Source organism: Bos mutus, chromosome 7 (assembly GCF_027580195.1).
Source record: "Bos mutus isolate GX-2022 chromosome 7, NWIPB_WYAK_1.1, whole genome shotgun sequence".
Classification (NCBI taxonomy): Eukaryota; Metazoa; Chordata; class Mammalia; order Artiodactyla; family Bovidae; genus Bos; species Bos mutus.
Window position 1 is genome coordinate 49,575,762 of NC_091623.1, and position 121,926 is coordinate 49,697,687.

The 121,926-nt window shown below is 42.9% G+C and overlaps 3 protein-coding genes, 1 non-coding gene and 3 pseudogenes across 13 annotated transcripts in view; 3 read left to right on the forward strand and 4 right to left on the reverse strand.

Moving 5' to 3' along the window:
* Positions 1–8,942: 8,942 nt before the first annotated feature.
* Positions 8,943–9,585, reverse strand: LOC102274326 (cytochrome c oxidase subunit 5A, mitochondrial pseudogene; annotated as a pseudogene).
* Positions 9,586–15,470: 5,885 nt separating this feature from the next.
* Positions 15,471–79,606, forward strand: RUFY1 (RUN and FYVE domain containing 1). Of its 4 annotated transcripts, none has more exons than XM_005905929.3 (18): positions 15,471–15,759; positions 28,970–29,143; positions 30,491–30,608; positions 34,826–34,927; positions 36,597–36,720; positions 41,735–41,796; positions 45,314–45,379; positions 51,907–51,976; positions 55,617–55,718; positions 56,576–56,692; positions 57,148–57,315; positions 66,912–67,009; positions 71,118–71,237; positions 71,896–72,025; positions 73,649–73,743; positions 76,283–76,331; positions 78,018–78,095; positions 79,001–79,606. In XM_005905929.3, exons 1-18 carry the CDS (start codon positions 15,486–15,488, stop codon positions 79,145–79,147), a joined length of 2,094 nt encoding a protein of 697 aa, XP_005905991.2. In that variant the 5' UTR covers positions 15,471–15,485; the 3' UTR covers positions 79,148–79,606. The 4 variants fall into 4 exon arrangements, with proteins under 4 accessions (XP_005905991.2, XP_070229580.1, XP_070229582.1 ...); XM_070373479.1 differs by lacking the exon at positions 15,471–15,759 and adding an exon at positions 27,256–27,361; XM_070373480.1 differs by lacking the exon at positions 15,471–15,759 and adding an exon at positions 28,701–28,852.
* LOC138988705 (small nucleolar RNA SNORA11) lies at positions 26,335–26,464 on the forward strand. The gene has a single exon (XR_011464971.1). It is a non-coding gene; the product is annotated as a small nucleolar RNA SNORA11 (small nucleolar RNA).
* LOC138988463 (keratin, type I cytoskeletal 18 pseudogene) lies at positions 68,505–71,111 on the forward strand (annotated as a pseudogene).
* Positions 79,607–82,024: 2,418 nt separating the features above from the next.
* HNRNPH1 (heterogeneous nuclear ribonucleoprotein H1) lies at positions 82,025–91,118 on the reverse strand. 7 transcript variants are annotated; one of them, XM_070373485.1, is made up of 14 exons: positions 90,989–91,118; positions 90,374–90,529; positions 88,936–89,091; positions 88,583–88,726; positions 87,020–87,158; positions 85,892–86,070; positions 85,741–85,812; positions 85,551–85,684; positions 85,269–85,404; positions 84,818–84,877; positions 84,666–84,725; positions 83,874–83,966; positions 83,374–83,423; positions 82,025–82,781 (listed from the first exon to the last, which is right to left on the reverse strand). In XM_070373485.1, exons 2-13 carry the CDS (start codon positions 90,468–90,470, stop codon positions 83,374–83,376), a joined length of 1,320 nt encoding a protein of 439 aa, XP_070229586.1. In that variant the 5' UTR covers positions 90,471–90,529; positions 90,989–91,118; the 3' UTR covers positions 82,025–82,781. The 7 variants fall into 7 exon arrangements, with proteins under 7 accessions (XP_070229586.1, XP_014336989.1, XP_070229584.1 ...); XM_014481503.2 differs by having other exon boundaries at positions 84,636–84,725; XM_070373483.1 differs by lacking the exon at positions 83,374–83,423.
* Positions 91,119–92,340: 1,222 nt separating this feature from the next.
* Positions 92,341–93,576, reverse strand: LOC102273750 (tubulin alpha-1B chain pseudogene; annotated as a pseudogene).
* A 28,244-nt stretch (positions 93,577–121,820) lies between these two features.
* Positions 121,821–121,926, reverse strand: part of CBY3 (chibby family member 3) — a 1,954-nt gene continuing 1,848 nt past the window's right edge. Inside the window, exon 2 of the mRNA XM_070374707.1 lies at positions 121,821–121,926. This exon is cut by the window's right edge and continues 582 nt beyond it. Within this exon, the coding sequence (XP_070230808.1) occupies positions 121,821–121,926 (106 nt within the window).

Below are 121,926 nucleotides of genomic sequence, written 5' to 3' on the forward strand. Positions count from 1 at the left end.
TTTTTTAAGTGAGAGTGACTGCAATGGGCACAGGATGGAATCAGACTCAGGAAGAGGGAGCAGACGCATGTAACCCAAGCCACGAGAATAAGCCATGAGAAGGGAGAAAAAGTTCTAGGCCTAACCACACAAAAAGGCATTTGTTAAAAATGCTGGGGTGCATTTCTGGGCATATAGTCAGAACAGACAAAAATTCTAATTTGAAAAGACACATGAACCAAGTCACGGAAACAACTTAAGTGTCCATCAACAGACGAATGAATAAAGAAGATGTAGTATGCACGTGTATATGAACATGTACATGCTTTGTGTTTAGTTACTCAGTTGTGTCCGACTCTGTAACCCCATGGACTGCAGCACACCAGGCTTCCCTGTTCATCTCCAAGTCCTGGAGATTGTTCAAACTCATGTCCATTGTGTTGGTGATTTCATCTGATCATCTCATTCTCTGTTGTCCCCTTCTCTTCCTGCCTTCAATCTTTCCCACATCAGGATCTTTTCCAATGAGTCAGTTCTTCCCCTTAGGTGGCCAAAGCATTGGAGCTTCAGCATCAGTCCTTCCAATGAATATTCAGGACTGATTTCCTTTAGGATTGACTGGTTTGATCTCCTTGCAGTCCAAGGGACTCTCAAGAATCTTCTCCAACACCACAGTTCAAAAGCATCAATTCTTTAGCACTCAGCTTTCTTCATGGTCCAACTCCCAAATCCATACACGACTACTGGAAAAACCATAGCTTTGACTGGACAGACCTCTGTCAGCCAAGTAATGTCTCTGCTTTTTAATACGCTGCCTAGGTTGGTCATAGCTTTTCTTCCAAGGAGCAAGTGCCTTTTAATTTCATGGCTGCACTCACCATCTTCAGTGATTTTGGAGCCCAAGAAAACAAAGTCTCTCACTGTTTCCATTATTTCCCCAACTATTTGCCATGACATGATGGAACCAGATGTCATGATCTTAGTTTTCTGAATGTTGAGTTTTAAGTCAACTTTTTCACTCTCCTCTTTCACTTTCATCAAGAGGCTCTTCAGTTCTTCTTCACTTTCTGCCATAAAGGTGGTGTCATCTGCATATCTGAGGTTATTGATATTTCTCCTGGCAATCTTGATTCCAACTTGTGCTTCATCCAGCCTGGCATTTTGCATGATGTACTCTGCACATAAGTTAAATAAGCAGGATGTACTCCTTTCCCAATTTGGAACCAGTCTGTTGTACGGTTCTAACTGTTGCTTCCTGACCTGCATACAGATTTCTCAAGAGGCAGGTAAGGTGGTCTGGCATTCCCATCTCTTTAAGAATTTTCCACAGTTTGTTGTGATCCACACAGTAAAGGCTTTGGCATAGTCAATAAAGCAGAAGTAGAAGCAGAAGATATTAAGAAGAGGTGGCAAGAATACACAGAAAAACTATAGAAAAAAAGATCTTATAAAAAAAAGATAACCACCATGGTGTGATCACTCACCTAAAGCCAGATATCCTGGAGTGCAAAGTCAAGTGGGCCTTAGGAAGCATTACTACGAACAAAGCTAGTAGAGGTGATGGAATTCCAGTTGAGCTATTTCAAATCCTAAAAGATGATGCTGTGAAAGTGCTGCACTCAACATGCCAGCAAATCTGGAAAACTCAGCAGTGGCCACAGGACTGGAAAAGTTCAGTTTTCATTCCAATCCCAAAGAAAGGCAATGCCAAAGAATGCTCAAACTACCACACAACTGCACTCATCTCACACACTTGCAAAGTAATGCTCAAATTTCTTCAAGCCAGGCTTCAGCAGTACATGAACTGAGAACTTCCAGATATTCAAGCTGGATTTAGAAAAGGCAGAGGAACCAGAGACCAAATTGCCAACATTCATTGGATCATATAAAAAGCAAGAAAATTCCAGTAAAACATCTACTTCTGCTTTACTGCTTTGGGGTAGGAACTTTTTAATCATTATTGAATATTTCTAGCACATAGAAAATTATAGAAAAAACATAACAAGTACATTAGAGTATCATCTAAATTTCACTATTTGTACCTAAAATAGTCAGACATATCCTCTTCACCAAAACCCCCTTAGCAAGTTTTCTCCAAAGTTGATCTCATATACAGTAAAAAATTGAAAGAACCTGGAACTGCCATGTTTCTTTTGGGGCTTCCCTTGTGGTTCAGCTGGTAAAGAATCCAACTGCAATGTGGGAGACATGGGTTTGATCCCTGGGTTATGAAGATCACCTGGAGAAGGGAAAGACTACCCACTTCAGTATTCTGGCCTCGAGAATTCCATGGACTATATGGAATGGGGTCGCAAAGAGTCGGACACGACTGGATGACTTTCACTTTCATTTTGCTAGGACCATTAAGATAAATACATGCAAACTCAATTGCCCACCTATCAAAAACACATATTTTATAATGTTCCACTTGCTATTCTGAAATGAAACATATAGAATAAACCTACAAACACTCAAAATTACAAAAAATTTAATACAATGTCATAAGCATAATATGAAAGAGAAATAAACCTACAGTATGTATTTCATATATTTCAAAGGAGGTCACCTCAAGCCAAACTACAGGGAGGGGACACAGCCCCACCCATCAACAGAAAGTTGGATTAAAGATTTACTGTGCCTGGCCCCACCCATGAAAGCAAGACTCAGATTCCCCCACAGCCAGTGCCTCCCATCACGAAGCTTCCACAAACCTCCCATCTTCATCCATCAGAGGGAAGACAGAATGGAAACCACAAATACAGAAAACTAACCAAACTGACCACTTAGATCACAGCCTCGTCTAACTCAATGAAACTATGAGCCATGCTGTGTAGGGCCACCCAGGATGGTGGAGAGTTCTGACAAAATGTGGTCCACTGCAGAAGGGAACAGCAAACCACTTCATTATTCTTGCCCTGACAGCCCCATGAGCAGTATGAAAAAGCAAAAAGATATGACACTGAAAGATGAAATTCCCAGGTCAGTAGATGCCCAATATGCTTCCGGAGGAGAGCAAAGAAATAGCTCCAGAACGAATAAAGAGGCTGAGCCAAAGTGAAAACAATGCCCGGCTGTGGATGTAACTGGTGATGGAAGTAAAGTCTGATGCTGCAAAGAACAACACTGCATAGCAACCTGGAATATTAGGTCAATGAATCAAGATAAATTGGAAGTGGTCAAACAGGAGATGGCAAGAGTGAACATCGACATTTTAGAAATCAGTGAACTAAAATAGACCAGAATGGGTGAATTTAATTCAGATGACCTTTATATCTATTACTGTGGGCAAGAATCCCTTAGAAGAAATGGAAAGTGAAAGTCACTCAGTCGTGTTCGACTCTTTGAGATCCCATGGACTATATAATCCATAGAAATCTCTAGGCCAGAATACTGGAGTGGGTAGCCTTTCCCTTCTCCAGGGAATCTTCCCAACCGAGGGATCGAACCCAGGTCTTCCGCATTGAAGGCAGATTCGTTACCAGCTGAGCCACAAGGGAAGCCCAAGAATACTGGAGTGGGTAGCCTATCCCTTCTCCAGCAGATCTTCCCAACCCAGGAATCAAACTGGGGTCTACTGCATTGCAGGTGGATTATTTACCAACTGAGCTATCAGGGAAGCCACAGAAGAAATGGAGTGGCCCTCATAGTCAACAAAAAAGTCTGAATTGCAATCTCAAAAATGACCATGCAATATCACAGTAATCCAAGTTGATTCCCCAACTACTAATGCCGAAGAAACTGAAGTTGAATGGTTCTATGAAGACCTACAAGACTTTCTAGAACTAACACCAAAAAAGATGTCCTTTTCATCATAGGGGACTGGAATGCAAAAGTAGAAAGTCAAGAGATACCTGGAGTAAAATTGGCCTTTGAGTACAAAATGACGCAGGGCAAAGGCTAACAGAGTTTTGCCAAGAGAACTCATTGGTCATAGCAAACACCCTCTTCCAACAACACAAGAGACAACTCTACATATGGACATCACCAGGGGGTCAAAGACGAAATCAGACTGATTATATTATTTGCAGCCTAAGATGGAGAAGCTTTATACAGTCAGCAAAAACAAGACTGGAAGCTAACTGTGGCTCAGATCATGAACTCCTTATTGCCAATATCAGACTTAAATTGAAGAAAGTAGGGAAAACCACTAGACCATTCAGGTGCGACCTAAATCAAATCCCTTGCAATTATACAGTGGAAGTGACAAACAGGATCAAGGAATTAGATCTGATAGAAAGAGTGCATGAAGAACTATGGATGGAGTTTCGTGACACTGTACAGGAGGTGGTGATCAAAACCACTCCCAAGAAAAAGAAATGAAAAAAGGCAAAATGGTTGTCAGAGAAGTCTTTGCAAATAGCTGAGAAAAGAAGAGAAGTGAAAGGCAAAGGAGAAAAGGAAAGATATATCCATCTGAATGCAGAGTTCCAAAGAATACCAAGGAGAAATAAGAAAGCCTTCCTAAGTGATCAATGCAAAGAAATAGAGGAAAACAATAGAATGGGAAAGACTAGAAATCTCTTCAAGATAATAAGAGACACCAAGGGAATATTTCATGCAAAGATGAGCACAATAAAGGACAGAAATCGTATGGACCTAACAAAAGCAGAAGATATTAAGAAGAGGTGGCAAGAATACGCAAAAGAAATATACAAAAAAAGATCTTAATAACCCAGATAACCACGATGGTGTGATCATTCACCTAGAGCCAAACATCCTGGAGTGTGAAGTCAAGTGGGCCTTAGGAAGCATCACTACAAACAAAGCTAGTGGAGGTGATGGAATTCCAGTTGAGTTATTTCAAATCCTAAAAGATGATGCTGTGAAATTGCTGCACTTAATATGCCAGAAAATCTGGAAAACTCAGCAATGGCCACAGGACTGGAAAAGGTCCGTTTTCATTCCAATCCCTAAGAAAGGCAATGCCAAAGAATGTTCAAACTACTGCACAATTGCACTCAATCTCACACGCTAGTAATGTTCAAAATTCTCCAAGCAAGGCTTCAAAAGTACATGAACCAAGCACTTCCAGACGTTCAAGGTGGATTTAGAAAAGGCAGAGGAACCAGAGATCAAATTGCCAACATCTGTTGGATCATAGAAAAAACAAGAGTTCCAGAGAAACATCCACTTTTGCTTCATTGACTACCCCAAAGCCTTTGACTGTGTGGATCAAAACAAACTGTGGAAATTCATAAATATATGGGAATACCAGACCAGCTTACCCAACTCCTGTGAAACCTGTATGCAGGTCAAGAAGCAACAGTTAGAATTGAACATGGACAATGAACTGATTCCAAATTGGGAAAGGAGTACATCAAGGCTGTACACTGTCACACTGCTTAGTTAACTTATATGTAGAGTACATCTTGCAAAATGTCAGGCTGGATAATGCACAAGCTGGAATCTAGATTGCCAGGAGAAATATCAATAACCTCAGATATGCAGATGACACCACCTTTACGACAGAGAGTGAAGAAGAACTAGAGAGCCTCTTGATGAAGGTGAAAGAGGACAGTGAAAAGCTGGCTTAAAACTCAACATTCAAAAAACTAAGATCATGGCATCTGGTCCCATCACTTTATGGCAAATAGATGGGGAAGTAATGGAAACAGTGAGAGACTTTGTTTTCCTGGGCTCCAAAATCACTGCAGATGGTGATTGCAGTCATTAAATTAAAAGACACTTGCTACTTAGAAGAAAAGCTATGACCAACCTAGACAGCATATTAAAAAGCAGAGACATTACTTTGCCAACAGAGGTCTGTCTAGTCAAAGCTATGGTTTTTCCAGTAGTCATGTATGGATGTGAGAGTTGGACCATAAAGAAAGCTGAGTGCTGAAGAATTGATGCTTTTGAACTGTGGTGTTGGAGAAGACTCTTGAGAGTCCCTTGGACTGCAAGGAGATCAAACCAATCAATCCTAAAGGAAATCAGTCCTGAATATTCTTTGGAAGAACTGAAGCTGAAGCTGAAGCTCCAATACTTTGGCCACCTGATGCGAAGAGCTGACTCATTTGAAAAGAGCCTGATGCTGAGAAAAATTGAAGGCAGGAGGAGAAGAGAATGACAGAGGATGAGATGTTTGGAAGGCATCACTGACTCAATGGGCATGAGTTTGAGCAAGCTCCGGAGTTGGTGATGAACAGGGAAGCCTGGCATGCTGCAATCTATGGAATTCCAAAGAGTGGGATATGACTGAGCAACTGAACTGAAGATTGGGATCATGATATCAGTTCCTGAAAAAAATCTAACTATCTAAAGATATGTCCCACCAGATTCCCTGGAGCACAGAGGTCTCACTCCACCCTGAACTCAACAAGGGGTGTTGGAGGTCAAGAGCCACAGCAGTGCAGGGTTCAATGTTGGCAGAAAGTGAAAAGAGAGAGAAAGTACTAATCACTCAGTCGTGTCTGACTCTTTACAACCCTACTCGGTGGTAAAGAATCTGCTTGAAATGCAGGTGACCTGAGTTCAATCCTTGGGTCAGGAAGATCCCCTGGAGAAGGGAATGGCAACCCATTCCAGTATTCTTGCCATGTAAATCCCCTGGACAGAGGAGCCTTGAGGGCTACAGTCCATGGGGTCGCAAAGAGTCAGACACAACTGAGCATGAGCCACCATGAAGGACTGTAATCCATCAGGCTCCTCTGCCCATGGAATTCTCTAGGAAAGACTACTGGAGTGGGTTCGCATTTCTTTCTCCAGGGGATCTTCCCAATGGCAAATGCCCTTGTTCAGTCGATGGCAATGCTCTTCACAAGTGCCAATTTTTAGTTGACAGGCAAATGCCAATTTGTAGTTGATGGTTTAATAACTCTTGGGTTCTAAACAAATCACGTTAGTCACATTCTGGGGAAATTTAGAGTACATTTATGGCAGTCATTATACTGTCCATCAATATTCCATTTTCCTTTTCCCAGATTCTAGTAGGAAGTTGGAGATGACATGTGACTTGCTGTGGCCAATGAAATGTGTATAAACAAAGTTTGTCACTGAACAGCTAGGATACTTAAAATTGAGTACTTGGAGCAAAACTGTGCTCCAACTAGTGGAGCCTCCAACGGCCTGATCCCTGAACAAAGCACAAAGAGAAAAAACATCTGTTATGTTAAACCATAAAGATTTGAGGGTTATTTTTGTTCAGATCAGATCAGTTGCTCAGTCGTGTCCGACTCTTTGCAACCCCATGAATTGCAGCACACCAGGCCTCCCTGTCCATCACCAACTCCCGGAGTTCACTCAGACTCATGTCCATCGAGTCGGTGATGCCATCCAGCCATCTCATCCTGTGTCGTCCCCTTCTCCTCCTGCCCCCAATCCCTCCCAGCATCAGAGTCTTTTCCAATGAGTCAACTCTTTGCATGAGGTGGCCAAAGTACTGGAGTTTCAGCTTTAGCATCATTCCTTCCAAAGAAATCCCAGGGCTGATCTCCCTCAGAATGGACTGGTTGGATCTCCTTGCAGTCCAAGGGACTCTCAAGAGTCTTCTCCAACACCATAGTTCAAAAGCATCAATTCTTTGGCGCTCAGCCTTCTTCACAGTCCAACTCTCACATCCATACATGACCACAGGAAAAACCATAGCCTTGACTAGACAAACCTTTGTTGGCAAAGTAATGTCTCTGCTTTTGAATATGCTATCTAGGTTGGTCATAACTTTCCTTCCAAGGAGTAAGCGTCTTTTAATTTCATGGCTGCAGTCACCATCTGTAGTGATTTTGGAGCCCAGAGAAATAAAGTCTGACACTGTTTCCCCATCTATTTCCCATGAAGTGGTGGGACTGTAGCATAACCTAGCCTGATAGAATATTAAAATTATTCTTCCCCCAAAAGTTTATGTTTTTATGCAAAATGGAATTTGGTTCCAGTCTCTAATCATTATAAACAAACTTTTCATCGATATGATTGTCCAATGGCATTGGAAAGTCACAAAGGATCCCAGACAACAGTTTGTTTTTCCAGACTACTTAACACATCTGTCCACTCTATTCCAGTAAAGGCTAGTAGCATCCCCTCAATCATTGTGACAACTCAAATAGCACGCCCACAAATTACTTAGTCACTCCCTACCCATCTCTCCAGAAAACAACTGGCCGTCAGGAACCAGTCAAGTCACAAAAACTAATTAAAGGGGCTAGACGAAGATAACAGGAGAACTTGGACTTTAAAAGGGCAGCCATCTTCAAACAATAAATGTTGGAAAGAGTGTGGAGAAAAAAGAGCTCCTTCCTACACTGTTGGTGGGATGTATATTGGTACAGCCACTATGAAGAATAGTATGGAGGTTCCTTAAAAAACTAAAAATTTAGAGCTACCATTATGATCTAGCAATCCCACTTCTGGGTATATATCCAGAGGAAACCATACTTCAAAAAGATACATGGACGCCAGTGTTCATTATAACACTAAGCCAAGACATGGAACCAACCCAAATGTCCATCAACAGATGAGTGGATAAAGAAGATGTGGTATATATATCAATGGAATATTACCCAGTCATAAAAATGAAATTATGCCATTTGCAAGCAACATGGATGGACCTAGAGATTAGCATACCAACTGAATTAAATCAAAGACAAGTATCATATGATATCACTTATATGTGAAATCTAAAAAAATCATACAAATGAACTTGTTTACAAAACAGACTCACAGACGTAGAAAACAAATGTATGGTAACCAAAGGGGAAGAGGTGGGGAATAAATTGGGAGGTTTGGATTAACACATACATTCTACTATATATATCAAGTATTTGACAAAGGTCTGAACACTCAAAGCTATGGTTTTTCCAGTTGTCATGTATGGATGTGAGAGTTGGACCATAAAGAAGACTGAGCACTGAAGAATTGGTGCTTTCAAACTGTGGTGCTGGAGAAGACTCTTTTTTTTTTTTTCAGTTCAAACTCATTTCCCTTTTATTAAAGTCCAAGTTACATTACACAGTTTGGTACTCAACAAAGGAAAACTTGTTTGAATAAGGTAATATGTTATCATCAGTATTTCCAGGTGACTTTATAATCAAGTAGCATTATCAATAAGTCCTTGGGAAGTCCATCCATGGGGTTTACACTTTGTCAAGGCCCAGTTCCTCTGGAGTGGAGATTCCCAGTTCATTCAAAGTTGGTCTAAGTTCCTGGATGACATAGGGGTAGATTTCCTTATGAGGTCCTGCTTTGTCCTTAACAACTTCTAGGATGCGAACTGCACTAGCAAAATCATTTAAACATCTGCATGCCCGCAAAGCAGCATCAATGATTTTGGGCTCTGGAACCAGGTCATAGCCAACAAGTGTGTTCATCCCTTTACGCAACTCCCAAGCATCAATATCTGGCTTATTGAAGTATGTCACCCAGCGAGCATCAAACTCCTCGTCTGTCTCATGTGACCCATGGGAGTAGCAGCGAAGTGACTGGACAGCGGCGGCTTGGCCGGGGGCCGGAGTGGGGTGCAGGAGGCCTCGAGGGCTGGCCCGGGCGACTGCGGCTGCAGCTACAGAGCAGCGGCGGACAGCGGCGCCTAGCATGACGGCGATGGCGGCGCACAGGTTAAGGCTGAAGAGAAGCCGGGTGTGAGCCCACGACCGCTCGGGAGCTCGTGGGGGCCGTACTTGGAGAAGACTCTTGAGAGTCCTTTGGACAGCAAGGAGATCAAACCAGTCAAACCTAAAGGAAATCAACCCTGAATATTCATTGGAAGGACTGATGCTGAATCTCCAATAATTTGGCCACCTGATGCAAAGAGCCAACTCATTGGAAAAGACCCTGATGCTGGGAAAGATTGAAGGCAGGAAGAGAAGAGGGCAACAGAGGATGAGATAGTTGAATGGCATCACAGATTCAATGGACATGAGTTTGAGCAAACTCCAGGAGACAGTGAAGGACAGGGAAGCCTGGCATGCTGCAGTCCATGGGGTTGCAAAGAGTTGGACACAACTGAATGACTTAAAAACAACTCAGTCGTGTACAACTCTTTGTGACCCCATGGTCTGTAGCCCACCAGGCTCCTCAGTCCATGAAATTTTCCAGGCAAGAGTACTGGAGTGGGTTGCCATTGCCTTCTCCAGGGGATCTTCCCAACCCAGGGATCGAACCCAGGTCTCCTGCACTGCAGGCAGATGCTTTACTGTCTGAGCCACCAAGGAAGACAAAAAACAACAATATATATTAATAAAATAGATAATCAACAAGGACTTATTGTTGCATAGGAAAGGCTACTCAATACTTTGTAATAACCTAAATGGGAAAAGAATCTGAAAAAGAATGTGTACAGCTAAATCACTTTGCTATACATCTGAAACTAGTACAACACTGTAAATCAACTATTCTTCATTTAAAATTTTAACGTATTTTAAAAATTTAAAAAGGGCAGCCATCATGCACTCCACCAGTTTGCTGCCATCAGAGAATACATGGAGCTGCAAAAGCTTCTGATGTCTCAAAAGAAGGCCAACATCCAAATCTTTATGTAAATTCTTTTGATTTCTAAATATCGGTCACTTAAATATTTTTAATTTGAAATTCAAATGTTCTGGGAATCAAAACACTTCTCCTAGTTTGATGAGGCCTATATGCCAACATTTAGCAAACAACGTGTTAAATGTTAGTGAAATTTAAGTTTCTATTTAGACAAATTTCTTTTTACCAAGTGAAGAAGACTACAATATCGAACAAGCAGATCCTGTCTTGCCCAAGCCACATAGCTAAGAAACAGATAGTCAGTGCAATTATTCATGTCTGCCATGTGCTCCTTATTTAATAACGAGATTGGCTCTATTATTATCACCATTTAGTTAATTAACGGCAGAGTCATCTGCTGGATCATACGAAATAGAGAAAAGAAATAGAAGAAAAACTAGAGATCTCTTCAAGAAAATTAGAGATACCAAGGGAATATTTCATGCAAAGATGGGCTCAATAAAGGACAGAAATGGTATTTACCTAACAGAAGCAGAAGACATTAAAAGAGTTGGCAAAAATACACAGAAGAACTGTACAAAAAAGATCTTCATGACCCAGATAATCACAGTGCTGTGATCACTCATCTACAGCCAGACATCCTGGAATGTGAGGACAAGTGGGCCTTAGGAAGTATCACTGCGAACAAAGCTAGCGCAGGTGATGGAGTTGATCTATGCTGCTGCTGCTGCTAAGTCGCTTCAATCATGTCCAATTCTGTGGGACCCCATAGATGGCAGCCCACCAGGCTCTGCCATCCCTGGGATTCTCCAGGCAAGAACACTGGAGTGGGTTGCCATTTCCTTCTCCAATGCATGAAAGTGAAAAGTGAAAGTGAAGTCACTCAGTCTTGTCTGACTCTTTTCGACCCCACGGACTGCAGCCTACCAGGCTCCTCTGTCCATGGGATTTTCCAGGCAAGAGTATTGGAGTGGGTTGCCATTGCCTTCTCGTAGATGAGCTATATCAAGTCCTAAAAGATGATACTGTGAAAGTGCTGCACTCAATATGCTAGCAAATTTGGAAAACTCAGCAGTGACCACAGGACCAGAAAAGGTCAGTTTCATTCCAATCCCAAAGAAAGGCAATGCCAAAGAATGCTCAAACTACCACACAATTGCACTCATCTCACATGCTAGTAAAGTAATGCTCAAAATTCTCCAAACCAGGCTTCAGCAATACGTGAACTGTGAACTCCCAGATGTTCAAGCTGGATTTAGAAAAGGCAGAGGAACCAGAGATCAAATTGCCAACATCCTCTGGATCACTGAAAAAGCAAGAGAGTTTCAGAAAAAAAAAAAAAAAACATCTATTTCTGCTTTATTGACTATGCCAAAGCCTTTGACTGTAGGGATCACAATAAACTATGGAAAATTCTGAAAGAGATAGGAATACCAGACCACCTGACCTGCCTCTTGAGAAATCTGTATGCAGGTCAGGAAGCATCAGTTAGAACTGGACATGGAACAAACTGGTTCCAAATAGGAAATGGAGTACGGCAAGGCTATATATTGTCACCCTGCTTATTTAACTTCTATGCAGAGTACATCATGAGAAACGCTGGGCTGGAAGAAGCACAAGCTGGAATCAAGATTGCCAGGAGAAATACCAATATCCTCAGATATGCAGATGACACCACCCTTATGGAAGAAAGTGAAGAGGAACTAAAGATCCTCTTGATGAAAGTGAAAGAGGGCAGTGAAAAAGTTAGCTTAAAGCTCAACATTCAGAAAACAAAGATGATGGCATCCGGTCCCATCACTTCATGGCAAATAGATGGGGAAACAGTGTCAGACTTTATTTTGGGGGCTCCAAAATCACTGCAGATGGTGACTGCAGCCATGAAATTAAAAGACACTTACTCCTTGGAAGGAAAGCTATAATCAACCTAGACAGCATGTTAAAAAGCAGAGACATTACTTCACCAACAAAGGTCCATCTAGTCAAGGCTATGGTTTTTCCAGTAGTCATGTATGGATGTGAGCGTTGGGACTATAAAGAAAGCTGAGCACTGAAGAATTGATGCTTCTGAACTGTGGTGTTGGAGAAGACTCATGAGAGTCCCTTGGACTGAAAGGAGATCTAACCAGTCATCCTAAAGGAAATCAGTCCTGAATGTTAATAGGAGGGACTGATGTTAAAGCTTAAACTCCAGTACTTTGGCGACCTGATGTGAAGAACTGACTCATTTGAAAAGACCTTGATGCTGGGAAAGATTGAAAGCAGGAGAAGAAGGGGATGACAGAGGATGAGATGGTTGCATGGCATCACCAACTCAATGGACATGAGTTTGAGTAAACTCCAGGAGTGGTGAAATGGACAGGGAGGCCTGGCATGCTACAGTCCATGGGGTTGCAAAGAGTCGGACATGACTGAGTGACTGAACTAAACTGAACTGAATTGTTGGATCATCAGAAAAGCAACTGAATTCCAGAAAATCATCTACTTCATTGGCTATGCTATGCTACGCTATGCTATGCTAAGTCACTTCAGTCGTGTCCGACTCTGTGTGACCCCATAGACGGCAGCCACCAGGCTCCCCCGTCCCTGGGATTCTCCAGGCAAGAACACTGGAGTAGGTTGCCATTTCCTTCTCCAATGCATGAAAGTGAAAAGTGAAAGCGAAGTCGCTCAGTCGTGTCCAACTCTTAGTGACCCCATGGACTTCAGCCTAGCAGGCTTCTCCATCCATGGGATTTTCCAGGCAAGAGTGCTGGAGCTAAAGCCTTTTTTCTATGTGGATTACTACAAACTGTAAGAAATTCTTAAAGAAATGGGAATATCAGACCACCTTACCTGCCTCTTAAGAAACCTGTATGCAGGTCAAGAAGCAACAGTTAGAACCAGACATGGAAAAATGAACTGGTTCAAAATTGGGAAAGTCATGGATGTATATGTCACCCTGCTTATTTAACTTATATGCAGAGTACATCATTAAAAATGCCAGGTTGGACAAAGCTCAAGCTGGAATCAAGATTGATGGGAGAAATATCAATAACCTCAGATATGCAGCTGACACCACCCTACTGGCAGAAAGTGAAGAGGAACTAAAGAAAAAGTTGTGGTACATATACACAATGGAATATTACTCAGCCATAAAGAGGAATGCATTTGAGTCCATTCTAATGAGGTGGATGAACCTAGAATCTATTATACAGAGTGAAGTACGTCAGAAAGAGAAAGATAAATATCATATTCTAACATATATATGGAATCTAGAAAAATGATACTGAAGAATTTATTTACAGGGAAGCAATGGAGAAACAGACATAGAGAATAGACTTATGGACATGAGGAGAGGAGAGGAGCAGGTGAGATGTACGGAAAGAGTAACATGGAAACTGACATTACCATATGTAAAATAGAGAGCCAAGGGGAATTTGCTGTATGACTCAGGAAACTCAAACAGGGGTTCTGTATAAACCTGGGACTTCTCTATAGCTCAAATGGTAAAGACTCTGCCTGTGATGCAGGCGACCAGGGTTTGATCCCTGGGTTGAAAAGTTCCTCTGGAGAAGGGAATGGCAATCCACTCCTGTATTCTTGCCTGGAGAATTCCATGGACAGAGAAGCCCAGCAGGCTACAGTCCATGGGGTCACAAAGAGTCAGACACAACTGAGCGGCTAACACACACACATACACACACATCAACCCAGAGCGGTGGGATGGGGAGGGAAATGGGAGGGAGGTTCAACAGGGAGGGGATATATGTATACCTATGGCTGATTCATGTTCAGGTTTGACAACAACAAAATTCTGTAAAGCAATTATCCTTCAATTAAAAAATTAATAAATTTTTTAAAAAATAAAGAGCCTCTTGCCCAGGGTGAAAGAGGAGAGTTGGCTCTTTCTCTTTTTAATCCAAAATGTTGGCTTAAAACTCAACATTCAAAAAACTAAGTCCATGGCATCGAGTCCTATCACTTAATGGCAAATACATGAGGAAAAAATGGAAACAGTGAGACTTTATTTTCTTGGGCTCCAAAACAACTGCAGATGGTGACTGCAGCCATGAAATAAAAAATGCCTGCTCCTTGAAAGAAGAGCTACTACTAACCCAGAAAGCGATTAAAAAGTGGAGCCATCACTTTGCCCACAAAGGCCCATATAGTCAAAGCTGTGGTTTTTCCAGTACTCATGTATGGATGTGAGCGTTGGACCATAAAGAAGGCTGAGTGCTGAAGAATTGATGGTTTTGAACCCTGGTGTTGGGAGAAGACTTTTAAGAGTCTTTTGGACAGCAAGGTTATCAAACCAGTCAGACCTAAAGGCACTCAGCCCTGAACATTCATGGGAAGAAGGACTGATGCTGAAGCTCCAATACTTTGGCCACCTGATGAGAACAGACTCTGATGCTGGGAAAGACTGAAGGCAGGAGGAGGAGGAGACAGAGGATGAGATGGTTAGATGGCATCGTGTGACTCAATGAAAAAGTTTGAGCAAACTCCAGGAGCCAGTAAAGGACAGGGAAACCTGATGTCCTGCAGTCCATAGGGTTGCAAAAAGTCAGACACGGCTGAGCGACTGAGCAAAAACAGCCGGACCTTCTGATTCCCATTCCACCACAGTGTGTTCAAAAGAACACTGCCAAGTTGTCAGTTTTCAGTTATTTAATTATTTTTTTATTTTTTAAAGTCCTGCCTTCCTGCCTTAACTGTTGCAGAATTTCCTTACCCGCTCTTTTAGGGCTTGTTCTGAAAACTACCGCAGAATAATGGCTAAGCAAAGCAAAATATGAAATGAAAATTTAAGAGGGAATTCTTTCACAAAGAAAACTACGGCCTTTGGGGCTCTGTTTTAAGCCAGATAGGAGGAACGACAAAAAAGGGAGAAAACCCAAGAGGAACTTCAACGGAAACAAGTCCCCCCAGCTGATAAGAACGTGTGACTTGCGCCTTCCCGAGCTTTTCTAAACTGAAAGAAAGGAGAGTAGAACCGTAAAGAGGAAGAAAACCCGGCGCGAACACGAAAACGAGCAGCGAGGACGTAAAAGCGCCCTCCCGCGCGCCCGGCTAGTCAGCCGCCGGGGGCACGTGACACGGCCAAAATGGCTGACGGGGACGACGGCTGCCGGCCGGAGCAGGAGCCGGGGCCGGAACCGGGAGAAGAGTTTGAAATCGTGGACCGGAGCCAGGTGCCGGGCCCAGGCGAACTGCGGAGGGCGACGAAGTCGCGGGCGGCGACGGAAGGCTGGTCCGCACCCATCCTGACCCTGGCGCGGAGAGCCACAGGCACCCTGTCGGCCAGCTGCGGGAGCGCGCTGCGCGCGGCCGCGAGCCTGAGCGGCGCGGAAAGCGGCGCGGACGACGTGGTGCGCGCAGGTAGGCTCCGGCCGGGCACGCTGCGTGAGCTTTCCATCAGACAGGTGGTTGTTTTGCCTTGGGTGCCAGGCTGGCAAGACTGTTTAACTGACTCAGCTTGTTAGGTTGTTAACACGCGCAACTACTCGTCGGTTTTCTTTACACCGTGCGTCCGAGTCAAGATAAATACCTGGGCGTGGGTGGCCTGAGATTGGAGCAATTTCACTTCCTATGGTGTGCCCCAGACAGCATTCTTATTCTCATCGGTGACCTTTATACTAAAAACTGAACGGCTTTAAGTTTAGTTAGTCCTTATTTATTTTTAAAGGACTTACTTAGGAAATGAAAATGTACTTTTCTCTGCTTTAAATCTCAAACTTCCATGCCAGCTCACATCTCTAGTTGTTGATGGCGCATACTGACTCACCGCGGAGTCAGAACACCAGGTGGAGTTTAGAGGGCGAGGGTTCCGGTTCAGTTCAGTTCAGTCGCTCAGTCGTGTCCGACTTTTTGCAGCCCCATGGACTGTAGCACGCCAGGCCTTCCTGTCCATCACCAACTCCGGAGCGTACTCAAACTAATGTCCATTGAGTCGGTGATGCCATCTAACCATCTCATCCTCTGTCGTCCCCTTCTCCTCCCGCCTTCGATCTTTCCCAGCATCAGGGTCTTTTGCAATGAGTCCGTTCTTCACATCACATGGCCGAACTATTGGAGTTTCAGCTTCAGCATCAGTCCTTCCAGTGAATTTTCAGGAATAATTTCCTTTAGGATTGAATGATTTGATCTCCTTACAGTCCAAGGGACTCCCAAGAGTCTTAATCACCACAGTTCAAAAGCATCAGTTCTTCGGTGCTCAGCTTTCTTTATAGTCCAACTCTCACATCCATATATAACGACTGGAAAAACCGTAGCTTTCACTAGATGGACCTTTGTCGGTAAAGTAATGTCTCTGCTTTTTAATGTGCTGTCTGCGTTGCTCATAGCTTTCCTTCTAAGGAGTAAGTAAGCATCTTTTAATTTCATGGCTGCAGTCACCATCTGCAGTGATTTTGGAGCCCAGAAAAATAGTCTCTCACTGTTTCCATTGTTTCCCCATTTATTTGCCCTGAAGAGACGGGACTGGATGCCATGATCCTAGTTAAGCCAACTTTTTCACTCTCTTCTTTCACTTACATCAAGAGGCTCTTTAGTTCTTCTTCACTTTCTGCCATCAGGGTGGTGTCATCTGCCTTTCTGAGGCTATTGATATTTCACCCAGCAATCTTGATTCCAGCTTGTGCTTCATCCAGCCTCTCATTTTGCATGATGTACTCTACATATAAGTTAAGTAAGCATGGTGACAATATACAGGCTTGACATACTCCTTTCCCAATTTGGAACCAGTCTCTTGTTCCATGTCCAGTTCTAACTGTTGCTTCTTGACCTGCATACAAATTTCTCATGAGGAAGGTCAGGTGGTCTGGTGGTACTCCCATCTCTTTTAAGAATTTTCCACAGTTTGTTGTGATCCACACAGTCAAAGGCTTTGGCGTAGTCTATAAAGCAGAAGTAGATGTTTTTCTGGAACTCTCTTGTTTTTTCGATGATCCAATAGATATTGGCAATTTGATCTCTGGTTCCTCTGCCTTTTCTAAATCCAGCTTGAACATCTGTAAGTGCTTGGTTCAAGTACTGTTGGAGCCTCGCTTGGAGAATTTTAAGCATTACTTTACTAGTGTGTGAGATGAGTGCAATTGTACAGTAGTTTGAACATTCTTAGGCATTGCCTTTCTTTGGGATTGGAATGAAAACGGACCTTTTCCAGTCCTGTGGCCACTGCTGAGTTTTCCAAATTTGCTGGCATATTGAGTGCAGCACTTTCACAGCATCATCTTTTAGGATTTGAAATAGCTCAACTGGAATTCCATCACCTCCACTAGCTTTGTTCGTAGTGATGCTTTCTAAGGCCCACTTGACTGCGCACTCCAGGATGTCTGGCTCTAGGTGAGTGATCACACCATTGTGGTTATCTGGGTCATGAAGATCTTTTTGTATAGTTCTTCTGTGTATTCTTGCCACCTCTTCTTAATATCTTCTGCTTGTGTTAGGTCCACACCATTTCTGTCCTTTATTGTGCTCATCTTTGCATGAAATGTTCCCTTAGTATCTCTAATTTTCTTGAAGAGATCTCTAGTCTTTCCCATTCTAATTCCAGACGACCACTACAACCAACGAGCTGTATGATACAGGCAAGTCATCACATTTTCCAGTCTGTAAAATAGGAATTTTGTGATTCACAAAGTTCTTATAGCCTTCAATGATCTCTTATCATCAACTCTTTTAAGCCTTTGTCATCTAGAATAGTTTCAGCACATGAGTAAGAATGGAAACGTTAAATGATTGGTAGAGTGTGACTTAGAAAGTCCTGTAAAGCCAGATATTTAGAGCTCTGCCAACCAGTACAATAGCCACTACCCACATGTGATGTTTAGCGATTAAAAATTCAGTTCCTCAGTCACAACAGCCACATTTTAAGTGGTTCAGTAATCTACATGTAGCGAGTGGCTACTGTACTGGATTGTGAACTGAGAACATTTCATCATAGTGCTATGGGGCAGAGCTCACTAAAGACTGTGAAGTACCCCCTAACAAGTATTACAGTGTGCCTTTAAGGCTTCTTGATTCCATCCTATCCAGTGTATATTTGATGTAAAAAGCACGGATAGTGAGTTGTGATAGTTTCAATGGCTAGGAAAGATTTTTACAGTTTAAAATCTCACTTGTTTTGATAGGAAACTGTATGTCTCTGGCAATAGAAAGCAGGACTAGAAGGTAATGAAGGAACCTATTTAACTCAGGAATCTAGTTCCCACTAAATTGCCACCTTTACACGTTTTGACTGTATGCCCACCCACTGGTGTTCAGTCCAGAGAGTCAAGGCCCGAGATCTTCTTAGACGCTTGTTAGTAAGCAAATAATGTTAGCTGTTTGGCGAGGAAATGTGCCAGTGCCTAGAACTGTGCCTAGCACGGAATAATATTTGTTGAACAAATATTTGAAAAATACTTTTCTATTTATGGTAATGCTATAAATAATAAGCAGCACTTATATTGTGCTTCCTAGGTAACGGATATTATTCTTAAATCTGTACATATATTAGTTCATTTCATCTTGACAGTAATCCTAGGTGATAGCTGAACTGGCTTCATGATGTTCATGAAGTGCAGGCTTTAATCAGTATGACTGCACAGGGCCAGGCCCTCAAAAGTACCCACAATAGAAACTCTTATCTTTAAATTTGTGTTAAGTGAAGTCTCATGGGACAAAGGAGCAGGTGTGGGGCCTTGGAGCTGGGCTCCCGTGTGGTCCCATCTCCCACTGTCTCCGTGGGACAGGTTCTCTGCCACTCAGGTCCATTGAATTTCCCTCGGGCTTCTCCCTACCTGTCCCTGACATACTGCATGACCATGCTGCCCCAGGGAGGGTTGATGTTATGCCGTTTGACTCTCAGGGCAGGGCCAGGTGTCCACTGGCCTGCTGCAGGCTGGCAGCGCCACGGCACATTAGGCAGGAACTGGGCAGGGACTTCTCACCCACCCAACCCTATGGGAACTGCATCCCTGCAGGAAATTGCAGTCCCTTAGGGGCATGGGAAGGAGTCGTGGACTTCATGCCTCCACTCATGTAGCCTGCCCCATGTGATAGATACCATTATTATTCCTTGTTTATAAAGAGGGAGGCTGAATTAAAAAGTAAATTGACCAAGTTACTTAGAAATGGCAGAGCCAGAACTTGAACCAAGACAAGCCTCCTCTCAAGCCAGTGCTTAGTTACATCACCTCAACGCCTTGATGTTTTTAAATAATGTTGTAATACGCTGTAATATATACATATGGATTTTTTAGTCAGTTAAGTAAACAACTGCCACTGAAATCTGGCAAAAGTTGTGAGCATGGCTTACTGAGGGCCAAAGGGTGGGGAACAGCTGGCATGAGCTATGTGACTGGTTTCCCAGTGGTAAGCCAGATTTTAAGTCATCAGATAGAGCAGGAGTGGGAATGGGGAAAAGGAACTGAAACCCAGGTAGCATGCTCTGCAGAGGCCTCAGAAAGTAGGTCAGAAGATAGTGGTCACCACTCCAGCCAGGGCTGGCTCATTTCCTTTCCTTTGATCTGCTTATCTGCTTACAAAAGCAGTGAGGTCAGAGATTGTTCAGTGGGAGTGGTGGAGGAGCAGAGACTGAATATGAGCAGCACTCTTGCCAGAAGGAGCAGAGACTGAGTATGAGCAGCACTCTTGCCAGATAGCTTTTGTGGTGATCTAGGTTTAAGAAAGATGCTGTGGAATGTCATGAAATGACTTGTATTAAAATGTTAACCCACATGGGGTCTGGTAGCGCAGCTTGCCACAATGATTGCATTCTCTGTAGTTGTTTGGTTTGGGGGTATTCTTTTACTAAAGGATGAATAACAAAACTCACTGAAGAAGTCACTCTTTAATTTTAAAAGTATTTAGATGTATATTTGCCATTAGGTAAGTGGCATTATATTATGCCTTTCTTTGTTGTCTTCCAATGGCAAATTTTATTTTCCACGTATGAGAGCTCCACTGCACAAAGTAATATGCCTCCTTCCAAAATGAAGTACAATGCCTTTTTCATTTCATATTGCTGAACTCCTTAAGTTAGCCATTGAGATGAAAAGTGAAAATTCTGGAAAATTAGGAAAGTGTAAAATGGTTTTCTTGTCAGTACAGTGTAACACCATATTGTATTATAAGATCTTTTGAGACACCAAAGGGCTAATCAAAACTAAAACTCAAATTTATAAAGACTCGTTACTTCTCTTTAATTCAGAACCCAATAAAAAAAATCTGTAGAGCCCACTCTCCTGAATATGTATTCTCTATACCAAGGTTACAACACACTGGCAGCCCTTTGAGATGTTTGTGCTGGTAGCTGCATTCTTTTTTTTTTTTTTCACATCCTGCACAGTGTAAAAGCATTTAGGGTTTTTTTTTTTTTTTTTTAGCCAATTACCAGGTTTTCTATTAAAAATCCAGATCCCAGTTTCTTCTGACTCCCATCTGGCACACATGATCAGTTAGCATTCCTCTAGCAAGGTGTCTTTATGTCTTCTCCAGCTTTTCCTCTCACTGGGTCACTCTTTTATGTTACAGGCTCAGCCCCTCTGTAACAGTCAAGGTCCAGATCCCTGATCAGACCATTTACTTGGCAATTCGATAAGTGTAGAATTTTATGATACTCTGTGTGCTGTGTTGAACTATTATTAATGAAGCTTAGAGATGTAAATAGCTTAGCCAAGGTCACAAAGCTAATAATATGGAGAAATGAAACAAAGATCCTTCCAAATTTTCCATGACTCTAAATTGAGCTCGAATGGGAATTGGTGACTAACCTAACTGGGGAATAGATGAGATGGCTGCAAAACACTACTGTGTTCCCAGGAATGACTGTAGGAGCCACTTCCTGAAACACTAGTCTTCACATTTTTTGTTCACATGACCCCCTAAAAAAAATCTTCAACTTTTAAAGTTGATACATAAAATTCATCATAATTTTCAATAAACTTTTTGGTTTATTGTAAAAATTGACTTTTTAAAATAAAACCACTGTATCATTAAGTGTATCAAGTGATCAATACCTTAACAACTTGATAACTCTGCCATCTATCTTGTTAATAAATTAATAATAAAATTATTTAATATTTATAAATTTTACACTTTTCCCTTTATTCCTTGAATTTCCAATCCACTTAATGTATGTTTTAAATTTTTTATTGGTCATCCTATCATACACCTCAGAAAAAAATATGTAAATTAATTAAAATATAATAAACTTTTCTTGTGACTAAAGCTCTGAGTGTATAAAAAATTTTTCTTGTATAATGAATTACCATTAAAATTATTAGTAATGCTAAGTTGATTAAAGGGATACAAATATAATTTTATAAGTAATTATACATAATTTTTTCTTGGAATTACTTCTCTTAATGAACTGAATGGTGTCTTTGTTTTTAATTTAAAAAATGCAGATGAATATACATGATTTACTGATGTAAATGTGATGGAACTCAGCATCAATTTTATTCCCATCTTTTGGGTTTTTTATAGATGTGATCCTTGAGAACTCTGACTCATATAAATAAAAAATAGAACTGGACAGGTTGGTTTGTTTTCCCCCCATTGGTAAATTCTACCAAACACTTTAAAATATTTTATTTCAGTACAGTTGATTTACAATCTTGTGTTAATTTCTCCTGTACAATAAAGTAACTCAGATATGAAATGGACAGCTGTGTTATAGTAATGTTATTCAGGTCTTTGAACTCCTTCTAAGTTATATGCCCCAAATCGCATTGATCTAAAAACATTTTTTTGATCAAAAAATTTTTTGTTCAGATTTTCATTTTGTTCGAATGAAAATCACCTTTCTTGCAACCATTAAAGATATTTCTCTTTCAGGGAAGTTCTCCAAAAAAGGCTTTACCAAGACCTATCAAACGATAATTATGCCTTATAATTCTTTCACTTTGTTTAACCTAGACACTCAAAATGGTTGGAGACATCTAAACATTGCTTATATCATCACATCTTGCCGATACATTATGTTTTAACAGAAAGACTTTAGGAAATTCCCTGGTGGTCCAGTAGTTGGGACTGAGCACTTCCGCCACAGGGGACACGTGTTTGATCCCTGATCAGGGAACTAGGGTTTCATATGCCAAGATGTGGCCAGAATGCATAAAAAAGAGTTAGTGTACGTGTTCTTCAAGGGCTGCAGTTTGGCTCATTTAGAGAACATGTCCATCCAGTTAATGGCACATCCAAGGAATAAGTATTGAGACCAACCAAAAAGAATTACATATATTTTTACTTGTAGATAAATTTTTTTTTAAACTTTCTAAATTCAGGATACCCAGCAGACGGGTAGAAACCACTCCTCTCCCCCAAGATCAAGTTTCTTTAACTAAGTTCAGCAAATGAAAGACTGGAATCTCTTCAAATTTTTAGTGATTTGATGAATCATCAAAGGAAGCTTCACCCCTATCTGGTATGTGGCAATTTCTGTACCTCAGGTCAGTGCCTCAGGAGGAAGATACGGGACAAGGAGTGAACTGTGATTCTTCTGTAGAGTGGGTAAATAAAGAGTGCCTGTGAAACTTGAGATCTAAAAATCAAGTTCCTCAAAATATCTGGACCTGCCTAGCCTTCTGCAGGACTTCCTGTGTATTTATTCCCATTTGAAGACCACTAGACTTCGTTTATAGCCTAGGGATTGGTATCTTCTTTAAGGATCAGTTCAGACGCTCAGTTGAGTCTGATTCTGCAACGCCATGGACTGCAGTACCGCAGGCTTCCCTGTCCATCACCAACTTCCGGAGCTTGCTCAAACTCATGTCCATTGAGTCGGTGATGCCATCCAACCATCCCATCCTCTGTCGTCCCCTCCTCCTCCTGCCTTCAATCTTTCCTGGCATCAGTGTTTTTTTTTTCCAATGAGTCAGTTCTTTGAATCAGGTGGCCAAAGTACTGGAGTTTCAGCTTCAACATCAGTCCTTCCAATGAACATTCAGGACTGATTTCCTTAAGGATTGACTAGTTTGATCTCCTTGCAGGCCAAGGGACTCTCAAGAGTCTTCTCCAGCACCACAGTTCAAAAGCATCAATTCTTTGGTGCTCAGCTTTCTTTATAGTCCAGCTCTCACATCCATACATGACTACGTAAAGACCATAGCTTTGACTAGATGAACCTTTGTCGGTAAAGTAATGTCTCTGCTTTTTAATATGCTGTCTAGGTTGGTCATAGCTTTTCTTCCAAGGAGCAAGTGTTTTTTATGGCTGCAGTCACCATCTGCAGTGATTCTGCAGCCATGAAAACAAAGTCTCTCACTGTTTCCATTACTTCCCCATCTATTTGCCATGAAGTGATGAGACCAGATGCCATGATCTTAGTTTTTTGAATGTTAAGTTTTAAGCCAGCTTTTTCATGCTCCTCTTTCATCAAGAGGCTCTTTAGTTCTTCTTCGCTTTCTGCCATAAAGGTGGTGTCATCTGCATATCTGAGCTTATAGATAATTCTTCTGGAAATCTTGATTCCAGCTTGTGATTCATTCAGCTTGACATTTCACATGACGTACTCTGCATAGAAGTTAGATAAGCACGGTGACAATATACGAGCTTGACATACTCCTTTCCCAATCTGGAACCAGTCTGTTGTTCCATGTCTGGTTCTAACTGTTGCTTCCTGACCTGCATACAGATTTCTCAGGAGGCAGGTCAAGTGGTCTGGTATTCCCATCTCTTTTAAGAATTTTCCACAGTTGGTTGTAATCCACACAGTCAAAGCCTTTAGTGCAGTCAACAAAGCAGAAGTAGATGTTTTTCTGGAACTCTCTTGCTTTTACGATTATTCAACAGATGTTGGCAATTTGATCTCTGGTTCCTCTGCCTTTTCTAAATCCAGCTTGAACATCTGTAAGTGTTTGGTTCATGTACTGTTGAAGCCTGGCTTGGAGAATTTTGAGCATTACTTCACTAGTGTGTGAGATGAGTGCAATTGGGCAGTAGTTTGAACATTCTTTGGCATTGCCTTTCTTTGGGATTGGAATGAAAATGGACCTTTTCCAGTCCTGTGGCCACTGCTGAGTTTTCCAAATTTGCTAACGTATTGAGTGCCACACTTTCACAACATCATCTTTTAGCATTTGAAATAGTTCAGCTGGAATCTCATCACCTCCACTAGCTTTGTTCGTAGTGATGCTTCCTAAGGCCCACTTGACTTCACGTTCCAGGATGTCTGGCTCTAGGTGAGTGATCACACCATCATGGTTATCTGGGTCATTAAGATCTTTTTCGTGTATTTCTTCTGTGTATTCTTGCCACCTCTTCTTAATATCTTCTGCTTCTGTTAGGTCCCTACCATTTCTGTACTTAATTGTGTCTATCTTTGCATGAAATGTTTCCTTGGTATCTCTTATTATCTTGAAGAGATCTCTAATCTTTCCCATTCTATTGTTTTCCTGTTTTTCTTTGCATTGATCACTTAGAAGGCTTTCTTATCTCTCCTTGCTATTCTTTGGAACTGCATTCAGATGGATATATCATTCCTTTTCTCCTTTGCCTTTCACTTCTCTTCTTTTCTCAGCTATTTGTAAGGCCTCCTCAGACCACCATTTTGCCTTTTTGCATACTTTTCCTTGGGGACGGTTTTGATCACTGCCTCCTGTACAACGTCATGAACCTCATCCATAGTTCTTCAGGCACTCTATCTATCAGATCTAATCCCTTGAATCTATTTGTCACTTCCACTGTATAATCATAAGGAATTTGATTTAGGTCATACCTGAATGGTCTAGTGGTTTTCCCTACTTTCTTCAATTTAAGTCTGAATTTGGCAATAAGGAGTTCATGATCTGAGCCACAGTCAGCTCCCAGTCTTGTTTTTCCTGACTGTATAGAGTTTCTCCGTCTTTCGCTGCAAATAATATAATCAGTCTGATTTCATTTTTGACCTCCTGGTGATGTCCACATGTAGAGTCGTCTCTTGTGTTGTTGGGAGAGGGTGTTTGCTATGACCAGTGAGTTCTCTTGGCAAAACTCTGTTAGCCTTTGCCCTGTTCATTTTGTACTCCAAGGCCAACCTTGCCTGTTACTCCAGATATCTCCTGACTTCCTTCTTTTGCATTCCAGTCCCCTATGATGAAAAGGATATCTTTTTTTGGTGTTAGTTCTAGAAGGTCTTGTAGGTCATCATAGAACCATTCAACTTCAGCTTCTTTAGCATTAGTGGTTGGGCCATCAACTTGCATTACTATGATATTGAATGGTTTGCTTTGGAAATGAACAGAGATCATTCTGCCTTTTTGAGATTGCACCCAATCACCCATCTCATTAAACTTTTCAAATTTATAAATAATACATAGGAGTCTCTCAATATTCAAAATATACCATCCCCACCCAGATGCTTTACTTAAAATCTGTTTTTCTTTTTCCAAAACCAAGATGAAATATTTAGACCAGTTTTTCTTTCCCAGTAGCTGTCTTCTTGGGTTTTGCTGAGAATTTGGAATTTTCAGTCCCAGGCTGTCTTGAGTCTCATTCATATTTACTTAATACTTGTATTATAAATTCAGAGTCATAGTATCATCCTTTTTGATTTAGCTATACACATATATGCTCTTTTAACTATATATCCATATTAATTATTGCTGATGAAAGAAAGCAGGTAAACAAAGGATTAATATCCACAATACACAGACCCATAAGACAAAAGCAAACAAATCAAGAAAGTTAAAAGATTTAACAGGCAAGTCATAGAAATAATACTAGGAAACAATAAACATGAAAGTCTGCTTAACATATATAATGAACAACTGGTAAACAACCATATACTTCCCACCCCATCCTCCAATCCAAGGGGCAAACATTTAAAAGACCAAAAGGTGGCATTAGTGCAGAGAGAGGGGTGCACCAACCAGGGCTTATTTTCCTGCTGGAACTAGGTTATAGTTTGAGGGTCTATAATAGTTTTAATTTCCAGAGTGACAGTTTCCTAGGCTTGAGAGGTCACTCAGTAAGAATTTGTCATGGATTGGGTTGCACGTAGAGCAGAGGGCCTAAATAAATGGCTCATCTGTTTATAGCCCACCAGACAGGAATCTGGGTTCACTGTGACAAGAGGCACAAAACTTCTAGTGTTTCAATGAACAAATATCCAAACTGTGTCCTTGTTCACCTCCATGTGGCTGCTGGGCAGGCCCAGTGGGACAGGGCTCGATATTGGAAGAAGAGCTGCAGTACTTAGTCAGGGAGCTTGTGACCTAGAGCCCTTCTGGTCATGCATGTGTTGGCCATGAGTGGTCTTAAAAAGGCTTTGAACCTGTCAAGGAGAAAAAAAAAAGATAAATAGATTCCAACTAAATGCCATTCTGGAAAAGGCAAAACTCTGGAGACAATAAAAAGATCAATGGTTGCCTGGAGTTAGCAGGGAGATGCATACACAGAGTACAGAAGTTTTTATGAGCAGTGAAAATACTTTGACATTATAACGATGTCATTATAATGATATTATACTTTTGTCCAAACCCACAGAAGGTGCAATACTACTTACTTCATCAGTGAACATAGAGGATGAACTGGGACCTTGGTTATCATGTGTCAATGCAGTTCTGCTGCTGCTGCTGCTAAGTCACTTCAGTCATGTCCGATTCTGTGTGACCCCATAGACAGAAGCCCACCAGACTCCCCCGTCCCTGGGATTCTCCAGGCAAGAACACTGGAGTGGGTTGCCATTTCCTTCTCCAATTCACGAAAGTGAAAAGTGAAAGGGAAGTCGCTCAGTCGTGTCCAACTCCTAGCGACCCCATGGACTACAGCCTACCAGGCTCCTCCATCCATGGGATTTTCCAGGCAAGAGTACTGGAGTGGGGTGCCATCGCCTTCTCCGCAATGCAGTTCATCCTTATTTAAAAGAAAAAAGTTCCAGTCTTGATAACAGCTATGCATGTTCATTGGAAGGACTAATGTTGAAGCTGAAACTCCAATACTTTGGCCACCTGATGTGAAGAGCTGACTCATTTGAAAAGACCCTGATGCTGGGAGGAGAAGGGGATGACAGAAGGTGAGAAGGCTGGATGGCATCACTGACTGGATGGACATGAGTTTGGGTAAACTCTGGGAGTTGGTGATAGACAGGGAGGCCTGGTGAACTGCGGTTCATGGGGTCACAAAGAGTCAGACACAACTGAGCGACTGAAGTGAACTGATGCATGTGCAGCTGCTGCTGCTAAGTTGCTTCAGTCGTGTGCGACCCCATATACCGCAGCCTACCAGGTTCCCCCATCCCTGGGATTCTCCAGGCAAGAACACTGGAGTGGGTTGCCATTTCGTTCTCCAGTGCATGAAAGTGCAAGTGAACTCGCTCAGTCGTGTCCGACTCACAGGGACCCCATGGACTGCAGCCCAGCAGGCTCCTCCGGCCATGGGATTTTCCAGGCAAGAGTACTGGAGTGGGTTGCCGTTGCCTTCTCCAGATGCATGTGAGGGAAGGGAATTTCCGTACCTTCCTGTCAATTTTGTTGTAAACTTACAACTACTTTAAAAAAAAAAATTTCTCCCCCCCCAAAAAGAATTAATTCAGGGTAGACTTTTTCGCAAAATTTTGTTTCACCTTTATACATTTTTACATAGTAAATGAGCTTTCCTCTTGGCTCAGTAGTAAAGAATCTGCCTGCCAATGCAAGAGACGGGCCTCGGATCCCTGGGTTGGGAAGATGCCCTGGAGAAGAAGAAAATGGCAGTCCACTCCAATATTCTTGCCTGGAGAATCCCATTAAGAGAGGAGACTGGAGGACTGAAATCTGACCTAACAAAATGAAAAATAATCTAATGAAATATTGCTGAACTCCAGTGGTTATTAAGTGTAAATACGATTAATGAATACAAAGAAACTTCTAGCACATTTCATTTTATAATTATTTATAATAGTAATAAAATAAAGATTTTTAAAAAACCTTGAATGATTGAACTTTTATTAACTGTACCAGTTTATAGTGCTTGCATTTTATTCTAATGGTTTTACCTTACAAAAGAAGTGTGAAACAGTGCACTAATCGTGCACGAAAGAAGGGCAACGAGAATTTGAGCCCTGTACCAAGGAATGGATGCTTCCCCGAATGCCCCGGGTGGCACTCACAGACAAAACAGCTGGCTCAGGAATCCCTCTAGCTAGTATACGAGCCACCCCAAGCAAGCCCGGAAGCCGCTACCTCCCTCCTGGCAGAGAAGTCAAAATGGCGCCCGCGAGCTCTGGGGGCGTGGCCTCGAGCTGGACTCCTCCAATAGAAACGAGAGGGGGTGAAGCACTTTCCCAGCAAGCCTCCTAGCTTAGGGCAAGGCTTTCTGGAGTATGCATCGTTCCATTGGTCGAAAATGGAATAAGGGCGTGGGAGACACCAATCGCAGTGAGTGCTGATAGGGCCGTCGCCGTAGCAACGCGCGGAGCTACCTGGGAGAAGCCTTGCAGACTGACCCACGGCCTCAGCCGCCCGGTTGAGGCTGTGACCTCCCGGGGATAGGGGCCGGTTGGCTGAGAACTCCAGTTAATCCGCACGTGAGTGCTCAGAGCAGACCAGCCGACGGGTCTTCCCTTCGTTGTTCTGCGTCTAGCCTCCTCACCCGGGACTACATTCAGTGCACTAACGAAGCTGTCCCTGCTTCCACTCTACAGCTTCCAAGGGCCAGATGATGGAGGAGCGTGTCAACCTGATGCACATGATGAAACTCAGCATCAAGGTCTTGCTCCAGTCTGCCCTGAGCCTGGGCCGCAGCCTGGATGCAGATCATGCCCCCCTGCAGCAGTTCTTTGTAGTGCTGGAGCATTGCCTCAAACATGGGCTGAGAGGTGAGCCGCGGCCGTGGGGCGGGGTGGGGCGGGGGGCTTCCAGGGCGTAAAAATTCAGGCTGACTTCGCTCAGCATCTTCAATGCCAAACATTCTTCTGGGTGCTGGGGTAACAGCTGTGCACAAAACAAACAAGATCCCTGCCCACAAGACATGACATTATAGAGCAGCGCTGTCCAGTAGAAATGCCATGCAAGCCACATGTGTGATTTCTGATATCCTAGTAGCCACGTTTTTAAAAAAAGCAGAAACACATGAAGTTTTAGTAATTTATTTTATTGAACCCAGTATAGCCAAAATAGTATCATTTTGACGTATATAGTCAGTATAAACCTTATTAGTGAGATATTTTACATTCTTTTTAAGGTGAGGCTTAAAGATCCACTGTATTTTACACTTAAAGCACATCTCAATTGCACTGGCTACATTTCAGTACCACTTGTGGCTAGTGACTACCTTGGACAGCACAGTTCTAGAGCGGAGATAAGACAACAAATTCAGAAGCAAAACAGTTGCAAAATGCTACTAATTCAGGGATGCAAGATTGGTTAAAAGATAGAGGGAATCAAGGGAAAATCTTTCCAGTTAGGGTAAAAGGGGAACGTCTTTCTGGGGAGTGAAATGTGAGCTGAGAGCTAAAGGAGAGAAGGCGTCAACTGTGCAAAGGTTTGGGGCAAGAGCCTTTCTAGAAAAACAAAACAGGTGCAGAGGTCTTGAGTGGGACCAACCTTGGTTTCAGGAAGACACCAGGTAAGTGAGGCATGCCAACAGGAGGAGAGGAGGTCAGGGTAGTTGAGATGGGCTGGATAACATCGGCCTTTAAAGGTCAAGTTAGGAGTTGGATTTTATTTCATGAGTATTTGGAGGATTTTCAGCCATGGAAAAATAAGATCTACATTTTTAAAAAAAACTCCACCCATGTGGAGAACAGATTAGAAATGTGGGGTGGTAACAATATTAGGAGCAAGGAAACCCATTAGGAGGTTATTGCAGCAATTCAGATGAGGGATGGTGGTGATGATTTGACAAAGTCCATCAAGAATTGACTTTGGCATCAGGTAAGAGGGAGAAAGGGCAAGGATTTCATAGATGATTATTTGAGCACTTGTTTTATTTTGTGGGCAATAAATACTTGAGGGAGCATAATGGGTATGACAGAGAAACCCTGTCATCAGAAGCAGGGAGAGCTCATTTGGTATTTGGCTTCTCCCAGTCCCCAAGACTGAATCAGAAGGAATAAGCAGTGCAGCTCCATAGCTTTCATTTGGCTTTTGGGAGAGAGACTGAGGGCCCCTGAAAACGTTTTGCAAACTGTTCTTATGAATAATACTTTTGTTTTCCCTTTTAGTTAAGAAGAGTTTTATTGGCCAAAATAAATCTTTCTTTGGTCCTTTGGAGCTGGTGGAGAAACTTTGTCCAGAAGCATCAGATATAGCCACTAGTGTCAGAAATCTACCAGAATTAAAGTGAGTGAGAAGTAGTTACATCAATTTGATGTTTTAAAAAAAAAAAAAAAAAAAACTCCCTTCTATTTATCCATTTCTCAATTCCTTGCTAATAAAGCATCTTCTAATTTAGAACAAACTATAGCACAAGCCACACTTTACTTAGACTTTAGTCTCAGCTCTGCTGCTCAATTTCCACATAAACTTGAGCAAAATTTGCCCCATTCTGAGCCTCAGTTTCCTTTTCTTTAAAATGAGGACCATAATTCCTGCTTGTCATACAAGGTTCTGTAATGAAAAGGTATTGTCACTGCAAGAGCAGTTACAGGAGGAGAAGGAGATCCTGGGGTACATACCAGAGCCCCTTGCAGAGTCTTCCACAAGGAACCTAACTATCCAGACTCTCTTTGACCTTCTCCTGCAGAGCCAGCCTATTCCATTTTAGGGTAATTACATTAGCCACCACCACTGACTAAGGCCCTGCCAAGTGCCAGGCATTGTGCTAAGGACAATGCCTTAGCACTTCATTATTTCATTTCATCATCCACAAATCCCTAGGAGCTAAGCTGTTGGTGTTCTTATCTGCAAGTGCAGAAACTGAGACTCAGAGTGGTTAAGTAACTTGCCCAAGGTCCCTCGGCAACTGAGTGGTGGAACCAGGAAGAGAACACAGATCTCCTGGCCTCTGAAACGCTCTGCATCTTGCTAAACTCATTTGCTGCTGAACCCCATGCGTTCATAGGATTTAAGCCTTCTGTCTCTGACCTGGGTTCAGCCCTGTGGGCCTGTGCCACCTAAGGCTTTCGCCTATAGCAGGTGACAAACTTTCATATATTTATTTGGTGACACCACCCCACCCCACCACCCCCACCAGCCGTGATCTTCCTGGGCTTCCCTGGTGGCTCAGATAGTAAAGAACCTGCCTGCGATGCAGGACGTGTGGGTTCGATCCCTGGGTGGGAAGATCCCCTGGAGAAGGAAATGGATACCGGCTCAGTATTCTTGCCTGGAAAATTGGATGGGCAAAAGACCGTGGTCCATGGGGTCGCAGAGTTGGACATGACTGAGCAACTGACCCTTTTGCTTTTCACTTTCACGAGCCTCCCACATCTGCCTTGTTTCTTCAGTTGTTCTGTGCATGGTCCTGTTGTCCATCCCTTCCAGCCAGCTCACTCCCTCTAGAGACCCTGTCCTTGGGTGGTCTGATTGGGTGGAGCAGGGGTCTGCCTTCTCCTGCACTCACGCTTCTATTTCCACTTAGGCACAGGGGCATTTCCGAAGTCTTGTTATGCTAACAAAGAGCTTCTTGTCAGCTGAACTCACTGCTTCTGTTCCCTTATTAACCCTGTGGATGCTGAACAAGCAACTAGTTGAAGTATCAAAATCCTCCCTGTGTCTGCCAAAAAGGAAATACAGAGTGACTCCCTCTTCTTGATGCCTCTGGAGTAGTAGCCTTTTGGGGAGCCATGTGAGAAGACTGCTGGCTTTGCTCCATAAACAGCTGCAGTGTTTTTACCATTTCATTAAACAGGAGCACAAGTTCTAAAATTTCTACAGGATTTTAGAAGTTATGATTAGTATTTTTTGGAGAGTAGAGACTGTTTGCTCTGAGGTAGTTTGAAACTTGCAGGACAGACTTTGAGTCCTGAGAGTCATCTCTCTGGAGTTTAATTTCCTTGTCTAATTGAGATAAAAATGTCTTTTACAGTGTGGCCCAGTACCCAGAACTTTACATTGTTTTCATATCATGGTTCACTATTAAACATACTGTTACACAACAAATACGATTTCACGTATTGGCATGTAAACCCAGACAACAGACAAGGTTCTCTACTTTTTTGGAAATTAAAAACAGTCTTTTTTCTTATTACATAATTTTTAATTAGGAAATAAGAACAAGTAAAAAAGATGCTTCTGTTAGCTTACTGCTCAGAAAAAACAAAGCTACAATTAATATCTTGGTCATTATCCTTGTAGAGTCAGACAGACGAATAAAGAAGCTTCTACTGTGATTCACCTTTGCCTCCCCCGGTGGCATCACTGTTGCAGTCCTCATGGACTAACCACCGAAGCCACCAGCGCATCTACCTTTTGCCCCAGTAACTCTACTTCTAGGGGTTTTATCTCATAGACCTAACACGTGAAAATGACACATGTACAGAGATGTCTGTTGCAGCATCATTTGTAACAGCAGCAGATTAGAAATGGCCTAGATTAAAAACTGGAGAAGGTGATGGCACCCCACTCCAGTACTCTTGCCTGGAAAATCCCATGGATGGAGGAGCCTGGTGGGCTGCAGTCCATGGGGTCGCTAAGAGTTGGACACGACTGAGCGACTTCACTTTGACTTTTCACTTCCATGCATTGGAGAGGGAAATGGCAACCCACTCCAGTATTCTTGCCTGGAGAATCCCAGGGACAGGGGAGCCTGGTGGGCTGCCATCTATGGGGTCTCAAAGAGTCGGACACGACTGAAGCAACTTAGCAGCAGATTAAAAGCTAGGTAAATAAATCATGGCACAGTCCAGTAGTGAAACACCTTAAAGCTATGAAAACATGAACAGGAAATTTCCTGTGTACAGAAAGAATTTCAAAATAACAGATATTCAGTAAAACGAGCAAGTTGCAAAATGGTATATGTAGCATACTAATATTTTTGTAAGAAGGGAAGGAAAATAAGAACATTTATTTCCAATGCAGAAAAATGCTTGGGATGTGAACCTTAACTAGGAGCAGCGTATTAATGAACAGAGAAGGAGAACTGGGGAAAAAACAAGTATTAAGCTGTACATACTGTAGCTTTTTTCCCATTTAATAGTAGACTTTAAGCCTTTTTCCATATTAAATATTCATCCACAACTTTGTTTTTGAAGTGAGCACACAGCATTCTGTTGTTTAGCCCCTCCCACTTTGGGCTTTGTGCTGCTAAGTCACTTCAGTCGTGTCCAACTCTGTGCGACCCCATAGACGGCAGCCCACCAGGCTCCCCTGTCCCTGGGATTCTCCAGGCAAGAACACTGGAGTGGGTTGCCATTTCCTTCTCCAATGCATGAAAATGAAAAGTGAAAGGGAAGTCGCTCAGTCGTGTCCGACTGTTTGTGACCCCGTGGACTGCAGCCTTCCAGGCTCCCTGTCCATGGGATTTTCCAGGCAAGGGTACTGGAGTTGTGGTTGTCTTCAAATCCTCATTGTCCAAACTGCAGTGCTGACCACCCCCAACACACATCTTTGTGCACATCCTCAATTACTTCCTTACCTTGCTAGATGCAGAACTTTGATAACCGGCTGGCATTAAATTGCCTGCTGGAAGAATTGTGCCAGTTTGTACTCCCACCAAGCAGGACATGTAGATGTGCATTTTTCCTATTTCTTTTCTTCTTTTACTCTAACTTCACATCATTTATTGAAAGGTGGGGGGAATCCAAAGCCTTTTATATTAAGTTGGGTGCCTTCTAGCCCTTTGAGGCAGGTATTGATTACAGCAGTACCTCCAATACTCTCTTGGACATTACAAATGCAGTTACTCTGCTTAGAACAGTAACTTTTTTTTCCTTAAATAGTGCTAGGTCTATATTTGGGAGGCTTTTTCTTTCTTTTAAAACAGATCTTTTCAAAATTGCACCTTTGAGACTGGTTGCACAACATGTGCCTAACAGAGCTAACAGTACACTTAAAAATGGATGAGGTGGTAAACTTCATATTATGTGTATTTTACTGTGTCAGAAATAAACTTGATGTAGTAAATTTCAAGCTAATGCCTTAGAAATCTTGTGAGTTCAGTACTTTAATGACTGTATTCTATATTCATCTTTTGAAAGAATGTTTATCCATGATACAATCTAACCTGATATTTCCTGGCTTCCTGTGAAATGTATGAATACATGCAAAGTTTTATCTAATTGTATTTGTTCCAGAAATCAGATATTTCTGGCTTAAATATTTTTCTGGTTTTGTTGTGGTTTTTTTTTTTTGAGGGGGAGGGAGGGAAATATATGCCTATGATAGAGACTTCAAACAGTCCCGAAAAAAATGCAGTGAGCCATTTCTTCAGCCTTCCCAGAGTGTTCCCGCAACCCCCAGGGCAGCTTTGCATTCACAAGCGTGCGTGCGTGTGTGTGTGTGTGTGTGTGTGTGTGTGTGTGTGTGTGAATATATTTCTCCCTGGCTAAGTTGGCTTTTTTCCCTTTGTTTTTGTTGTTGTAATGCTTTAATAGTCTGATCCTCTGTTTGAATTACAGGACAGCTGTGGGAAGGGGCAGAGCTTGGCTTTATCTTGCACTCATGCAGAAGAAACTAGCAGATTATCTGAAAGTGCTTGTAGACAATAAAAATCTCTTGAGGTATTTCATCACCTATCTTCGCTTAGTTTTTGCTTCGTAATTAGAACATAGTTTTGTACATCATTAGGAATTAAAATAAGAATGTATTGACTTGGCCAAATGGTTCATTCATGTTTCTCTGTAAGATGTTAACGCAAAAACCTGAACAAGCCTGTACAGTTTTTATTCAGATTATTATGAAGTGTAACTATTCTGTGGCTTACTTTTAAAATAGCAGAATTTTATTTTTTGAGCACCGATGTCTGAAAGTCTTTATTAATGAAGATTCATATTTTCATTTTGAAGATAATTCTTCAAAAATACCTAAGATCAGGTAACTGACAGCATACTCCATTAAGTTTCAACAAAATAGTATTTGATTGGGTGATAATAGGGGGGAAATGACTTGAACTAGATTCAGTGGGCAATTTTAAATTATAAGACCCTGCTTTTTATAAGAGAACATACCTAGATTACCTATTTTAGGATTCCATATTCAAATTGTAAACTTTTATATCTCTTGGCATCAGTAAAGACAAACTATCTCTGTAATTTATGACTGGGTTCATTTTTTATATTTATAACTGTATAGACAAAAGAAATCATTATAAGAGGTATTTTCTCTATGATATGAGAATATTTGAGGAAAAAATCTTTATAGAGCTAATGCTCTTATCTAACTGAAATAAAAATATCTTTTACAGTATGACCTATCATCCAAAATTTTCGATTGTTTTCAAGTCATGGCTTATTACTGAACAAATGTTTTCATGATAAATACTGATTTCAAATAATTTACATACCTTGTACTCTTCTCTGACCGTTATACTGAATAACTTTGAGGTACGGATTTTGTTCTAAACAACTAGTTCTGGGACTGCCCTCACGGTCCAGTGGTGAAGACTTCGCACTTCCAGTATAGAGGGCACAGCTTCCGTCCCTGGTCTGGGAACCAAGATCCCACATGGCTCACTGCCAAAAATAAAATGATAATAAATAAATAAATAAACAACTAATTCTGAGGATAACACGTTCTTATGCACTCACACACACGCTGGTGTATTAGCTAATCACTGATGACCAGAGCGGTGACGGATGGAGCCTCACTACACGTGTATGCACTCAGCTAATGCACACGCTGGTGTATTAGCTAATCACTGATGACCAGAGCGGTGACGGATGGAGCCTCACTACACGTGGCCCGGGGGACTGGGAGGGAAGGAAGTCAAAGCAGGCAGTGTTCCCCGGGACACAGGGGAGAGGGAAGAGTGTTGTTCTGGGTCAGGGGGGTGGGGATCGCAGGATTGCACTTCATGTTGACATGAACGTGAGTGTAGCAGTAGTTCACGTAGGAAGACGAAGGAAGCAGCCAGGTGGAAAGAGGGACAGAGTGGCGTTTAGGAACACAGGGGCCTAATGAGAAGAGCTGGGCTCCAGGGTCCAACCAGAGAAGTTAACCTTAGACCAGAGGTGGGAGGGGTCCGTTCTAAGCCCCAGGAAGAGAGAAGAGGCCAGAGAAGAGATCACAGAACTTAAAATGAGAGAGGGAATAAAAGGCAGAAGGGAATGCACACAAGGCAGCCTCTGGCTCCTGGTGAAACTCTCAGCCAGGCCACGAGCTAAGAGGTGAAAAGTCAGGAGGTCCAGTAGAAGGGTGGTGAAGGTGTTCTGTCGTATCCATCTCTTTCAGTGAGTTCTATGAGCCTGAGGCATTAATGATGGAGGAAGAAGGGACAGTGATTGTTGGTCTGCTGGTGGGACTCAATGTGCTTGATGCCAACCTCTGCTTAAAAGGAGAAGACTTGGATTCTCAGGTAAGATGGGAATTTTGACTCTAGGTCAAATGTCTTATTTGGGCCAGGGATTTTACATTGGATCTGCAGACGTGTGCAGGAAGGGGCAGATGGCAGGGGGTATCTGGCAAAGGGCTGTGCAGGGTGCTGCGCTGGACCAAAGCTGGAACAGCTGGCAAAAGTCCTGGGGAAGAGCGAAAAATAGCTTGGGCAAAGGCACAGAGGCACACACACACAGCATGGCATGTCTGGGAACGGGAAATGGTTCTCCATGGCTAGGACACGGCCTGCCCAATGAGTGACATGGAGGTGGAGGCCGGCCCAGGTTTTACATCGCAAGTGCCATGTTAGAGGCTTCAGCTTTTGTCCCTGGAACTTTGGGAACCATGGGAGGTTTTTAGGCAGTACACTGAAATGGTCAGGCCTGAGACTGAGAAAGTTGAAGCTAGCAACCATGCGGGTCATGAGTTAGAAGCAGCCAAGAATGGGGAATGCAGAAACATGAAGCAGATAAGTCAGGAAATCAGGGGCAGACAAGTCTGCATGAGGAGTGGGAGAACAGACTCAGGAGAGATTTGGAAAGTCAGATGGTAAAACGGAGCAGGAACTTTCAGGCCGTGAGGTGCAGAGTGCCCCTTGCTGGAGACAGCCTTCTTTTGATGGGCTTTTCCTCCTGCACAGAAGCCAGTAGCCAGGGCTGAGGCCTAAGCTCCAGGTGCTGGAGACTAAATCCAGACAGTCTGCCCCGCCCTAACCTCCACCCCACTTCAGGGCATCAGGAACTGTGGCTGGGCCGCTGCCCCGCCTTCTTCCCACTACATGTTTGGACATGAATCTAAAGCTTCCCCAATCCCTCCATGACCAGATCAGCTGCTTTTTTTCCCCCAGTAGTTTTCTTGTTCTGGCCTGTTGAATATTTTTCAAAAAATACAAACAAGTTTTTTTTTAAAGAAATGAAGTATCACATATTGTCCCATTACACAGAAACAGCTGATTCAGTGTTACATTTTGGGATATATCCTTCCAGCACATGAATAAAAGGTGTGAGTGTGTGTGTGTGTGTGTGTGTCTTTGTATCTCACAGACCGATGTTTGGAGCTTTCTTTTTTCATTAAACCAAAATGTGATTATTCCAAGAACACCATTTTGCAATTTCTTTATTTAACAATGTGTTCCACATAGCTCTTGATGTCAAGAGATACATCCATTTTATGAATATACCATAATTTATTTAACCAATACTTTTTTTTAATTGAAAGATAATTGCGTTACAGTGTTGTGTTGTTTTCTGCCATACAACAACACAAATCAGTCATAATTTTATATATATATACATATAATTGTATATATAATATATATATATCCCCTCCTTCTTGATTCTCCTCCCTAACCAATACTTATTAATGTAAGTCATTTTCATGTTATAATGACAGTGTTATAAATATCCTTATACTTGTTTTTAAGCCTTGTCCTTTTGTTTTCTTAGGATAAGTTTTGAGATTGCTGTGTCAGACTGCACAAGTTCTGCATGAGTGTTGTGAAAGCATGAGAGGTTCTTGGTCTTTTTCAATCAGACAGAAAAAACTCTTCATCCCAAATTTGTGTTTTTGAAAACTAGGATGATGGAGTTGTTTTGGTTTTTTTTTTCATGTTTTATTTAAATATCATACAAGGTTTATTCATTTTGTATTACAAACATTAAACAAGCCATTGGTGGTTCACCTGTTCATATCCTTTGCCCATTTTTTTGAATATTCCATCTTTTTCCACTTCTTTATTATAGATAAGGATATTTACCATTTGTCAGAATATTTGTTATAAAAATTTTTTTCTGCTCTCTCGGGGTTTGTTTTCTCTATAGACCTTTTTTTTTTTCTCGTGCAGTCGTATTTAATGGACTTTTCCTCTATACCTTCTAACCTATTGTGCCTAGAAGGTCCTTCCACATCTAAAAATTAACTTAATTTTTAAATCACATGTATATATTTTACATGTAAATAATCTGCCTGTCATTCTTTTTGACATAGTATGAAGTGGAAATCCAGATTTCTTACATAAGTACAGCAGTGAACCAGTGTTTCCAGTATCATGTATCAAATATTATTATTTTGCCTACTAATTTGAAATTCCACCTTTATCATGTGTTAAAATATCCATTATACTCAGGGGGCTTATTTGTAGACTCTCTATTTAGTCTCTGGATCTTTTTATTTCTATGCTAGTAACATAGTCTTTTAACTACCAAAGCCGTATAGTGTGTTTTATGCTCTGGCAGTTCACCTCCTACCTACTTTGTTATGCAACATTTTCAGATTTAGTTGAGGCTGTCCCGTTTTCCATTCTGCCCGATGACCTTGAACATCATTTATTTTGTCAGATTCCAAAATGAAAATTTGTCTGGGATTTTTATTAAATAATAGATGTGATTGAGCCCCTGGCTTATTCTTATCGTCAACATAATGCCTCCTGCATGTCACTAGGAAGCATGAGTATTTGCTGCTGCTGTCTGAGAGATCCTCTTTCTCGTGTTTAGAAAGTGCTGTTCTCTTCTAACTTTGCATTTTTATTTAAAAATGAATATTGACATGTATCAGCCACAGGTGTACATGTGTGCCCCCGTCCCAAACCCTATGACAAAAACCACCTCAATATTGTAAAGGAATTAGCTGCCAATTAAAATAAAGAAATTAATTTTTAAAAAATGAATATTGAATGCTATCCAGCACTTTCTGGCATCTATTGAGATGTCATATCCATTTTTAGCCCATAATTATAATTGAAATAATTGTTGGGCTTCCTATTGTGATATTATTATTCCTGCATTCTTAAAATAAATCTTACTTAGTCATCGTACATATACTTTTAGTGTACTCCTAGACTTAATGTCTGTGGTTTATTTGGGATTTTTGTGTTTCTACTTATAAGAGACACTTGTCTGAATCTTCCCTTCCTATACTGTCTTTGTAACTTTTCAGTGTCAGGATTGTATAACCTCATAAAATAAGCTGGATAATATTCTTTTCGTTCTTATTTTCTACAAAAGTTTATTATAGCAAGAATTATTTTTCTTTAAATGTTTGTTAAAACTTGCTGGTATAACCGTTTCAGCTCTTTATGATCTGCATACTCTGACCACTTCTATTTTTTGCATAGCTTTGGTCAGTTCATTGGTTTCCTAAGCAGCAGCAGCAGCAGCCAGCCTTATAAAAACCTTTAGTCATTTATATTTTTCCAGAAACCATTTATTTCATTCAGATCTCCGCTGTTAGTTGCATGAGAGTATTTTCTTGCAGCTTTTTAAAATCTCACATTTCCAAATTGTAATATTGTACGCATGACAGAGTTCGTCTACTGTGTTGAGCTCGAAACCCAGATCTTGCTCTTTACTCATCACTTCTGCTTCGGGAGGAGGACTTTATCTGTCTTCTAGTCCATTAATTTCTACTTTGGGTATTAATTCTTTCTCATTCTTTCTATTGTTTCCTTTTTTCCAGGCAAATGTATATATATTTTTTTACTCTTTTTCTATTATAGAAGAAGTACATGCTTGTTGAAAAAAATTAAGCAATTACAAAAGCATGTAAAGTGAAAAGTGAAATTCAAGCTTCCCTTTTCTCCTTCCCCTTCAGTCCCACTTTTGTCCCCACAGGTAATGTGAAAACTTGAGGGACTACTTTTTCTATGCATTTATGTGTACATAGGTTTTTGTTTCTGACTAAATCTTTTCTGGCTTTCTATGGCAGTGTAACAAATTAACAGTCACATTAAAAATACCAATCACTCATAGTTGATGGTTAGCTGATTTCAGCAAGTTGATTCTGAAGCACACCTGTGATTATAGGAAGTTGGTGGCTAGGACTGGAGTGGCTGAAGGCATGTGCTGTCACTGCCCTCTGAGTTGAGAAGGTCAGTGGGTGGGCGCTGGAGCAGCAGGGGTTTCCTGGGCATCTCTGTCTGCATCTGGTCTCTCCACATGGTCTCCAGCGTGGTGCCTCAAGGTAGCCAGACTTTTCCCATAGAAGCTCAGAACTTCAGAGGCATGTGCCCAAGGGAAAGAGCCAGGATGAAGTGTGTACTGCCTTTGTTAACCTAGCTGAAAAGTCACAGCCTCCTTCCTGCTGCTTTCTGCTCATTTGGACAGGTAGTAAGGCCACCCAGGTTCAAGGGTTGGGAATGGAGATTGGTGGGAGGCGCAACAGAGAAGTTGCAAAAGACGTCACATACAGCTTTGGCTTTTAACATGAGTGGGGTTGCTATACTATATATATATAAGTGGGGTTAATGCTGTACATAGTATTCTTTGACTTAAAGTTTTATCCTGGAGCTTTCTTCATTTCATTACATTTTCATTCCCTGTGTTCTTTGTTATGGTTGCAGAGGGCTCTGCAGTATGGCTATAATGTGATTGATTTAAATATTTCTGTATTGATGGACCCAATTATCCTGTATTTCAAAGGAATGGCTTCACTTTCACCAGAGTCAGTGGTGGCAGGCTAGGGCTCTTATTCACTCTCTCTCAAGTGCTTTATTTCTGAACAAAGCACCTAACTTTGAGATGTTGAGGGATCTTGGACCTCCCTAGTTCCCTATAGCAGAGAATTTTCCCTGAAATACTGACTGGACCTTTTCATCCCAACTTGGGGAAAGAAGGAGTCAGAGTTATCAGTTGAGGTCACCACTTTAAAGATCCAGGTCTCTCTCTCTCTTTTTTTTTTAATCACTTTGTACCCAAAGAACTTTGTTGATCTTTGTCAACAATTTGTTGAATAAAGACAGAAAAACTAATCATTATTAAGTGGTAAAACTTGAGAATATTCCCTCGAATTCTGATTTTTAGTAAGTTTTTCTTCTAGAAGATGATGGGGTTGTTTTTCTTTCGGTTTGTTTGCTTGATTGCTACTTTAAGCTCATCCGTCTGACTGACTGTTTACGAAGGAGATAGGCATATAAACACCATGAATTTTAAAGATAGTAAGGTTTGTGGAAAGTGGGGAAATTATCTTTCATTTAAACTGGTGCATTTTCTTTCAATCAGGTTGGAGTGATCGATTTTTCTCTCTACATTAAAGATGTGCAGGATCTAGATGGCGGCAAAGAGTAAGTTCTGCATTGTATGCTGCTCTTATGATTTTAATGAAATTCTAGCAAAGAATGCGACTTTTTAAAAAACTGAGATGTAATTGACATATAACATTATATTATTTTCACATGTACAACATAATGATCTGATATTTATATATATTGTAAAGTGATCACCACAGTACATCTAGTGTACATCCATGACCTTAACATAGTTAGTTACAAAAGAACATTTTTCTTGTGACAAGAGCTTTTAGGATCTACTGTCTTAGCAACTTTCAAATATGCAGTTTTACTATTAACTATAGTTATTAGTTATACTTGATTATATATATTAACTATATATATAAAATGCTCTTAACTATAGTCATCATGCTGCATGTTGCGTCATTAAGCCTCCTTTGTTTTATAACTGGAAGTTTGTGTCTTATGACCCCCTTCACCCTCTCCCCCACTCCCCAACCTCTGGCAACCACCACCAGTCCCCGTATCTGTGAGCTTGGTTCTGTCTTTGTTTGTTTTAGATTCTACATATAAGTAAGAGCATAAGGTATTTGTCTTTCATTGTTTTACTTATCTCACTTAGCATAATGTCCTCAAATCCACTCATGCTGTCAGAAATGGTAGGATTTTTTTTTTATGGATGAATAATATTTTGTTATATAAATATACTACATTTTCTTCATTCATCTATTGATGGACACTTAGGTTGTTGCTATAAAGGAGTGAAGTGAAAGTCGCTCAGTTGTGTCCGACTCCTTGCAACCCCAAGGAAAATACAGTCCGTGGAATTCTCCAGGCAAGAATACTGGAGTGGGTAGCCTATCCCTTCTCCAGTGGATCTTCCCAACCCGGGAATCAAACCAGGGTCTTCTGCACTGCAGGCAGATTCTTTACCAACTGAGCTATCAGGAAGGTTGTTGCTATATCTTGGCTATTGTAAGTAATGCTGCCGTGAATATGGGGGTGCATATATGTATTCATGTTAGTTTTCCCTTTATTTGGGTAAATACCCAGAAGTGGAATTGCTGAATCATTTAGTAGTTTTATTTTTCATTTTTTGAGAAACTGCCATACTGTTTTCCATAGTGGCTGTACTCGTTTACATTCCCACCAACACTGCACAAGGGTTCCCTTTTCTCTGTTTCCTGGCCGACACTTCTTATTTCTTGTCTTGTCAGTGATAACCATTCTAACAGGTATGAGGTGTTACCGTCTTGCAGTTTTGTTTTGCATTTCCTGATGATTAGTGTTGTTGAGCATCTTTTCCTGTAACTGCTGACAAAGAATGCTACTTTTGTTTTTGCACTGTTTGAGATTTTCGTTTTTATTTAGCTGTTTTTAATTACAATGGTAATATGTTCCTGTTCCTGTAGTTTAAGGAATTAGGCTCTCAGGAAGAATAGAGAGTACAAGGGCGATTTCCCCATCCACACTATCCCCCGGTCTCCCACCTCAGTCCCACTCCCCGCCTCCTTCGTCAGAGGAAGCCACTCATGCATGACTCCTTCCAAGTCCTTTTTTTAATGCCTTTCAGATGTATATTGTTGGTAGTGTAATTTGCTTTATGGATTGTTGGGATGTAAATGGAAAAGCACTGTGACACATTTAGGTTGCCTCTAGACTTACTCTGACCACAGTGTGTCTTGGATGTCTTTTCATGCCACATGTAACTCTACCTCATCCTTGTTAACAAGAGCATTAAAAGAAGTCACTCTGAAAAAAGAGACGGAAAAGAAAAAAAAGCAAACAATGTGTATAACATGCTCAAATTTATGTTGTAATAAAGAAGACATAACACTTGTATTTATATGTTGTACTTCCATATTCATGGATCACTTCTAGAGAGGCACATGGACTGAACACAGATGTGGGAGGGAGTTTCACTGTAAACCCTTGGGCTGTGTTTGAATATTCTGCCAGAAACATCCATTACTTGTCCTTCACACTTCTTCGTATTGAGGACTCTTCTGGTCTCAGTGTCCTGGCAGTGTACCTTACCAAGGAAGGCATGCTTTATGCCCCCAGAGTACTAAGGTTTGCTCACTTGGAATTAAAAATATATTCTTAATGTCGAAAAGAACTGGAAATGAGCTGATTGTCCACCTTTAAGGGAATGCAGTCAGCCTTTCATACCTGCAGATGTTGAACCCACAGATGTAGAGGGTCAGCAGTGCTACGCCATGTGTATGAGAGACTTGAGCAGTTGCAGATTTTGGTATCCACAGTGGTTTTGGAACCCGTCCCCTGTGGACACTTAGGGACATCTGTAATTGAATGAATTGTGGAATATCCAAAATGTTCCACGCTGTGGTATATTATACAGACATGAGAAAAAGCAAATTTTACCTAGTGAATAGTAGGTTTAGAGGGGTTTCCACAGGTATTATTGAGTGAGAAAAGTATAATACTGAGAAGTATATATATTCCATTTTTTTAAACCCTCCAAATCTCTTTTATATTTTAATTGTATATACTATATATAAAAATATAGATATTATGATTATATGCACAGAGGCTACTCAACAAGCTGTCAGTATGTATCACCTGGGAAAGCCATGTGAGGGCAGAAAGGTTAAAAAATAATAATAATAAACTATACTGACCAATAAATCCAGCACCTGTGGCATGAGTGTGGGTTGAATAATCTCATTTACGTACATATGTATGTAAAGAAATTGGTGGGGGGAGGCTAACTTTAAAATGTTAAAGTCTTTTTTATATATATAAACACATATAAAGTTTTTTGTTGTTGTTTTGTCTGTCACACTGCGTGGATTTGGGGATCTTAGTTCCCTAACCAGGAACTGAACCCACCCCCTTGGCACTGAAAGCACAGAGCCCTCACCACTGGACCACCACGGAATTCCCAATGTCTTTTTTTTTTTTCAAACCCAGACTAATCAGCTTTGTGTTGTGAAGAGTCTTGTGATCTTCTTTTATGAGCCAGCTTCTTTTCCTTCAGTATACCAAGGGCTGCTTCATCTCCTGCCTCGGGAGCCATTTGCATATGGATTTTGGTGTTTCCACCTCGCACCCTGGTGGCATTCTCAAATGCTAGGGATGCGGTGCGAGGAGTATCTGTAGGGAGGATCCTTTCCAGGCAGCGTTGCCAGAGTGTTCCATGTCCTCCCAGCCAGTCGTGCTGGTTCACTCAGGACCAGGTAGACGTTGCTACACTCTGACTGTCTCTTGGTTTCCCAGTGGCACTAATGACATTGGTACTCCTACAAGGTAATTGGAAGGTTGGGGGCAATTAGAGAGTATTAACCCTGAGTAAAAGCAATTCCTTGGGACTTCCCTGGTGTCCCAGTGGTAAAAAATAATCCATCTTATAATGCAGGGGACACAGGTTCAATCCTTGGTCAGAGAACTAAGATCCTACATGTCAGGAAGCACCTAAGCCCATGCACCACAACTGGAGAGTCCATATGCAGTATCCAAAAGACCAAACACAGCCAAATAAGTAAATGCATTTTTTTAAACTATTCATTGCAAAAAAATAATTTCTCTATTTTTATGCCCTTTTTTAAAGGCATGAAAGAATCACAGACGTCCTTGATCAAAAAAATTATGTGGAAGAACTTAACCGGCACTTAAGGTAGGACTCCCTTCTTTTTCCAGTGTTCGTTCTCAGTGCCCAATAATTGCCTCATGGGACCTTTTTTGAGTTGCCATATATTTATAACTTTTTTCCTAATCAGGAAGAAAGATTGTCATTCAGTGCTCATGTGTACAGGTTATAGAAGTATGATTTCTTGATAAAGAGCTTTGGGGAATCCTTTGGTGCCTTGTTCTGTGTAGTCATGCAGCTTAGAGAGTAATGAATGAAACCTGACTCTCCACCCCTCAGCCTACAGCAGCTTAGTTGGAGATCACTGCCTAGAAACCACTACTGCCGCTGGGAATCAGCACACATCCCTCCCGTGTGCTGAGCAGGAAAAGGAGTTGAAAACCACTGGGTTAGACCTTTGAAAGCAATTCAGAAGAGATTTAATAGCAAGTGTTTTTTTTTTTTGAAAGCGGATATCTTTATCTTGAGTTTTCTTTTTAATTGGAAAGCTGCTCCTGTGTGTCGTGAAACACTGGTTGTTGCAAGTGTTGATGGGGAGTGGATGGAGATTCTCAGCGTAACATTTTTGGGAGATACAATTCTCTCCCTGAACCCTCAACCCCTTTAGGAAATTTACTCTGCACATTAACAGTGCCCTATGGGAGCAGCCTCTGTGGCCCCCAAAGCCAATGAAACAGGCAAAGGATCTGGCATGTTCTTTAGAACATACATAAGGAAGCACATTTCTGAGCTCTCTGAGGTATGATGCTGACTATTGTTTTGAGAGAGAGATTCTTAATTCATTCCTAGTTTATTGAGAACTTAAGAAATAGATGTTGAATTTTATCAAATGCCTTTTAGCATTCATTAAGTTAATCTTGACTTTTATCCCTTAATCTATTGACATGATACAATTTTACTAATTTATTTTTTCCACAGGGATAAACTACTTAATCATAGCTTTAATGATTTAATCATTCTCTTAAGGCATAATCTAATGTAATTGTTCCATAGTTTTCCTTCTGGCATGGTCTCAAAGCAGCCTCACAAAATGAATCAGAAAGCTTTGCCTTATTTCTGTGCCTGGGAACACCTTCTAGTTCGTGAAATCCTTGAAAATTTGAAGCACCTGTAGAGAGGCAATACTTTGCCAGCTTTTCAGTCTTTCCTTGGTTGTTAGTTCATCTAGCTTTTCTCCTCTTGTTCAGTTCAGTTCAGTCACTCAGTCATGTCTGACTCTCTGCGACCCCATGAACCGCAGCACACCAACTCCCAGAGTCCACCCAGACCCATGTCCATTGAGTCGGTGATGCCATCCAACCATCTCATCCTCTGTTGTCCCCTTCTCCTCCTGCCCTCAATCTTTCCCAGCATCAGGGTCTTTTCAAATGAGTCAGCTCTTCGCATCAGGTGGCCAAAGTTTTGGAGTTTCAGCTTCAATATCAGTCCTTCCAATGAACACCCAGGACTGATCTCCTTTAGAATGGACTGGTTGGATCTCCTTGCAGTTCAAGGGACTCTCAAGAGTCTTCTCCAACACCACAGTTCAAAAGCATCAATTCTTCGGTGCTCAGCTTTCTTTATAGTCCAACTCTCACATCCATACATGACCACTGGAAAAGTCATAGCCTTGACTAGACAGACCTTTGTTGGCAAAGTAATGTCTCTGCTTTTGAATATGCTATCTAGGTTGGTCATAACTTTCCTTCCAAGGAGTAAGCGTCTTTTAATTTCATGGCTGCAGTCACCATCTGCAGTGATTTTGGAGCTCAGAAAAATAAAGTTTTCCACTGTTTCCCCATCTATTTGCCATGAAGTGATGGGACCAGATTCCATGATCTTAGTTTTCTGAATGTTGAGCTTTAAGCCAACTTTTTCACTCTCCTCTTTCACTTTCATCAAGAGGCTTTTTAGTTTTTCTTCATTTTCTGCCATAAGGGTGGTATCATCTGCATTTCTGAGGTTATTGATATTTCTCCCTGCAATCTTGATTCCAGCTTGTGCTTCATCCAGCCCAGCATTTATCATGATGTACTCTGCATATAAGTTAAATAAGCAGGGTGGCAATATACAGCCTTAACATACTCCTTTTCCTATTTGGAAACAGTCTGTTGTTCCATGTCCAGTTCTAACTGTTGCTTCTTGACCTGCATACAGGTTTCTCAACAGGCAGATCAGGTGGTCTGGTATTCCCATCTCTTTCAGAATTTTCCACAGTTTATTGTGATCCACACAGTCAAAGGCTTTGGCATAGTCAATAAAGCAGAAATAGATGTTTTTCTGGAACTGTCTTGCTTTTTCCGTGATCCATGGGATGTTGGCAGTTTGAGCTCTGGTTCCTCTGCCTTTTCTAAAACCAGCTTGAACATCTGGAAGTTCATGGTTCACGTACTGCTGAAGCCTGGCTTGGAGAATTTTGAGCATTACTTCACTAGCATGTGAGATGAGTGCAATTGTGCGGTAGTTTGAGCATTCTTTGGCATTGCCTTTCTTTGGGATTGGAATGAAAACTGACCTTTTCCAGTCCTGTGGCCACTGCTGAGTTTTCCAAATTTGCTGGCATATTGAGTGCAGCACTTTCACAGCATCATCTTTTAGCATTTGAAATAGCTCAACTGGAATTCCATCACATCCACTAGCTTTGTTCTTAGTGATGCTTCCTAAGGCCCACTTGACTTCACATTCCAGGATGTCTGGCTCTAGGTGAGTGATCACACCATTGTGATTATCTGGGTCGGGAAGATCTTTTTTGTATAGTTCTTCTGTGTATTCTTGCCACCTCTTCTTAATATTTTCTGCTTCTGTTAGGTCCATACCATTTCTGTCCTTTATTGAGCCCATCTTTGCATGAAATGTTCCCTTGGTATCTCTAATTTTCTGAAGAGATCTCTAGTCTTTCCCATGCTATTGTTTTCCTCTATTTCTTTACATTGATCACTGAGGAAGGCTTTCTTATCTCTCCTTGCTATTCTTTGGAACTCTGCATTTAGATGTGTATATCTTTCCTTTTCTCCTTTGCTTTTCGCTTCCCTTCTTTTTACAGCTATTTGTAAGGCCTCTTCAGACAGCCATTTTGCTTTTTTGCGTTTCTTTTCCATGGGGATGGTCTTGATTCCTGTCTCCTGTACAGTGTTACGAACCTCCGTCCATAGTTCATCAGGCACTCTATCAGATCTAGTCCCTTAAATCTATTTCTCACTTCCACTGTATAGTCATAAGGGATTTGATTTAGGTCATACCTGAATGGTCTAGTGGTTTTCTCCACTTTCTTCAGTTTCAGTCTGAATTTGGCAATAAGGAGTGCATGTCTGAGCCACAGTCAGCTCCCGGTCTTGTTTTTGCTGACTGTGTAGAGCTTCTCCATCTTTGGCTGCAAAGAATATAATCAATCTGATTTTGGTTTCGACCATCTGATGATGTCCATGTGTAGAGTCTTCTCTTGTGTTGTTGGAAGAGGGTGTTTGCTATGACCAGTGCGTTTTCTTGGCAGAACTCTATTAGCCTTTGCCCTGCTTCATTCTGTACTCCAAGGCCAAATTTGCCTGTTACTCCAGGTGTTTCTTGACTTCCTACTTTTGCATGCCAGTCCCCTGTAATGAAAAGGACATCTTTTTTGGGTGTTAGTTCTAGGTCTTGTAGGTCATCATAGAACCGTTCAGCTTCTTCAGCGTTACTGGTCGGGACATATACTTGGATTACCGTGATATTGAATGGTTTGCCTTGGAAATGAACAGAGATCATTCTGTCGTTTTTGAGATTGCATCCGAATACTGCATTTCAGACTCTTTTGTTGACCATGATGGCTACTCCATTTCTTCTGAGGTATTCCTGCCCACAATAGTAAATATAATGGTCATCTGAGTTAAATTCACCCATTCCAGTCCATTTTAGTTCGCTGATTCCTAGAATGTCGACTTTCACTCTTGCCATCTCCTGTTTGACCACTTCCAATTTGCTTTGATTCATGGACCTGACATTCCAGGTTCCTATGCAATATTGCTCTTTACAGCATCAGACCTTGCTTCTATCACCAGTCACATCCACAGCTGGGTATTGTTTTTGCTTTGGCTCCATCCCTTCATTCTTTCTGGAGTTATTTCTCCACTGATCTCCAGTAGTATACTGGGCACCTACTGACCTGGGGAGTTCCTCTTTCAGTATCCTATCATTTTGCCTTTTCATACTGTTCATGGGGTTCTCAAGGGAAGAATACTGAAGTGGTTTGCCATTCCCTTCTCCAGTGAGGATAGTCTCCTCTTGAGGATATATCTTTTTTGGCAATTTATGTTTTTTAAGATTTGTTCTAAGATTTATGTTTGGAAATTTATGTTTCCTAAGAAAAAAATAGCAATTTATTAGTACTTTGTGAGTTATATAGTCAGTACAGAATTGAAAATGCCATACTCTTTAAACTTGTAATTCCTTCCATATCTTTTGTTTTGTTGCCGTTTTCATTTTGTGTCAATTTGTATTTTTATCTTTCTCCCACCCAATTCCTGAACCTTGGTTCTCTAGCCTTGAAAGATTTGGCTCTTGGTACCCACCCCCTCAATCGCAAAAAACATCAGTTTTTGGTAGTAGGATCTTGCCGGGGACCAGCCCCGGCTGATCCAGGGTATTCGAAGGAGAGACGGCGTAGGCGAGGATCAGGATACAATAGCTTCAATTAGATATTAATTAAAGATATAAAGAGTAATAGAATAAGGATAGCTCAGTAGGAAAATTCAGTGGAGAAAAGAGGCTGAGTAGCTTGGTTTACGCGGGAGACTAATAAAACTTGAAGACAAGAAGTTTGCACCACTTACATAGGCTGCAGGCGTCCTTCCGTTCTCCCGAAGGAGAGGAGACACTGAGGCCTCCCCGGTCGGATCTTAGAAGCCCAGGCATAATTAGTAAGCATGGTGGGTTCCGCGCTCCAGATGGAGACTCAACCAGAGTGAGAGAGAGAGTGACATGGGGAGACCAGTATTTCGAGAAACTGATCCCAATTCTTTATTTTCCAGAGTCTGTTTTTATACACTGAGATGTTATACAAAAGTCACGTGGGGACAGCAGTCCTGACTTTTATTAAAGTCAGGTGCTTCACACAAATGTATACAGAGGTCTTGGGGGTGTTACATCATCTTCTGGCCAGGGCGGCCTGCTGACAATTTACGACCCTCTCCTTGTGACAGCGGTCAGTCAATCAGGACACTTATTTCTCCAGGGCTGATTATTCTCAAAACAGACGCCACCCAAATAAAGTTACATTCCTACAGGGTGAGGGTGTAGTGGGTTTTAGTTAAGGAAAGAATTTACTTAGCCTAAGGTCTAACGTGATTAATATCAAAGGTTAATTCTATATATTCATTAATGTGTGTAAGGGCAGGGGATGTGGAGACTTAGCAACAAACATTGGCTCAACAAATGAAAAACCCTTCACCAACACAATTTCTAATCAGCCCATTATACTTATACTAATAGTTTTCTACTTCTCTAAAGAACCTGTTTTTAGAGGGTTTAAAGCATCTTGTGCCTCTCACGGTTGGGAGGCTGTGAGCAATCACATGTGGCTGGACGAGCCTGTCAGGCAGGCTAGAGAACCTTCAGAGGAGTTTGTAGGTTAAAACACTCTTATCACGCCCAGGAATTATTATTAACTGGAGCTCTAGGTTAACTCCTTCTCCGAAAGAGGTGGTGGGGGACAGCCCCCCGTAAAGTCAGAGGTGTAGGTAAGAGCACAAAGTAGTAAAGTAGGCAGGCTCTGGTTATGGGGGTAGACGCTCGAGGATTTCCAGGGGGACTCCTGAGGCTCGATCCCGCCTTTGCGTATGTCGAGCCTCCTTCCTCATGACCTTTGTCACGGGCGGAGTACCTCACTCTGGCCCCCAACAGGATCTGTTGCCTAAAAGTGCAGATTCTAGATCCAGACTTCCTGGGTTCATAGGGGTATGAACTTAGTGAGTTTTTCAATGTAAAGTTACAGTTTCCTCATCTGTAATACAGATTAACAATAAAATTTGCCTCACAGAATTGTGGGGAGGATTACATAAGTTGATGCATTTAAAATGCTTAGACCAAAAGAGAGCCTGGTACATTGTCCAAAAAGAAAATTACTACTATTATTGTTGTAGCTATTGTTGTTGTTTATGAAGTCTACACTAGCTTTTTGTGTATTTTTCAGTATGAAGATAGAGCATGTTACTTAAAGAGTATGTGAAAAATGGGACAAAGTATAAAAAAGATTTAAAAATCAACTTTGATCCTAGTGCCCAAAAGTACCAATATCTTGTTATGAATGTTACTTTAGATGTATGACTGCCAGGGCATTTTGGCTCCCATCTATTGTGTTGGGAGAAACTCTTGTTTTCTTTCCAGTTGGCTAAAAAACAAATGGGTAGCATATTTGGGGAAGAAAACATTGAAAACTTTTCAATTAATATACATATATATTTAAAATCCTCATCTATGAGTTAATTGGAAACCCTTTGACTCCATTTCATACAGGAAATCTGAAACTCTCTATTCTCATTGTTTACAAATTGGGAAGACAGCCTTCATAGGTTCACATTTACTTAATATTTTCTGTTTTACAGCTGCACAGTTGGGGATCTTCAAACCAAGATAGATGGCTTGGAGAAGACTAATTCAAAGCTTCAAGAAGAGGTTTGTAACTTCCTGAAATGCTTAAGCCAGAATGACCCCAGGCTAAGAGAAATGGTATGGTTGGTATATCTGACCAGAGCTGCTCACTGGCAGGAATGGGAAGTGCTAACCTTGGGTGGAGCTGCAGACAGGACAGGCACTCTCAGAATTTCACATCCTCAGAATGTCTGTGTTCTGCACTGGCCAGGGCTCCCGTGAGCCAGTGCAGCTGATCGCGAGCCAGCTCTCGGGGACTTCGGTTTCATCGCGCCACAGTGGCTCAGAGGAGACAAGTGCAGGTCCTCTTGTGAACATGCTGTTCTCTTCCTCTTTTACCACCCGTCCTGTGATGTTTGTGTCTCCCTGCTGTCGGAAGGCGCAGGCTCTGCCACGGGGTGGAAGTACCCTTACCCGCCCCTTTGGTGTTTTGGCCTTGCTGGCGCATGGAGCCAGTCTCCCCACAGTGTGGTCTTTCTCTGCTTTCTCACTAGGAAGAGAGAGAATGAAAGGCCAGGAAGAAGGAGGGCTGAGGCCGAGGAAGAGGCTTGCTGCCCGCACCCGGCCGTCCGCTTGGTGGACACAGCTCGTCTCCTACTAGCAGGAGCGGGGTGCGTGCCCACAGGTAGCGGTCCCTGGCTGCCCAGCCCCCCCAGCTCTCACTGGGAAGGAGAGGCCGCGAGAGCGGCTGGAGGACAGCCGCCCGTGGCTTGGGGCAGGTCACGGCCGGGAGGAGTCGCAGAGCACGCCTGTTAGTAAGGACTCCATTGGAAGGCTCACTGCAGACTTCCTATAGTCTTCTCAGGGCCATGACCGGAACAGCTTTCAGGAGAGGAGCTCAGATATGTGAGAGGAGGCAGAAATTCAAAGATGAGCATCACAGGAGAGACTTCATCGCATTTAGAACTGAAGCACTCAAATTCCTCTGGGGATGGAGTGGGCCTTTGGGTCTCTCTTTCCTCATCTCCAAATTGGGTGATAAGTCATACCTTACAATAGTGTTGTATAGATTAAATTAGGTTAATACCATATAAACGTGCCTTGCCTGATACTTGGCATGTAGAGGCGCTCAAAGAGACCTTAGTTGCTTTTAGAACAAGCAGATTCACTCTTTGTTCTCCCAGATGAGGCGGCATGCTTTGTTTTTTGTTGTTGTTGTTGTTTTAGGGTTTTTAAATCATTTTTATTGAAGTATAGTTGGTTTATAATGTTATGTTAGTTTCAGGTATACAGCGAAGTGAATTAGTTATATAAATACATACATCCACGCTTTAGATTCTTTTCCCGTATAGACCATTGCATAGTATTGAGTAGAGTTCCCTGTGCTCTACAGTAGGTCCTTATTAGTTAACTATTTTCTTTTTTTTCTTTTTTTTTTTTTTTTTTTTAGTTAACTATTTTATATAGCAGTGTGCTTATGTTAGTCTCAGTCTTCCAGTTTATCCCTTTCCTCCCCCTTTTACCCCTGGGAACCATGGGTTTGTTTTCATCTGGAACTCTTTTTCCATTTTGTATATAAGTTCATTTGTACCCATTTTTTAGTTTCTACATATAAACAATATCATGTGATGTTTGTCTTTCTCTATCTGACTTACTTCACTTGTATGACAGTCTCTAGGTCCGTCCATGTTTCTGCAAACTGACATCATTTCATTCTTTTTTATTCCATTGTGTATATGTACCACATCTTCTTTATCCCCTCCTCTGCTGATGCACATTTAGGCTGCCTCTGTGTCCGGGCTGTTGTCAGTAGCGCTGCAGTGAACACTGGGTCTGTGAATCTCACACTCTTGCTTTCTCTGCTGCATGCCCAGGCGTGGCACTGCTGGGTCACGGTAGCTCTAGGAAGAGTTTTTTAAGGAACCTTCACACTGTTCTCCACAGTGGCTGCACCAGTTTACATTCCCACCAACAGCGTAAGAGGGCTTCCTTTATCCACACCCTCCCTGGTATTTGCAGTTTGTAGGCTCTTATGATGGCCATTCTGACCTGTAGTTTTGGTTTGCATTTCTCTAGTAATTAGTGATGTTAAGCATCTTTTCGTGTGGTTTTTGGCCATCTGCATGTCTTTGGAGAAATGTCTGTTTACATCTTCTACCAATTTGTTGATTGGATTTTTCTTTTTTAAATACTGAGCTGCACGAGTTGTTCGTATATTTTGGAGATTAATCTCTTATAAGTTACTTTGTTTGTGAATATTTTCTCCCACTCTGAGGGGAGTTGGCACACTTTGAATGAAGGTCTAATTTAGCTTTTGAAACTGAACAACTGGGTTATTTTTTCTTCAAAAGCAAACAGTTGTAATAGAAAATGTGCTTTAGAGAAAAGTACACCTCTGAGTCGGGGTGTGCTGTCTCTATCCTCAGAGAGTAGGACTGGAATTACGATACGGTTTTTTCCTGCTTCTTCCCTTGTAGCAACTAGCACCTCCTTTCAAGCCTTACAGTTTTTAGCTTGGGCAGAGAAGTTAGTTTAGAAACCTCAGTCCTGGCTTCTGAGTCTGAGTGGAGCTAGATGCATTGACCAAGAGAAGGCTCCAGGGCCTCCTGTTTGTGAATGATGCTAGGAGCATAACCACACATTGGGACACACGTCTTGCTTCTTTCTCCTTACCCAGCCTCACCTTCTCTCTCGAGGCTGGTTCAGAGTCTGGATAAGGACAAGCTGGTTGGAGCATTCACTCCTTGTCTTTCCTGCTGGCCTCTCTTCAGCAGGTCCACGAAGGCACCTGCTCCTATATACTTTTCCCTAAACTATGTTAACTCATTCAAGGCAAGGAAGATGTTTTCCTCAGGCACATCTTTAGTGGTTTGGTTGTGATTCTACTCCCACATTCTTTAATTATCTCTCTAGTGATAAGATATACTTTTGCTCATTGGCTAGAAAAACTAAAAAGAGTGGGGGGGAGGGGTAGACAGGAAACCCATAATCCCTTGGCTAAATGACAGCTCTTTTTAACACTTGGATTAAAGTGTCCCCATCTTGTCCTAAAAGTTTTGTTTGTTTGTTTGCTTTTGATTTTCTTCTTAAGCACTTTTAAGTTGTGGGGTTTTTGTTTAGTTTTGTTTTAGGCTGTGCCGTGCGGCATGTGGGGTCTTAGTTCCCCAGCGAGGATCAAAACCATGTCCCCTTCACTGGGACCACCAAGTCTTTACCCCCACCAGGGAGGTCCTTGTGGTGGTGGTTGTTTTAAACTAGTCATGAGAACATACTCTATAACCTGCTTTATTGTATTATATCATAAATATGTTCTCAAGTCATTAAAAGTTTTTATAAATATTTTAATAACTACTTATTTCTTTTTTTGCTCTCACTGTGATTTGTTAAACCATTTCTAGTATTGGACATTCAGGCTGTTTCTAATATTTTGTGTCCGTAAATCTTTGCCCATGTGAAATAGATGGTATATTGTCATTTTTGTGAAAGAGTATCTGGGGAGGGCAGAGATCACTAGGGGCAAGGGTGGGAGAGAGATTTTACTGTCTATGTATTTTTATCTTTGGAATTTTGTGACCGTATTACCTAATTCAAAACAAGGATAAAATACAAAATTTCACATATGTGAAAATGCATTGTCAATTTTGAGGATGCTAAATGTTAGCTTCTGATTTGAGCAGTAAGATTCATTTTGATGTTAAAAAATATAAAAATCTTTCTTAATAAGCTTTCAGCTGCAACAGACCGAATTTGTTCACTCCAAGAAGAACAGCAACAATTAAGAGAACAAAATGAATTAATTCGTGAGAAAAGTGAAAAAAGCGTAGAGGTGAGAAATGGGCCTTGCGGGCACTCAGACCTGTCCATCACAGACCTCAAGCTTGAAACGTGCAAAGATGCTCTGTTTCAAAGATCCCTTGGTACCCTCATGTCACTCTCAGGCCACCTGGACCACTTGCGGTTTCCCAAGTGCCTCTAGGCCTTTGTAAATGAAAGTTACTGTTCCCTCCTCAGCTTCTCTTGTGCGCCCAGGCCCCTGTGGGGCTGCCCCGGTGCCCAGCAGTGGGCCTGGGCCCTTCTCCTCCTGTGTTCTCATCACTCGTCACGTCTCCCTCCATTATAGAAGCCATTTGCTGGTTTGTAGAACTGCTGACTTGCAGCCGTCTCACCCAGTGACTTGAGGGTAGAGACCGTATCTGATTCATCTCTAAATTTACCCAGTGCCAACAGTTATGCTAGATAAATATTGAATGGGGACCTTTCCCACTCAGAACAACTTTTCTGTTTTAAGGAAAATTAAACTGTTTCTGAGCCCACCTTTTCAAAAATCTGTTAGTTTGCTTTCATCCTTCAAGTTCAAACACATTAAAATATCTTTAAAATTTTAACTTTTCTCTATTATTTTAAAGAATAGAAATTAGAAATTATGCTGCTTTTTAAAACATATGTGTGGTATATTTTAGCAACTTTTTGACCAGAGATGTATTAATATATCTTTTGTTACCTGAACGTGATTGACCAGAGTGTTTCATTATTCACTTACATAACAAATCGCCAGTCACGGGCATTAGTTTCTGCAATAATTCCCCAGTCAATATGCGTTAAAATACTTTGTACTTGGCCAACCCAGTAGTTAGCTTGTTTCTGTAAGCAAACCATTCCTCTGGTGCTCTTGTTTGATCACAGATAACAAAACAAGATACAAAAATTGAACTGGAGACTTACAAGCAGACTCGGCAAGGTCTGGATGAAATGTACAATGATGTGTGGAAGCAGCTGAAGGAGGAGAGGAAAGCCCGTCTGGTGAGTGTGTGGGCCTGAGAGTCGTCAGAAAGATTTCCCACTTCATTCCCTGTAAGCTAACTTCTATCAGCACTTTGCAGACACATGCTTCAGCCTTCTTTAAAATGAATTAGTTTTATGGGAATAAGGCTTTTAACGTGTTAAAAAAAAATTCCTGGAGTGTTCCTCATTGCCACCTACCTACTTTCTGTTGACTTGATGCTGAGCCAGTGTTCACTGTAAAATGAGAAAAGGGGTAAAATTAAATCTAGTTGTGCTCCAGACAGACTTGTCTGCATCTCCCTAACCTATTCAGACCTTTGTATTTTCAGCACTGCCCAAAATACAGTATCAGTTAAGTTCATTTCTCTGATCTACTATTAATATTAATACTATTACTACTAATACTAATAGTATTAATAATACTATTATTAATATTACTACTATTAATATTCTCCTTATTCATATCCTTTAAGGAACTAGAAAAAGAACTGGAGTTACAAATTGGAATGAAAACTGAAATGGAAATTGCAATGAAGCTACTAGAAAAGGACACCCATGAAAAGCAGGACACTCTAGTCGCCCTGCGCCAGCAGCTGGAGGAAGTCAAAGCCATTAACTTACAGATGTTTCACAAAGTCCAGGTGGGAATTGGCTTTGTGTCCACATCACACAAAGCCCCGACACAGTGGGCATGGATTCCGTCTTCCAAGTTTGGGCAAGTGACAGTTTGACTTAATGTTGGCCATAACTCGCAAGGCTCATGATATCTGCTTTGGCATCGCCAGACCCCGGTCTGCAGAGTCAGCACAGCATAGCTGGATTCCCCAGGGAAGGACCACCCCCACGTCCCTCTAGTGCTGCTGGAATTCTGGCTTCACCCTCTTTCTCCCTCTGGGCTTCAGATGCCGAAGGCTGAGTCAACACTTGTATCCCTGGTTGGAGCACTGTAAAGAAACGTCCCTCCTGTTTTCTTATTTCCTTTTACCCCCCACCCCACTCCCATCCTCTTTCCTGTAGCTCAACATTCGAAAGCGTTAATCTTTTCATTTGTATTTATCACTCTAAAACGTGTATCGTTTTGAGATACAAATTTTAGTTTCCATCAGTGGTATTTTGCTGTGGCTCTCTTGTTCCTTTTTCTGCCTCGGCGTGACATTCATCTGCATACTTGTCTGCTGTTGGCTTCTTAACACGGTTTAGCTTCCCAGTGTGTGTACCCACTGCACTTTCCTGCCCAGTGATGGACAAACGATTTTCCTTCACTGTGCTAGCACAAGCCACACCCTGGCAAGCAGTGTACCCATCTCCCTTTGCAACCTGGGAGAATCTCTCTGGCAGACACAATCGTAGTGTCCTCCCAGCCAGACGCTTCTTTCTTCCTTTGTGTTCTTGGTTTGCACAAGTCCAGCCACACAGCTTTCCAGAAGGGCTGCACCAGCATACACTCCCTCCAGCTGTGTCATGCGGTTACCTGTATTGTGAGTGTACAATTGTTTTAATATTCATTTCTCAGTCTAGTGAGCTTGAGCATCCTTTCACATGGCAGTTAGCCATTTATGTTTCCTCTCTGTGGCTTACCTGTTCATATTTTTTGTCCTTTATTTCTTTTGGGTTTTCTGTTTTCCTTGTTGACGAGTAGTAATGTATAGTGTAAATATTAGTCCTTTACTGGTCTACAGATTGTAAGTATCTTCTCCTAGTCATCTACTATCCTTAAGTCCCTAGTTTTGATGTAGTCTAATGTGTTGATTTTTCACATATGGTTAGCACTTTGGGGGCTTCCCTGATAGCTTAGTTGGTAAAGAATCCTCCTGCAATGCAGGAGACCCTGGTTCTATTCCTGGGTCTGGAAGATCCCCTGGAGAAGGGATAGGCTATCCACTTCACTCAAACTCACGTTCATCGAGTCGGTGATGCCATCCAGCCATCTCATCCTCTGTCGTCCCCTTTTCCTCCTGCCCCAATCCCTCCCAGCATCATGTTGACTCATTGGAAAAGACTCTGATGATGGGAGGGATTGGGGGCAGGAGGAAAAGGGGACGACAGAGGATGAGATGGCTGGATGGCATCACTGACTCAATGGATGTGAGTCTGAGTGAACTCCGGGAGTTGGTGATGGACAGGGAGGCCTGGCGTGCTGAGATTCATGGGGTCGCAAAGAGTCGGACACGACTGAGCGACTGAACTGAAATGAACTGATGTTAACTCTGTTTTTAGTTTTTTAAGGAATCTCCATATTGTTTTCCAGCGTCTGTACTAATTTACATTCCCAGCAACAGTGTAGGTGGTTCCCTTTTCTCCACACCCTCTCCAGCGTTTATTATTTGTAGACTTTTTGATGATGACCATTTTGACTGGTGTGAGGTAATACTTCACTGTAGTTTTTATTTGCGTTTCTCTGTAATTAGGCATGTTGAGCATTTTTTCATGTGCCTGTTGGCCATCTGTATGTCTTTCAGAGAAATGTCTAATTAGGTCTTCTGCCCACTTTTTGATTGGGTTGTTTGGTTTTTTGATATTAAGCTATGTAAGTTTTTTATGAATCAAGAAGAGATAAGAAGGCTTTCTTCAGTAAACAATGCAAAGTAGAGGAAAACAACAGAATGGGAAAGATTAAAGAACTCTTCAAGAAAATTGGAAATATCAAGGGAATATTTCATGCAAGGATAGGCACGATAAAGGACAGAAACAGTAAGGACCTAACAGAGCCAAAAGAGGTTAAGAAGAGGTGGCAAGAATACACAGAAGAACTATACAAAAAAAGATCTTCATGACCATGATAACCATGATGGTATGGTCACTAACCTAAAGCCAGACATCCTGGAATATGAAGTCAAGTGGGCCTTAGCACTACAAACAAAGCTAGTGGAGGTGGTGGAATTCCAGCTGAGCTATTTAAAATCCTAAAAGATGATGCTATTAAAGTGTTGTACTCAATATGTCAACATTGGCCACAAGACTGGAAAAGGTCAGTTTTCATTCCAATCTCAGAGAAGGGCAATGCCAAAGAATGTTCAAACTACCAGTCAGTTGTGCTCGTTTTGCAAGCTAGTAAGGTTATGCTCAAAATCCATGAAGCTAGGCTTCAGCAGTACGTGAATCGAGAACTTCTATATGTACAAGCCAGGTTTAGAAAAGACAGAGGAACCAAAGATCAAATTGCCAACATTCATTGGATCACAGAGAAAGCAAGGAAATTCCAGAAAAACATCTAATTCTGCTTTATTGACTACGCCAAAGACTTTGACTTTGTAGATCACAACAGACTGGGAAATTCTTAAAGAGCTGGGAATAGAATACTTTACAAGCCTCCTGAGAAATCTGTATGCAGGTCAAGAAGCCACAGTTAGAACCTGACGTGGAATAACTGGTTCCAAATTGGGAAAGGAGTACAACAAGGCTGGGTATTGTCACTCTGTTTATTTAACTTCTATGCAGAGTACATCTTGGAAAATGCTGGGCTGGATGAATCACAAGCTGGAGTCAAGATTTCCATGAGAAATATCAACAGCCTCAGATATGCAGATGATACCACTCTAATGCAGAAAGTGAAGAGGAACTAAAGAGCCTCTTGATAAAAGTGAAAGAGGAGAGTGAAAAAGCTGGCTTAAAACTCAACATTCAGCCGCAGGTGCACATGTGTTGCCCCCATCCCGAGCCCCCTTTCCTGTGGCTCATTCATGTTGATGTATGGCAAAAGCCACCACAATATTGTAATTAGCCTCCAATTAAAATAAATAAGTTAATTTTTTTTAAAAGAACTCAGCATTCAAAAAACAAAGATCATGGCAGCCAGGCCCATCACTTCATGACAAATAAGTGGGAAAACAGTGGAAACAGTGACAGATTTTTTGTTGGGCTCCAAAATCACCACAGATAGATCGTGACTGCAGCCATGAAATTAAAAAGATGCTTGCTTCTTGAAAACTGTGACAAATCTAGACAGCATATTAAAAAGCAAAGACATCACTTTGCCGACAAAAGTCCAAATAGTCAAAGCTCTGGTTTTCCAGTAGTCATGTACAGATGTGAGAGTTGGACCATAAAGAAGACTGAGTGCCAAAGAATTGATGCTTTCAAACTGCAATGCTAGAGAAGACTCTTGAGAGTCCCTTGGACTGCTAGGAGATCAAACCAGTGAATCCTAAAGGAAATCAACCCTGACTATTCATTGGAAGAAGACTGGATCCCTAGGTAATGCCATATACAAAAGTTAACTCTTGATACATTACAAACCTAAATGTGAAAGGTTGAGTAAACTAGTGTTGAATATCTTTGTCAGCTAAGCATGAGAATGTTTCTAAAACAAAACCTCCAAAGTGCAAACCATATGTGAAAAATCAACACATTAGACTATGTCAAAACTAGGGACTTAAGGATAGTAGATGACTAGGAGAAGATACTTACAATCTGTAGACCAGTAAAAGACTAATAGTTAGACTATACATGGAATTACTGCTCATCAACAAGGGAAAGATAGGAAATCCAAAAGAAAAGGGACAAAAAATATGAACAGGCAAGCCACAAAGAGGAAACATAAATGTTGAAGCTGAAGCTCCAGTACTTTGGCCACCTGATGTGGAGAGCCAACTCATTGGAAAAGATCCTGATGCTGGGAAAGATTGAAGGCAAAAAGAGAAGGGGGCAACAGAGAAAGAGATGGTTAAATAGCATCACTGACTCAATGGACATGAATCTGAGCAAACTCCAGGAGACAGTGAAGGACAGGGAAGCCTGGCATGCTGCAGTCCATGGGGTCACAAAGTCGGCCACAACTTAGTGACTGAACAACAACTGTAAAGCTGGCTGTTGGTATATTTTCAAAATCCCTCTGTTGATCACATCATTAGCAAATATTTTCTCTCATTCCATAGGTTGTCTTTTCATTTTGTTTATGGTTTCCTTTGCTGTGCAAAAGCGTATAAGTTTAATTAGGTCACATTTGTTAATTTTCACTTTTGTTTCCATTTATCTAAGAGATGGATCCAAAAAACTATTGCTGCAATTTATGTCAGTGTTCTGCCTATGTTTTCCAGTGTTATACCTTGATCTTTAATCCATTTTGAGTTTTTCTTTGTATATAGTGTCAGAAAATGTTCTATTTTCATTCTTTAACATGTAGCTATGCACTTTCCCAGCACCGCTTATTGAAGAGACAGTTCTTTTCTCCATTTTCTTGCCTCCTTTGCTGTAAGTTAATTGACCATAAGCACATGGGTTTATTTCTGCGCTTTCTCTCCCGTTCCATTGATCTCTGTCTGGTTTTGTGCCAGCATCATGCTGCTTTGGTTACTGTAACTTTGAGTGTAGTCTGATTCTTGATAAATATTTTAGAATAAGATATAAACTTCCTTTTTTAAAGCTCCAGCTGAATTTCCTAAGTGGGAATTACATTGAATTCAAAGCTTGCTCTCATTTTGTCCTTTTTATTCCATAAGAGTTGCATTTTCTCCAGGTGAGCCCCTCGATTCTGTCTAGTTCTTGATGGTAGCGTGGTTGTTTCCTTATTTTGGCCGCGTCTTCTAGTGAGGTCTTACTAATATAGAAAAGTGCTTTTGTGCTTTATAGGTTGATCTTGCATTTGACAACCTTGCCCACCACCTGGTTCTGATAGTTTGTCTGTTGATCTTGTTGGTTGTAATTAATCATATTGTAGGCAAATAAAGACAGTTTAGTCTCTTCACTCTCAAGTCTTGTGCCCATTATTTTTTGTTTCTTTTAGCACTGGCCTCCATGACTACATTAAACAGGAATGGAAATAGTGAGCAGACTTGTGATTCTGATCTTAAAAGTAATGCATGCAAAATTTTCTCCATCAGGCCTTCCCTGGTGGCTCAGTGGTAAAGAATCCGCCTGCCAATGCAGGAAACACACGTTCCATCCCTGATTGGGAAATATCCCACATGCCTTGGAGCAACTAAGCCCGCGTGCCACAACTATTAAGCCTGTGCACTAGAGCCTGGGAGCCACAGCTACTGAAGTCCACACACTCTAGAGCCTGTGCTCCGCAGCTAGAGAGTAGCCCCTGTTCTCTGCAACTAGAGGAAAACCCACACAGCAACAAAGACTGAGCACAGCCAAAAATAAATAAATAAAATTATTTTTAAAAAAGATTTCCCCATCAAGAATAATGCTTACTAGATGGTTGGTGTATAATCTTTACTGAATTAAAGAAGTTCTTTTTTTTTTTAATTTATTTATTTACGTTCTGTGCATGGGCTCCCTCTCGCTGCATGGAGCAGAGGCTGCTCTGATTGCCCCACACAGGCTTCTCACTGCAGTGGCTTCTCGTCGTGGAGCACGGGGCTTGTGGGCTTCAGTAGCTGCAGTGCGTGGGCTCTAGAGCACAGGCTCAGCAGTTGTGGTGCTCGGGTTTAGTTGCTCATGGCATGAGCGATTTTCCGTGATCAGGGATGGAACCCATGTCTCCTGCATTTTCAGGCAGATTCTTAATCACTGGACCCCCAGAGAAGTCCATGAAGTTGTTCTTTATTTCTTGTTTGCTCAGAGATTTTTCTCATAAATAAATATTAAATGTCTTAGGCTTTTTTGCATTTTATCTATTGTGATAGAACAGTTCTTTTTCTCCCTTATTTATGTGGCAATTTATAGATTAACGTTCCTGGATTCCTACCTGATTGTGATATATTTAAATATGTAGCTAATGTGTATGTTTATACATGAGACAGACCTCTAACTTTCTTTCCTATTACTAACCTTATTTGGCTTCAAAATCATGGTTGGACTGATACTGTAAAATAAGGTTTCCTGTTCTCTTTCTTAGAAATAACTCTTACAAGATAGCAAGTATTTATTCTCCAAAAGTTTTGAGAATCCCATCCATGTTATGAGAATCCCATTCATCTGGGCTGGGCTTTTTGGCTTAAGGAGACTATGACTGCCATTTCAATTTATTGAATGCTTAGTGGTTTATTCATATTTTCCATTTCTTCTCAGACCAATTTTGGTATATTTTATACTTTTTCCCAAAATGTGTCTTGTTTTATTTAGGTTTTCAAGTGTTCTAGCTCATAATTGTTTATAATATTCTTTTGCAGAATTTTAAAATCTCTTTCAGTGTTTTCTTATTGCATTTTCTGTCTTTCTTCCTTATCTAATCTTGCCAGAATTGTGTCTATTCTTTTCAAAGAACTGGCTTGTTTTCTAATATTCCTTATTGTGTACAGTTATTGTTTCTTATTTCATTGATCTCTACCTTCACTTTTATTATATTCTTTCTTATTTCTTAGGGTTTACTCTGTGGCTCATTTTCAGCTTCTGAAATGCATACTTAGCTCATCTGTTTTATTTTTTTAAATTTCATTAAATATTTTATTTAAAGTTTAAAATTGCCCACAAGTACTATTTTAGCTAGGCTTCCCCAATGGCTTAGATGGCAAAGAGTCTGCCTGTAGTGTGGGAGACCTGGGTTTGATCCCTGGATCGGGAAGATCCCCTGGAGAAGGAAATGGCAACCCACTCCAGTATTCTTGCCTGGTACCCATAGACAGAGGAGCCTGGTGGGCTACAGTCCATGGGATCACAAAGAGTTGGACATGACTCAGCGACTTCACTTCACTGCACTGCTTTAGCTATGGCACTCACATTTTGAGAAAAGTATTTCATTGATTGGGTTGGCCAAAAGGTTTGTTTGGTTTTTTCCGTAAGACAGCTCTTGCAACATTTAGTCTTTAACTTCATTCAAAACAGTTTTGTTAGATTGTATCATGACAGTTGTTATAGCAGCCTGCATTTTCAAAAAACTTCACAAAATTGGTGAATTTTTGTAAAGCTATTTTAATATTGAAGATGGAAGGGAAAAAGCATTTTTGGCATTATTTTAAGGAAGGTAAAAATGCAACTGAAATGCAAAAAAATGTATGTGTGCAGTGTGTGGAGAAAGTGCTGGTCAACTGTGTCAGAAGTGGTTTGTGAAGTTTGCTGTTGGAGATTTCTTGCTGGATGATGCTCCCCAGTCAGATGGACCTGTTGAAGTCAATAGAGGTTAAATCAAGACATCAATTGACAATAATCAGTGTTAAATTACATGAGAGATAGCTGACATACTCAAAATATCCAAATTAAGTGTTGAAAATTATTTGCACCCCCTTGGTTATGTTAATCATTTTAATGGCTTGGGTTCCACATAAGCGAAATAAACCTTCTTGACCATATTTCCACATGTCGTTCTCTTCTGAAACGTAATAAAAACATTCCTTTTTAAAAACAAATCGTGAAGGGCAACGAAAAGTGGATACTGTACAATAATATAGAATAGAAGAGATCATGGGGTGAGCAAAATGAACTACCACCAACCTTGCCAAAGGCAGGTCTTCATCCAAAGAAGGTGATGTTATATATATGGTGGGATTAGAAGGGAGTCCTCTATTATGAGCTCCTTCCAGAAAAACCAAACAATTAATTCTAATAAATACTGCTCCCAATTAGACCAACTGAATGCAGCTGTTGATGAAAACTGTCCAGAATTAGTCAACAGAAAACACATAGTCTTCCATCAGGATAACACAAGACCACATGTTTCTTTGATGACCAGACAAAAACTGTTACAGCTTGGCTGGGAAGTTCTTCTTTAAAAAAAAAAAAAAAGATAGGGTTTTGTTTGGTTTTATTTATTCATTTGGCTGTGCCAAGTCTTAATTGTGGCATGCAGGATCTTTAGTTGCAGCGTGTGGGATCTAGTTCCCTGACCAGGGATCGAACCTGGGCCCCCTGCAGTGGGCTCTCAGCCCCTGGATCATCAGGGAAGTCCCTGGCTGCGAAGTTCTGATTCGTGTACTGTATTCACCAGACACTGCACCTTCAGATTTCCATTTATTTAAATCTTTACAAAATTCTCTTCATGGAAAAAAATTCAGTTACTTGGAAGAATGTAAAAGGCACCTGCAACACTTCTTTGCTCAAAAAGATAAAAAGTTTGGGGAAGATGGAATATGAAGTTGCCTGGAAAATGGCAGGAGGTAGTGGAACAAAATAGCATGTTGTTCAATAAAGTTCTTGTTGAAAATGAAAAATATGTCTTTTATTTCTTACCTAAAAACCAAAGTACCTTATTGGCCAACCCAATAAAAATCATATTTTTCTTATCTATCATCTCTGAAATTAAGACACGTCTTATAGTCAGTGTCATGACATGTTTCAAGTAGCAGTCTTTTCCTTTCTTAGTGGTATATAAAATTAGGATGCATCTTCAGTAATGAAATACTGCAGTGTTTTCAATGTCTTTCAGCTCTAAGTATTTCATAATTTCTCTTCTGATTTTTTTAGCTCAATGTGCTTTAGTAATATTCTACTCCATTTCCAGATGTGAGGTGTTCAGCTATTCTTTAGTTGCTTACATCTAGTTTTATTAAGTTAAAGCCAGAAAATACAGTCTATGTATTCCTAGGAATGTATCAGTACTTCTTTCTGTCTTCAGTCTTTCTGTTGCCTTGTATTTAAGAGTGTCTCTTGTAGACACACAGAAACATGTTTGGTTGTTTTGTTTGGTTTTGTTTTTTTGCTGCCTCCTGGTCACTCAGCATCTGCCACAGTTGAAAGCTTGGGTTGAGAAAGTCACATGGGTGGGGGTACGAACCCAGCTGCACCGCATTTGTGCTGTAACCTTTACCCAGCTGCTTTCTCCTTCTGAGCCTCCGTCTCTTGCTCAGAGAAGTTGCTGCCAAGTCGCTTCAGTCGTGTCCGACTCTGTGCGACCCCATAGACAGCAGCCTACCAGGCTCATTGAAGTGGGGGCTCACAATGCCCGCCATGAGAACCCTGCAAGACTCACATAAACTCGTGGAGGTGCCTGGCATATGAGAAAGCTCAGCAATGTTGAGTCAGATCTGACTCTGAAGTTCCTTTTCAAAAAGGGACTTGGCCTGTTCAAACACAGAGCTTCATTACCTCCCTCTCTGCCTTTTTTTCACCGCTCTGCGAGGTTGCAGGGTCTTAATTCCCTAATTAGGGACTGAACCCAGGCCACAGCAGTGAAAACGCCAAGGCCTAACCACTGGACTACTAGGAAATTCCCCCTCTGCCTTTCTTTATGTTGATGACACTGGGAGCGTTGACCTAGTTTGTCTTCCAGGGCTGTAGTGAAGAGCCGCAATTAATGAAACACTCTTGAAAGTATTATTTAAAAAGTACAAAGAGAACAGTTGAACCCTCTTGTAATCCAGAACAGGCAGGGGGGTGAGACAGAAGCAGAAAATGACCTCTTTCCTTGCTCTTATAGAATGCCGAGAGCAGTTTACAACAGAAGAATGAAGTCATTACATCTTTTGAAGAAAAAGCCAATCAAGTCATGTCCAGCATGAAACAAGTGGAAGAAAGGTAAACTTCCTCCTGGCAGATATTCCCTAGAAGGTACTAGGCATTGTCTGGGCCTGCAGACTTACTCAGAGTCTCTCTCAAAAGTATAGACAAGTTGGAATGACTTTCCTTCAGGTCTTTAGTCTTGCCCGGAAACGGGACTGGATTCCCTAGTTTTGCCTAAGCGTGTATTCAGTTATTCAACTTTTGGGCTACTATATCACTTTGACATCTCAGGGAGTCAGAACTATCCACTGAGCTCACATTTAAATCAGGTCAGGGACTTCCCTGGCAGTCCAGTGGATAAGACTCTGCACTTCCGTTGCAAGGGGCAGAGGTTTGATCCCTGGTCAGGGAACTAAGATCCTGCGTGCTGCACAGCATGACCAAAAAATAGAAGTTAAATAAATAAATAGCAGGTCAGTAAGGGATCAGAATACAGTTTAAAAAAAAATAGACTCATACAAATATAGGTGACTGTTTTTTTTTTAACAAAGGTACAAAGGCATTTCAATGGAGAAAGGATAGTTTTTTTTCAATACATGGTTTTGGAAACAATTGGGTATCCATAAGCCAAAAAATGAACCTCAATTTAGACCATACCTTTATATAAAAATTAAAATGAATCATGAATCTACATGTAAAACTTAAAACTAAAAACTTTTAGAAGAAAACATAAGAGAAAAATCTTTGTGGCCTTGGGTTAGACAAAGAATTCTTAGATGTGACATAAAAGCTCTGTTCATAAGAGAAAAACTTGATAAATTGGACTTCCTCAAAATTTAAAACTTTTGTTCAGTGGAAGACACAGCTAAGAGAATAAAAATCCCATATCTGACAAAGGACTCATATCCAGAATATATAAAGAACTCTCAAAACTCAATGAACAGTCCAGTCTAACACAGACAAAAGGCTTGAAAAGACCCTGCATCAAATAGGACATATGGAGGGCAAATAAGCACACAAAAAGGCAGTCAAGAAATCTGTTGGATTTCTTAAGACTAACCATGATATATCAGAAAAAGTAAGAAAAAAAATTGCTGTTTAACATCACATCCAAAAAAAAAAAAAAAACCCTAGGGATAAACCTAACCAAGGAGGTGAAAGACTTTGAAGATGATTCAAGGAAATGTAAAGATATCCCACGTTCTTGGATTGGAAGAAGTAATACAGTTAAAATGACCATACAACCCAAAGCAACCTATAGACTTAATGTGATCCCTATCAAATTACCTATGACATTTTTCACAGAACTACAACAAATAATCCTAAAATTTATATGCAACCATGAAAGACCCTGGATGCCAAAGCCATTCTGAGGGGAAAGAACAAAGCTGGAGAAGTAACCCTCCCAGACTTCAGACAATACTACAAAGTGATAGTAGTCAAAACAGTATGGTATTGGCACAAAAACAGACCTGGATCAATGGACAGAATAGAGAGACCAAAAATAAACCCACACACCTACGTCAATTAATCTTTGACAAAGGAGGCTAGAATATACAATGGAGAAAAGATGGTCTGTTCAGCAGGTGTTGGCAAAGCTGGACAGCCTCATGTAAATCAGTGAAGTCAGAACACTCCCTCACACTATACGCAAAAATAAACTCAAAATGGTTTAAAGACTTAAATGTGAGTTGTTGTTGTTCAGTTGCTAGTAAGTCATGTCCAACTCTTTGCAACCCCAACAGACTGTAGCACTGTCCTCTATTATTTCCTGGAGTTTGTCAAATTCATGTCCATTGAGTCAGTGATGCTGTCTGTCTAGCCATCTCACCCTCTGCTGCCCCCATCTCCTTTTGCATTCGATTCTTCCCAGCATCAGGGTCTGTTCCAATGAGTCTGCTCTTTGCATCAGGTGGCCAAAGTATTGGAGCTTCAGCTTCAGCATCAGTCCTTCCAATGAATATTCAGGACTGATTTCCTTTAGAGTGGTCTGGTTTGATCTCTTTGCAGTCCAAGGGACTCAAGAGTCTCCTCCAACACCACAGTTCAAAGGCGTCAGTTCTTTGGTGCTTAGCCTTCTTTATGGTCCAACTCTCACATCCATATATGACAGCTGGAAAAACCATAGCTTTGACTATACAGACCTTTGTCAGCAAAGTGATGTCCCTACTTTCTAATACACTGTCTAGGTTGCCATAGCTTTCCTTCCAAGAAGCAAGCATCTTTTAACTTCATGGCTGCATCACCATCCACAGTGGTTTTGGAGCCCAAGAAAATAAAATCTGTCTTCAACTTTTTCCCCTCTATTTGCCATGAAGTGATGGGACTGGATGCCATGATCTTAGTTTTTCTAATCTTTTTCAAGCCAGCTTTTTCACTCTCTTCTTTCAAGAGGCTCTTTAGTTCCTCTTTACTTTCTGCCAGTAGGGTGGAATCATCTGCATATCTGAGGTTATTGATATTTCTCCCAGCAGTCTTGACTCCACCTTGTGATTCATCCAGCCTAGCATATAAGTTAAATAATCAGGGTGACAGTATACAGCCTTGTCACACTCCTTTCCTGATTTGGAATCAATCAGTTGTTCCATGTCTGGTTCTAACTGTTGCTTCTAGACCTGCATATAGGTTTCTCAGGAGACAGGGAAGTGGGGTGGGGGGCATTACTTGAAGACCATTGAGGACCTAGGGGCTCAGATTTTTCCAAATTCTGTGGCCAATGCCTGCATCATTCTACAGATTGACAATGCCCCATCTCATCTTGCTGCTGATGACTTCAGAGTCAAGTATGAGACAGAGCTGGCCATGCACCAGTCTGTTGAAAGTGACATCCACAGACTTCTCAGGTTATTGATGACACCTGTGTCACCGGCTGCAGCTGGAGACTGAGATTGAGGCTCTCAAGCAGGAGCTGCTTTTCATGAAGAAGAACCATGAGGAGGAACTTGGGTTACCATAGAATTGGATGCCCTCAAACCTCAGGACTTCAACAAGATCATGGCAGACACTGGGCCCTGTACAATGAGCTGGCTCAGGAGAACCAGGAGGAGCCAGACCAGTACTGGTCCCAGCAGATCAAGGAGAGCACCACAGTGGTCACTTTACACAATCTGAGGTAGGAGCTCCTGAGATGACTTTCTCAGAGCTGAGACACCATCTAGTCCCTGGAGATCAACCTGGACTCCATGAGAAATCTGAAGGCCAGCTTGGAAAACAGCCTGAGGGAGGTGGAGGCCCACTATGCCATGCAGATGGAGCAGGCCATCGGGGTCCTCCTGCACCTGGAGTCAGAGCTAGCCCAGACTGAGGCAGAGGGGTAATGCCAGACCCAGGAATATGAGGCCCTGCTGAACATCAAGGTCAAGCTAGAGGCTGAGATCAACACCTCCTGCCACCTGCTGGAAGATGGGGAAGACTTCAGTCTTGATGATGCTCTGGACAGCAGCAACTCTATGCAAGCCATCCAGAAGACCACCACCCTCAGGCTCGTGGAAGCAAAGTGGTGTCTAAAGCCTCAGATCCTGAAGTTTTGAGGCATTGAATGAATAGAGGGAATGTGCTTTGGAAAACAGTCTCTGATAAAAGCTAAACATACTCCTATCATATGATCCAATAATCCCATTGCTGACTGTTTGCCCAAAAGGAGTGAAAACCCATGTTCACAAAAAAACCTGTACACAAATGCTTATAGCATCTCTATTCATAATTGCCAAAATCTAGAAGCAACTCAGATGTCTTTCATCAAGAGAATGGATAAACGGGTCATCTACCCAATGAAATTCTACCCAGCATAAAAAGGAATAACCACTAATACACACAAAAACTTGGGTTGATCTCAAAGATACGCTGAAAGAAAGAAGCCAGTCTCAAAAGGCTGTGTGAAATATAATTCCGTGTATTAATATATGACATTTGGGGTGGAGAGGTGTCGTGACTCAAAGGGGCAGTGGTAAGGTGTTTTGCGGGCTGATGGAAATAATCTATGTCACCTGTTAGAATGGATTGTGGTAATGCTTACATGAGTTTATGCCTGTGCTAAAGACTCATAGGATTATATACACAAAGGAGTCAATTTTATCATATAGTAATTTTTTAAAATACAAGAAAGCCAGCAAGGATATGCAAAAATCATGGTAAATGTGAGGAGTGATCCTTTCCTTACAAGTATTTGGTTCCTTCGGTCTAGGTTACAGCACTCAGAGAGGGCGAGGCAGGGGGCCGAGGAGCGGAGCCGCAAGCTGCAGCAGGAGCTCAGCGGGAGGAGCAGCGCCCTGCAGCAGCAGCTTGCCCAGCTGCACGAGCAGTGGTAGGAGCCCCGGAGGCAGCATGTAGCTTCGTGGTGTGGCAGGGATGGGGGAGGCCATCTCCCAAGTGGGGCAGACAGCGTCCCACTTCACAGGTGACCCCTGCAAGGCTAGGATTAGGATGAGAGATGAGGTGTCTATTCCCCGCTTCACAAATGAGAAAAATGACTTCATGGGGGCTCAGTATAGTCCCCAAGGCTATTCAGCTGGTGAGAAAGGCATCAGGATTAAACTGAAACTCACCCCCACCCTTTGGTAGCTTCCTCCTTGTCCCGAGCCCCCCAATATCCTCCACTGTTAGCTGGGCTCTTTAAAAAGCAGGATAAATGTTGCAGAATAAGTGTCTCCATCTCAGTAGTAGGTTCTGTGTGTGCAGCCACAAGTGTTAGAGCTCTTTTCTTCCCTTCCCATTTGTGTAACTATCAAATGTGTGCCTGTGCCTGCTTTCCTTGACGTTCCTGGTCTTTCTTATGGAGGTGCAGATGGCCCTGGGGGAGCGGGAGCCTGATTTCTATGCTTTGTGGAAGGGTCTGTATGCTCACATCACAGTTCAGATTGCTGTGAATCCCCTGTTTCTGATGTGGTGACTTGGGTTGTGGATTGTGCATTTCCATGAAGATCTCTCATTGAGACTAACTCAAGTTCACTGTGCAAAAACAGCGCAAGTCTAGAGAAAGAGCTGAAATCAGAAAAAGAACAAAGACAAGCTCTTCAGCGAGAGTTACAGCATGAGAAAGACACTTCCTCTTTACTCCGAGCAGAGCTACAACAAGTAGAAGGATTAAAAAAGGTAAGGTGGACTGCCTTGGGGAGAAAAAGAGCTTCTAGATCTCCAGAAACTCCTGCCCGAGAGCCCCCCAGCCAGCAAGTGAGACGCACGGCGGCTGCAGAGTCCGTCCCCGCTGTGCACACGTCAGCTCTGGGTCTGGGACGCTGTTCCCACATCCTCGGAGCCTCTGCTTCAGGAAGAAAAGACAAAGACAAATCCTAAGCAGCGAGCAAACCAGAGATTCAGTGATGAGGGCTATGAAGAGAAGAAAACAGGAGCGTGTCCCCACACCAGGGTGGAGGGTGGCCTGGGAAGAGAGTGACAGTTAGACAGAGAACTGAATGGTGAAGCAGGGCCAGCCATGCAGAGCTGCCAGGAAGTGTGAGGGACCGTGACAGTGAAAGAGCAGAGAGAAGGGCTGTGTGCCCTAGGTGTGACAGCAGAGGAAGGAGGGCTTGGGCAGCGACCCCAGACGGCCTTCCTGTGCCGCTGGGGCAGTTCCCAGACAAGGGTTTTGTCTTGTTGAACACAGTAATGGGCACCGCTGCAGTTTGAGGTAAAAGCCCTTTGATTTCTATTGGAAAGTACCTTGAGTCCCTCATGGGAGAGCCTGCTAGGCCCAGTGTGGGGGTTGCTAGTGAGGAGAGAGCTTTCCAGGAGCCACTCAAGCTCAGAGATGGGAGGAAAGGACTTCTAGAAAGTTCTGCATGATGGAACACTCCCCCTTCACTTCAAAATGCTTTGGTCTAAGATTTGAATTACACACACCCTGCAAAAGGAACAAAACAGCATATCTAACCTCACCAGGAAGCCTTAGCATGCCCTTGTGAGTCCGTGTTAAACGGTCTCTGGGGCAGAAGGCCCAGGGGGTGGCTGAGGTGGGAACTGCCCCCTACTCAGGCCTTAAGCCCTACTGCTTGCCCTGGGATCAGCCCTGAAAACCAAGTTGCTTTTCCGAGTCTTTGTCTCTGCCCTTGCCAGCCTGTGTCCTCAAGGTGTGCTCACCCCAGTTTATAGAGTCATCAACATCGTGCCCACTGAGCTTCGCTCCGTGGCTCAGGGCCCCTGGAGGGGCTTGCCACCCTCAGGGCCATGAAGGAGATCCCAGATCTTGGCTTTCATCAGCCTTGCTCATTTATTTTCAGAAAATGTTGACCAGCTCTTTCTAAAAAAGTTTATTCCTAAACTAGCTTTCCCTGATACAGATCTGTCTTCTAATAGAAACAGAAAAAAACTTTTTTTGCAAAAATCTGTTTGGAATGTTTCCTGCCCCACGTTCCACACTGCAGAGCCACTCATGAAGCGCTTCCCTTCCAGTTGTCCATCTGGAGAAACACACGAGTGTTTCTCGAAATAACCCTGTTGTGAATGAGATTGATACAACAAAACTGTTCCTGCTCTTGCAAAACATTCTAGGGACTTCCCTGGTGGTCCAGTGGCTAAGACTCCATGCTTCCACTGCAGAGGGGTGAAGGTGCAATCCCTGATCAAGGAACTAAGACCCTGCATGCCATGTGACGTGACCAAAATTAAAAAATAGGGAAAAAAAAAACATTCCGACCTGCTTGTCAGTGTGATGACTAAACCTTTTTTTAAAAAAAGGACTTTGAGTTCTGTGTCAGGCATCTGGTTGGTTTGTTTTAGGAGCTGCGGGAGCTCCAGGACGAGAAGGCAGAGTTACAGAAGATCTGTGATGAGCAGGAACAAGCCCTCCAGGAAATGGGTCTGCACCTCAGCCAGTAAGAAACCCACTCCCCTTGTCTGCCACCCACATCAGGGCCACCGGGCCCACCTCCCCCTGGAGAGTCACAGCAGCCTGCCCACTGCGTCACTTGAGCCGCAAACCCGTGTCCTTTTTGTCCAGGGAAGGGCAATCAGGGAGGCCTGCCAGCTGTTCAAGGGGAACCCCCTGCGCAGGAAGTCAGGCTTCAGGGACACAGCACTGGTTTGGGTTAATTAATTCATCGAGAACATCCTTTTCTAGTGACCGGAAGTCTTACGGTCACAAACTGAGTGTCTGTGTCCCAGGGGAACCAGATGAGTGATAAGAGGGTGGTGTGTTTAGCTCCAGAGGGAGTGCTGTGGCTTGCGACTGTGAGCCCGCCACAGTGCAAGTCTGGCAACCACTTCCCTCCCTGGAGCCTGTAAACTCGCATCTGCCAGAGTCTGCCTGTCCGCCTCCGACGGGTGATACTGCGGGAGTGCACGCCCCGCGGCTCTGTCTGCCCTCTGACTGAACAGGTCTCCTCCCTGATGTCTCAGTCCTGCCAGGTTGCTCTGGACAGTTTGGTAGGTCACACCGCGGGCGGTGGAACGTGCCCATTTGTGTGATTGTTGCGTTTTTAAACAAAGTGGGTAGCTTTTTCTCCTCAAGTCACAGCTCTTGGTTGCTAGTGACAGAAATCCAGTTCAAACTGGCTTAAGCAAAAAAAAGTCATCAGGAGTCAGTGTCTACCTGTCACTTGCCTCGCAGGTGGGCCTGGCCCCCAGCAGGGCTGTCTGTCAGAGGAACGAGCCTGTCTCTCTCCCGTCACTCCACAGAGATCCCAGGTTGACTCACGGCCCACCTGAGTCCTGGTGCAGGCTCAGTGAGCAGCAGAGCCCGGCTCAGGCCCGGTGCAGGACACACCGTGACCAGAGACGGGAGCTCAGAGCAGAGGAAACCAGACATACTCAAGTAGTGCACATGTGTGCACAAGCTTGGGAGCTTTCTGTCTGCAGAGTTGGAAGGTCTCAAGCAGTGCGGTAGCCCACAAAAGTATAAGGAAGAATGTTATGACTCTGATGAGGTGGTCTTTTTGGTAGTTTAATGTGAAGATGCTGCCCATTTGCTCTCCTCTCCCATTCAGCGGCTCTTTCTAGACCAGCTCAGGGCCACTGGTCCTTCCCAGAGAGCTGCCTGCCCCCACAGGTGGAGTGTGCCATGCGCTGCCCCCGCCTGGGGGGAGCTCTCAGAGAGTACCGGCCAGCTCTGAGGGCTCCCTGAAACTACTGAGAACCAGCTGTGGACGCTGACGTGCTGCTGCTTCTTGGATGCGAGCGGTATTTAGAGAGACAGAGGCATTCTCAGGGTGCCCTCCCCCTTCTCACATGGCTCGCCCCGTTTTTTTCCTCCTGCCTGTGCTCTTCACGTTGGACAAACAGCAGAAGTCAGAGACACATTCCTAGTAAGGCAGAGGCCTCAGAAAAGCAAAGTCTGGTCTTAGAAAGGCACCCCTGCCCTTAGCAATCTCCACCTTCAGTGCCCTTCACAGCCGAGGTGTCAGCGCTGCAGACGAGACGTGTGTTCTCCCCGTTCCCTCCTTTATGCAAGCCCCCACCAGACGACAGAGAAGGGAAAGCCCACTGTCAGATGCCTCCCCCAGCTGCAGACACACGTCTGGATTCTCAAGTTGTGTTTCCCAGGGAAGTTCTTCTGTGTCCCAGGCCGCCTCTGGCCCCGTCGGTCTGCCCTCCTGCTTCTGTAGCCGGGCGGGGAGGGGAGGAGCCCCTGCAAGCATTCCTGCAGGCCACAGGGTGTTTTCTTTCAAAGGCTCTGATGTTTGGTTTCCTCGTCCTTCCCTAGAAGTCTAAGCTGTGACTCAGAGCCTTCCTCTCTGACACTTGGATTAGGCGAATCCGGTGACAGTTTAAGCTAACTTCAGCTTTTAAAAAAGGGCTTTGACATACACGTAGTGTTCTGCTTTATCTGGTTTAATTCTGCCATTTTAGACCATGTTCGGTCCTGTCTTCTATGTGAAGAACTAAGGAATTATTCTTCCGTTAATGAATGAGAATGGAACAAGAACAAACTACCGTGCCCCCTGAGCCTGGCTGTTCTAGACAGAGCTGGCAGCAAGAGAGGGGCAGAGAGGCCTACAGATGTGGGGTCCCGCACCTGGTGAGGGAGTGCACCTGCCCCTCGCACATGTCACGGACGGGAACAGTTGCTCAGAGAAGCTAGAAACATGGGCTTTTATGAGATCATTCTGTTTTTAAATGATTGCAACTATTTCAAAGCCTTTTTAAACCCTGCCACAACTCAACAGCGTATATCTTGGGCCAGATTCAGTCCAGAGGCTCAGCCTCAAGACCGCCCCAGACACGAGCCAATACAGTGAGATGACTCTGGGATTGTAAAAAGGTGGAAAGAAGTCATTCTTTAAGAACTCATGTTATCATGTTCCTCTCTTACAGTCTTGTTGCCCTCACAAAGCCAAAAAGTTATCTGTGGATTTACTTCATGAGAGCTTGAAAGTCCCTCTTAGTGAGGCTGTGAATTTCTCTGTCTTTTTTAAGGTCAAAGCTGAAGATGGAAGACATCAAAGAAGTAAATAAGGCACTGAAGGTACTGGACTATTAACGTTATTAAGAATCACTGCTCGTAGCTGTCAGTCAGCTCATGCTCATATATTGGCATGCTCTTAGGTTTTCTCACAACAGTCAGATGAGAATATGTGGTTGATTCCTGGCTCCCATCACTTATTTACAGATAAGAAAACGCTGCCCAGAGCTGTGTGTCTAGGCTGAGATGGTGGCGCAGACAAGCAGCAGGGCCTGGAGGAGTCAAGGTCCTCTGGTACTGGTCTCTCTGCCGTCAGCTGCAGTTTGACATTAGACCTAGATCATAGGTGCCCTAATGAAGGAAATGAAAAGTGGCAGAAAGAGATCCAAGAAAGGTTGTCTTTTTTTTTTTTTTTTAATGATCAGAGTAAGACCTTTCCCTCCAGGTAAGGTGCTAGAGGCCACATTGTCCCATTCAAGTGCCCTGGGCCATTTCCGGGGACCATTTAAACCCTCAGCTGGGCCAAGTTTCTGAACCATTCTGGGGAGGGCAGAATGGCACACGCCACTTATGAGCAGGGACGTGTGGGCCAGGTGACCCAGTGTGGCGCTGAGCTAGCCCGCTGAGGCCGAGAGTGGAGTAGCAGAGGGCAGGAGTGTCTGACCCTCAGCCTCAGCTCTGCTCTGGAAGCAGTGTACAGACAGCCCTCTTCCCAGGGGACCCTGCAGCACATGCTGGAGCAGAGACCCTTCTGTCTCCAGGCACTTGACTACCAGGCCGCCTCAGGTCAGAAGCAGCAAATTGTCACAGCAACTAACAGCAGCCTGGACTGGCAGTTCACATCAGCTTTGTTTTAGCCTTCCTTGTAGACTGAAAAGCTCCTTAGATGTCATTGCTGTGAGCTGTTTTTATCCCCCGCAGAGATAAACAAGTGTTTGCGCAAAATGTCAGCTGACTGTGCTAGAGGGAGGATAAGTCATGAAATGGGACCCTAGCGCTTCCTGGAGCGGTGGAACACAAGGCTGAAAGCACGGTGGGCCTGTGCTGCACCTCCCAGCCGTATCTCTGTGTCATCAGGAAAGCGATAGTCAACAGAAGCCAAGGCGCCAGTAAAGCGCCTGGGGCGCTTGACCCTTGAACAGCTCAGTCCGAGACAGCAAATGCACATCCCGGTTTTCCCTTAGAAAGACTTCCAGAAAGGCATATCTCTAAGCCTCAGGTGCCTCCTCTGCTCCCCCGGGAAGCTCTGAGAATCAGGGCATCAGTGTGTATGGAGAAGCGCCTCCTGTCTCCGCAGCACGTTGCCCTTCTTTCTCAGCGGGGACTGGTGTCACAGATTTTCTAGTCTGGCTGCCAGGGTTGGCCTGTCTTCCTCCTGCCAGTTTAGGGGGCAGTTTGGATAATGTCTCAGCCAGGGATGGAGTTACAAGCACCAGACCCTGATTCTGATCACCTCGGCCCTAGGGCACTTACTGAAAGGGAGTGGAGTCTCAGGTTAACGCGAGGCTGGAGAATCTGGCAACCTGCAGAGACAAGGAAGCCCCAGGACAGGCAGGCTGCAGCACATGAGCTCCAGCTGTGGTCAGGCTTGGGGACAATCCTGGGACCACTTCTAGTGGAGAAGAGGCAGTGCCTCAAAAGCAAACCAGGTGCTATTAGGGATAGTGGATGCTGGGCTGAAGGATGAACATGGCTAAAGGCTCATCAGGAGCCAAGCCATAAAATAGGACTGTGTTCTTTCTTCCTCAGGGCCATACTTGGCTGAAAGACGATGAAGCAACACACTGTAAGCAGTGTGAAAAGGAGTTCTCCATTTCCCGGAGAAAGGTATGTGGGGTAGCCCTCCACTTGCTCGCCCAGGGACTAAGTTGGTACCTTGCCTGGGCCCTGGTTCTGGAGAAGGCCCGTAGGTCTAGGCCCGCTGCATTGGGTTCATGCTCACCGGTCTGCTGGCAGATGACTTCCCAGCCTGCCCCCCTTCAGGGACCTCAGCCCATTAGCACAGGCCTTGTCTCCACCACAGTCCTGCCAGTGATTTGGGAGTTGGGGCTGCTTGTTTGCGGAAGTGGTCTAGGTCAGTGTGTGTAAGCTGAAAATTCTTTGAGAGCAATAGGACCAGAATCTGGCCTAGTTAGGCAAAACCAGAACCTATGGGGAACCTGTGGGCAATCAGTCTTAAGCCTGGCATCCAGGTGGCTATCTGGGCAGGGCACTTGCGGCCAGTGGATCTGCCTCTGCCTGTGTAGCCCGCCTTCAGGTTCCAGGAACACGTGGTCTTGGGCCCAGCCTTCAGTCCAAGGTTGACCAGGCCTTGACTGACCAGTTGGGCAGGGCAAGATACAGATGCCACACAAAATAGAGAGCCTTTATTAAAGGACTTCTCAGGAGTGGCTGGCTAAAGAAACCTTGGGTCACCACCATGGAATGCAGCAATTACAGGGAACATACCCAGGCACATAAGGTATCATTGACTACCAACTCAGAGTTGGCAAGTCCAATAAACACAAAGAAAAAGAACCTCACTCGTGCCATTGGACACCCCCTCCAACACTCCATGGATTTACAGGAACAGAAATGTAGAAACACGAGGTCTAGAAGAACCCCTTTCAAAATGATACAAGCCTCTGGAGGAGGGATTTTAGCATATTAAACTTTTAAAGATTGGTCAACTAGAGTGGGTGTGCAGGCCCAGGCAGCACAGCAGTCGCTAACTGCCTCTTTTCACCCTCTAGCACCACTGCCGGAACTGTGGCCACATCTTCTGTAACGCGTGCTCCAGTAATGAACTGGCCCTGCCCTCCTACCCCAGACCAGTCCGTGTGTGCGACAGCTGCCACACCCTGCTCCTTCAACGGTGCTCCTCCTCCACCAGCTCCTAAGGCAGGGGCCTCAGCAGGGCCTGCTTTCCAGACCAGTTGCCAGCCTATCTTCATCTCTGTGGGCAGCCTCAGAACAGTGCCAAACTCTCTGGGTCTTGAGTTGGTCTGGGACTTGGAAGGTTGGTTTCCAAGCTGGGCTGCTGGCCCTCTGGAACGCAGCACACAGGACTGGAAGCTGCACATGCCTCTCCTTTCCAAGTTGTACAGAATCAACTCCTCTGGATTGAAATTCTCACTTGACACCACCGGCTTTGGTTCAGATGCAACTTCATGATTTTGCTATTATCATTTTTCAATTTCCAAAGAATTAACCTCTTTTGCAACAGCCCAACTAGTTGTAGTAATCAGGTCCTTTTCCTCCCTACCACCCCAGCATGCTTTCCCCTACTTCGGAGTCAAAAAATTCACACCCTTGTGAATATCCATCATTAGCCCTGCAATAAAACTGTTTATTTTTCATTCTGGTATAACGAAGGAGCTTATGTCAGCTTCACAGGATGCCCAGAACAAGCCCCATTTCAGGACTAGAGGCCCTCAGTGAGGGTGGCTGCATCTGAGGTAGAGGCCTGAGCTTGCTGGGTTCTGGGGTGCAGGCTGCTGCCCAGCTGAATAAAGGACAAGCTGAGCTGTCCCCTACACACAACACACACCCCCCTAACTTCCCTCCACCGGTTAATGGCCTTGAGTATTCAGGTTACAGAAGTGTAACAAGTACTCATAACACAATCAGACAGGTCAGCCCATCTGTATGCAAGGCCTCTTTTCAGTGCCCGAGTCCACCTCCCACCAGCGTTCTGACCTTGACTGTCCAGCCTCTGCTTGAGAGCCTGGCTCTCTTTTCCTTCTGTACTCTGTCCTAGCACAAGGCACACCCACAGCCTAGCTGATTCCACATCTGCTCACCTAAACACACCGTTACGGATGGGAAACATGGAAGGTTCAACGACATTAGGTCCCAGATCTGTGTGACCAGCCTCCAAAACCGTGTGCCCTGCTTCAAAGCTACATTCATTCCGAAGTGCAGATTTTTGAGTCCTATTTAAGGAAGCACATGGCAGCAAAAAGGGACTTTGTCCTCTTCCCTAACCTAATCTGAGCTTTCTTAACCTCATTCAGGGCCCAACTTTTCCCAGCGTTTACATACCACACTTCCCCCAAATGGTCTAGCATTAGATCTGTACCTTGTTTGCAGCGTGCCCAGTTTTTACTCCAACTTGCTGGGGAGCCTTAGGTTAAGTCACTCCTCAGCCTGTCTCATCTGCACACAGAAGGGGAGCAGGATACCTTCCTGCTTCAAGACAGTTCTGACAGTTCCCACCACTACCACACTAAGTGCTCTTCCCTTTATCATCCTCATTTCTTCTAAAACCTGCCCCTGCCCCATGCCCCAAGCACTATTCACAAAGAATTCTTGTGCTGGATACTAAGTATCTAGCTGCGGAAAAGAATTTAAGACATCCATTATGTACCTGAACTTTGGAACCCTCAGTTTCTGGTTTGGCAAACTTCCCCTTACTTGGGCAAACAAGGAGGGACAGATAAAAGGCAGTGTTTCTCCAGCTTAAATACAGACTGTGGAGGGCTAAGGGTCATGATAAATGACACCAAGTCTGGAGACTCTGACTGTTCCTAACAAACTCCCAGGTGAAGATGCCGGTCCATGGAGTACAGTGTTTGAAAGAAACACAATGTTTCTAGGTATTTTTTCAAGTTTCTTCAACAAAGATGTTTCCTGTTAAAAAACCAAAAACTAAAGGACTAGGGAAGATGAAGGGACACTCTCCTTGTGCCTGATTTCCCCTGACACAGACCAAGGAAAGATCTCAAGGGCATTACTAGGTTTAGAACAGTGCATCCCCAGAAAATTCTCTCCAAGCCTGCAGAAGACAATTTATAGAACATTAGAATACTTCTGTATCCCCAACCCAACTGAAGGTATGCACCCAGTTTTCAGAACACATGGAACGGCAAGAGGATTCAGAGTCCGTCAGTACATCTTCGTGTAGTGCTGCCAACTGCAATCTTCAAGAAGTGCTATCATTCTAAGCAGTTTTTCTACATTCACCATACTAACCACACCCCTTCAGCACTGTCAGCAAATAAAAATAGCTTTGAACAGCACAAGCCTATGTTCACAGCTCCAATTCTGAATTCTAACCTCAATGCAGCAAACTTAATTTAGAGGGATGATGAATGAGTGGTAATTCCCAAATTACCAGTGTTAAATGTCTGAAGGTAATTCTAGAACTATACCTGTATTGCTTACTACTTTCCTAGCAAATGCCATTGAGTTTTACCTACAATAAAGATTTCAATTAGAGTTAAAACTAATCATTTGTTCTCAGAAGTACTTGATAGCTTTATACTTTATAAATTACTTTATAAAGTAATTTTGCTCCTAAGCAGACTTGATCTTGAGGAGCAAAGCAAAAATAAAAGACTGAATCTCATTTCAAAGTCCTCTATGAACTAGCTCCTTCTAGAAGGTACCTCATAGAAGCAAAATTCAAAAGATGCCACAAGATTGCTGCTGGCACTTCCTCAGCCATGCTCAAAGGCTTCCACAGACATGCAGAGCGTAACAGAGGACACTTCTGCCTCCCCCTTGGCCTTGTGCAAGTGCTTAGCAAGTCAAAGCCAATTCAGATCACATCCTGTGCAGCCAGGCCAAACATACAGACCTTCCACAGGACCCCAAAGCTTAATTTACCTTCAGTTGTACTGGAAGGAAAAGTCTGAAGACATCTACACAACAGCCACAACTGCCAAGCCTGTCTGCCACAGCCAGAGATGCGGGCCACTGTTCACCTACGCCCCAGACAGCAAGGAAGCACCAACAAACAGTCCACGTGACACCGAAGCACAGACCAGACAAAGTGCAGTTTCTAAAAGGAAGATTTATTCGACAAGTTTCACTTAGCGCAATACACCTAAAAGGAAAACCACAATACAATGAAAAATTTAAATCAAGGCCTCAGAATTTCATACAAACACCAAGACCAAAATCCTAAAGTATTGGTATTGCGTGTCAAATTTCCCCCATTAACTTAAAAAAAAAAAGCTTAAACTTACGTGCCATAGAGGTTATTAAATGAAACTAGAATTAACAAACATGCCAAATGTTTCACTTTTAATTGTAGACACAGCTCCTATATTGAGTTTTACAAAAAAAGCATGTCTTTCAACATGCATCCAGACAGTGTTCAATGTAATGTGATGTAAGAGCAACATTTAACATAATTCAACTGCTTTAACCTAAATACACTTACTGCTTAAGTACATCCTACAAGAGAACTAACTTGAGAAAAGCTGAAAATTATTTAACAGGAATAGTTTACTCAACCTAGTTGTTACATCCTAGATGAACGTGTTCAAAAATACTGAACCTTAAGTCTTTAAAACAATCCTGATTTCCACTTAGAGTAAGCATAAATCACAAGCTTGTATTGCAAAACTGTTAAAACTTAAGTTTTTCTTTTAAAAAATGTTGACCAAGAGTCAGTGATCAGGATCAATTACATTCCCCATCCACCACTCATACTGGACATGCTAGACATCCCTCCCATTCCGTTCACTCCCATAGATGTTCGGCTTCCGCTACTGTAGTAGCTGCTGTTCACTGCTCCTTGGCTGCCTGCAAAGAGATCAATTTGACAAGTCAGGATAAGTATCAGATTAGCAGTCAACTAAAATATAGCATTCCAAAAAAAAGTTTAAAAAGTATACGAGTACAAATGGCTGCTGTCCAAGTGGCGAGAAGCATGTTTGGGAAAAGGGACTCCCGACTCCAAACAAGTCTCAATAAACCCCTTTTCTCTGCAGTACCAACTTGCCAGACTCTTGTGCTACCATTTATTTGGATGCTTCAGGATCAACGTTGAAAAAAGTTTAAAGGAAAACTAGTGTTTTTCAAAAATTGCAAAATTACTTCATGTTGTTTTTAAAGCTAAACAAAGCATTTTAAAAAAAATTTACCGTAAACATTCACAATGTGTCCATTGAATGGCATGTATGAATAGGGAGCACAGGGGCAATCTCTTGCTTTTCCTATTCATGGTGGGCAGGAAGTGAGACAATGAAGTTGGACTAAAGGCAACTCACTGTGCCCAAGATGGCAGCCTCCATGGAGTTAAATAAGAGCCATTGACTGCTATAGAAAGTGTCATTACAACATATCAATATTTGCTATTGGGAATTTAAATTATATTTTTTGAGAAAATATTTACCTATGCAATGTTTGATTGAAAATCACTGGAGTTTTCCTGTAAAACTTGGTCTGCAAAAGGATTTTGTAGGGTAAGACTATAATACCAAAATCACCATTCTTTAGACCAACTGAAAAAATTAATTAATAAAACCAATCCTAGGTTAACTGACTAGTAAATACGGTCTTGAACCCAACCACCATTCTAAATTCTCCCTCCATCTAACATGGATTTACTGCTAACAAAAAGACAGAAAAAGAGAACGACTTTAATGTTTTAACAAACGGAGGCAGATGTTTTCTGGCTCGACATTATTCAAAGTTGCAATATCGACTATTTTGAATTCATAGAATACTTCCCCCTCCCAATGATTGATTCTGAAAATTAAACTATTTGAATATTTATATTAGGATCAAGAACATACATTTAATAACCCAATTTTACCAAAAAAGGAGCCTGAACATTCCCAACTAAAGAAACCTGCCTGAAACTTATTCTAAGTATATTAAAAAAACACTTACCGTATCCACTCATGCTGCTCTGGCCACCATAGCCGCCTCCATAACCACCACTCAGCTGCTGGCTGGCCGGGCCCCCGTAACTGGACTGGTTTGCTGTTAAGTTAAGACAACATTAGAACCTTGTTTCTTATATAATGTGGTACCTGGTGGTACCCGGCTTGTAATTCTAAATCTAAATTTCTAAATTCTAAATTTCCAGTCTTGATCTTAGTATCACTAGAGCCCACTGTACCACCTTCTGCCTATTGCCTAGGACCAGACTACCTTTCTATCCATCGTATGAGCTAGTCAAACACTTAAAAACCACAAGGCCAAAAGTATACACATCAGCAGGACTGAATCCACGTTTCCTTAAGTAGAGGCATTTTGACAACACCTTATGAAACTGCTTAATTGGATTTAATGGGATTTCCCCCCATGATTCCATATAATAAGGGTATTTCAATACACAGGTATCACTGAACACCTAATTATGCCCAACAATTTATTCTGATCCTGTGCTTTTTTGCTAAATATTTTAGGCTTATACTTCATACTTAAACAATTCAACTAATTTCTTTCTACAGTCCCCTCCCCCAAAAGTACTTCAAACCAACTTATCTATTCTAAACACTTTATATAACTCACATTTAATGCATACTATTCAAATAAAAACTTTTATTTGCCTAAATTTTGCTAAACCCCTTATATATAAATTAGCTTAACTTATATAAATTGACTTATATAAATGTTTTGGTTTTTAAAAAAACTAACGATATTTACACAAGCCCATGCCTCCCATCATTTGGCTACCATAAGCACCACCGCTTGCTCCTGCTGTAGAATTCAAGAAGAGTTCTACATATCTGTGTTCTGAAATGAGAGAAAAGGCATACAAGGTTAGCTTAAAAAAAAGACACTAAAGTGATATTTACACAAACCCATGCCTCCTAGCATTTGGCTACCGTAAGCACCACCGCTTGCTCCTGCTGTAGAATTCAAGAAGAGTTCTACATATCTGTGTTCTGAAATGAGAAAAAAAAAGTTTGAAAATGTATGTTGGTGACAGAAGATAAACTCTTTTAAGTTCTTTTAAGTAGATCTGTGAACTTATTACTTTTAGTAAAAAAAAAAAATTCTAGCTGCTTGTTCTCAGGTGATTTACTTCATGCAGGTTTTAAAAAGCAGTCAAGCATTCATCTAAATCGCTTAAGTCTGTCAATCAAGCATATACCTTCAGTCAGTGTTGTTATCAAATTAACTTATCAAATTCATTTTAGTCATAGAACTTTTTAAAGATCCACAGAACCCTATCACTAGATTAAAAAATTTTCACATCCTCAGTATTCCTCTATTATAATCATTAGTCACACAACTATCTGTAAAGAGACCCCAAAATCCTTAAATCACACTTACGCATATTTGCTTTGTCTTTTGACATAGCTGCCACAGCATCTTCATGAGTTGCAAACTCGACATCTGCTTCACCAGTTACTCTGCCATCAGGACCAATTTCAATATGTACTCTCACAGGGTTGAGTGGTGAAAAAAACTAAATACAAGGTATTTCAAAGAATCAAAATCAAACTTTGTTACAAGAAACAAAATTTTAACATGCTGCTTCACTTAAGTAGAACCACCACCATGTTTGTACTGCTATACTGAAATAGACAATTTATCAATCTATCCTCCACTTACATTATAAATGTCATTCTCAGTAGCTCTGTAAGGTAATCCCCGCATGTGAACACAGTGTCCTGTTGTGCTCTGGAAAGTAGAGCCACCATCCCCGTATCTGTGATCTGACATTCCTGAAAAACAGTAATTGAGGTCTAGATGAACAAGAGTGTAAGTATCCCTCAGAAGAGAAATTCAATTCTTACCTTACCTCTTCCGAATCTATCTGACCCAAATCCATAGCCATCATTATAGCCATTATAATCATCATAGCCTCCATAACCTGAAAGACAAAAAGTACTATCACTACATGAAAACACTCACAAAGAACAGACCTCATGACACTTGCACAGTCTACATACCTCCACCATAAGCACCACGCCTCATCCTTTCAAAGCCAGCTCCTCTTCCAATGCTGTTATACCCTCTGCCAGCCCCAGGTCTGTCATAGGGACCTGGTCGCTGCATGGCCATAAGTTTTCGTGGTGGATCATAGTGAGTTCTAACTTCAGCTCGACTGCTCTTAAAGATTTCGATATACCTAAAGCATTGTTCATGAGGAAGGGGGGTGGGGAAGGGAGAGAAAACATTAGTTCATTTCATACAGGTATTTAGTTACACAAGAAAACAATGAAGTCATAGCCATGAAACTGACTAATATTTAAAGCCAGATTTCTTATATTTGCATAGGCAATGACCAGAAATTCACTCAATTTTAAGATTTAATGTAAACTTTATAGGAGAAAAACATCCTCCTCTGAGGCAGAGTGCCCAACCTTAGGGGTAGAGAGGAGTACTGTAAATGTCTTAGGAGGGAAAGAATTCCACTCAACTTTCAACATTTCATGTCTTAAATCCATTGGCATCATGTATAGCAAGTGGGCTAAAAAGCCAGCCTCCACCAACAGTCTAGCCCACACTACACATCTCCTTCCGCCAATAAATTCCCCAGCCTATGCTTTTAGTAGGAATCAGCATAGGTAAGCGCATGCTTCAATGAAAAATAGTCACAAGCAAAGAGAATAAAACCTTTTGTGACAATTTCTTGAAAGCTATGCTTATTAATACATATGCAGAATATTTATACAGCAAGAAAAAGTTTGTTGCATTTCAACTTTAAAAACAAGATCAGAAAGTATCACATTTTCTTATGGTAATATTAATTTACTAGGTGGGTGTTATTACAGCTAAAGCCAGGTTTGCATGAACATTTTTAAAACCATAGTCTCTCAACTCCACTGACTGGGGTTAATTAGGACTCTTACAAAATTGTGAAGTAGATCAAATTAACTGGGGACAATTTTAAAATCTAAAATTTAATCTGAAAGTACTATCGGACTTTTGACACTGGAAAAGTTTGAAAATTGTGGCAAAATATCAAATAGACTATGAAATCAGATTTTTTTTCCCTTGATTCTAAGCAGAGAGAATATGGATTTAATAGTTTACCATAAGAAAAGTGACAAATCCAACCAACCATCCATCCCCACCTGTGCCCTATTCTTTCCTTGTGTTTCTTTAGAGCCTTTTCAGCTATTTCCTGTGAAGCAAACTGCACGAAGGCCTCCCCCGTACTCCTCCCCTGGAAGTCCACCGGCAATGTTATCCCATTTGGCACGATTTCCAACCCTTCAACCCAAGGACAAATAACCCCAGTAGGGGGGCAATATTAACATCACAAGCCCAGAAATGATTCTTCTTATAGCTTTAAATAAACCAGAATTTTAACTTTAGGTGAATGGTATGCTTTCAACAAGTACTCTTTAAAAAAGCATTGCAGTAATATGAAGTTCCATTATTACAGACTATAACTCAATTCTTAACACATCCCATGACATGGTATACAAGAAAACACTTTGAACACAGGATGCATTAAGAATTCAACAATTAAGAACACTTATTTATCTATGCAACTTAATGTTGAATTATACAAGAATTACACACATTTTCAAGCATTAAATACAATAGTTTTGCTAAATTCAAAGATACACCTTCTACCTCATTTCATATTTTTCAATGTTTTAAAGTTAGTGGAACTTCAGTTTTTAAAAATTACATATTTAAACATTTCATATACAAATTGAAACATTGCTTAGTCATACAATTGACAAACATACAATCTAAGCTTTCAACAAACAACTGATCTAACACAGCACAATCATGCACTCTTATTCTCTAACAGTAGTATGATTCACTTCTGGAAATTCCGTCTATGAAAAATCCTTTCCGTGGATACATTCCCAAGCTTACAAAAAGGACTTAAAGCACTTTCCTAGAAGATATGAAATTATGTTCATATTTAACGATGTTGACAGATAGCATTCAATTCTCACCAATTTAGACAAAAACAGTAAAAATAGACTTGATTTCAAAAATTCTGGCAAAACATTAGGACTTGATACATATCTAATAGTCAAAATTTTAATACATACTATACTAAACCATGAAAGGATTTGTTAATTCCAATTTATAACATCATGAATATTAAGCAACAATATTTAAAATATATGCTCTAACATTCTGCTAAACATTCAAATACTTTAGGCCCAAAACAATTTCAAAACAGTTTCTGTACTTCAGATACTAAGACAACATTCAACCTACACTTCCTTTCCCTATTTTTTCTTGCATAAACAGAATGAGATCATTAGAGACATTTCTGACCCCAGTACCTACTGTGTCTTACAATATAGACACCTGCCATAAATTACAACAGCCTAACATACTAATCTAATGTTAAGGGATCTTACCTTTAACGTGAAGTATTTTGCTGAACAGCAATGTGAGGAAAGTAGTTAAGTTGTTGAGGACAATCCTCAAAGATCTACTCTGAACTACAATACTAAATATAAGCAAAGTTAGCATTTTGGAAATAATTAATCCACCTTTAAGATGGGCTTAAATTATTTGACGGTCTCCAGGAAGAAGAAAACATCTGCATATACTCACAACCTATTTAAATATCTAAGCTTCTCAACTTTTAAGTCTATTCAATCACATGTTGCCAGCTGCTAGCCAGAACTCACTGCTCAATAACAAACACGACTACATACCTGAGAAGAACTGAACAATTTCTTCCTTGCTACATCCAAATGGGAGTCCTCTAAGCCGTACAAAGCCATCATTGGCCGTGTCAGGACTATTTGGACCAGTATGCTTCAACACCCAATCCATTTCAACGTTGTTTGACTTGAATACTGAAAGAGGTGCTTAGAATTAGTCAACTTCGGAAAGTTACAGAACAATGTTCAGACTTCCTGGGTCTTTAGATAATCTAGGAAGAGCTGCCATAAACTCTTAGATGACCATTTCCATGCGGTCAAATACCTAAAATTCAGAAGGGGTAAGATAGATTTCTATTTGTTTAATGTTTTATTTACTGTTACTAGGGCAACATAAATCAAACCTTCAACATATCTGTGTCCCATAGTTTCTCTGTCTTTTTTCAGGGCCAATTTGACTTCATCTTCTGATTCAAGTTCAACAAAAGCCTCGCCACTCGGTCTGCCTTCTCTGGTGTAGATGAAACGAATACCTTGAGCCCCATTTTGAATTTTGCAGTCTGGAAAGAAAACAACCGTTAATACAGAATTTAAAACTAAAAACCACCTCTGGGTGATACAGATAAAATGCCTATACATACCCCCACTACAAAGGAAATCATTTGCAAAACCTAGAATGAGCAACATTACTATCTCCTAAGGTGTCTTAGTAATTAAGCAGTTTTCCTCTCATGACCAAACTTTCTTATTCCCCTGAATACATTCCCGATCCATCAAGAAAATCCAATATTCAAAGCAGTTTCTTACCGAACTTATCTCCAACTCATTACTCATGTGTGTCCATTAAACATACTTTTAATAATAACTCCTCAGCAAATTTTTCAATCTGGACTTTGTGATTTTTATGGTCTTTTCTGAATACACTTGGTTTGGACTTTTGATTCGGGGTATTTGACAGTTTTACCTTACTAGAAGCAACATCACAGTTTCTTGCTCAAATCCGAACTGCAGGGCCAATACTCACCTGAAAGGGGATCAATGTTACCAAGCTAAAATGCTCCAAACGCACAGCTGAAGCCAAACCCAGTCTTGCTCACTGCAAGGTGGCTTCCCATGTATTTGCTTCTTGTTTTCGTTTTCCGTTACATACACTGAATTCAGATAGTAAGTCAATACTACAAATATCCTTCCAACCTGTAAATTTCTACCAAATATCATCTTTCAGTCTAATCTTACACTAATAATGAGAACACGGGCATTTGGCAGACATTCAAGGAAACCTACATACTGGAAAAAAGCTACCCAGGCAAGAAAACTTTTCCGGGTTTCAGTGCCCTCAACTGTAAAGCAAGCCAGACCACGAACTCTTCAATTACCAAATCCCGATTAGGAAAACTGTCTTAAATTAAGAAGCGATATTTTCTTTTTCCAAAACAGAATGCCCCTTTTCAAATCAACACCCAAATTTGAAAAGTGTTAGCAATTTAAATTTGTAAGGTATTTGCTGAGCTACTCGGCAAATTTTCCCAAGATTGCGGGGAAAACCTGGTCTATTCCCATTTATCCTTTGTGAGAAAAGACATACACAGATAAATACTTAAAAAGATAAACAAAAATTCCACCAGAGGCCGCATTCCCCCCAGGAGCGCCGGGCGGGTGGGGCTTTCGCAATTTCCATTGCGTAACCGCAGCCTGCTGGGCGCGCTCGACAGCGGGAACAGCTGCCGCCCGCGCCCCACTAGGGGGCGCCACGGGCTCGGCCCCGCCGTCGTCGCTGTCGCCTCCTCGCTCGCCCGCCCTGCGGCCCCAGGTGCTTAATTCCAGCCTCCGTTTCAGACTCACCAGAAAAAAACCGCTGCACTTCGTCTGCAGAGCAAGACCAAGGCAAGCCCCGGACCTTCACCACGAATCCCTCACCGCCTTCGGTGCCCAACATCATGGTCTCCTAGTGGGTGCTGGCGTCGAATCAGACTGCAAGACCCGGGTCGGCAGTCAGACCTGGAAGAACGTTAAAATGAAACAGCCCTCCGCTCTCGAGACGGCCCGCCTGCCCGCGGAGCCTCAGGATGGGTCGACCCCGTGAGGACGTTCCGACCCCAGCGAATATAACAACGAGTGCCCCACTTGCCAGCAGCCAGACGCCCGAAGCCGCTCTGTGCACCAGGTATCGTGGCCCCAAGCCGAGGGGGAACCCGGCCTAGCGCCAGCGTGGAGGCTAGGAAATGGCGGCGGTCGCTTCCGCTCCGCCTCCTCCGACATCTCACACAATAGAGTCGTCGCGGCCTGCAGGCCTCAGCGGCCCTGCCGCAACTCGGCGAACCATTCCTGGCTCCTAACGGCAGCTCTCACCTTGCCAAAGACCCTGACGCTCTACACAGACCCAGGGGCAAGCAATCCTCGCAAAACTGACAGCCTCGGGGGACGCTGGATGGTAAACACCGAACAACAAACACTCACCTGCAAACACAACTTCGGCGCGGCTGAGACGAAATGGCTAGTGGGCGCCTGCGCAACCTAAATAAGGCCCTTTGAACAAGCTCTGCGCACGCGCAGCCAGGTGCCCGCACCGCCCTCTTGCGTCACACAGAGCTCGGACGCATGCGTAGTTTTACGAGCCGGCCCACTCCAGCCCGCTAATTATTATTCGCATGCGTATTTGGTTCAGCCCCACCCACCTCCTTAAACCCACTAGGCTGTTTTGCGCCTGCGCCTTACCGCGATTAGCGCGCCTTAGCGGTTTTAGTTTCTCGCGCATGCGTCTTCCTTCAAACTGCTCTTCAAACTTACCCTTCAGAAGGGGGAGGGGAATGGCGGCGGCCAGTTCTTTATAGGAACTGTATGAGAGTTTCGGGCTCTGGGTTGTGATGAGGTGTCCCTAGCGTGTTATCCGCAGTCCTGCCCAACCTGAAGGTACAGAGGCTCCCCGCCCTGGCGCCGCCAGTACTCCTCTTCTCCCTAGAGCCAGTCCGTGACCAACCGGGCGCTGCGGAACGGCATACTTGTGCGCCCGAAGCCACCTCCGCGGTACCCGGAGCGCATCCAAGGCCTTCGCCCCGCCACTGCCCCTTACCTGCCGCCGTTGGGCCTGGGGCTTGGACCCACGCAGGGTCTCCGTGCCCGTGCCTCAGTCCCGTACCCCGCTTTTGCCCTAACGAACTCCCACCCTGCGACCCCCGCTTCCTCGCCTCGGGTCAGCCGGCGGGGCGCTCGCACGAGAGTGGGGCGCCGGATGCCGCGTCCGGCCGCGCCTCGTGAGTGCAGGTTGAGCCGCCGGTGCGCGCCCGACTCCCCTCTCTCGAGCAGGTTCCCGCTTAATTCTCCCAAAGCTAAGCAGACAACTGTTACGGCTTCCCCCCAGGTGGGTCACCCCGTGTGCTCATAAGACACTAGTGATGTTCGAGACTAGTGAATAATCCCAGATTTCCTGCAGCACTGCAGGAACTGGGACCATTTCTGTTGCCTCCCAGTCCTCCCCTTGTCTGATCCCAGTTGTCCTCAAGCCAGGGGTAACACAGCACAGGTCTGTCTTGAGTACCACCATGGGTAGATACAAGTGAAACGTGTTTTCACCCCTGCAATGGTGTAGAAGCCACATCCAGTTTTGGGGGGTTTGTGTTGGTTTTGTTTTTTTTTTTCCCCCCTTAAAATCTTTAGTTTTGAGACAGGACAGGAGTCTTACACATACACATGGAAAAGCAATCCATGATCACAGTTGAAAGCGAACACAATGTAGTCAGTTTTTAGGCCTGTCAGCTAGCTAATGCTGAAGCTCTGAGTATGACATGCTGCAGGCCTCAAAGGAATGGTAACTAGTATTCCTCTCCTTCCTCTGCCTCTCCTTCAACAGAATCCACACAACCTCATAATCCTTCTCGAGGGCAGCCATGTCCTCACGGGCCTCAGAAAACTCCTTCCTCCATACCCTCACCCACATACCATTGAACTAAAACATGCTTGGCATGCATCAGGTCAAACTTGTGGTCCAGGTGAGCCCAGGTCTCAGCGATGGCTGTGGTGTTGCTCAGCATGCTCACAGCTTGCTTTATTTTGTCCAGGTCTCCCCCAGGTACCACAGTGGGAGGCTGGTAATTAATGCCAACCTTGAAGCCAGTGGAGCACCAATCCACAAACTGGATGCTATGCTTGGTCTTGATGGTGTCAGTGGCAGCATTAACATCTTTGGGAACAACATCACCACAGTAGCACAGGAGGAGCAAGCCATGTATTTACCATGGCGGGGGTTGCATTTCACCATCTGGCTCAAAGCAAGCATTGGTGATCTCTGCTACAGAAAGCTGTTCATGGTAGGCTTTCTCAGCAGAGATGACAGCAGAGATGACAGATGTGGCCAGAGGGAAGTGGATGCGGGGATAGGGCACCAGGTTGGTCTGGAACTCTGTCTGATCCACACTCGGGGCTCCATCAAACCTCAGGGAAGCAGTGATGGAGGACACTATCTGGCTAAGAAGGAGCTTAAGATTCATGTAGGTTGGCACTCAGTATCAAGATTTCTATGACAGATGTCATGGATGGCCTCATTGTCTCCCACAAAGGCACAATCAGAGTGCTCCAGGATGGTGTGGGTGGTGAGGATGGAGTTGCAGGGCTCACGTGCAGCTGTGGAAACCTGGGGGGCTGGGTAAATGGAGAACTCCAGCTTGGACTTCTTGCCATAATTGACAGAGAGACGTTCCATCAGCAGGGAGGTGAACCCAAAACCAGTTCCTCCACCAAAGCTGTGGAAAACCAAGAAGCCCTGAAGACCTGTGCACTGGTCAGCCAGTTTCCGAATTCGGTCCAAGACAAGGTCAATGATTTCCCTGCCAGTGGTGTAGTAACCTCGGGCATAGCTATTGGCAGCATCTTCTTTGCCTGTGATGAGCTGCTCAGGGTGCAAGACCTGGTGGTAGGTGCCAGTGCGAACCTCATCAATGGCTTGGTTCCAAGTCTACAAACACTGCCCTGGGCACATGCTTGCCAGCACCTGTCTTGCTGAAGAAAGTGTTGAAGGAGTCCTCTCCCCTAGCAGTCTTGTCACTTGGCATCTGGCCATCAGGCTGGATGCCATGTTCCAGGCAGTAGAGCTCCCAGCAGGCATTGCAGATCTGGACACCAGCCTGGCCAACGCGGATGGAGACGCACTCACACTTGGGGGCTACGGATTAGCAGACGCAGGCAACAGAAGTAGACGCTGGTCTTGGCTACCATCCCCAACAAGCTAAGAGTCAAGGTAAGTAACACACTCCGTTTTCCAGTTTTAATGGGTTAGAAAACTGAAGAGGAAATGGAATAGAGGAAGACGGTAATCCAAGATAAGGTCACAGCGGTAGGCAAGGCCCAATCCTGAAAGGCCATTTAGGCCTTGACAATGGTGATAACTCCAAACGCAGAAGGCTTTGGCAGGTCTTCATCAGGGCACAGTAGGACTTGTTTGAAAAGGAAAATTATTACTGGGTGTGAAGAGGACTCAGATGGACAAGCATGGTGAATGATGCTGCTTGCCCTCAATTGCAAATGGAGCTAGAGGAGAATAGAGGGCATTTTGGCTGAAGTCACCAAGATGTGGGATTCCAAGCACATTGGACTGGTACACAGGAGGGCTATTGGCAATATATATTCAAAGTCTTTAAAAAATACACATCTTTGGGAGGGGGTTTTGGAGGAGAATGGATACACATATAGCTAAGTCCCTCCACTGTTCATCTGAAACTACCACACATTGTTAATCAGGTATACCCTAATACAAAATAAAAAGTTTAAAAGTTTGAAAAAATATATACATCCCATTTGACCCAAACATTCCATTTCCACTTTTGCACAGTTTTAAATTTACGAGAATGTTCATCACAGCATGAAACAGGTAAATTTTAGAAGCAACCTAAATGTCAAATGGTGTATTGAATAAATTATGGTACAACTTTATCATGCATCATCACCAGGGGAAAAATTGATTCCTGAGTGTGAGGAGGAGAGAATACAACTAAGCTATTACAATGGTTTTTGGCCACAGTGCCTAAACAAGAGGTACAGTGTACCTATGCTATTAATATTTCATGTCAGGAAGAAAAAAAGTTGAGAAAAACTGATGTATGTAGTAGAATACTTTGCAGTTATTAAAAATGGTGACTAGAAGTATGTTTTTGGAAAGACATTTACAATATTTGTTGAGTGGAAAAAACCAATGAAACATTATTATGCATTGCTAAGATTTCCCTGTTGGCTCAGATGGTAAAGCATCTGCCTACAATGTGGGAGACCTGGGTTCGATCCCTGGGTCAGGAACATGCTCTGGAGAAGGAAATGGCAACCCACTCCAGTACTCCTGCCTGGAAAATCCCATGGATGGAGGAGCCTGGTAGTCTACAGTCCATGGGGTCGCAAAGAGTCTGACATGACTGAGAGACTTCACTTATGAAGCAATAATGCAGTATGGCTCAACATCCTGGAAATATAATTATGCACATGCATAGGAAAGAAACTATACATATATGGAAAAGATATAATCCAAGTGTTTACAGGGACTTTAGGTGATAGGAGCATGGGTAAGTTTTTTCTTCTTCTATGTATTTTCTCTCTCTCTCTCTCTCTCTCTTTTTTTTTTGGCCATGCACGGATCTGTGCACAGACTCTTAGCTCCCCAACCAGGGATTGGGCCCATGCACCCTGCAGTGGGAGTGGGGATTCTTAACCCCTGGACCTCCAGAGAAGTCCCTCTTCTCTGCTTTTCAGTTGCCAATACTAAACACATTACTTGTAGCTTTAAAACTTGACCATTTTCTGAGTGGGAAGGATTGAGAATGTTAGGATGTGTTTCCTCCATCCTCCTAGTGCCGTAGCATCAGCTGCTTCAGAACGTGATGGGGACCAGGCAACCCCACTTTGAAGCTGGAAACTGTAAAGACAGGGACTGTGGTTCAGCTGTGAGAACCTAGGTACAGAGTCTCAAGCCCGCTCCAACCTGGTGCAGCGTGGCTCGACCCTTTCATCAGCATAATCATAGTTGTCTTAAATAAGAGCTCCTCCAACACCTGGTGCGGGCTTTGAAACCATCTAAACCACTCTGTGTATTCTGATACATTTGCTTTTTCTACATGCCACAGAAAAACAAAGGGGTCCCCACAGGGAGGCCCAGCATCCTGGCCAAGGGGAGGGGCTGGCGCTCTTGATGGAGTACAGTCAGCTTCTGGGGCCACCTGGAAAGGGGATCTTAACATCCTCTCCTCAGTTCACTCAGCATGTCTCCTTTGGGCAGAATGTGACTGCCATTGGTTTTGAGCATTCAAGGTATTGGCCCTGAATATTGAGAGTATTCTGATTACTGAATACTGAATATTGAAGCTTCCCACGGCTTCAGCCAGGACACTCACTGTGGTTGAATCCTTCAGCCAGGAATTCAAAATGTACTGATGACTAGTCTCTTTGTTGTTATTGTTTAGTCTTTCAGTCATGTCCGACTCTGTAACCCCATAGACTATAGCCCACCAGGCTCCTCTGTCCTTGGAATTCTCCAGGCAAGGATACTGAGTGGGTTGCCATTTTCTATTCCAAGGGATCTTCCCCAGTCCAGGGATCAAACTTGTCTCCTGCAAGTCCCCTGCATTGCAGGCAGATTCTTTACCACTGAGCTGAGCCCAACTAATAACATTACTTACTTTTAAAATGTTTTATTATAATAAAATATACATAACATGAAAGTTACCATTTTAAATGTACAATTCAGAGGTATTCAGTACATTTTCAATGTTGTGCAAATATTTCCACTCTCCATCTGTAGAACTTTTTCATCTTCTCCACTGAAATTCTGTACCATTTACATGCTTTACTCCTCAGCCCTTGGTAACCTCTGTTCTACTATCTGTCTCCAGGAATTTGCCTATTACAGTACCTAATATAAGTGGAATCATACAGTAATTGTCCTTTTGTGTATGGTTTATTTCACTTAACACTGGAAGGCCTATCCATATCCTCAAGAGTTTTCTTCCTTAAAGCTGAATAACATTCTGTTGTGTATATATATATTATATGCATATATATCAGAGCAGGCGATGGCACCCCACTCCAGTACTCTTGCCTGGAAAATCCCATGGACAGAGGAGCCTGGTGGGCTGCAGTCCATGGGGTCACTAGGAGTCGGACACGACTGAGTGAGTTCACTTTCACTTTTCACTTTCATGCATTGAAGAAGGAAATGGCAACCCACTCCAGTGTTCTTGCCTGGAGAATCCCAGGGACGGGGAAACCTAGTGGGCTGCCGTCTATGGGGTCGCACAGAGTCAAACACGACTGAAGTGACTTAGCAATAGCAAGAGCAAGAGCAATGCATATATATGTACTACATATGTATACACTACATGTTGCTTATCCATCAATTCACTCCAGTGTTGGCTCCACCTTTTAGCTGTTGTAAATAGTGCTGCTTTGAACTTTGGTGTACAACTATCTTTTTGATTTTCTGCTTTCTAGTCTTTCAGTCTGTATGAAAAACAGTTTGGCAGTTCTTCAAAAAGTTAAACATAAAATTACCATATGAAAAAAAATTACCATATGATTCAGCAATTCCATTCCTAGATTGAACTATTGGACATCCCTCTCAGCCATATATGGGGCTTCGAAGTCTCTCTTTATTTTCACCAACACTTGCTATTTTCTGAGTTTATTTTTGTTTTCTGACAGTAACCGTCCTAAAGAGTGTGAAGTAGTATTTCACTGTGGTTTCGATTTGTATTTCCCTAATGTTTAGCGACATTGAGCATTTTTTTAATGTGCTTATTGGCCATTTGTATATCTCCTTTGGATAAATGTCTATTCATGTCCTTTGTCCATGTTTGAATTGGGTTGTTTGGTTTTTCTATTGTTGAGTTTTAAGGGTTCTTTATATATTCTGGATATTAATCCCCTGTCAGATAATGATTTGCAAATATTTTCTCTCATTTTATGGTTTGCCCCTTACATTTTTGAGTCTTTTTAATTTCATTGTCCCTTTGAAAGTTTTCTTCACACACTGCCTACTAGCTTTCACATATGGATTCTATTCGTGAATTTATTCATCCAACAAATGTTCCAGTACAGTTCCTGTGCCATGCTTTTGGATGAGCCCTAGAGGCATGATCACAGGAGAAAATATCCCTGCCCTAGGAACTCCCTGTCTAGAAGGGGGAGACAAGCAAAAATTAATAAATATGCAATTCAGTCCATGACTACAGATTGTGCCAAGTGCTGTGCGTCATGGGAAGAGCCCCTCATGTAATTTGAGGGATAAGAAAGTTGCTGAGAAAGTGGCACTCAAACTGGGATTTGACAGGTGATCAGGCCTGGTTAGAAGAGGGTGATTTGGCAAAGGGGAGACTTTGAGGGTGGGAGACTCCAAAGCAGGAGTGGCAGCCCCAAGGCCAGATGAGCGGGGAGGGGTTCCTTCTACCTTCAGAGGGAAACCACTGAAGGCTCTAGGTGTACGGTGACACAGTCCAATTTATATACTTCCAAGATTAGTCTTACTTCTATGCTGGGAATAATTTCACAAGGAGTCCTCTTTCCTCCCCTACCTCACCCGACACTCACCACATCCTGCCTTACATCCATAGGCATCACTTTGGTCATGTGATGTCACCTAGTCATCTGATGAATACAAGTGATCTCCCTGGCTGTACTCTTGGCCTTTGTCTGGTCATTCTCACCACAGGAAGAATAATTTTTTTTCTCCCTGCCAGTAGTTTTTCTGAGATACAATTCACATGCCATACCACTTTTTTTTTAATTTTTGGCTGCCCTGAGTCTTTGTTGCTTCCCACAGGCTTTGTCTAATTGTAGCATGCAAGGGTTACCGTCCAGTTGCAAGGTGGTGGCTTCTCTTGTTGCAAAGCCAGGGTTCATGGGCTTCAGTAGTTCTGGTGCATGGGCTTCGTTGTCCTGCAGCATGTGGAATCCTCCCAAACCAGGGATCAAACCCATGTTCCCTGCATTAGCAGGCACACTCCCAACTACTGGATCACCTGGGAAGTCCACAATTTTTTAAAAAATATATTCACAGAGTCGTCCAGCCATCACATTCTAAGTTTAGAACATTTTCATCACCCCATAAAGAAACCCCATGCCCATTATCCAGAGTCATCTTTCAAAACTGCAAATCATATCACATAGCTCTCCTGCTTTATATCCTCAGTGGCCCCCACTGCACTTAAGAGGACCATTTCTTTGCCATGGTCCTCAGGGTCCTGCATGATGTGATGCTGTGGGCCTCTCCATAACCCCCATTACTTTTCTACCACCTTTTCTATACCCCAGCTACACTGACCTCCTTTCTGCTCTTTTCTACCCACAGGCCTTTGCAAATGGTATTTCCTTTCCCTGGAGCACTCTCCCCAAACGCTCATCCTCACTAACTCCTTCTTCAGGCTTTTCTCTATCAAATTCCTCTATTCATTTCCTTCATAGTGCTTCTGCACTCTGTGATTATCTCATTTATTTATGTAATTACTTTTTATTGCCTGTTCCCCACACTAGAATGTTGGTTCCATTGCTAACACCAGAGGGAGTGCCTGGTATGTACTAGGCATGAACAAGTAATTGTTGGCTGAGAGATGAATTAAGGAAAGGAGGGAGAAGGACATGTGAAAGTCAGTACACTGAGGTAGATGAAGATGGGGAAAACTGGAGGCAGACGGAAGGGGCAAGTCAGTAGATCCATTTTGAACATGTTAAATTTGAAATACCTCCAAGATATCCAAGTGGAGATGTCCTAGCTTAGCTGATATTTTACAAGTTTAAAGCTAAAAAGAGCAATCTAGATGGGATATAAAATGTGGACGTCACAGGATATAGATGATATTTTAAAACTTAGGAATGAATTAAGGGGCTTACCTTTGAGAAGTGGCTCTTAGGGATTTCGTCACCAGGTATCACAGACATTACAGATTGGGAGTCTGTGTCAATGAAAGAATGAGTGAATCAGTGGAAGGAAATAGCAAAAGAGGCTGAAAGGGAGTCGCCAGAAAGATGGGCAAAGCCTGGGAAGCATTAGGGTAACAGAAATAGAGGACAGGGTTTCAGGTGAAACAGTGTGGTTAACAGCATAAAATTATGGTGAGAGGACTCAGAAGATATAGGAAACAAAGTCCCAAAATATATGTCTCTGGTGCCTTTGCAAAGAGCAGTTTAGGTGGAGCAGAAAGACTGGAAGCCAGACTAGAAATGCAGAGAAGATTAAGGGAGGGCATATGTAATACCAGTCTTCTTAGAATCTAATATAATAAACATATGTTGATGTAAGCCACTGAATTTGTGGTAATTTGCTACAGCAGTATCAGGAAGCTAATACAAGGTTTATTCCAGGAATCATTAATTTTCTCACAAAATCATATGATTACATATATACATAAACAATAAATAGGATTGATGGATAGATCTCTATCCCTAATAAAATCATAAATAGGAATAGGAAGTAAAATACTAAAGTACAAAAAAGACTTTTTACCCAAACTCAAAAGTATAAAGCAAACTAAATAAAAGTCTCAAAGTTGTTTCCACTAAAATTCAGATCAAGACAAGTACGTCCACTACTTCTTAAAATTGTGTTGGAGGGTCTAGCTAGACCATGCAATTAGAGCTGGTTTAAGTGATCTCAGAGTCCAACTGGAGGGCTTCCCCGGTGGTTCAGCGGTAAAAAATCCACCTGCCAGGACAAGAGACACAGGTTCCGTCCTTGGTCCAGGAGGATCCCACATGTCGCAGAGCGACTAAGCCCGAGCAGCACGACGGTGGGGCCTGCGCTCCAGAGCAACTACTGAGGCCCACGCGCCTGGAGTCCGAGCTCCACAGCAAGGAGAAGCCACCACACCGCAAGGAGGGCAGATCCTGCCCCAGAAACGAGAGAGCCCTCGCACAGGAACAGAGACCTAGAACAGCCAAAATAAGTAAGTAAACTAATGAAGTCCAACAGGAAGAACAAATGCCCGAGTAGATCCTAGAACACTGTGAACAGAAGACTGGTAGTGGAGTAGAACTGGCCAAGAGAAGGACAAGAAGAATTCAGAAATAGCTGCAGATAGACTTTGGAAATTAATATGTGGCTAAGACGTCATTACTGTTGAGTGGAAAGATGATTAACCTGATAAATGATGTAGACATTATAGACCATGATTACAGGAAAAAGAAAGAAAAGCCAGGTTGGGCTGTAACCCAGCAGTTCTCAGCTAGGGGGGCTTTACCCCCAAAGGACATTTGGCAGTGTCTGGTGACATTTTGGTTGTCACAACTGGGGCCTGCTATTGGCATGTAGTGAGTAAACGCCAGGCATGCTGCTAAACACCTACAACGCACGGGACAGCCCCCACAACAAACAGTTATCTAACTCCAAATGTCAGTAGTACTATGGTTTAGGAAACTTGCTCTGAAATAACACAAAACACCAAAATACTTTTCTGATGTATTAAAGGTTTCATAATAAATATTTAAATATAAAACAAGATAGCAGGGGGGAAAAAAAGAATGTATAACTTTGGGATGGAAAGTCCTCCCAAAGTCTGGAGACCATGAAGCCTCTCTCTTCTTATATATAAGTTTTTTTTTTTTTGACTGCACATAAATTTTGAGTTTTTCTAGTAGAAAATAAAATACATAAGAAAATGAGAAAATAGTTATAAAATATGTGAAAGACAAAAAGTTAAAACCCCTAATATGTGATTATACTACAATTCTTAACAGATCAAATAAAAAAAGAACCAGGATATGTAAATATTTTATGAATAGGGGCTTATGAAGTTTGCTCATAAAGTTTATGAATAGGGGTTCAACCTAACAAGTAGAGAAATGGCTACCTTTAGCAGGATTGGCTAAAATTTAAGAGCAATTTGTGTCCACAAGCCCTTATTTATTCCCAATCCAAAATTCATAAAGTCCTGGAAACCTGAAAAATGTTTTGGCTTTGTTAAATTTGAGGCCAGTTCATTAAGCAGCAAGACTTAACCTGAGCTACTGTGAGGCTCTTTGCAGTCTTCACGTAACTTGTTTGGTGAGAATATTTCTTACATCTTGCCACAGAACCATTAATTAATGTGTTTGATTAGGAAATGCTACCTCAGAGCCTGCTAGGAGTGTCAGAATTTCCTTAAATCCAGAGAATTCTGTTTTCTGAAACATAAGGATTTTGAATAAGAGTTTATAGATCTGTAATTTCCAGAGCTGACAAGGATGCAGTCAATGAGAGAAGTATATATTGACTGATTTTCAAGTATTAAAACAACATTGCATCCCTGGGATAATCCTACTTGGTCATAAATGTGTTACATTTTATGGAATGTTGGATTTGATTTGCTAATGTTTTATAGGGATATTTAAGTCTGTATTCATGAGGGCTATTGGTCTGCAATTTTCTTTTTGTAATGACTTCATAGGTAATGGTGGCCTCAGAACAGGTTTCTTTAGTGTTCCTCATTCCTCTGTTTTCTGCAAGTGTTTGTATGAGATTGTTGTTTATTTCTACTTTAATAAAATTGACCAGTGAAATCATCTGAGCCTGGATTTTTCTTTGGGAGAATGTTTGGATAACAAAATCAATTTCTTAACCTGTGTTTTTGTTGTTTTGTGTTTTTTTGGGGGAAAAAAAAAAAAGCCTGAAGGCAAATACCTCCCCACCCCACACTGTCTCCACAGTCAGAACCTTGTCGCGTTCTCAGCCCCAGCCAGCCAAGGGCAGGGAGATGGTTCTGCGGTGATTGCCTTAGACAAGTCAGGATTTATCCCTGAACCAGGATAAGGGGCACCTTCTCCAAAGATGGAACCCAAACAGTCACAATTCTGTAGGCAAAGAAGCAGAGAATAGAGATAATACAGGCAACCCAGTCTGCTACAGAATGAGGAGGACGAAAGGAAGAAAAATGGAACGACTGAGGAATTATCCCCTCAAAGACTAAATCCAGAGAGACTGTCACCATTAAAGAGCAGGTTAGTTTGGTTTCCCTTCAGTAGAAATGGGGATCAGAACAGGATTTGCTTGAATTTGAGGATACTTTGACCTGTCATCCATTGTTCAAGAAGGAATTCTAGATTCTCAGGGCTCAGAGTCTCAAGGGAAATAACCTGCCTGCTTGCTTGTTTGTACTGTTTTGTCTCAGAAAGGATTTCAGTTCAGTTTAGTTCAATCACTCAGTTGTGTCCGACTCTTTTCGACCCCGTGGACTGCAGCATCCCAGCATGACAGGGATCCATCATCAACTCCCAGAGTTTGCTCAAAATGTCCATTGAGTCAGTGATGCCATCTAACCATCTCATCATCTGTCATTCCCTTCTCCTCCTGCCTTCAATCTTTCCCAGCATTAGGGTCTTTTCCAATGAGTCATCACTTCTTCGAATCATGTGGCCAAAGTATTGCAGCTTTAGAAAGGATTTAGCGTCCATTAGTCAAGATGTGCTACATTATCCTGCAATAACAACCCAAAATCTCAGTAGCTCAACACAGAAAAGTTGATTTCTCATTGCTCATACTACACATTCATCTTAGTTTTACAGGGTTCTGCTCCATCTTGCTTCTTTCAAGGACTTAGGCTGACGGAGGCTCCACCATCCAGAACCACCACTCTGGCCCTTAGAGGCTTCTGTCTAGCAATGACTCGTATATTTCTACTAACAGTTCACTAACCAAATAAGTCACATGGTCAAACCTTTCCTCGGGAGGCCAATGTAAACATAAAAGAACAAAGAGTCTTGCTCTTCATCCACTTGTAAAAATTAAGTCAACAACCCACAACTGCAGGATGAAGAAGTCTCTGTTTTAGATATGTGGCTCCTACATAGTTAAGATGCATATCTAAAGAAGGATTTCAAAAAGAAAAGAAAGAATTTCAATGACCCCAGATTCGTGCATCTTTCCATACATAGAAAATCACTAAAATTATTACCTTGAGATGTCTGTCCTCTATGATTAGCAGTAATGTTTTACCAAGATGTATGCATGACTATATTTCTCAGTCAGAAAATTCATATATGCACTAGTTCCGCCCCTACTTCTGAGTTCCTCAGAGCTATCTGAGAGGCTGTCTCCCAGGCTATAGTCCTCAGTAAGGGCCCCTGAATGAAACTGAAACTCAGTTTGTACGTTGTGTTTCTGTTGTTATTTTCCCACTTGACACCGGAATGAAATCTCATGAGCCTGGAAAGAGAAGAACCAGAAACATCAAGTGAACAATAAGTATGACCACTAGGTCGGGTGTCTGTATTTATAAGAACATATGGAAGAGGAAACGCCAAGCACTCTCTTGGTGCCTCTACTAAGCTTCACTTAGCCTTTGAACGATTCACCTCATAGCCAGTATTCTGTCCCAATCAGTCAGGAGACAAAGTGGCATCCCCAGAGAGCACAGCCCATTCAATAGCACCCACTGTGGGGGCTTACCTACCAGCGCAGTGGTGAGGAATCCGCCTGCCGATGCAGGAGACACAGGGTTCCGTCCCTGATCTGGGAGGACCCCGCGTGCTGTGCAGCAACCAGGCCTATGTGCCTCAACTGTTAGGCCTGTGCTCGACAGCCAGTGAGCCACAACTGCTGAAGCCCTCGCACCTACAGCCTGTCCTCGGCAACGAGAAGAGGTGAGAGTTGCACCACAACTGGAGAGCAGCCCTGCTCTCCACAGCCAGAGAGAAGTCTGCACAGCAGCTACAACCTGGCACAGCCAGAAAATCATAACCCACGCTGCACTAAAGCACTGGCACGTCTCACTTTTCGCATCCTCCATCCCTGGGTTTTTCCCTTTCAGGGCTAAATCTGCCAACTGATAATACCCCAGTGTTTGTGTCCTAGGATTTGACAAATAGTTTTTTTAGAGTCTCATATTACTCATATTACTAAGTCACATGAGTCTGAGAAATCTAAGACTTCCCTATGTGCCTGGGCTAGTATAAAAGAAAAGCGAGGCGCGTGGTTAGGCAGAGTCACTTGGAGTGATATTGGCACTGGGTTGGGGTTTCCCCTTGACTAGATGAGCCAATGTTCGGGGAATAGTCACAAGCCAGGGGACCAGGGTTGGGAAAGAGTACAAGGGGGTTATAAAAGTTCAAGCAGTTGGGTTCAATGACTGTTTCAGGGCCAAACCTCATTTCTGGGTGCTTCACCATCCCTGTCTCAATGGGGCCTTTCAACAAGCCCACATCTCCAAGAAACGGGCTCAAAGGTGTGCGTGGTCAGAGATCCAACAAGTGGGCATAGTGGAACTAGGCTCCAGGCCATGTCCAAAACTCATACCCCTTCCTCCACTCTAGCCAGTGGGAGAACCAAGGGCGTCTGGCCAAAAGGAACACTAAATGAGTTGCAACCTCCAGCAAAGAAGGTACAACTACACTCCAGGACTGTTGTGAGGGAGAAGTCTTGGGCTTCTGGCTGACCCCAGGAAGAGGAGTCGCCCAGAACCTCAAAGAAGTCTCAGGAGCAGGAACATGCAAACCAACCCAGAGTCCTACCCAGACCCAGATATGTGCTGCCCCTCCAACGGGCACAAGCCACTCCAGACTCCATGTACCCAGCATGGGGTGCCCCATCCCTACACTCCCACATGAACCCTGAAGGTAGGCTGGGCCTGGGGACTTGATTTAGCCCGGGAAGTCCTTTCCTTGTTAGTGCATTGAAAATGGTTGGAAACCATTGCTGTTGGTTACCATCGTGGAATTGCACTGGGGCAGGATAAGGACCCCTGCTCTTTAAACACTAAACATACTGTTTGACACATTTATAAACTTGTATCATTTTGATACAAGGAGAAGGAAATGGCAACCCACTCCAGTATTCTTACCTGGAGAATCCCATGGACAGAGGAGCCCAGATGGCTACAGTCCATGGGGTTGCAAAGAGTTGGACACAAGTAAGTGACTAACATCATTTTGATAGAGTTTATGTTCTGTATCTGACTTGGCCTGGATTCCCCTGAAAGCAGAGCCTATGGGATGTTGGTTGAGCAGGTGACCATGAGGAGAGTGAGCAGTAGAGAGACAACCAACGTAACCCCTGGTCACCAAACTGGTCTTCTTTGCATTCAGTCCCCTAGGTCATTCTGGGGCTCATCATGAAATGTCTCCAAACCATCCTGCTGGGGAGGAGAGAAGAAATTTATATATATAATTTATTTATTTTTGGTCTTTGTTGCTGCACTGGGCTTTCTCTAGTTGAAGTGGGCGAGTAGAGACTACTCTCGAGCTGTGGTGCACGGGCTTCTCATCGTGGTAGCTTCTGTTGTTGCAGAGAACGGGCTTCAGGAGTTGCAGCTCACAGGGTGAGTAGTTGTGATGCACAGGCTTAATTGCTCTGTGGTATGTGGAGTCTTCTCAGACCAGGGATCGAATTTGTGTCCCCTGCATTGGCAGGTGGATTCTTAACCACTGGACCACCAGGAAAATCCAGACCAAAGGAATTTATTCATTGGCTCCTGACCCCTTCTTCCAGCACAAGCCTAAAGGGAGCTTCTGTCCAGTTGTACCTGCACAAAACCTGCTTAGGATGGTCTCCCAGGGAGGGCTAGAATAAAGATGAGCGAGGCTAGGAGAGTCTGAAGAGGTGCACATGAGCTCAGAACCCCTCCTGAGAAAGGGACCTGAAGGAAGCAAGAGGACCCTAAGGAAACACAATTACTACCAAGCTCTTCACATCAGGGCCATTTATACTAGGGAAAGTTGGTATGTGTTTGGGATAGATTCTGGAAAGTGGGATTGCCTGGTTAAAGGGTAAAGGCGCATGCAGTTTTATCAATACTACATGTCAAATCTTCATGCTCAGAGGTTGTACCATTTTGTATTTTCCCCAACAATTTATGTGCCAGCCTCCTCACAGCCTTGCCAATGAAGTGTGTTGCAAAAACTTGGGTTTTTGCTGATCTTGCAGGTGAGAGATGACATCTTAGGACACTTTCATTTTGTATTTCTGTTATGAGCAAAATTGAGCACCCAACTTGTGCACAAGAATTTTCATGGCACTGGGCTTTTCATTCGGAGAAGGCGATGGCACCCCACTCCAGTACTCTTGCCTGGAAAATCCCATGGACGGAGGAGCCTGTGGGCCGCAGTACATGGGGTCTCGAAGAGTCAAACACGACTCAGCGACTTCACTTTCACTTTTCACTTTCATGCATTGGAGAAGGAAATGGCAACCCACTCCGGTGTTCTTGCCTGGAGAATCCCAGGGACGGGGAGCCTGGTGGGCTGCCGTCCATGGGGTCGCACAGAGTCAGACGCAACTGAAGCGACTTAGCAGCAGCAGCAGGTTTTTCACTGGGCCTCCCAGGTGATGCTAGTGGTAAAGAACCTGCCTGCCAATGCAGGAGACATAAGAGGTGCGGGTTCATCTCCTGGGTTGGGAGGATCCCCTGGAGGAGGGCATGGCAACCGACTCCAGTGTTTTCTTGCCTGGAGAATCCCCATGGACAGAGGATTCTGGTGGGATACAGTCCAACGTGTCACAAAGAGTCGGACACAACTGAAGCTACTTAGCACGCACACACGCAGGCCCTTCATTGCAATATTAACTATATTAGCTAATTACAAGAAATACAAAACTACAATGAGAAACACTGCTTCACACCCATTAGGATAACAACTATTAAAACAAAAACAGAAAATAACAAGCATTGGTGAAGATGTGGAGAAGTTGGAGCCCTTGTGCAGTGTTGGTGGGAATGTAAAATGATACAACCACTATGGAAAATAGTGGTTCCTTAAAAAAAAATGGCATAGGATTACTTTATGACCCAGCATTTCAACTGGGTGTGTACCCTAAAGAATTGGAAGCAGAGTTTCAAAGAGATATTTGCACACCCATAGTCATGCAGCATTAGTCACAATAGCCAAAAGGTGGGAGCAACCCACACAACCAGATGAATGGATAAACAAAATGTGGTGTGGCCATACAACAGACCATTGCTGCTGCTGCTGCTAAATTGCTTCAGTCGTGTCTGACTCTGTTCAACCCCATAGACGGCAGCCCAACAGGCTCCCCCATCCCTGGGATTCTCCAGGCAAGAGTACTGGAGTGGGTTGCCATTGCCTTCTCCACAACAGACCATTACTGAACCTTAAAAAGCAAGGAAATTCTTACACATGCTGCAACATGGATGACTCTTGAGGACATTGTGGTAAGTGAAATAAGCCGGTCACAAAAGGATAAATACTGTATGATTCCACCTACATAAGGTACTTAGACAAATTCATAGAAACAGAAAGTATCAATAGAATGATAGTTACCAAGGGCTGGGAGGAGGAGGGAGAAATGGAAAGTTATTGTCTAATGGCTACAGAATTTCAGGGTGTTTTTTTTTTTTTACACAATTTTATCTATTTAATTTATTGGCTGTGCTTGTGTCTTTGTTGCTGTGCGTGGGCTTTCTCTAGTCGCAGCAAGCAAGGGCTGCTCTCCAGCTGAAGTGCACCAGCTTCTTTTGTTGCAGAGCACAGGCTCTAGGGTGAGTGGACTTCACTAGTTGTGGGGCACGGGCTCAGTAGCTGTGGCACCTGGGCTTAATTGTCCTGCGGCATGTGGAATCTTCCCAGAACAGGGATTGAACCAGTGTCCCCTGCATTGGTAGGTGGATTCTTAACCACTAGATCATCAAGGAAGTCCCAGAATTTCAGCTTTGCGATATGAAAAGAGTTCTCGAAATAGATGGTGGTTACAGTTGCACAAGAAGATGAATGTACTTCACGCCACTGAACTATACATTTTAAAAAGTTAAGATGGTAAATTTTACACGTATTTCATCACAATTTTAAAAGAAACAAGAAAAGCCTAAACATTAAATATGTAGTGAAATAGATTATGGAACCCTTACCCAATAGAATGGGCTTCCCTGATAGCTCAGTTGGTAAAGAATCTGCCTGCAATGCAGGAGACCCCGGTTCGATTCCTGGGTCAGGAAGATCCCCTGGAGAAGGGACAGGCTACCCACTCCAGTATTCTTGGGCTTCCCTTGTGGCTTAGCTGGTAAAGAATCTGCCCTCAATGTGGGAGACCTAGGTTCGATCCCTGGGTTGGGAAGGTCCCCTGGAGAAGGGAAAGGCTACCCACCCCAGTATTCTTGCCTAGAGAATTCCATGGTCTGTACAGTCCATGGGGTTGCAAAGAGTTGGAGACGACTGAGCAACTTTCACTTTTATCCAATAGAATATCACTGCAGCTATGAAAGGGAAAAAGGAGTATCTATGTATTGCTGAGGCATTACCTGCAGGATAGGTCATTCAGTGAAAAAAGTAAAGGTGTTGGGCTGTAACCCACAGGCCTACAAGTCTTGTAATTGCCCAGCCATGAGCCTAAAGAAAGAGCCCAGCGACAGTGACAGAAACATCAACAATTCATTGGGTAGGGAATCTTAAAAGTCTCAAGCAAAGTCCTGGAGCAACATCCCACTGTGTGCAGCAGAGGGAAGAAAGACAGGAATAGCAGTCTTCACTTCCGAGGGGAGAAGGAGAATACAGTAGATAAGGGGGAATTGACATTAGGTTGGTTCATCAGTGACCAGGGAAAGCAGTGACTGGGGCAGGCAACAAGCACGTAGGCCGCTACTAACCAAGCCCTATGATTAAGAGGAATGGATAGTCAGGTGAGTAGGGGGTATGTGAAGCAAGGACTGGTCAAGCAGGGAATGTACAGAGGGCAAAAGAACAGCCATTTTGAGTGGCCTGACTTTACAAACAGGCTTTACAGGATTTTACCATATGCTGCAGTATCCAAGAAAGAAAAGAAATGCAAGTAGATATGCTTGTATTTTCAAATAGAAACAACAGAAGTATATTTAAAATTTTAATATAAACATTTACCTAAATGGGGAGGAAGGATCACGGTAGAAGGGACAGGGGTATACTAGACATATATGTACATACCTTGCTTCACAGTTCTGTCTCTGGAAACATATAAATGTGCACACAATTTTTAATTTAATCAGTATAGAATTAGTCGGATTGATTTCTCTGCAGTCTTAGTAAGCACAGCCATAGCCTCAGAGGAGTATGGATAGTGATTTTTTGAGATTTCGTCCACTGATTAAAAAAACACAGAAAATAACAAGTATTGATGAGAATGTGGAGAAACTGGAATTTTCATACATTACTGGTAGGAATGTAAAATGACTGCTTTGGAAAATAGCCTGACTTCCTCAAAAATTTAGACACAGAATTAGCATACTCAAGAGAAATGAAAATACATGTCCTCAGATGGCAGGGGAGCTTAGGGGAGAATAGATATATTATGTACGGTCCCTTTGTTCTTCACCTGAAACTATCAGCAGCTATACACCAAAACAAAATAAATTTTTTTTTTTAAAAAAAGAAAAAAAACACGTCCACAGAAAGGCTTATACACAAATGTTCTTGGCAGCTTTTTTTTTTTAATAGCCCAAAACTAGGGAAAACCCAAATTTCTACCGATAGGTGAATAGATAAGCAAATTGTGGTATTTCCATACAATGGAATATCACTCACTGTAAAAAGGAATGCTGGTGTACAGAAAGTAGAGAGGGTTTTTTTTTTTAGTACATATTGAATAAATCCATTTGCAGAAATTTCTTAAAAATAAAAACTATTAATTATCTATATGTGACGAAAAGTAGAGTAGTAGTGTCCTGGGGGAGGGGTAGGACGGAAGAATTACTGAGGAACACAAAGAAGTCTGGGGGTAATGAATATATTCATGACTTGATTGTACTGTTGGTTTCACGGGTATATACATAAGCCAAACTCATCTGATTATATACTTTAAATATATGCAGTTGTTTACAAAAAGTAGATGAGATAATAAATAATACTTAAAATTTTAAAAACAATGAATGTTGTAAGAATTTGGAGGATATATTGCATCAAATTAGAAATTTATTTCTGTTTTTAGTTTATGATGAGATAGTGATAAAGAATCTGCCTGCCAATGCAGGAGACACAGAAGACTCCAGTCTGATCCCCTGGAGTAAAAAATGGCAACCCACTCCAGTATTCTTGTCTGGAAAATTCCATGGACAGAAGACCCTGGCAGGCTACAGTCTACATGGTTGCAAAGAACTGGATAAAACTGAGCGACTGAGCACACATGAGCGCAAAGTATTTATCAAATACATTTTTGGCATCTATTGAGATTATCCTACACTTTTTCTCCTTTAATTTGTTTATATGGTATATTCCATTTATAGATTTTCTAACATTAATTCATCTTTGTATACCTGGGATAAATTAAGTTTAATAATGACATTGTAATTTGAATGCACTGATGAATTTGTTAATTCTTGGGAAACTTTGCATTTATCTTTTATTTATAACTTCTAGTTTAACTGGTTCTGTCTTCTGGTGAGAATGGCCTGTGGTTTTCTTTTGCATACAGTCCTTGGCTGGTTTTGACCTCAAAGCTGAGGAATGTTCTCTTTCTGTTCCCCAGATAAGTTTGTTCTTTTACGGTTGGAATGATCCGTTCCTTGACAGTTTGGTGGAGCCTGCCTATGCAGACATCCGGGCTTGGTATTTTTCTTGTGAGGAGATTTCTAATTTCTAATTAAACCTCTGTAATGGTTACAAGGAAAATTAAGGCTTCCTTTTTCATTCCTTTGAAAAGAAATTTATTACAGAAAATATCAGTTATACACAAAATTAGAGAACAGTCTGATGAACCCTCATGTACCCATCACCCAGCTTGCATAACACTTCAGACCAAATCTTTTTCATCTATACATTTACCCACTATACCTACTCACTCCAAGACTTTGGAAACAATTCCAGACATCTTATCTTTTTAATCTGTAAATACGCCAGTAAATTGTTCTTAAAGAAGATTTTTAAAAATAATCTAATGCTTATATATCACACCTACAAAAATTCAGCAATTCTTTTTTTTTTTTTTTGGTCATACCGTGTAGCCTGTGAGATCTTAGTTCCCTAGCCAGAGATCAAATGCAGGTGCCCAACAGTGGACGTGCTGAGTCTCAACCACTGGACCACCAGGCAATTTCCTAGCAATTCTGTAATATTATCAAATATTCAGTCTGTTTTTAGTCCTTCCCTTATTGTTTTGCATTCCTTGTTTTGGTAGTGGGTTTTTTTGTTGTTTTGTTTGCTTGAAGTCAGGAACCAAATAATGTCCATTCATTGTAACTAGCTGATATGTTTATAGGTCTGCTTATGGCTCAAGGGTTAGGCCCCACTCCCCTATCTGCCTTTCACTTTTTATGCTACACAGAGGCTGCACCCCAAGCCATTGACTTGCCTTTACTTTCTCTCTGGAGAGTTGTGGGACCATTGCTATGACCCCAGGACATGGATCTCAAAGTTCCAAACCCACCCCTAGTCCCTGTTGAATACACAGAAGTCCCATGAGCCTGTTTCCCTTACTTCAAGCCAGCCCTGGATGATTAGAGCTAGATCGGACATGGATCAGGTGAAAACAGACTGATGATACTACAGTATTGTTAAACTTCTGTAGAAGTTTCTTCTCTTCGGAGAAGGCGATGGCACTCCACTCTTGCCTGGAAAATCCCATGGACGGAGGAGCCTGGTGGGCTGCAGTCCATGGGGTCTCGAAGGGTCGGACACGACTGAGCGACTTCACTTTGACTTTTCACTTTCATGCATTGGAGAAGGAAATGGCAACCCACTCCAGTGTTCTTGCCTAGAGAATCCCAGGGACGGGGGAGCCTGGTGGGCTGCCGTCTATGGGGTCGCACAGAGTCGGACACAACTGAAGCGACTTAGCAGCAGCAGCAGCAGGTGCAGTATATTAGGAGAGGACAGAAAGCAGCAGACACACCACCGGTGGTGCCTCCCAAGCAGGCAGGAACCAAGGTCCCTAAACTGTGCTCCAGAGACAGCTGGTACTGATTCCTGCCCTAGCCCACTCCTGCTCCTGGTCCCATGCAAGGCCACCTCCCTCTCTGTCAGCACCATTCCTAGTGACCAAGCATGCTCTGTGGGCCTTTGGTCCCTGCCCAACCCCTCTGGTTGCCACGGACTTCTGTGGTAATCCCACCCACACATGTGCAGATGTACCCAGAACACCCGTGGGCACCGGCTTCTGAGTGATCTGCTCCATGTCCTAGACATGTCTGAAAATCAAAGGCAGGCAAGGCCATGCACAGACTGACTAGAGGAGAGCAGTCTTGGTAGGAGTGGCCCCAGGAGTACGAGGTAGGAGACACGTGAAACTGGTGGGGGAGGCAGGAGCAATGGTAAGTGACAACAGGAGGCTGTTCAGAGCTAAGCTAGATGGGAACAGGAAAAGCAGGGAAAGCCAGACACAGGGGGAACAGGTGGTTTTCTGGGGAACACCCTAGATGAACTGTGAAGTCGTTGTTTAGTCGTGTACGCCTCTGTGCGACCCCAAGGACTACACAATCCATGGAATTCTCCAAGCCAGAATACTGGAGAGGGTAGCCTTTCCCTTCTCCAGGGGTTCTTCCCGACCCAGGGATCGAACCCGGGTCTCCCGCATTGCAGGTGGATTCTTTACCAGTTGAGCCCCAAGGGAAGCCCAAGAATACTGGGGTGGGTAGCTTATCCCTTTCTCCAGTGGATCTTCCTAACCCAGCAACTGAACCAGGGTCTCCTGCATTGAAGGTGGATTCTTTACCAACTGAACTATCAGGGAGGCCCAACAGGTCAGCTGGGTCCCAAAAGGCAAGAGGGCATAGCCCCAACCTAACCAATGCAAGGCCAATGCCTTGGCTCTCCCAAACACATGACCATTTTCTACACCTGCTTGGAAGTCACATTCTGCTCCTCCCTCCTTTTATCCTACATGTATTCTAGAAAGCACTTCTATCCTGGGATTTGCAGGTTGTTTTGTGGTCACATACTCTTTTTCAGATTGCTTTTCTTCTTAAGAGCTGTTTTGCTTGCTTCTTATGCTCCTTTAGCTAATATTCTATTCCAGCTCCCAATCTCTACACAGTCACCACAATTTTTTTTTATTATGATAAAATACACATGACAAAAAATTTACTATCTTAATCATTCTTCAGAGTTCTGTTTGGTGGTATTAAACATACATATTCACATTGTTGTACAGTCGTCACCACCATCCATCCTCATAACTCTTCATCTTGTAAAAGCGAAACCACTGACGTTTTTACCTAGCCCAGCTGCCATTTATCACCTGGACTGATGGGTTGGGTTAAGTGGAGAGCACTGTGGCTGCAGGTAGAGGTGCTGGTCTCATCACTGCTGCCTGCTGGGCTTGATTCCAGTTCTGGGATTTGCCTCCTGTTGAGGACTGAACGTGTCCATAGCGTATGTCAAAACCCTACCCTGCAATATGATGGAATTAGGAAATGGGGCCTTAGGAGATGGTTCAGATTAGATGAAATCATGACATGGAGCCCACATGATGGGATTAGGGCCTTTATGAGGGTCACAAGAGAGCTAGCTTCCCAACTCTGCTCTCTGCCATGTGAGGATACAAGAAGTTGGCTATCTGCAAGAGGGCCCCACTTAATCATGCTGGCACCCTGATCTAAGATATCTACCCTCTAGAGCTATGAGAAACTAATTTTGGTTGTTTATAAGCCCCTCCCCGCAGTCTATGAAATTTTGTTATAGCAGCCTGAACTAAGACATCCACAGAAGGTCTGAATTTGGTTAGTCACTGTCACATTCATTTCTCTGCATGGCATACATCAGCATCTCACACTGTCCAGTCTCCTTGTTGATATCTGTGGTTGGTACCGATCTGCCGGGGTCCAGCCCTGGTGGATCCAGGGAATTCGAAGCGGGGACGGTGTCGGCGAGGGTCAGGAAACAACTGCTTAATTAAACGTTAATTAAGGATATAAAGAGTAATAGAATAAGGATAGCTCAATGAGGAAATTCAGTGGAGAAAAGAGGCTGAAATAAGGATAGCTCAGTGAGGAAATTCAGTGGAGAAAAGAGGCTGAATAATTCAGCCAGAAGGTGAGAGAAAGAACGACATGGGGGGACCAAGTTTCCGTGAACAAGGCCCACACTTTATTTTCCAAAGTAGTTTTTATACCTTAAGTTATGCATAGAGGATAATGGGGGAAGGGGTAGAGTCATGCAGTAAGCCAGGCTTTCTTCCTGAACACTTATCATATGCAAAAGTTTAGGTGATTTGCATCATCTTCTGGCCCAGAGGCCTGTTAACATTTTAAGACCCTTTCTTCAGAAAACTTATTTTTCTCTAAAGGTGACTAGTGAGGCGCCACCCTCCAAAAGCATTAAAGTTGCATTCCTATAGGGCAAAGGTGTGGTGGGCTGTAACAAGAAAAAGAATTAACTCAAGGGTCCAAGATTACAAACATTAAAGCTACTACTTACACCAATTGTATTAATCAATACACTGCCAGGGACACAGCAGGTAAGGGATATGGAAACTTAGCAGCAAACATTGGCCCAACAAGTGAAAAACCCTTCACCAATACAATTTCTAATCAATCTTTTAACTGCTCAAAGGAATCTGTATTCAGACAGTTCAGAACATCTCATGCCTCTCACAGTTGGGAGGCTCTGAGCAATCACATGTGGCCGGAAAAACCTATTCAGGCAGGCTAGAGGATTTCCAAAGGAGTTTGTAGGTTGAAACACTGTCACACCCAGGAATTATTAACTGGAGCTGTAAGCTAACTCTTTTTTCAGAGAGAGGTAGTGGGGGACAGCCCCCCGTAAAGTCAGAGGTGTAGGTGAGAGCACAAAGCAGAAAGTAGGCAGACTCTGGTTTTGGGGGTAGATGCTCGAGAATTTCCAGGGGGACTCCTGAGGCTCGATCCCGCCTTTGCGTATGCCGAGCCTCCTTCCTCGTGACCTTTGTCATGGGCGGAGTTCCTCACGCTGGCTACCGGCAGTGATAGAATTCTAGTTGAGCTATTCCAGATCCTGAAAGATGATGCTGTGGAAAGTGCTGCACTCAATATGCAATATGCAATATGCACTCAATATGCAATATGAAGGATCCCTGCACAGATCTTGCTCCATGTTCTTGGGTATGGAAGATATCTGGTTTTTAAGCGTTTTTCAGTAACTCAATTTGTATGTCAAACCTGCCACTCTACTGCAGTGATGGAAAAACTTGTCTATTTGGAGCATTTCTTACCCACCTTTCCTAGGATGTATCTAAATACTGATCTAATATTAAGCAAGGCTTTTTTAATAGCAAGACTGTCAGATCCCTGCTGGCACGTCTCATCCTTGTTCCCCACGCTTTCTATCACTTATTCTCTACCTCCACTGGCTGCCCATTTATTTTGCCCGCAAGAACACTGTCCCGATTACCATCATTACCACAGATCTTGTAGAAGCAAGGGCCCCCAATTTACCACTCCAATCTTGTGCAAAGTATGATTAAAATGCCCCCCTGGCTTCTGATTGGTAAAAGTCACCGTCTGGAATGGTTAAATGCCATTCCTGAATCCCATCATCCCCAGTGACACTAAGGAGCCCAGTTCCACAGCAGCATTTCCTGCTTTCAAACCAGGCCTACTGGGGACAGCCATCAACACCTTCTAAATGAAGCAATGCCCACCCCCCACCCCCACCAACCCCCTGCCCAACCACTGTCATATTTCTTCTGCCTTAGCCAAAGGAGCATCCTCTGGGAAGCTCCCAGAGGACAGTCAAAACGGTGAATCTTCTGGTCTCATGTAATAAACTCATTCTGATATTTCCACTTCCCTGTAGCCTTCAGACCCATTTAAAGAGCTCAGCCAAGGCAATTCTGGCATCTCCACCTCACTGACCTTAGACTACCATCATGTCCAAGTTACCAGAGTCATCAGCAGCACATTAGAATGAGTTCTGGGTGTTCTTGGCAGAACATTACATCTTGAGTCATGGGAAATGCTTCCATTGCAATCAACTTCCTGCTGCTGCTGCTAAGTCTCTTCAGTCGTGTCCGACTCTGTGCGACCCCATAGACAGCAGCCCACCAGGCTCCTCTGTCCCTGGGATACTCCAGGCAAGAACACTGGAGTGGGTTGCCATTGCCTTCTCCAATCAACTTCCTACCCAGTCTTATATACCTTCTCACCCCCATCAGTTACCCTCAAGATACCCTCCCTTGTCCGTTACCCCAGAGGTCCTGTGGTTAGACATGTCCTGCAACCTTTTGGGTAATCAAGTAGGGACTGTGCTTCATGGCTTGGGTATGCTGAGACTCAATACTAGTTACTGGTCTAGAGGCAATGAGAGGTGGAGCTTCATAAGGATTAGCATTGTTTTATAAGATGTCTACCTCGTCTACCTTGGTGAGATTGTTGTACCGTCTCCAGGAAAAATAAGGCTGTTCTTTTCTATCAAGCAAAAGAGTAGCTGATGCTAGCCAAAGGGTTTAGGAGCTCTGAGGGTTCAAGGTTCTTTGATATATCCACCCAAATATCCCCATGCCAGGCCTTAGGGTCCCATTCCTTCTCTTTAAAAGGCTTGAATTTAGTACAGGAAAGCTGTTAAGGATGCACAGGTCTCCTCTGCAGCTCTGTTGCCCTTGATTAAGCCTTGAGCCTTGTTTTCATCACACTTACTTCCTGGCCACAGAAGTGAGCATTTCATTACACGTTGCCTTGGGAGACTTTCTGGCTTTCGTATCATGCCCTGAGTGGAGTGGGCTAAGAGCCTTTCATTTTTTCTTCAAATCTTCTAAGGCAATTTGGAAAAGTTAACCACTTTCATAATCCTTGTAATTACAGCTGCCTTTATATCTTTCAAGTGCCCAAGCTACTAACTATATAAGCCAAACTTTCCCTTCAACTTCTATCTCCTTCCAGTCTACCAAAGAGTCTTATGCCAGGCTTTACTAGCATCCTACTCACCAACAGTGGTGAGAGGTCTCTGTTGCCTTTTGAATGGTGGGTGATCTAGTTGTAGATTCCTTTCCATATGGCCTGCCTTCTAGTGCTATGCTATGCTAAGTCACTTCTGTCCTGTCCGACTCTGTGCGACCCCATAGACAGCAGCCCACCAGGCTCCCCGTCCCTGGGATTCTCCAGGCAAGAACACTGGAGCGGGTTGCCATTTCCTTCTCCAATGCATGAAAGTGAAAAGTGAAAGTGAAGTCGCTCAGTCGTGTCAGACTCTTAGCGACCCCATGGATTGCAGCCTAACAGGCTCCTCCGTCCATGGGATTTTCCAAGCAAGAGTACTGGAGTCCTTCTAGTGCTACTTCCTACTAATTGTCTTAGCTTCAATCTCCATAAAAGCAAAACCTAAGCTTAGAACTTGGGTGCAGTTTATTTGGTAGATGATCCCAGGAACTGAGAGAGAAGGAGTGAGGAAAATAGAAGCAAAGTTCAATAAAGTGTGTTTTGGTATCTGCCTTCTACTGGAGGTTGCCCCAGAAGGTATTAAGTCTCCTACGTTCTCAGGCTACATTTGTGGGTTGAGAGAGCTGCTGAGGCTTAGGAGAAAGCCTGGAAGCAGAAAGGCACTTACTACACTAAGATACAAAGGAAAAATACAGGAAAAAACCTTTGGCTCAATGGTAAAGAAACTGCCTACCAATGCAGTAGCCACGGGAGACATGGATTCGATCCCCGCACTCGAAAGATCCCCTGGAGAAGGAAATTGCAATCTACTCCGGTATTCTTGCCTGGGAAATCCCATGGACAGAGCCTGGTGGGCTACAGTCCACAGGGAAACAAAGGACATGACTGAGTGACTGAGGACGCACGCACACACAAGCATGCACACGTGAAACTTACTCCAGTTGGGGCAGAGCGGGTGGAGGAAGATTGACAAAATATAATATATAGCATGTTAAGTGGTGACAAAGGCTAGAAAACAAAGCAAGAAAGGAGGGTGAGCAGTGCTGGTTTTGTTGGGTGTGGGGAGAATGTACATTCTTTTAAAATAATGTCGTTAGGGAAAACTTCACTGAAAAGGTGACATTTAAGTAGACACCTGAAGGAAGTGAGTAAAATCAGCAAAACACTGAGAAGGAGCGACTGTGAGGTAGGAGAGAAATCAGAAGAGGGTAGTGCCCTAGAAGCCTAGGGAAGACAAGGAGTCCACTGTAAGAAATGCTGCTGACGGGCCTAGATGAGGAAGGAGAACTGGCCAGAGGCCTTACCAAGACTGGAGTCAGCGTTATCCCGACAAGAGTGGGCTGGGAAGCATTGGAGGTGGGATTCAAAGCTGAGGGGAACTAAGAGCAAAGAGGAAGGGGAGGAATTGAAGACAGTGAACGTAAACAACTTTGGGGAGTTTAGTAACAAGGAAAGCAGAGAAATGGGGCAGGAGCTGGAAGGTAATGTAGGATCAAGGAAGGACTTTTTTCCATGATGGAAGACCTCCCAGGATCTCTACTTCCATTTCCCTTCATCTTTCCTCTTGCTGTAGACAAATGTACAGCCTTTTCCACCTCTTTCCTCAAGCCCATAAAATATTTTTGCAAAGCTGTTCCCCAGAGTTCTGAGCTGTAGAAGAAAGGAAAGGAAAGTAGGTAAATAGTCTGCTTGCAATGTGGGAGACCTGGGTTTGATCCCTGGGTTGGGAAGATCCCCTGGAGAAGGGAAAGGCTACCCACTCCAGTATTCTGGCCTGGAGAATTTCATGGACTTGCAAAGAGTCAGACACAAGTGAGCTGTAGAAGAAGAAAGCCACAAAAAGTCCTTTGTTCCTACTTTCAGTTCTGTCACATTGCCTGGGGCAACGAGCTTGCTGCCTTAGTCAAGGGCTGAAACTTCAGAGCAGAAAGAACAAAGGCGGATCTCTCAAAATATCATCCTCCCCATTTGATCTGGGTCCTTTATCCACTTGGATGCCCTTCCCTAAACATAGGGCTCTCCGTCTGTTGCTGCTGTGTCAGGGCAGATACTTTTCTCTGTTCTAGAGAATCAACTATTTGTTTTCAAGTGCTCTGACCAAAGCAACATTCCTTCAGGCACTCTCAGATCACCTTCATGATTTTTCCTATTTCCCCATACTGAATAGTTTTTATCTCAGGTTTTAACGTACTTTTCTCCTTAAAAACAATTTATGGCAGTAAAATTCACACAAGTCACTAACGTACAATTCAGTGGCTTTTAGAATGTACAACATTTTAGAATGTGCCACATTTACAATGTTGTACAACCATTACACCTCGAAAATATTTTTCTTCAACTCAAAAGGAAAGCCTGCTCCTGTTAAGCAGCCACTTCCTCCTTCCCACTCCCCTCGCCCCACCAGCTATGCATTTGCCTCTTCTGGATATTTTATATAAACAAAATCATACATGTGGTCCTGTGTATCTGGCCTCTTCCACTTAGTTTCTCCATCAGTGCCTTATATTGTGTTTTCCCCCTCTTTGGGCATTGTTTTGACCCCCTTCTCATTTCCTTTTCTGCATATTTTTTATTTTCTAAGTTATTCTCAAAGAAAATCTTAAGTCACCACTACAACTATTCAAAATATTTTAACCCATGTTGATATAAAATATTAATGCTGGCTTAAAACTAAATATTAAAAAAAAACTAAGTTCATGGCATCTGGCCCCATTACTTTATGGCAAATAGAGAGGGAAAAGGTGGAAGTAGTAACAGATTTCCTTTTCTTGGGCTCTAAAATCACCACAGATGGTGACTGCAGCCATGAAATCAGAAGACATTTGCTTCTTGATAGGAAAGCTATGACAAACCTAGACAGTGTGTTGAAAAGCACAGACATTGCTGACAAAGTCCATATGATCAAGGCTATGGTCTTCCCAGTGTTCATGTAGGGTTGAATCAGAAAGAAGGCAGAGCGCTAAAGAATTGATGCCTTGGAACTATGGTGCTGGAGAAGATTCCTGAGAGTCCCTTGGACAGCATGGAGATAAAACCAGTCAATCTTAAGGGAAATCAACCCTGAATACGCTGGTAGGACTGATGCTGAAACTGAAGCTCCAGTATTTTGGTCATCTGATGTAAACAGCCCACTCATTGGAAAAGTCATTGATGCTGGGAAAGATTGAGGGCAGAAGGAAAAGAGGGCATCAGAAGATGAGATGGCTGGATGGCATCACTGATGCAATGGACATGAACTTGGGCAAACTTTAGGAGATAGTGAGGGACAGAGAGGCCTGGTGTGCTACAGTCCATGCAGTCACAAAGGGCTGGACACAACTGGGTGACTGAACAACTACATAAATACAGAATTATTAAAATACAAGAGTACTACTCAAAAGAAATATTTTTAAGCTTAATGTCTACTGACATGTTCTGTGTTGTTTGGGCCCCATTTTGTACAAAGTAATGGTTTAGTAACCCCTAGTCTTTCTCCTGAAAGCAAGTTAGGGTAAGGCAGGACACCCACTTCTCTCACAGATTTCACGTGGCTCTAGGGAAATGTTTTGGAATCTTACTGGACTTACTGGATGCTGACATCGCCTGTCTGTATTCCGGGGAAAGGTTGCAGATACCAAAGATCAGTGTCATCAGCTCCTTGTGCAGCCACATCACTCACAAGTACCACACACTCACAAAAGGCACCTGATATGATACCCTGGGCACCGAGAGGGGGCCCCCGTATTCGGAGAGAGAACACCCATCTGGAACGGATCTAGAAGCAGTTCAAAAATCGGACACCTATAGGAGGAAACGAGTGAAGCTGACCAGGTGACGACAGCCACAAGTCAGGCGATTGCTGTTGGGCAAAACCAAGGTCCGTGATGGCTAAATTTCCTGGGTTTTCGGGAGAACACAGAAAATCTGTATTTTTAATGCAAAATCTCCAGATTCGTATGTGTTGGCAACTCACGCAAAACTGTAAAAAAGTGAATTGAGCAAATCCTATGGCTGGCTCCAGAGAGCGCTTATTTGTACCTCCGACCAGTCATTTTAGAAAGAAGCCGGTAAAGTGTCTCACCAAAAGCCATACAGCCAGGATGGGGAGGCAGAGGCCAAAGTTTCAAGAGGCTTCTGTCTCAAAACAGTTTCCAGATCGTAAAATACACTCCTATCCTGAACTCGGGCTGAAACCCCTCCAGGGAGCGCCTCAAGGAGGGAAGGGCCAAGTGCAAGGTCCTTGACCCGCCCGCCCAACCGCACCCTCTGTGCCTGAGCCCGGGTTTCCCCGCCTCCCGGACTTTCTCCTCCGTCTCTTAGGCCAAGAAAGCCTTCGCTGTCACTGCTTTTCACCGCCTGCCATCCTCGCCCCCTAGACACTGCCTGTTGCCAGCCTGGCTCCCACTGCGCGTTCCCAGCGGGCTGCAAACATCTTCCTACACAGCCCTATCGCATTCTCCCGAGACCGGCTGTGGGTGAGTTCCCGGTCCACCACAAGCCGGAAGTGATCTTCCCTAAACGCACGCAGCGTGCGCAATGCCTGCCAGGTCCCGAGCGACGCGCCTGAGGTGATGACCGAGGTGCGCATGCGCCGCACGGGTTTTATTGCGTCACCGCGACTCCAGAGCCCGCGGCTCGAGCCTGGGCAGGCTGCCCGCGCCTTCGCGCTTGCGCATCTTCCTCTGCCAGGAGCACGGCGCGGCCCCTGGGCCTGCC

Coding starts and splice junctions, on each gene's coding strand:
- RUFY1 (XM_005905929.3), top strand. CDS start 15,486: ATGGCTGACGGGGACGACGGCTGCCGGCCGGAGCAGGAGCCGGGGCCG. Junction 15,760..28,969: donor GGACGACGTGGTGCGCGCAG/GTAGGCTCCGGC, acceptor TCCACTCTACAG/CTTCCAAGGGCCAGATGATG. Junction 76,332..78,017: donor AAGTAAATAAGGCACTGAAG/GTACTGGACTAT, acceptor TTTCTTCCTCAG/GGCCATACTTGGCTGAAAGA.
- HNRNPH1 (XM_070373482.1), bottom strand. CDS start 90,470: ATGATGTTGGGCACCGAAGGCGGTGAGGGATTCGTGGTGAAGGTCCGG. Junction 85,813..85,891: donor GCGTGGTGCTTATGGTGGAG/GTATGTAGACTG, acceptor TTTGTCTTTCAG/GTTATGGAGGCTATGATGAT. Junction 84,726..84,817: donor AGCAAGCGGTGGTGCTTACG/GTAGCCAAATGC, acceptor CTCTCATTTCAG/AACACAGATATGTAGAACTC.